Source organism: Paramormyrops kingsleyae, chromosome 5 (assembly GCF_048594095.1).
Source record: "Paramormyrops kingsleyae isolate MSU_618 chromosome 5, PKINGS_0.4, whole genome shotgun sequence".
Classification (NCBI taxonomy): Eukaryota; Metazoa; Chordata; class Actinopteri; order Osteoglossiformes; family Mormyridae; genus Paramormyrops; species Paramormyrops kingsleyae.
Genome location: NC_132801.1, coordinates 12,007,874 through 12,152,052, shown reverse-complemented (window position 1 = coordinate 12,152,052; position 144,179 = coordinate 12,007,874). Strand labels below are relative to the sequence as shown.

Genomic DNA, 144,179 nt, shown 5'->3' with positions numbered 1-144,179 from the left:
CAGAGTGGCACATATAAAGTCACAAGTGATGGGCGCACCTAATAATCAGTTTGTATTGCAATCCGCAAAAAATAGAGGTGCTTTTTTTGGGCAAACAATGCATGCAGGATGATAAATGATGTCCGTAAGAGTGACGATGAGCAGTGATAATATGTGCTTTAAATCTGGTGATTCTGCCTCCCATCCTCAGGAAGAGAGCTGCTTTTCATGGACAGGCAAGCGATGGCAAATTTGTTACAGAGGTGGACCGCATAAAAGGCAACTTAATATTTAGTTACATTCTTACTTTATTTTAAAACATTGACACTAATCCGTTTTGGCCAAGTTGATTTTTTGGACATCGCATACCCATATCTGCAACATAAATTCTCTCCCAAGACCAGAACAATTAATATGACTGCCGAAAAGGTGACATTGGGAGAAGATATTCAACACAGCCCCTCAGTAAAATGTAATAATTAAATCCTACTAAGTTAGCAAACAGTGTTATTTCATATAAGCGAGACTTGTCAGTTACTAAAAAGTTATATAGTCAAAGAAAGGACACAAGGCATTGCTTGTACATTGATCCTGTCTATGTGAACTTCCAGCATATAAATAATTACAGTGAGTGTTATTGTGCAGAATCTGTCAATTGCTTCACCTTAATGAAGCGTCAGCATGGTGAAGATACAAAGACATTGGTCTCTCGGGAAGAACGCAGTCTAGACAGGTTTTGGGAAAGTCTTATTCTCTTAAGAGATGAGAGGTGCATGAAGATTCTCTATAATAGTGCTTCCCAACTTGGGCCTCAGGCAGCCGCAGATAGTCCATGTTTTTGCTCCCTGTGTGGACTGTCTGGCAGGGAGCCAGGAGGGAGCAAAAATATGGATCGTCTGTGGGTCCCCGAGGACCGGATTGGTAAACGCTGCTCTGTAGGAGTTATTCAGTGGGCAGTGGCGCTTGTGATGCTCAATGGATTATCTTAAGCCCTTCATAACAAGTTGGGTTCAAACTTGATGGTAGCTGGGACTAAGAGCCATTGTGGATAATAAGGCAGCAGACGATTTGTTCTCATCTTGAGAACTTAAAAACCGGACGGCATTTCGGGCGTGTAATTCAGCGACCGATGTTTGCTTTGCAGAGTAAAACCCTAATGAAACAGCGTTACTGGGAGGAGTGATAAAGGGATCAACAAACAGTAGAGCAGATGGGGCGCAAGGAAAGGTGACAAGGAATACAGCGTGCGGAAAGTTAGCAGCTAAAGCAGGGGGAACCATCGCAGGGATGGGTGCAGGGAACAGGAGGCAGACGCCACGTCTGGACACGGCCATAACAATCCGGGAGAAGGAGGAACAGTCACGCGCCGGCTTAGCGTGTCGGGGGGGTTCAGGCGTTACAGGGGATTATTGTGCGGTTCAGCGCTGCTCAGTAAACATCTGAAAGCCCAGCCTTCATTACTGGGATCTTCATAAACAGTGAGATGGAAGCCGTTCCTCTGTGGCCTTTTAGGCACCATTCGAGTCCCTCACTCTCATTTGCTGTAAGGATTGGCAACACAAAACACGGAGACACAGCAGCAAGCAACGGAAATAACAGAACATACTGTACATATGTCGAGCAAAATTAGCTACCAGAGTTATAATACTACACACAGTACTTTGCATATTTGCTCAGAACGAAAAACACAATTTAAAATGAGATGGTAAAACAAAGAAAACGAACAGGGATGTTTCTCTGTTCTCCGAAAAGTTACAGATGCATTGTTAGATTCCATTTATTTGTTAAATTTCAGCACTAGTGCAAGTAATTAACTTAATTAATTAAATAAAGTATGCATTACCAATATGAGGTGTGCTAGAGGTAAAAAAATGCACAGGTGTATCGGACGGTCGCTGCACATACTGGGGTGACTTTAGCAGAAGCTCACACACTCACAGATATCATAGTTTTACACCAACAGGAAGATCATTTTAGCATCATTTTCTTTGACTGCCTAAGACTTTTGCACAGTACTGTGCATACAGTATAATCTCCAACCAGGGAATGAATAGATACTATTTTTTATAATATCCTATACATATGTAATATGTATTTGTTGCTAATGCACTAATGAAGAGCATAAACGTATTCATGGGAGCAAGCCTTGGATGTGGGGTGTGAACCTATAGCCTGTGTGGTCGCCCTTCACTGGTTTGCCAAAAGGCGAGTCTCGCAGGCAGCAATTTCACACACTGGAGAAGAGTATCGATAAAGATCACTATTGCTTTTTGGAGCTAATCACTGACTTCATGGTCCATAATGGTGCTCTTGTTACTGAATGAGCATCCAGACGTGTGTAGTCGGGTCATGTCTTACTGGATGAACACATGTGTAAGTAGTTGTGTGGTGTTTGAGGTGTATGTTCCTTTGGGAGAGAAGGACTACAGCGACGTCACTTTGTAGTACAGGTATGAGCTTTACAAAGCTCATTGGGATTGCTGTGCGTACGTGACTGGGAGAAACAGCCGGGAGTTAGTCGGAGCGGCTGTTGTGTGCTGAGTAGCTGCAGGTAACTTTTTGTAAGTACAGAAATGCAGACATGAAATACTCGGTGAAGGTTGTAGAACTCTGTATGAAGATGGATGCGTGGTTTTCTTTAACTATTTGTGAAGGAAAGTGTCCAGAGTAAGGGGGCTGTAGATGCATAGTAATACCTTCTTTCATGTAAGATTATCGTTGTTTTGTTGGTCGAACACTATGCATGGTAATGGCGGGTTGTCTAGGCGGACGATATTAGCGGATTTATAAATGTTATTTTATTCCATTTAATTATTTTATTTCATTTAGTTCTGAGTCATCCAGAGGATTGAGAACCTACAGAAGTTAGTTGTGGGGGTAACTAAGTTATAAGTATTCCAATATCTAATGTAAACGTAGGTAGTACATGACAAATGTATCGTGTCTGATGCTTATGTTTTGTGTTTTGTCCTCCTGGTGTCACCACTGCCGTTCATTTTGTACTACTTTAGGAGCATAGAGAGTATTTTTATTTTGCACCTCGAGTGTGTTATTTATTTAAGTATTTGGTTGATATTTCCGGAGTGTAAGGGGAGAAATACGTTTTTGCCAAATTAAAACAAATAACATTGTATATGTTATTTCTGTGCCTTTTCTGTATTCTTTTATGTATTGTTACACGTTGTGAAGGAAACCGACTAGACCCTCTTAGTGGTCTAGCAGATAATAAAGATCCCCATTAATTAAAATATATTTGTTGGTCTCCCTATCCCGCGCCGACAAAACGTGCGACGGCCGTTATCTACTTGTTCACAGAAGCTGGTTTTCTATGTTAAAGATGACAATCAAGGTTTCACCATGATTTATTTAGTGTATTATTCACAGCTTATGTCCGTATAGTAGTGACGGTAACTAGTTGCCTGCTATTCCTCTTCTGCACAAATGAAGCCTCTTACTAATACACAATCTGGACAAAAGTATAGGAACACCCATAATAATTACAGCAATTGGCCACATAAGTCACACCCATTGATGACATACCGGTGTATAATTAAGCACACAGCCATGCAGTCTCCAGCATCAATCAATGGCGACAGAATGGATGGTCATACAGAAGAGGTTGGCCAGTCTATTACCATCACTGGACACCATTAGGCAACAAGTCAGTTCCCTACATTTTTGTCCTGCTTGAGCTGCCCTGGTCAACCGAGTGTGAAATGAACGTGAAGTGGAAACATCTGGGAGCAAGTTCAGCTGTGAAGTAGTAGCCACAGAAAGGGACCTGATCACCCAACATCAACACCCAACCTTAATGGCAGCAGATCCCACCAGTGATGTTCCAACATCTAATGGAAAGCCTTCCCAGAAGAGTAAAAGCTATTATAGCAACTAAGGGTGGACCAGCTTCATATTAATACCCTTCAGAGACAGATGTTGGATAAGCTGGTGTCACAATACTTTTGTCATTGCGTGTCATAATACTCAAGCAGTGCCTCTTAGATGTTAGTATGAGCTGGCAATTGTGCTCTGTACTGGCTTTTTTGGCTTCAGAGTAAGTATACATATGAAAAAAGCACCAGTGTTATTCTTAGTATGTTATCTTTGTATTTGTAATTGGATATTAGACACAAGATGATACTTCCTTTGCAATAAAGCTAAAATAAGTGTGTCAAGTTAGGCTAAAGTTCTATTTTCAAGTTATAATAATACAGTAGTAATAGATACGTTATTGATCTCGGTGGGGAAGCTCTCTTTATTCCTCCTCCAACTTGCTCTCTGTAGGTGGGAGTAAGCTGGCCATGAAGGGCAGCCACCCATAGCAGTGCCCAGGGAGCTGGGGGTTAAGGGCCTCGCTCAAGGACCCGCAAATGTGGCAAGGTCAGTCTCAAACCAGCAGCCTTCGGATCACAAGCATAGAGGCTTAGCCCACTGAGCCATACACGCTCCCAATTATAGGTGATTTAGCAATAATAGTGATATAAGAAGGGTTATATTTAATTTTTGTGGGAAGTATCATTATTAATAATTGAATTGAGCCATTTATGTTTAGAGACAAGATTATCCAGTTGATGTGTCTCAGATTGTTGCTAGAACAGACTTTCCTACTGAAGTGTGAGTCGACAGTTTTAAATTAAATGCAGAAAGATGAGATCTAGGGGCTGGTTTACACATGCTGCTCACCAGACAGTCAGTGCTTTGTGAGTCATAATTACACTCAATTAGAGAAGGGTGGGCAGTGCGGAGCTGCTTAAAAGGGACGGATGGGTGGAATGAGCCACTCTCTGACATGTCTGCCCGCCAGGAAAGGTGCATCATCATCTCATTTTTGCACAGTTGGGGGGGCCCTGCCTCCCCCCCACCCCCTGACCTCATAAGCAGCCAGGAGAAACATCAGTTCATGTATCCTACCTCAAAGTCTTTGCCCTACATTGTTAAATATTTGATAAGGGTTCTTCAAGAGAAGCTCATTTTTTGACTTCTGAGGGGACATCCATGTTACAACCATGTGTAACCAGTCCATGTGTGACAACACAACTCACCCATGTGTCCCTGAGCAATTTATACAGATACATTTGAGGATGACACAGATCAAGACAGTGACCCCGCTACTAGACCCAAGTACGGTTCCTTACCCACTTACCTGGTACAGTACATCACTCACAACAGCTTTCAAAGCAATTGATTATTCATCCATCCATCTTCAATGACCACTTAATTAATGATGCGGGTTGTGGTGATTAGGAGTCTAATCCCAAGACTGATAAAGTGGAGTATACGCTGGAAGATGAAAGCGTCCAGTAGGCATGTTAAAACAGTGTTGCTTTTTCCTAAGATGCTACTCTTAGCCGCACAGTTAGGTAGGAAGGTAGTTTGTATAAAGACAGCAAACGAGTTGGAGCTTTTGGGATCTTTGTCAAACTAAATAAATGTTATAGCAAAACATAATGAAGGGAGCAGTATAGAGGTGCAGTGGTTAGCACTGTTGCCTCACACCGCTGGGACCTGGGTTCGCGTCTCCACCACGGTTCCATGTGTGTGGAGTTTGCATGTTCTCCCCGTGTCGTCATGGGGATTCCTCTGGGTTCTCTGGTTTTCTCCCACAGTCCAAAAACATGCTGAGGTTAATTGAAGTCATGAAATTGCCCGTGGGGTATGTGAATGGTGTGTGGGTGACTGGGGTGTGAGTCTGTCCCGCGATGGGTTTGGCGCCCCCTGCCTTGCATCCGTAGCCTCCGGGATAGGCTACAGAACCCTTGTGGCCCTGAATAGAATAAGGGATTGCAGAAGATTGATGGATTGATGGATGCAATAAAGTAGTAGCATTTCCGTGCATTCCATATGAAAAAAGTAGACATAACTTCATATTTTGTAAATGACTGCAGGGGCAGTCAGTCCTATAGGTGACACAGGCAGCTGCTAAGGGCAACAACTTCTGAGAAGGTGCCGACTTGCCAGCCAATTTCACTTTTTTTCCAGGGGGCCCCGGCTCTGATGCTCGCCCACCCTAGGACCGGTATTGCATGACTGATCTTTCCAACACAAACACGCAGCAGGCTTTGACAAAACAGAATGCTAAAGATGTTAGCTGGCAATGGGTGGCTACGTCTATCAGTGAAGCTTTCTGGATATCAAGGCATGGGATCAATCCCTTCTCTAGCACTGCTAATGGTGTTACCTCTTATTTAATGATAATGAACACAAGTGTTATGCAGGAACACGATGTGGACGTCAACAGTTTTTTTTAACAAGCGGCTAGCATGAAAAAGTCCTTTCTGCTGCAATGACCTAAGCTATTGTTTTTCAATGTGCCTGGCATCTAATTAATATAGTATCACCTACTTAGATTACATTTTAAATACATTTTAATATGCCACAGGGGTCACATTTCTTCAATATTCCTTTAATGTTATGAGATAAAGAGACAGTAGACTGGCTTCATTTTTCCCATATCTTTGGATAACATCTCCCTTGATCTCAGCCTAACCATCATTCATCCACAATGCATACCGGGTTTGTTAATCCAGGATAAACATTCAATAATGCTGAAATCTTGATAGCAGGTATCTCTTCCTTTTGAGATAACCAATCACAGACTGCATGATGGCTCTGGCAAAAATGCTTATAATGTTTATTTTTGTATTTCTGGAATGGAAACGGCAATGAGGGCTACATAGCTGTTCCCTTGCTCAAGGTGTCTTTTTTTATAACAGTGCTGATAAACTTGCTTTAACATCCCTGTCATCCAGTCCTCCCTGTTTTTGTGCCATCTCTAACGATGCACCATGTTTAAAGTCACAAAATGAGTCAACAGTCTCAAGCTCTCATATTGTCCTTCAGTTTCCCGAAGAGCTTTTGAAAACATCAGAACATCTTGGTTTCATCATCGCTACACCCACTCAGTTCTCACACCATGGTATTTTCTCCCCATTTACTCTGTTCATTATGCCTCTGTTTGTATATATTTGGGTGAGTGTGAGTGAATGTGTGGCAATATATATGAGGAAATGAAGTCCACAAGTGTAATGTTTACTTTGTCAGTAAATGTGCGTAGGTATAAAATTGGAGCTGGAAGTGAACTCTACTAAGGAGAAATGAATCGCTCTGCCTTTTTCTGACTCCAGCCTGCATTAGAGTTTGAGAGATGGCAGGGATAATGCTTTCCTGCTTATCTCTGTTGTCCCCTGCCCCAAACCACAATTGTTCTTAAGTGTATGTGGTTCACATGCACATTTGTTTGTGCATAAATTATGCACAGTTTGAGTATGTGCGTGCATTAATAGATTTACTGCTTATGAGATTTTCAGAAGTCGCAAGCCTTGCATGCCGCACACCTGGTCTGTCAGACATACAAAAAGCATTAACCGAGACCAGTGGTTCCCAAGCCGGTCCTCGGGGACCCAAAGACGATCCTCCCAGGTCCCTGCCAGACAGTCCACACAGGGAGCTGGGAGGGAGCAAAAACGTGAACTACCTGCGGGTCCCCGAGTACCAGATTGGGAGACACTGACCAAGACACTGCAGAAAGTGACAACGCAGGCAGGTGACAATGCCTGCTTTTTCATTACATAATGAGAAGCTGCAATTACAAAATGAGAAATGAATGAAATGAATGTTGAGAATAAGGGGCTTCCTGGTCCTGTGTGTGGTCCTTGGGTCCACAATTTGTGCCAGGAACAGGTGCGATTTTAATACCTCGATGACAGGTGATGCTTGGGTTGAGAGCAGAATGCTTATCAATGACGTTGTCAGGCCCTGACTATGCAGCCAGTCTGCATGATAGAGATATTAAAAATTCTCTTTCTGTTATTCACTGACGGCCTTGACAGAAAAGGCAGTATGATGGCTGAGCAGACATGATTAGGATTATTGTTTAATTGTAACTAGCCCTTAGTTACATGCAGAATTAAATAAATTTATATGGAACATATATTGGAATATGAAGAAAAAAAAATTTGGAATTTAAAGATAATAAGAAACACTATGCACATCAACATACATATATATAATATACAGATATTTAAATGTACACCGCTATTATTTATCCATCCATCCATCCATCCATCCATCATCTAAATTTAATTTGGTCAGGATTACAGGGATTTTAAGTTTAATTTGTAATATTCAGTTAATGTCTCTTTCGTTATCTCTCCTATAGAAAATTGGTGTATACGTAATAATTAATTATTAACATCCAATCAAAGTGCACTGTTTACATATATTTCTGTGTAGGTCTGCTTCTATATTGCATTGTTTGATTTGTGTCAAACACAACAGAATGAGAAAGCATCCAGTCTGTAGTCACTGGCTCCTACAAAGGAAGTAGAATAGTACAGGAGAGATCATTTAAAAAAACAGTCTTTGCAAGAAGTGATGCCCTCGATGGATGTGACAGGGCCTTTCTCATCTGGCCCGAAGATGGAGCGATGGACCACATTCTCAGCAGTAAATCCTTCATGAAGTGCAAGGGGTCAAATACTTTCCTCGCACGTTTAATATATGGTAGGTGTGAACTGGGCCGGCCCAAGGCCCAGGTGATGCACGTTTGCACACTACGTTAACCGCTCTACTACCCTGAGCGGCACAGCAGGGAAAGCTGAGGGTGTGAGCATTATTTCAGGTCATCTCGCCCCGGTAATGGGTGCCAGATGATGGAGGAGACATAAAGAATGGGTCTGAGAGCGTGGCGGTAACGGGCCGGCGATGCCGCGCGTGTTGCGTAATGAGACGATACCAGATGCGCGGCTGAGGTGGGCGAATCCTTTGAATTGGTCTCATATCCCTTTTCATGGTTGGGTGGGTGTCTCTCATCTGCTCATACAGTAATGGGGGGGCTGTATTAAAGCTGGTACCGCCGCCACTGCCCCGCCTATGAACAAAAAGGTGGTGAGGGCAGCAGTGCAGGAATAAAACGGTAAGATCGGTTTTCCGCTGCTCAGATTCAGAGGGAACAAGAAGCAGATGTTCTAGTATAGAAATTGAACAACCCGCCCCACCAGCCGGGCCATGCTGTACCCCACCCACCAGTATTACAGGGATCTGCAAGATTAATGGCCAAGTGATGTAATCTCCCTAGTGACCCCCCCTCCACTCAGTAATGTCTGCCAGATTAACCATCTGACACGTTCACCTGTCACTGCTTCACCCACTCTCTGACGAGTGTCCATGGCGATAAAAGTAAACAGTACTTTAAAACTTATGTAAGTTAATTATTTCATACAATATTTCTTACTCCCCCATCCTGGGTGAGCCCCACCCTTGTCCCCTGCACTGCCTGGGGTCGTCTCCAGGCCTCACCCCCCGCCTTTATGAAACTAGCCAGGATAAATGGCAGGAAGATAGATGGATATGAAATACTAGAGTGCACAAAAAGTCGGTCATAATTTACTGCATTTTCTGTGCAAAGGCAGGTAATAAGATGATGTCTCCAGTGCCAGCAAGGTGCAGCTTTCCAGCATAAACTGCAACACTTTTGGGATTAAGCTCCAAAATGGCTGTACGTAGCTGTCGCACCACTCTAAAATGGAAGTGTTTACTTAGCATGAAGGGAGCCATCAGCTGCTCACACTTCAGAGCCAGAAAACCACAAATATATCCTGGCTTTCCGGCTCAAAAAGGTAGGAGACGTACACAGAAAGTGCTCCCCGAGGACCGCCCCCCCCTCAAGTCTCTCGAGTAAAATGGGGAGTATCTGCACCGCTGTGCTCTCTTACCTTGCCAAGCAAATAATCTTCCCTGTATCAATCTACCATTGATATGTGGCTAACGCCCCCCTCCCCTGGAAAAAACAAAAACAAAAAAAAAAACTTTCCCAAACAGATCTCAGAGGCTGCGGTCAAAGAGGCTGATGTTTCTTTTAAATGAAAATGAAATGCGCGCGCACAAGGATATACTTAGGAATCTCAGGACCTGGAGGAGTTCAATACTTGGCAGGCGTTTTTTTTTAGAAGTTAAAACTCAACTTATGTGGTTTCGGAAAAAAAACTTTTTAAAAAAGCATATTTGAAGATGTTGTAAGCGAGACACCCACATGATTTTGCGCATGGTGGAATCTGCTTGACTTGTTCAATGACTAATATGGTAAGGACTGTTCTGCTTTCTGAGGTTTGATAAGCACAAAGGAAAGAAAGCACAGATTCCAGATTTAAAACGTGCATTTTGCCAGGTCGTTGTCTTAAAAAATAGTAGTAAATAAAATCAAGAAAAAAAAACACTTTACATCAGTTACCAGTTACGTTTGAATTGTACAGAGTTCAATAACTTGTAGCTAAAGCATTATTTATCAGCATCCAAACAAGCAAGGAGTGATCCAACGAGCGCCGTGCGTGGGACAGCGCTTGAGGACCCGTCAGGCTCTCCCGTTTTCACGCATGAGGCGAGCGGCGCGGACGCGCGCTTCTCACCCGGGCGAGCGGGGCGCGCCGCGCATATAGAAGCCGTGCACCAGGATCGGGAGACGCGCAAACTTACTGCGCGTCTGTATGCGTCTGACAGACGCAAACGCTTGTCAATGAAGATGAATAAAAAAGACGCGTGTGTAAATAATGAATCCGCAGCAGGTGTAAATTTTTAATTACGCTCTAGGTACAAAAAAAACATGTAAATCGCTCGGCTTCTGCTGCTTGCCCTTGGGGAGTCTGTCAGATTTGCTTTTATCTACTAATGGATTTAATGCCACTGAATTTGAACGAATTTTTTGGGAAAATGTGTAATAAATATTCAAGGAAGTGTTTGCTTTGTATAAATTTTCCGTTAGGGCTCTGACAAGTGCAATGCAACTTTCAGGAAATTCATGCTATTGTCGTGCTGTTCCCCAACCTGCCATGTAGAAAATGTGTCACATACCTAATTATTTTTTACAATTTAAATATTACACATACCTTTTTCTCATAATGTACAACTATATATGTCCTGCCTGACATATGAAGCATAATTTTCAGACCCAGGAACATGAATAGGCTATTCTGCAACAATCCCTTTAAGAAGCCAGTTTAGCCGTAAAAATGAAAAACAGTTTGATTACACTGGATTTAAGAGTATGTCACGGCCAAACAAATTGGGCCCGTTTAGCGGAGGTGATTTAGGGATTCTGTTTTATTATCTTTTGTCACTCCCAAATGCCTAGGCCAGTCTTTTGGCGATGGACAAGTAGTTAATAACACCCCCCCCGCCCCCACAACAGCAAACGCTAAATGCCCTTATCCTCGTGAGAAAAGTTAAATAATAGTGGAATGTTCTTCAAAGACCACTTTGTAATGAGGAATGGCTTTTTGCATCACTCAGTAGGATTGGATCGGATTGTTTAGGACATGAAAAAGCGCCATTCCTCTCTCTGTTTAATTGCTGCAGTAATTAAAATGGCAACACATAAAATCAGACAATCGAGGAAAGCTTTACCCTTGACTCCTCGGGAGAGATTTTGTGTGAAGGAAATAGGAAGGACCCACTGGCATATTGATTATTTCTCAGAAGTATATTTCTTCTGATTCAAAGTGCTGTTTTATAATTTTTTTTTAATAACAGCCATTTACTGAGGTGTTTGTTAGGTAAGACCAGAAAAAAAAATTCCTGTGGGGCGGGGGGGGGGGGGCCTGGTCACAATGGCAATAGGGGCTTTCCCTGTTACGCTTAGCTTGTTGCAGCTGTTGACATTTCCTGCCTCGCCATTGTCAGGGAAAGCCAGAGACTGGGGGACCCGTCTGTCCCCGCAGGTGCCACCCTTTGGCCCGGAGGTGATCAGATAAGGCGGGCGAGCCAGTGGCATTTAGCGTCACTTCAAAGCTCACAGGGAGGCCCGTGAACCCGCTCGCCTTGGGCGGCCCAAATCTGCATAGCAAGGCATTAGTGAGGAGGTGCCTCGGATAGGTACCTGGTGTTAGTCCCGGAGAATGGGAGCGCGGGGAGCTGCCAAAGGGGGAGAGAGATAAAGATATATGTGGGAAATGATGGGGAGGTGGCCAGTGTCAGGCCCAGAAGGAGAGCCAGACTGGCATAATCGTTTGTGCTGGTTCTCCTTCCCAGTTTCAACAGGTGTTTCATTTACCTCCCTGGCATCCCACCAGGTACTGAAAAGTGGCACCTGGCTCCGGTTCTGTTCCATTCCAGGCTGTTCTGTTCATGGGCCGCAGAGGAGGAGAGCGTGTCATTACTACTTGAGCAATTGCAAAACCTGCTGCTCAGGTTCAGCCCCCCCCCCCCCAAACCCACTGCCATGGCTTTTCCCATGAAGCTGCACTGCTATGTGTGGGATACAGCGAAACCAACCAGAACAACACCGGCACCTGCTCTTGGGAATCGAATTTACAGGAACTTTGTAAATTCAGTGAAGATTAACTATATAAGTCTTTGATGCTATATTGTTACAGTTCCTTTGTACCAAGACCACAGCTGCACACCTTCGCCAAATACTGGTTTTATTAACTTTCCTGTCAAATGGCTATAAATATGGGTAGATGTTCATGAGTGTTACTTGGTGATTCTCACTTTTTGGGGGCTGTTCAAATCCCAGGAGGGGATTGCTTCCGAAGCATCCATTCTTTTTATATTGAATGTTTCATTTAGCAATCAATTCTAACATTAAAGTATCGATTTTTCTTTAAAGTGTCTTTTTTCTGTATTTCAAAGGGATCTCTTTAGTGTGTGCTATGCTAAGCTCACTTACAGAGTGATGTATGAGGTAATTAAATCATCTTGGGCAAAGGTCCTAAAATTTCCCTGAGGACATTAAAAGATAGTAGGCAATAAAAGATCGGGTTTTCCTGGTACGAATCAAACCGGAGTAAATATTGCCGGCTACGTACGCACCTGGTGAAGGGTTAGGGCCAGACCGAGAGGGACAGTGCCCCCATTGATTCAGCATGCCATCCGTGTGCAGGATTTCCCAATCAGCTCCCCGGGTCGTTAATCATCAGCAAAGGAGAATCCGATTCCCGCTTCATTCCGCTTAATTAGCCGAATACAAGCACAAACCGTCTGGAGCCTCAGACATGGAAGTGACAGTGTATTCGTTAATCATCACATCAGTCCCCTGGGAAATGCTTTAATATAAACACGTTCCATTTTACCTGTCTAAGCATGGAAGCTTTGTGGCCTACAATAAGAAGACTGATTCGGCAATGGCCATTCACTGTTTTTAATTGTATTATTATTATTATTGTTTATTTTTTGACAGAGAAGTGGCGTTAATTGCACCAGGTATTCGCGTGACATTAATCTCATGTAGTCACACTGCATGTTCCTCTATTGATGCTAAGTGAAGATTAAGTTCATAAAAAAAAAACATGTCCCTCTCACAAATTAAATCATTCGCTTGATTCTGTTCCATGAATAAAACATGAGTGCAGCTCAAACAATCGTTATTTTTTTAAATTCTGTTTGTTTTTTAAGCTATCCATGACAAATACGGAGGACATCTAAAGATTAAATGTCCTCGGGAGCAAAATCATATGGCGGCAAGAACTTTGGAGCAACAAATTGTTACATTGTTTAAAACGACTTCACAGTGATGTGCAGCTGTCACTTTAACATTCAGTTTGGTCTGGAAGCCAATAATCGATAGCATTTCCACAAAAATCTGAAACCTTTTTAACACCCATCTTCTCTGCTTCCAAATGAATGAGCACAACATTCGCAATTACATTATTGCATTGGGAATTTATTTAAGCAAGAAAAGATCTTATTCAAGCAAGTATTTAATTTACAAACTTACTAACTTTACAGTGCAAACAGTCTCCCACTAAGTAAAACCTTAACTAATAAACTAGGTAAACTAGAAGTGTTCACCTGTGACTAGGGTTTGGAACAAGGGCGCAGTTATAAATTCCGGGGCCCTGGAATAAATGTCACCTTGCACCCCCTAAATCTGCCAAGGTTTCCTTGTCCCAGTGACACCCCTGGTAAGGATGCCCCCCCCCCCCTTTGAGTCTGGTCCCTCCCAAGGTTTCTTCCTTATGGGGAGTTTTTCCTTGCCACTGTCGCCTCTGGCTTACTCACTGGGGGCTTTGGGTGGGGATGCTGTAAAGCGCTTTGAGACGATGTAATGTTGTGATAATAAAAAATAAATAATAAATATACAAAAGCGATATACAAAAATAAATTTGTTGTTATTGTATAAAGAGCATTTTATAATTAACTGGACATATTTGCCCTAATCCAGAAACGCTATGCTATGGAAGTCTGTTCCAGAAAAGTCTGGAAGCATCTTCCTTTCTCTGAGGGTCCTGAGGCTAGCAAAACAGAGTGAGCATCTTTTGATTGTAGGATCGGTCATGACTTGGGGGTAGATCAGTGTCGTGCGTGATATCAGGCAGCAGGTATGAGGAACAGCTGTAGCCAGAAGGTGGCTTGTGTGAAAATGCGGAAGAACTGAATATGATCATTAGGACAGATTATAATAATTGCTCTGATGGACACGCGAATATGTATGAAAACAGAGAATGTCTGTGTTTTATAGTTTACAGCTGAACGACTCTGGTCAGTAGCAGTGGGTTGTGCAACGTTCTCAAGGACATGAAGCAGGTTGGTGTGGAGCTGTTTGCTGCAGAGACCCTGTAAAAGCCTAAAATGGGGCTTTAAAAAGCAGAAGCTGCTCCCTCCCCCCCCCGTGTGGCCTGGCATGCCGGCGCCCTCTCGCTAACCCGTGGCTTCAACTTTGCTGAGAGCGGGAGCAAAATGTGCTCCTTCCGGGGGTGGGTTGGGGGGGGGCTGAGATAATTGTGTCTCGCAAAACATTCTCTGAAGTGCGCCTGCCATTTCCCGACCATCTGTGGCCTCCGTGTCCCGTCCGGCCGGCCCGGAAGATGATGTGCGCCGCGGCCGAGTGGCTCTCTAATGGAGAAAAAAGAGGGAGGAAAATTTGATGCATACTGTGACTTTTTGAAGCCAAAAAAAAACAAATCAAGGTTTTACAAACAAAGTGCACTAGGGCCGGCCTTGGGCTTCCATTCCCCCATGTGTCTGCACATTTCCATTTATGGCACCTTGCTCAGTTGTGATCCCCATTATTGTTATCCATCCATCCATCCAACTGTGTATCGAGTACATGTATTCTTGTAATTCAACCAATTTATTTTCTTGATCTGCATTTGACATAAACAATGAATGTGTTAACATCCTATATACTGCATCACACATATCCCAGGACTAACTACATTTCATTTGCCATCACTTGGATTCCGTACTGTAGTGAAATTTGTCCCGTGTACATTATGCATTATGCATGTACCTCTCACTCCGTATTTTCTCTCTGCATTGAATTAGTTTCTCCGAATGCTAACCGAATGGAGGTCAGTGCAACAGCGTACATCTTCAGATGTGGTCTGCCTTGGACCTTACCATGTATTGACTCAGCCCTCATGTGTTCCGAGTCCAACGTTGCCACTGCAGGAACATCAAAGCGTCTCATGGAGGATGCTAATGTTTGCTCAGGTGCATCTTTCTGTCTCTGTTCTGGCTTCATGTATACATTTAGGGCAAAGATCCCTCTGAAGCCGGCATCCTGGTGAGCAAAGGGCAGGGGGCACAACTTTGCAACTCTGGGCGACCATCTTTTTCTATTTTTTTTCTGTCTCCACACAACGCTGTGATCTGTGTCAGCTTTCTGGTGGGACAGTTTCTCTGGGGGCGGGGCCACACGGCCCTGACAGCTGCTGGACGATGAACAATGCCTTTGAACCTGGGCCCTTGAAGGGACCTCCTTTGGGGAGGGAAATATCTTCCTCTCCCGACACAAAGTGAAGAATGGATCTGGAGAGCTGATTGAATTCAGTGTCTCTAAGTGAAACTCTGCTCCGCGCAGGTATACACGTCCCCGCAGGAAGTTGCCGAGAGTCACGCTTCCTGCTTTTACTTCCTGTCGAACGACCCCAAGCGGTTGAGAGCAGCCCGCAGCAAAGTTGTTTGTTTTGTGTTCTCTAAATAAGATCTAGGCCCGACCGCTTCCCACCAACGCAAACGTGGAAAGGGAGCGCAGATCTCCGAATTCCTGTTCCCCATCAAAGGGCCGCGTCACATCTGCCAAACGACAAAAGCGATTTCTCAACATGGGACAATGCGTGGATTGTGGAGAACCTGCCAGACTGGTACCCACCCCCCTCCCGTCATGCAGGCACTGCGCTTCCGGAAGAACATGGGTGCTCGAAAGGTCTCGGGGAGGTGAGAGTGAGAAGAGTCACCTTTGTGGACCTGCCTGTTTAAGAGGAGCATTATTGTCACTGTGTTTCTGCCGGGGACCTTCAAAGGACAGGAATGCTGACAGAACGACGAACAGCATCAGCTTTTTCTTGGGCTGTTGTAGTTTTACTGAACATTCTGTTTTTTTATTTTGTTTTGTTTTTTGGTTTGACTGGCACACTGAGAAACCCTGACATATTCAGTCAGACATAATACTGTCCCTCATATGATATCCACCGATTGCTGCACACACCTCTGTCCCACGTTGGGCTTTGCATAGAACCACAGAACTCACGAAAAGTGCAAAAATAAACCAACAATGCTAACTTCTAGAATGATAATGTAAATTAATGAGAAACTTTGCAGAAAGAGTAAGTCCTTAAACCCTTTTAAAATATGAGGCTTTTGAGAAAACAAGGGTATAATTAGGGGCTTTTTCCTTTTATCTTAGACATGCATCGGTCTAACCCACCCTACATCTTTAGTTCCAACCTGGTGCACTGAAAGGGCATAAAAGTGAAGGGAATTAGCCTAAGAGTCACCGTGGGCAGATTTTCACAGCCAGGCCTGATTCATGGCTCATATTTTACATGACGACATCGGGGTGTGAATATTTGCCTTGCTTTCCTCAACTTCAATGTTTGCAGGGTGAAATATTCATTTTGATAAACTACAAGTGTGTTACCTCCACATAAAAGTAGTGAGAGACAGATTTATATGTTATACTCTTTCATTGTGTGGCTCTTTGCTATTGACTTTAAACTGCCTTTTCATCGAAGCCATGTGTTTTGTTAGTTTAAAAAGTGTAAATGGTCATCAGCCAGAAAATATTATTGTATAATACTTTGTACACCTTTGGTCACTGGTAGTCACTCCCAATGTCTCAGGCTGTGACTCTATGGCAGTCACTCCCAGCGTCTCAGGCTGTAACTCTCCATACCAGTCACTCCCAGCGTCTCAGGCTGTAACTCTCCATACCGGTCACTCCCAGTGTCTCAGGCTCTCCATACCAGTCACTCCCAGTGTCTCAGGCTCTCCATACCGGTCACTCCCAGTGTCTCAGGCTCTCTATACCGGTCACTCCCTGTGTCTTAGACTGTGACTCTCCATATCGGTCACTCCCAGTGTCTCAGGCTCTCCATACCAGTCACTCCCAGAATCTCAGGCTCTCCATACTGGTCACTCCCAGTGTCTCAGGCTCTCTATACCGGTCACTCCCTGTGTCTTAGACTGTGACTCTCCATACCAGTCACTCCCAGTGTCTCAGACTGTGACTCTCCATACCAGTCACTTCCAGCATCTCAGGCTCTCCATACTGGTCACTCCCTGTATCTTAGACTGTGACTCTCCATATCGGTCACTCCCAGTGTCTCAGGCTCTCCATACCAGTCACTTCCAGCATCTCAGGCTCTCCATACTGGTCACTCCCTGTGTCTCAGGCTCTCTATACCGGTCACTCCCTGTGTCTTAGACTGTGACTCTCCATACCAGTCACTCCCAGTGTCTCAGACTGTGACTCTCCATACCAGTACCGGTCACTCCCTGTGTCTTAGACTGTGACTCTCCATACCAGTCACTCCCAGTATCTCAGACTGTGACTCTCCATACCGGTCACTCTCAGTGTCTCAATCTGTGACTCTATGGCAGTCACTCCCAGCGTCTGTCTGTGACTGACCATACTGGTCACTACCAGTGTCTCAATCTGTGACTCTATGGCAGTCACTACCAGTGTCTCAGACTATGACTCTCCACACCAGTCACTCCCAATGTCTTAGGCTGTGACTGTCCATACCAATCACTCCCAGTGTTTCAGACTGTGATGTGACTCTCCATACCGGTAACGGTTACCCCCTGTGTCTTAGACTGTGACTCTCCATACCAGTCACTCCCTGTGTCTCAGACTGTGACTCTCCATACCGGTCACTCCCAGTTTCTCAATCTGTGACTCTATGGCAGTCACTCCCAGAATCTCAGACTGTGACTCTCCACACTGGTCACTTCCTGTGTCTCAATCTGTGACTCTCCACAATGGTCACTCCCAGTATCTCAGACTGTGACTCTCCACACTGGTCACTTCCTGTGTCTCATTCTGTGACTCTCCACAATGGTCACTCCCAGTATCTCAGACTGTGACTCTCCACACCGATCACTGCCAGTGTCTCCACACCACTCACTCCCAATATCTCAGACTGTGACTCTCCATATTGGTCACTCTGAGTGTCTCAGACTGTGACTCTCCACAATGGTCACTCCCAGTATCTCAGACTGTGACTCTCTACACCGATCACTGCCAGTGTCTCCACACCACTCACTCCCAATATCTCAGACTGTCACTCTCCATATTGGTCACTCCGAGTGTCTTAGACTGTGACTCTCCACAGCAGTCATTACCACTGTCTATTTATGGTGCCTGGAATGTTCACATAAAGTAATAATGCAAATACACAAAAACACTGTATCATGTCAGATTAACTGACAAACCAACAACCCATCCTTTCAAAGGCTTATCTCTTCATTTTGTGTTTATTGGCAGTTGTTCAGTTAATTCTGTCAGATGTCAACAAATATTGACAAGGAGCAATTATCAAGGTAAAGTGCTGCTAATCCATTTGCACCGACTCATCTTTTTGTGTAAAATTTCATGCACTGTTAGTGAGAAACCTTCAGATCATTTATTATACTGAAGATTACTTCATTAACTCTGAGCAACATTTAGCATATGAGCCTTTAAAGATAAAGCTAAATTAAAAGAAGCTGACATTGCTGTAATTATTACTATTATTACAATAATTTCCCATATTAGTATTTCCACACATACTGTATTTCATAATTCCCAATGACATTTGATCGTATAATTAAAACAAATTCATAATCTTTCATCACCTATCATGGAAGTGTACTGAACAGAGGGAAAAGCCTGCTTAGCTAGTGAAACATGAAAAGTTTAGTGTTACTTGATGTAAACAGCTTTCATTTTGTTGTGTTTAGGTGTAAGTTCAGTAGGTGCCCTAGTTGATCACGTGTAAAATGGGTGTTGGGGTGTTGTTTAGACGTTATTCAGTCCTCTTGAACATCAAGATGTCTTCAGGGTGCCTTCAACAGTCTATCATTTAACCCAAGAAATCGGTAAGTGACACAAACATCACACTCACCTTTTGACATACGCAGGTATCAGATGTCGCTGTCCGTTTGTGGAGTGCTGGTCAGCCTCATGATTTATACATTCATTATTTTTAATTTTTTTTATTTTCAAGTTCTTGGGGAAATCAATAGGCATCTGTACACTGTCTGCAAGGAAGACAGCCCTATTGCCAAGAAAAGCCAATTCTATTAGGAAAGAAATGGTGGGTGTGTGTGTGTGTTGGGGGGGGGGGGTTACCAGTTACACATCTTTGGGGGGGGGTAAATAGATAATCTGAACAGCAGAGGCCCAAAGACTGAAGGTGTGGGGGGGTCCAAAATCACTTTTCACGGCGTCATTAATAAATATTGCATTTAGAGGATTAGCATTCGCCGGCTGTCGTAGGTAAGCACGCAAACAGAGGCGTGTGACCGCGGCCCGTCAGCGGGGCTGAATTTAAGCACCATCAAAGCACTGCCATCCTGCTGAGCAAACCCCCCCATTTAATAATTAAACAAAGTACAGTTCAAGGCATGGCTTCGAATGAAAGGGCCCCCTGCCACTGGAAATTAGCCTCTCCCTTTCACCCGCTCTCTTTTTTGCTGTTGTTGGTTTAGGCTAAACCCCCCTCCCCCCCCCCCCCCCATTCCTCTTTTTTTAATTTATAATTTTAGCCTGTCAATATATCCGTTAAAATGAGACGGAAAATGCTGGATGCTGTAAATCTGATGTCTTCATATCAATAGTTTTGAAATCTCTGTTTATCTTTCTTTCTTTTTCTATATGCTGGCAATATCTTTGCCGGGCAACAACAAAAAAAAGCACATCAAAGGAAATGCAGCAGTGATGTCATGTGATCCCTCAGAATCTGCCAAACAGCAGAAAGTCACGACGTGTGGATTCTCTAAACAGCAGAGGCCTGCTTCCCATAACTCTTTTTTCCTTTAATACTTATAATTTAAAAATGCGGTTTTGTTTCCCAGTGTTGCCTCTTTAAAGGGCACCAGAGAACGCTTATGAAGGTCAAACTTTGACGCTATATTACTGCAATTTGACCGTTTCCTCGTGGCATGGACTGCATTTGTGAATTCACCCAGAGCGTTTTCAGTAAATACTTCCTATGTCTATTCCAGTTCTAATGCTGACTCACCACAGCCAGCATTTAATTCCTGAGATATTGATAAGTGCCCATCTCTCCCTGCACCCTTAGAATGTTCTGGTAATTGCTGCTGATTGCTGGACTGTCTGGCGGTTCGTCCCGTTGCACCTAACCCAAATGCCTCATTTTGCATACTTGCATACTCTCTGTGCTGCTTGTTGGTTATTGCTTTATACTAATTACGTTATTTTTGTATTTTACTTTAATGTGACCAATTACACCAAAACAAATTCCTTGTATTTGGGCTGTACATGGTGAATGAAGTTAATCGCTGTTTCAGAGGGAGAGATACTGCATAGGCACCGGAGACAGAGAATGGGCTGGGATTCACCTCGTCATGCGTGTCAGAGCCATGCGGCGGACACACGCGTGACATGGAGCACGTCCGAGGCCGGCTGCCCCCATGTTCCCCGGCCCCATGCCGGCGAGGCACGTTTGATGATACTGGCTGGGCCAGATAACGGCAGGGAGGCCTTTCATCACGTCTCTTGGGGCTTTTGCGCCAATTGTGCAACATCCTGTCGCCGAGTTTAGGTGATGCGTTGCTTTTTCCACGTCCCGGCATCTCTCAGCGCAGTGGTGAACGCGTCGGTGCCTCACTGGCCGCCGATTATCAAACACTCGTCTGGCTTTTACAGTTTTACCACTAAGGAAAAAGGTTTCCATGGCATGACGCTGACCTTTAATAACATGCTGCCAGAATCCAGAACGATTTACATGTTTTCTTTTCCAGAATTTAACATATTAAATACCAAAGGATCGAATGCCATGGTGAGCAGATTTTATACCTAGTATAAAAGTTGAATATTATCACTGAGAATAATTTAAATGTAATCTTCAAATTCTTTGGTAGCGACTGTTGATAATGATGACTGACAAAAAAAATAGCATTTACTATTAAATAGAATGAATATAAATCAAAAAATGATTAAAGTGGTAGTTCTCTGACATCCAGGAACCAGACATAACGGCATTGAGATTAATGGTGCCAACCATTCACTGAAAATGAATGAAGCACTTTAATATTATGATAAAACAGCACAAGTAAACTAGAGGAATTATATACAAAATGTGATTAAATCTAGCATATATTTCTGTTCAACTGATGAGCGCTGACTGACAACCCAACTCTGCTGAATTTCATTTATTGATTTAGTGACGTCATTTGGGTATAAAGGCCCTGAAATATTAATTTTACAGTTGCTCCATCTGTAGTTTGGAATTTGACCTTTCAGTCAGCCCATTGTCTTTGCCGAAGCCCAATTATCCTGCAAAATTCTGGTCTATCTGTTCCTGAATTATTACCTCGCCTTTATTATTTAATGAACATGCCCCTGATTCTAAATGCACAGTCCTATTGTGGGTTTATTAAAGAAAAATGTTAGTGTAAAGATATTCCAAAACAGCCACTCTTCGTGCAATTTCGACTTGACGTCATAGTTATTACAGTCAAAGTTATTACCATGATTTTCCTCATCTAAAAATGATGTTATTTACCCTGGTTCCTTTATTTTATTAAGTTATCTGTCTTTATCCTCCGGCCTGACCTTCTCCCTCATCAGAGGCAGATGAGCGGGTGTGTTTTTTGGAGCCCCCCCCCCCCCCCCCCCCACTTCAGACTGCCTTTCTTGCTGCTGGTGTAGAGAAAGAGACCAGACATTTTGGTAAGCACAAATAATTCTCCAGTACATTTTTAATAAAACAAGCTGTCAGCACATGTATATACACTCACCTAAAGGATTATTAGGAACACCTGTTCAATTTCTCATTAATGCAGAGAAATCTAATCAACCAATCACATGGCAGTTGCTTCAATGCATTTAGGGGTGTGGTCCTGGTCAAGACAATCTCCTGAACTCCAAACTGAATGTCAGAATGGGAAAGAAAGGTGATTTAAGCAATTTTGAGCGTGGCATGGTTGTTGGTGCCAGACAGGCCGGTCTGAGTATTTCACAATCTGCTCAGTTACTGGGATTTTCATGCACAACCATTTCTAGGGTTTACAAAGAATGGTGTGCAAAGGGAAAAACATCCAGTATGCGGCAGTCCTGTGGGCGAAAATGCCTTGTTGATGCTAGAGGTCAGAGGAGAATGGGCCGACTGATTCAAGCTGATAGAAGAGCAACTTTGACTGAAATAACCACTCGTTACAACCGAGGTATGCAGCAAAGCATTTGTGAAGCCACAACACGCACAACCTTGAGGTGGATGGGCTACAACAACAGAAGACCCCACCGGGTACCATTCATCTCCACTACAAATAGGAAAAAGAGGCTACAATTTGCACGAGCTCACCAAAATTGGACAGTTGAAGACTGGAAAAATGTTGCCTGGTCTGATGAGTCTCGATTTCTGTTGAGACATTCAAAGTCAGAATTTGGCGTAAACAGAATGAGAACATGGATCCATCATGCCTTGTTACCACTGTGCAGGCTGGTGGTGGTGGTGTAATGGTGTGGGGGATGTTTTCTTGGCACACTTTAGGCCCCTTAGTGCCAATTGGGCATCGTTTAAATGCCACGGCCTACCTGAGCATTGTTTCTGACCATGTCCATCCCTTTATGACCACCATGTACCCATCTGATGGCTACTTCCAGCAGGATAATGCACCATGTCACAAAGCTCGAATAATTTCAAATTGGTTTCTTGAACATGACAATGAGTTCACTGTACTAAAATGGCCCCCACAGTCACCAGATCTCAACCCAATAGAGCATCTTTGGGATGTGGTGGAACGGGAGGTTCGTGCCCTGGATGTGCATCCCACAAATCTCCATCAACTGCAAGAGGCTATCCTATCAATATGGGCCAACATTTCTAAAGAATGCTTTCAGCACCTTGTTGAATCAATGCCACGTAGAATTAAGGCAGTTCTGAAGGCGAAAGGGGGTCAAACACCATATTACTATGGTGTTCCTAATAATCCTTTAGGTGAGTGTATAGCATTATCAGTCACATATAACACCAGAGATGGAAAGTTCAGGTCCAGAACGTACAAATCCAGACCACGATTTTGTTTCAACCAACCAGTTGAGCACTAAAGTGGTTGGTTGAAACAAAATCTTGGTCTGGATTTGTACATTCTGGAACTGAACCTTCCACCTCTGCATAACACATTGTCTTCCAGCTGTGTGAGTATGTATATAGTAAATTTATCTATCTCTGGATGATGGACAGCGAATAACAATCAGCTTTAAAAAATGCACAATATAAGAATACACCTTCCCATATCAGGAATTATCAATCTGTATCCTTTGTGACTCGGGTACTTTAAAAGCTTCGAGGTTTGGATTCTGAAGAATGTCTTTTTCTCTCTCCTCCATGACCTCTGAGTGTAGGCAGATTCCTCAATTGCATACGCCTCTGTTCTAAGTGTTGAGGCCTCTGAACCTTATTTTTATGATTCTGTTCTATGTTTCAAATTCAGAGCAAAATGGTACTCGAAAACAGCGAGAAAACAAAGTGCCTTCAGATGGTAAGGGTGTATTCTATTTCTAATTTAGCGCAGGGCCAAAGTAAAAAAAAAAAAATCCAACCAGAAAAGCAAAAAAAAAAACAAACATGTGGGAATTTTTGAGAAGAATACTGCAGAATACTGTGAGAGTGTTTTAATCAAAGCGATTGAAGTTCCTTCATGTTGTTCTGAATAAGAATTTCGTGTAACATTTGTACTTTACATCGAACAAAGGGTTCACAGTGACATCAAAGGCAACTTTTAAAAATGAAATCTGATAAAAATCCAAAAAGGTCTTTAAAAGGAGCCTCGGAACGCTGGGGTGAATGGCAATAGGGTCTCTGGTTGCGGAACGTGGGCCGTGAAACCGGAATAGTCACGGGGCGCCGGCCTGGATGCTTTGTAACGACGAGACGAGGACCAGGTTCCTCTTCCCAAATTTTATGTTGCTTTTTGGCCAAAAACAATGGATCTTTCTTAAAAAAAAACACTTGCATAAAACAGCTAAGTTTACATTTGGTTTAATTTGGAACGGCAAAGAAAGAGAGAGAAATGTCTCTCTTGGGCAATCTGGCGCTCTAAGAAGTGAAGTGTATTCATGTTATTTATGCTTGATACCCTGTCGAATGGAGTCTTTATTCTTGAGAAATCGGTACAACGGGGATCAGCTGTATAGACATTTTCATGGCAAAAGATGAAGTCCTTCCACCTGGAAGACTCCCTGTAATCCATAAAGACATCCAAGTGACACAGAGGTCTACATGCACATCATTTTTTTTTGTTGGTGTACCCACTGCGTACCCATGACTGCGTACATATGACGCTATATTGTTTTTCTGCTTATACGTAGAATTGACTAATGCATGTGGTACGAGCTGCATAATATACAGTATTATGATGTTAAAGACTTTATTATAAACAAAAGTAGTATGAGGGCTATTCCCCAAAGCTTCTGTAAAATGAAAATTTTATCCACGCATTAATTTTAACAAAAGACTTTTACTGTGAAACCCACTTGAGGTCGTCTTCCACAAAATCACAGAAAATATTTAGCCTGACCACCAATCTGATGAACAATGCTGAAGGCGCCGCGATATGAATTATGTCAAGTACTTTTCACACCTGGTGTCATCTGAAACTATCCCTCACTGGAAAATATCTCTCCCTCTAATGTAAGAACATAAACAAAATTGCGTTCAGCTGATATTTTGTGTACTTAATAATTAATTTGCCATTAACCCCAGCCTGTCAGTTCCTTGCACAGTGTGTCGTCATTCCTCGGACCTCCATCAGTGTAAATACTGTAAGGACATGCACGCCTGCATTACAAGCAGCCAGCCTCTAAATCAACAGTCTCAGCCAACCTTCACATGTGACATCATTCACTTTAAACGAGTGTTTGGGAAAAGCCCCCTTCAGCAGCCCAGGTCCCTACGCGGAGCAGGGAGCCCATATGGTTATCAGGCCTTCCAGGGTGCTTTAATGTTCTATGTTGACCATCGGTGAAGATTTTATCGATTCCAAGTGAAACAAACAAGCGGGTCGGGCGATAAGCTTGGACAGCCATGGGAGAACAGAACGAAGGGCTGCTGAGAAAACAGCATTACGGTCACACCAGTGCTCATTGATCTTAATTCACTTTCATCCCTGAACCATTTGGGCAAAGCAAACAAACCTGCTGTATAACTTCAGTTGCCCCCTTTACCATAGATTTGGCAGGCCTGCGTAATGCTGTCTTCGCGTCAGTTGTGTTCATGGTGTTTTTCTCTAGCTGATTCCGAATTAAATTCGACATGATCCTGAGCCTGATTCTGAGTTTAATTGAACTCAACCTCTTGTTGATTGTTGTTGTATTTTGCCTGCTAATTAAAGTAATCGTTTGGAAAATCATTAATTTAAATGAAAACTGCATACGAATAACCTGGCCGGTTGCTGATGAGCCTTACATTTTCTACCCTCTGGCAGTAAGTCTATATAGTATATAACTGGGCAGTCAGTAGCTGCAGTTTGCACATTTCTTTATTTGCATGTTAATCTGCTTAGTTATCCATCCATTTCTTGCACACACTTGTCCTATTCAGGGGCACGCGGGTCTGCTGCCCATTCTGGATGCTACAGGGGCAAGGCAGGGCATAACCCAGGATGGGTGCCAGCCTATCACAGGGCATACACACCATTACAAATCTGGTACCTCCAGCTCACCTTCACACAAATAGAGCCACAAACTCTGTGGTGCTAATGCTAACCACTGTGCCAAAACATCACCCCCGACTGCTTGCTGGCTATTTATATATGTATTTATTTTCTTTTTTATTTACTTAATTACTTATTATTATTATTGATCATTTCAATTAATATTAACTGACGTCATTGCCTACATCTACTACTGCATGCTGTACATTTGTCTATATGATAAATAAACTTAGATTTCACTTCATTTGCATACTAAAAGTTAAAATCATGATAGCGACAGATTTTATAAACAGCAGAAATGCTTCAAAGGCAACGTGGAGCTTCCAGAGTTTAATTTTTGAGTTAAAGTGTGCCGGAGTTAGCAGGAGCTGGGCGTGTTCTTCATGCCGACGTGAGTGTTATGAGGAACAACAATGGCTCGCCGACTGTGGAAAGATCTCCTTTCCATTCTGGTCTCATGCGTGAGTCAGTCCTCCTGGCAAAGCACAAGCCCCTCAGATGTGGCGTTATCGTAAGCAGGAGATCCCTGAGATCACTTCAGAAACTATGAGAATGCAGAGGGAGAGTGTGGAAATCGTTACTCCCAAAAAAGATTTTGGACACCCACAAGATTATTGAAGCAATAAAGACCGAAAAAGATGGACTTTGATACGCAGCATGGTTTGTGTCTGGCTGTGCAGAGCCCCCTCCTTTGTCTGATAGAAAGGAGCAATGATCAACTTCGGGTAATACTTTACTTAAGGGCAACTTTTTATTAAGTTACAAACACATTCATAATCCTTCCATCCATCCATCCATCTATTTTCTGTACCGACTTGCCCTATTCAGGGTCACTAGGGGCTGGAGCCCATGGGCATAAGGCAGGGAACAACCCAGGATGGGGCACCAACCCATCACAGGGCACAAGGCAGGGAACAACCCAGGATGGGGCACCAACCCATCACAGGGCACACTCACACCCATGGGCAATTTGGCGACACCGATTAGCCTCAGGATGTTTTAGAACTGTGGGGGGTGCCAAAGTACCCAGAGGAAACCCCACAGTGAGAACATGCAAACTCCACACACGTGGAACCCCAGTGGAGACTTGAACCCAGGTCCCAGAGGGATGAAGCAATAGTGCTAATCACTGCACCACCATGCCACCCCACATTATGAATGTAATTATGTAAATATTTGTAAAAAGGTATAACACATTAAAGCCATGTTTAATATGCATCATGTCTGCCTTATGAAACTCTCATTTATAATGCACTGTAGATACCTTTATAATGCAGTATAGAAGCATCAATGCATGGTTGATGAAGATGCTGCATACGTTCTGGTGCCCAAATCCCTGATGATGTAATTTCTATTTGGGGCCCACACATGATGTCATGTTTATTGTTCGTTTGCTTGGCTTTCGCCTGTGAGATGTCACACTCCGCTAGCACTAGCTCCCTAGGCTATTCTTCAGTCATCAGCTAGGGCCTATATTTGTTGTCCATGTTTGGCTTCACAAAACAAAGCTGACATCATCTGCAATTTATCTAGTTGCTGGAAGAAGGACCTGGGGGGGGGATTTTGGCGAAAAAGCTCATTAGGTCGTATGCGAATAATCAGGCAGCGCCTTGCGCTAAAATTTCCACATTCACCTTTGTACAGAGAGACCCCGCAGGGCTCCCAGATGCCTCCTTGTGCACTCGGCCCGCGCTCCTCTGTGAGCGATACACCCAGCGAACGCTCTCCAGTAAAACCCTCTGATAAGTGATAACAGACAGTGCCGGATCGTGTGCAGATTAAGCGGCGCTTAATGAAAACAGAATGTTTTCTGCGCAATTTCAAGTTATGCATGCAAATGCCAAATTGGTTGAGCTGCTGCCAGCAGTATTTAGGTCCTTACAGTCCCAAAGTTCCCACAATGCACATAGCAGCTACCTATGGGGTGGCTCGTATCCACTAAAATGCTATTTTCTTTTGACCTTTTCATTGCAGAAGGGACCGCAGAGGGCAACTCTGTGTCTGTAAGCATTTTCGTGTTCCTTTCTAAGTAGGCGCCCGAACTGAATGTGAACACCGACCTTGCGCTCGTCTTCACGGGCGAAAGCGTCTCTCTGGGGTAGCAGCTCCGAAACAGCTAAGCCCTAATTAAAAAGTCATTAGGCGTAAATGTTTGCAAAGCCTGCGATTATCCGAACAGGACAGCAGCCGAGTTTGTGCCGGAGATGACCAGCTGGTAATTGGATAGCATCAAATTTAGACGAGATTCCAAAACCGTAACGCAAATCACACCATAGAATACATCAGCTCTCTTCTGCTAATGTGGCTCTTCACCGGCCTGTGCTTAAACGTCTGTTTTCTTAACAGAAAGGAAATAACATTTAAAGATGTTGAAGGACATCATACAATAAACGTTCATTCGGCTTTTTCTCTCTATCCTTCATCCTTTGATACGCTGTTTGCTTTTAATGGGCCAGAGATTTTGAGACTTATGCATTCATAAGATTCGCAATCATCTGTAAAAAATGATCCAGTGAGAGGGTAATTAGCACATTATGTGGGCAGCGAGAGCGCAGTAGAACCAGGGATCATCACTGGCCGCGCCTCCCAAGCGACGGGGCTGAAATTACAAGTGGATCCAAATGAATTGCATGTTGCTAGTGATGATGCGAGCCAGCTGGGATTCTGCCGGTGTTCAAACAGCCAGTGGACCCGAGTGCTAAAGAGGAAAATCAGTCAGCTGAGGACCGGCTGATAGTGCCAGGCTTTCACAACCCCCAGTACCCAGAATCCTCTTTGCTCGGTTTGTCATTTCAAAGTATAGTGACATTTCAGTCATCAGTGAGATATGAGGAATGTGGTGAGGGAAAGGGTAGAACATAATGCTGTCCTGTTATCGTAAAACTAAAGTTTTTAGCATATGGTCATCAACGTTTGTTTACCATTTCAGGAATAAGCTACTCACACTGACACACACACACAACACAACAGAGAGAGGTTCCGTTGTGTTGTGTGTGTGTGTCTGTGTGTTTATGCATGTGCGCTTCATATTTTGCACTTCTTAATACAAATGAGACTGAGCGCACTGATTTGATTCCCAGCTCCAAGTTACTATAGCAACAACAGAAAAACCACAAAAAGAAAAAACAGTAAATTTTCTTTCTCTGGTGCTCTTTCATCCCGGCGCAACTCTGATCATCACAGGAAATTATCATGCTGGGAAAGAAGGAGCGTTCGGCGGAAGGCAATTGTTCATTTGGAAGGCACTCTGGCTGCCTGCGCGAGAATTACTTTGGATTTATGATTAAAAAAGGGAAAAAAGAAACAGAGAGAGAAAGTTTTGATGGGAATAAAACATACTTCACTCACTCAGTCACTCCGGGGCGGTTTCCCGGGCACCGCATTCTCACCCTGACAGTCCTTCATCTCTCTCCTCTCTCACTCTTTACCTAAACTCCGGCACTTCACAGAATCCCGGCTCTCACCCCCCACTGTCGCTATGCCTTCAGAGCCTCGTGGATCGGATAGACCCTGGGGTCCCCGGCCACACGGCCTTGGGGAATACAAGCAGAGCACACCCCAAGGCTAACAGCGAACAATGGGCCGATTCATTTGTGATGCACCAGACAGGTTGGGTTTCAGATGGGGAGGGGGGAGGGCAAGACAACATCAAAACAGCGCGGTTGGAACATCTCGACAACCCCCGGCATGAGGCTCGGGTCAAACACCACGCACAGAGCTGTGTTTGGCATTTATATTTTAGAACACCTTGACAAGGAACAAAATCCAGTTGTTGAATGAAAGTAGTGGATTTGGTCTGCATGAAACCGCTTAAGTGCCATTCTAAAATTACAGTTATTCCCCATTTCTGCATACTGGAAAAATAATACAAATTATGCATTATATGGGGAGTTGATAGAAGTTAACATTCATAACGGCAGAACTGATTAGCACAAGTTCACTTTTTTGTAGATTAACTCTATACCTCAATATCTTACCGAAGTCAGCCAGCAAACTAAGAACTTTTGGCAGACTGATTACCGGACTGGACAAGTATAACAGCGTATCGTCAGCGTGTTGTCAAAATTTATTTTGAATTCCACCTCTCTTAATTCCACTGATAGTGATCTCGCTTTGGAGGGCGATCACTAAAGGTTCAATTGCTATAGCGAACAAAAGAGGTGATAAAGGACATTCCTGTCTGGTGCCATGGCCAAGTGGGAAGTAGGAGGACAGGTCATTATTGGTACAAAACACCGCAAGAGAGGAGCAATAGAGGACCTTTACCTAAGACAGAAATTTCGGACCAAAACCAAGTCATGTAAGAGTGTGAAAAAGACAATCAGCGTCATGCGACACTAACACTTCCGGAATGTTACATGGAGAGCGGTCATAAATAATATTATATAATCAACATATTTTAAAACATAAATACCGATTTTTAATAAAGCCAGTTCAATCGTTTGTTTTAATACATGGCAAAATGCCTCCCAATCAGCTGGCAAGAATTTTGGATAATATTTTACCGGTAAGAAATACACTCTAAAGGGTCTTTACCATCTTTAGGAATGAATGAGCAATTTATGTATTAAAAAACACATTCCTGTCTGCGGGGAGTTTTTAAAGTTGTAAGGATCACCGCAATTAACTATCATATAAAGAGTAGTTTTTTTCTGTACAGACAAAGTGTGAGATTCAGTTGAAAGGCATGTGTTTTGGGCCTGAGGAGCTCCCACGAAACGCTCTGCCTGGCAACTACCCAGCATGCAATTCTGAAACAAAGGGCTCCTTTTTCGCTTCTCACACAGTGTGACCTTTTTTGATTGGGAGAGATCGGCCGGCGTGGAAATCAATAAGACGACGTGCGTCTGAAGCCTCCTTATCTCCCCTCCCACTCCACCCGGCTGTCTGCAGGTAGAGGAGGATGGATCGTTGAGGGGGTGTTTGGGGGGGGGGGGGGGCAGGATAATGAAGCTCTCCACTTAGACGAGTTGGAAAGCTGTTTTGATAGTGGCAGGAATGGCTCACTCGGCACCCCGGGAGGCCTTCATAAACAGCATTCACAGAATCCAACGCCGGCTGAAATTAGTTTGAACGAGAACAGACCTGGGAAAATGAGGAGCCGGAGACCGTTCTGATTGGACCAGTTTTCACCGTGGACTGTGATTGGACGATCAGAACTCATTCCTCTTTCAGCCTTACTAGGTCCAGAGTATGAATTAACGAAATATAATAAAACATATACAAATTGATTGTTCCAGTTGTGTAACTATACAGTCTGTCTCTATGCCCTTCTTACATGGCACAGAATATCTGCAGATACTCCCTTTTCATTGACGCTTTAAGCAAAAGCTGGTCTCTAAGTCTAACACGGCACAGGCCGATGGGTTCGATGTGGACAGCAGGGCCAGCAAAGCCGCGGCGTTCCAGTACAGCGCTGAACACCACAGGTGAGCCTGCGGAGCCGATTGCCCGCGGGGGTCTTCTCCGGAACAGGACCATCTCCCGGCGTCGTTTCGGTTGGCTCCGGGCCCCCCCTTTCCACTTCAGTGGTCTGCAACAGAAAGCCGCTGGGGGCCAGTGAAACTCACAGCGAGTGGAAGGGACCCAGAAGGAAATTGAACTTCATTCAAACACGAGGAGGTCCACTCCTTCCTCCCGGACTTAATGCAAAGCACACAACAAAGACTGTGTCCGGGTCGTGTCTGACACCCTCACGCGAACGACCTGGAGACTTCTGAGAAAGTCACGAGCTTTGTGGAAATGCAGCGATGAAGAAAGCCTCAGTGTTTGAGGTGGGTGTTTTCTCCCCCAAAAGCTCACAAGATCTTTCTTTAACTTTTCAACTCCCCGCAACACGGAGTAGAAAGCAAATTGCTTGCCTTTATTTCTGGAGGATAAACAAAAAAGTCCAGAATTTTGAAAGCATATCATTCCAGCATGGTGTGATGCCATTTGGATTCAATAAACATGTCAGCTGGTGTGTCGGAGATCTTGAATCCTTAGTCGCGGTTTGTGATGCTATGATTAAAAGCAAAGACAGGAAAACATGGTTGTTCTGTGGGGAAAAAAAATATTAACAAGGCCAGTCATGCCATCTTTAAAGCTGAAGAACCACACCATGGGTCAGCTAATAATGCTGGATAAGGGGAATGAAAGTCTAAAGAAATACATACTTTCTGTTCCATCTGCACGATAGAAGATGCAGACATAAATTGCACGACAAACTGTGATTTGATAGGCAGATGTGCGTCCAATCACACGATGACACTCCTGCTGGCCCCGTTCCTTTAAGAGGCCGTATGCTTCTGCCTGCATTAATGGAAAAGTAAACAGCTGTTTTCTGCTATGCGCCTCTGAAAGAGCATCTGAAACCATTTAAATGCGAAGCAGTCACAGTTTCCACGGCGCGTTATAAGCATTCCGCGGGGCCTTCCCGCACGCTGTGCCGGCTCTCACCATAGGGGGCCCCGTATAAAGCAGTCGCACAGAACACAGGCAGGAGCTCAGGCTGAAGGGGAGCAAGAATAGCCTTTGAGTTATCACCCGGGCTCGAGGTTGGAAGCCTCCTGAACCCAGATGAGACCCCGCCTTTCACTCCTTTGTCAGAATCCTCAATGGGAAAAAAATGACCCAGGGCCTTTGTGGGCCCGACTATTGAGCAGCGCACCCCTGCAGACATTGCTTACCCAAAGCAAAATGCACCTTTGCGGGTCGATGCCAGAAATATGACATGCTGGATATTAAAAAGCGGATCTGGATCCAATTGGGGCATTTGGAAATCTGATATCACGAAGTAGGAGCAGCCAGGTGAACAGACATGTCACACTGTAGGTCACCTTTGGTAAGGACATGTTTTAGGCCTGAAGACTGCAACAGCCACCATTAAGCTGCTGTTCGTGGCATTTATGGAAAAAAAGATAGACAATAAGGCCAATATTTTCTGATTAAATTCACCTTAGTTTCTTAAAAGTATGTGAGCAGCTAAAAAGATTTAAGATCAGGTAGCATAATGGTTATCTGTAAAGGCATTAATGGTATTTTAAAGACATACCCTTCATACCGGATATTGATACAGTAGATACCCAAAAGCCCATGTGGCTAAATGCTAGCAGATATGCTTCAGGAAACATCTGAGAAGCAGGTGAATCAGACCTTAACTTTAGCATTTCCTTAATGCTAATTTTTGACTGAATGATGTTCATAAACTCTGCTGTTTATTGTTAACGTCACTAATTCCTCACTATATTAACATTTTCCAGAGACTAAATTTACCAGGATAACCTTATTTGGCCATAAGCATATAGATGGCTGGCGTCATTCTCCTGACAATGTATCATAGATACAGAGTTAGATATCTATGACTGAAGTGTAATTGTGAATATGCATTTGGCAGGTGTCAGATTTTCTCCCAGGTGTCGAGGAACTGTCACTGAGGTGATGTTGGCCAGGAAAGGAGAGGCAAATATATTCTCAGCAAAGATCAACACCAGTCTTGATGGATGCATGATGCTCAGAATATGGTCTGATTGTGCTGGAAGAGAAAGGATAGCATAAACTGTATGATGAGTCATCAGCGTTTGTAGTCGACTTCCAAAACAGAGAGAAATCTCACTATTGGCAACTTCTGCAGCACCTACTGCATGGTTTCTTACATTTTAGAGAACGGATGCACTTATTCCATCACAACTGGGTGTTGATTGAAGACTAAGATCAAGCTGAAGGACACTATGTCAGTGTTTCCATTTTTATAGGCGACGGTATATGTTAGCCACTGAGTCTGGGTGAAGGAATAGCGAAATGGCACAACGCGATGCTAACGGAACATGTGACAATACATCAAAACGCAGGCCTGTTTTTCACAGACAAGACAGAAAAACAAGCTGGAGATGGCTCACCGGAGAGTACGGATGCATTGCCTTCCCTTCCCTTTCCACTGTTCAATATTTAAAGCTTTGGCTCAACAGTAACAGGCCGAAGAGGGCAGCACGGCATTGGGCAACACGGGAAAAGCTTCCCGGACAAGGAGAGACAGAGCATAGCTATTACTAAGCTGTAATCTTCAGTGCTGGAAACATTTCCTTGGCGCCTTCACAGAAAAAGAAACAGTCTTCATGACAGAAGCAGACTGCCTTCATGACAGAAGCAGACTGCCTTCATGACAGAAGCAGACTGCCTTCACCAGGTATACCTTAGGATGGATGAAAAAATAAAAAAACTCAGAAATCGGTGGGCAATTATATTCCAAACTCTATTCAAATATAGCTAGAGCTAACTGGTCTTCAGCGCTTTTATACTGAAATTCACAGGTATCTAAGGCAATGACAGTCATAACGCATAGGGCGACTACGCCCACATTAGCATCGGTGTTTTTGTTGCAAGACAGCTAATTACAGGAAATGTAGCGGGGGAAAAAAGAATAAAAACGTAAGAATGTCATAACGTTGTATCTTATTTATATAGATAAAATGTGACGTGCAGAATTTTGAAACGTAAACACTGAAACAACCTTGAGCTTACAGTGCAGTTACAGTGATTTTGATGATGCTCCTGATCGTGTCAGTGTCATGAATACTTGTTTTTGACAAAATGTACATTGAATAAAATCAAACCAAGACCTATAACAAGCAATGCGGCTAAGCAAGAAACCCTGCTTCGGGATGCAGGCCCCAGGTACTGTAGGTGGCGTTTGCCGCATTTGATCGTTATTATCAGTGCTAAGGCCAATCTAGTGCTATTAGTAGAACTTTAATGCTTAGAATGACTGTCATTCCTCATCATCTTATATGACCCAGTATGACAAGATGCAGATATTTTCACTGGGTGGGCTATTGAATTCCATTAGACATCATTACATATTTTTATTTAAATGCTTTATAATATTACATATGCCCCTGAATGGCTTGTACTAAACACTTAGTTGAGCAGCATATATGAGTCTTTCATTAGGGTTGGATTAGTTAGGTTTAGGGTTAGGGTTTAGTACATACATGCTATATGCAATGCATTCCAACATACTGTGCCAACTTATGGGTAAAACTGTGATTTACTCTGTTTAGAGCAGCAAAGACTTATAATCTTTGCTTCTCTGAGAAACCAAAGTATATATAGATTTTGCCATTTTTAACCAACAATTATGACACATGATGTAAGGGGGCAGAACTAAACAAAAGAGGAGTTCATCACTGCCCAAAAATGCCAATTTATACCCCTGCTAGGTAAGATGTTCTGGCCCATAAAAACACCCATGGATGGTGAGGAGGCACACAGAGCAAAGGATTAGTCAGGCAGAAACAAACGTAACAGAGCCAACCAATAACAAACAAAACTACAACATAAGAATACACACTGTCCTACTAAAAAATGAAAAGACACGACAAACTTGCTTATATCAGTCATACAATGATGAACGCCCGCCTAATTAGCGCTGGTGGCGATACTGCACAGTTGTGTTGGGTTTGCAGCTGCACCCCTTTCCATCTCCAACAAATAAATGCAGCTCGCAAAGTTAAATACTTTAAGACCCATATTTAAATATCAGAGGAGCTGGAAGCCTCGATTGGCCGACCATCGACCAATCCCGTCAATTCTACATCGTTTTTTTTTTTTTTTTTTTTTTTAAATAGGTAGTGAGTGTCCCAATCTCAATTACTGGAAGAACAATAAAACATCAAAATAAAAGTCCCCAATTAAACAAATAGAAAAATGCATGGCCATCCACCATATCCCTTTTACATTATTTGCAATCTGTTCAGGTACATAGGAATTCATAGGAATCCCCACATATATAGAGGGGAGAGCAAAAGGTCAGGCATTTATCGAGCACTCCTGGAGGAGTTCTCATGGTTAAGGGCCTTGCTCAAGGGTCCAACAGAGATACTGTATAACTGCTCTACTTGCCATGGGATTCAAATCAATGACCTTCCCAGTCCCAAAGTGCAGCGCCTATAGAACAATGCTTCTCTAACATAATAATACCTTATGAGAATTGGAGTTTGGGTTTAATGAACCAGTACGATAGGTAGTGCTGCAGCGTTGCAAGCTGCATCTCCATGCCAGTATAGCTGTGCATAGAGGGAATGGGTCCCACAACACTCAGCTTGACAACAATCGACCTGGCTCTCCCCGGAGCTCTACACGGCCTTGCTACACCAGTGTAAGAGTAGGGAAGGACTCTACTAACTGCCCACACGATGGATGCTGCCCTGCCAGCTCAGCCCACGTGACTCTGCATGACACACAGCCACGATGATTTGCACCAGTTTGTATCGGTATTCATACAGGCTGAGGTTCTATAGCATGTGCCTTAGAGGGCTGCTTTATTTATACGGTACTGGTGCATACCCTGGATGAAAATGTCAGCTCTGTGCGGATAAAACCTTAAATATGAGACCCAGGTCAGGATTTACATACACACAAGTCTCAAGTTATATAAATGCCTTGTCAGTAGTGTAGAACACATGCCTAGAGAGAGATATGAAAAGCAGCAATCAAACCCTCAGCGAGTCAGAGGAGAACGGCATGCAGAGAGATAGCAGGGCGCCTATTAATGAGTTTGTCTCTGTGGCTGCGAGGACAGCTGGAGGTGCTGCAGAATCGCACATGTTAATGAGCAGCTCATCTGAGCAGCTCATCTGAGCAGCTCCCTGCTTGTCTTCTGCTCCTGTTGCCACCTGAAAGGCCCGACCTTTGCTAAGATAATGAATGTACGCCACCCCCCCCCCCCCACCCCCCAACAACCCCCAGCAGGTGGCAATAGTCCAGCCTTCTGTTGTTAACCACACAGACACAGGTGAACGACCCATGACGGCTGCTGCATTACACTTTCTGCAAACGCATCTATCGCTCTCGTTCTTCCATTTGCTTTCAGAAAGTTAATTTAACAAAGAAAAGATAAAAAAAATACCGGGTCCAGAACAAAATCACCAAGGGTGCATCTGAAATTAGTGTGGGGGTACAATCTCCACAAATCATGTCTCTGATTGAGTCCCACCTGAGGGTGTGCATTATTAATTTGAGGGTGCATTGCACCCTTAGGCACCCTTGTAAAGCCGCTGATCGTGATGTCAGTTTGTTCAGATCAACATCTACTCATTCTTCCTTCTAGGCGTCATTCGTTCACAAGGAGAGTGACAGCTACTTTTACACTTTGCCCGGAGGTGCACTGGATGTGCCTGAGGTTGGGCATGTTCGTCTGGCCCTTCTGCTTCTGGGCCCATGTACTGCACGCGCTGATGGAATTTGGACCTCAGGGGGAAAAAAAAAGCATTGGATCTCCTGAAATAGAACATCTGCCGTTTGATCAGTGGGTTGGGAGAGAAAGAGGTCGCGGGACTTGGCCAGTGTTTTTTCTCTGGGGGGGGGCTCCAGACAGAAATTTCGGGAAGCACTGCTCTTAGGCACTTATCGGCCCATCTGAAATAAAGACACAATTACTCTGCGTGGCTTCTGATCACACGCATCAGCAAAACTCTTTATTTCGTTGCTATTTAATCGAAAATTGAATTTATTTAATGAAACTGACGGAGTCTGGAGCAACAATGCTGCACTCCTTCAGACGTCATGCTGCTTGATTGTATTTTCAATGTTTCTGTTTTATTTTTTATTCAATTTAGCTTGCCTTAGTTTACGAAAATAGCACGACAGATACCAACAGGTACAATCTCATACAGCAGTAAAGATCTGCGAGGAAGAAGGTAAAAAAAAATCCAGGGAAAGGAGAAGCTCCTGTGGTAGATGTAGCAGAAGGAACCACTGGCTGTTTGTAGCCCTGTGGCTGCCCAATCCCCTGGGCGTGCTAACCTCATACAATTCAGAAATAAGCTCAGTGAAGGTCTTGGGGGTCCTCAGCTCATGCCTCTGTAGGGGCAGACAGCTGTGTCATAACATCCGTGTCGTGAGTCAAGGTTGCTGGCCTTGTAGAACATGATCTTGGCCTCAAGCAGAGAGATCATGAAGACATGGAGGAGAGGAGCGAATGAGGAAAGAAACAGTAGGTATGCTGAGGGATGACAGACATTCATGAAGACGTTGGGCAACATAAGCAACGTGTAGCTAGGCTGAAATAATAAGGCCTTAATTTAGATATACTGAGAAGGTGGGGTTTCTCCTCCATTTGTTGGCAGACTGTTCTGTAGGCTTGCAGGTCTATAGTTTTAATGCCACTCACTGTTTTATTTTCAACAGCTCAGTTAAATGAGAACGATCCCAAATTTTTTTACATTTTATAGTACCAGTCAAAAGTTTGGACATCCGAGCTACAAAGGAGAGTGACAGCATCACATCACATCACCTGGCCACCTGACCTAAACACAGTAGCAATGGTTTTGGAAGAGTTTGATCAGACAATGAAGGAAAAGCAGCCAATGAGTGCTCAGCGTATATGAGGGACCGCATTCAGGACAGCTGGAGAAGCATCCCAGGAGGCCACCTCATGAAACTGGCATAGAGGAGACAGTAGGGGCAGCCAGTCTCTGGAACAATTGGGTTTAAGGGCCAAACTCAAGAAACCAAGGGGTTTGAACCAGCAACTTTCGGAGTTCCAACACACAGAGCTCCCCTCCAAACAAATACATTTTTTGTTGTTGAATACTTTTTTGGTCAGTGCAGAATTCCATATATGTTATTTTATATTTTTCATGTCTATATTCTAACATAGTACAAGTAAATGAATAATACAAATAAACCTTTCTATGGGTAGGTGTGTCCAAAATGTTTGACTGGTACTTTGTATGTGGGCATAAGAGTACTGAAGACCATCCTGACCACGACTGGAGGCCACAGACCATCTTGACCTCAATGGGAAGATAACTGAAGGGACATAGAAGGAGGTAGGGCAATATGGTCATATTTTGTACTTCAAGATGTACTGTAGTTCTTTCTGCAACATTATGAACAAGATGTGTTTCAGAGAGCTTATAAATCCGACTTTCTGAAAGTTAGAATTTGCATCTGGCCAATCTGCTATAAACAAATGTATGCATTGATATATCGCATTTTGAACAATAATAAAGCACTATAGGCACCCTGGACAAAGTCCTACGGTATTTCTGAGAAGTAGGAAGTATAGCTAGGATAAGGAGGTATTAAAGGACAGGTCTGCGCCTCAAAAGTTTTCAGCTGACTTGGCAAAAGAAAAGTTTAAGCCCTCAGACTTAGGTGCTGACAGCAAGGAATTCAATGTTGTTACTTCCCAGTAAATAAAACTTCAGGGTTTTTCTTTTCTGAGTTTAGAGGCAGATCGTTTTTGCTCAACCTTTTTATTTTTTAACTTCATTGAAATGTTTTTAGTATGGAGAATATAGAGAATGTGTCACTGGGCCCAACTGTAAGATTGATTTTGGTCTTCAGTGTATGAATGATTATTAATTTTCAAATGCTTATGTATAATCCTCATTGGCAGCATTTACAAAAGGAACAGAAAAGCTCTAATCCACATATTTCACCTATGCTGGATCACAGCTATATGTTTAATAAAAATAAAGATAATGATAAGGAAAAAGCCACATAAGGATAGCAACAGCTTCTCTTCATTATCAAAGTCAGCACTGTGAGTATTGGTGTGTTTCCTGCATCAAAGGATGACACTGCATCATCAGTCCCTGTGCTGTGAGTGGGACTGGTGCCAGACTGAATTCTTTCAGCGTATATGAGAATCTAACTATGTCTGCAGTTGGAAGGAAATTTTTTAATATAAAGGGAAATTTTAGACAGGTCTATACTTGTTAAATATGTGTGTGTCCAAGTTTTGCTTCTTAATCACAGGTTTGACTACAGGTACCCTAAAAGGACTCTGCTATTAGGCCACATGATAAGGATGTGTTCATTTTGGAAACCCATTAGTAGACCTACCATTAGAGAACGCTTGAAGAGATCAGCTTGACTGAGTTCTGGCAGACAGGTAGCATAATTCGTTTTCTACATTTGCTCCAGTGCATATGCATTGACATGATGAAAGTTGTCCATGGCGATACATGTTAAACGCAGCTGACTGAATCTAAAGGCTAATGCTAATCTGGCTATTACTGTCCATCGTAGGGGGGCACTGTAGTAGTTAAATCCTTATAGCTATGGATATTAAAAAGAAAGAAGACTTATTTCCCTTATGAGCCTGGTGTATTACACGCAGTGAGGAGTACCCAGAGGTTTTGTACACTGTGTGATAATAGCCTTCATAGACCAGGAGACTTGAAAATATAATTGTTCTCCATAAAGCTTAAGTTTGCTACACTCCAGTTTAAGGGAATGTGTCTGTTCCTTCAGTCACAGTGAATCATTTGGTGGTTTTAACTACATACATTTTTAAAAGAGCTATTTTACACAGGGCCTGTCTTACCACTGAGAGTGCTAATCAAATGTTACTTCATCAATACACATACCAACGCAAAAATTTACGGGGCTGCTAAGAGGTTCTTACTTGGGGGGCCGTTAAGGAAAAGACCAGATGATTAAAAACGGGAATCGAGAAGATGCCTGGATTCAGCAAGGAATGAGGCCCGGGATTCACGGATGCGGACAATCCAGGGGATAAAAAAGGCTTCTGGCCGAGTTACATTGTGTGTCGCCTTAAGCGACATATATTTCATGTGATGTGTATTCTAAATAATGCAAAGTCGTGTCAGGAGAGTGAGGAGGGGACACTTTAAGGCAGGCATGCTGTACCTGTGTTTAATTTAGGACCTGTCCACTGTTGTGTTTATCAAGGGGAAGGACAGGGACAGTGTCACCAGCGGTGCCCCCCAGACACCTGCGGGATGCCGCTCTCTCCGCCGCCACGGGGCCCCGCGGCTGTGTTTAGCCAGCCCCCCCGCGCAGACGTCCCTTGCCTGGTGGTCTGTTGTCATATCATCTTTCAGCGAGAGCACAGCCAGGTGAGAAGCACATGCTGAGGTGACTACAAAAGACTGCCCCCTGCGGGGCGGCGGGGGCCTCCGGCTACAAACCCGCTGTCCAAATTAACACCTCGCCAATCTACCCCCGGCTCTCCGGGTCTTTTTACGCCTGGACCCCTATATGCAGGAATGGATGGGCGAAGGAGACAGGGACGCGAACTGTACTCCAGCTGCAAACAGTAATGTCTTCGGAAGTAAATTACGGCGGGTCGTTGGTGGGTGCATTCCCGCCGGCGGGGAAAACACCGGACCGTGACAGGAAGAAGCCAAACGGGAAAGTCTGCCGCCCTGTCACACGGGAAAAATTTCCGGTGCCTCCAGGTTTAAAGGGGAAGGGGGCGCATCTGAGCCCTTCTAATTTCTTGTCTTGCCCCACTCCCCACTCCCCAAAAAAAAAATAACGCAGCCCCCACAGGAGGCTGTAATCTGCTTAAGTGCACTTGCTCTGAGAGAAGCCCTCGGTGCAGCGCGCCGGAGAGTCCGACAGATGGCATTAGCTGGATTGCCTGTAACTCGAGTCACGCGCGGTGTGTGCCGGCGGCTGACTCGGCTTCTCTGAAATCCACGCCGGCCGCTTTCATCCCCCCAATTTCCAACTGCAGGGTGTACACATCTATATGCCCCCCCACCCCACCCCACCCCACACACATACTGTCTTTAGCGTGATATTCTGGATGTGTACATTAACTTCCTGCCTGGGAAACCTCACAGTCGCCCCGCTTGTACTGGCGGGAGAATGTCTCCGTCTCCCGGGAAAGAAGACTTGAAGGCGATGAATATTTCAGTTCTTTTTTTTTCCTGATGTGCTTTGATCTGGCTTTGATTTCCTTACCATTCCATTTGGATGAGTTCAGTCTGGCTTTCTTTATCCCAAAAAATGTACACAGCCTCCATATGTTTTTTTTTTTTTTTTTGTGCTCCAGACCCACCCATCTACTCCCACACATGAGATATTAGGGTGATTCGGAACATCCTGTGCCTCCTGTCCTGGATAGCAGATGCCATTGATATCCCAGATGCTGAGACACCTCGGCCGAATCTGGCGGTTATGCTGCCGTTCTTGGCCGGCGCGATATCAGACAGCACGTTCGCTGCAAACAACGTTAACGGACGCAGAGGTAACGAGCCATTCGAGTGTTACAGCTATAAACAAAGATTGTTATTTTATTTATGATATCGTTTATGTCTTCTGACTCTACTGAGATCTGTTTAGTCTCACTGTCGAGGTTAACTAATTAAATAAGAACTCAGATCACCCGTGAAAAGACCCTGAAATTAATGACATGTGATGAATTTAGCTGTTTATTTTAATTGGTTGCCAACTGTAAACAGCAGGAATTATACCAACACATACAAGGACTTGGATGGCTTATCCCTGTTCTGGATCAACGAGGACACAGACATTAACAAGTGAAAAGGAAGACATTTGCTGCATTGAATTAATGTTCTTAATGGTGACCTTGGTAGGTCTGAAAGAAAGAACACTCGTGACATTTTGATTCTAAGCCTGATTAACATACACAAAATTGTTCTCGTGTCATTGTGAAATAAAAGGGGAAAAGGGGAAAAGGGGAAACATTTACTTATTTTCCTCCACAACGATTCAAGCTGAAAAAGAAGGGAGAGGATGATGACTGAATCATAGTAATAGGCTACATTTTCTTCCAGACTTCCAATCATCCCTCCGTTATTTGCTCCTGCATTGTTTCAGAACTGTTTACCGAGCTGTCGTCAAAACCTGTATGACTGAAAACCCATAAACAAAAAGCATTAGCGGAGAAGCTGGGATCTCTGGCCTTCGTAAACCTGCAGGAAAAGAGCACGCAGCCGCCTGAAATGCCTCAAAGCCGCCCAGGTAACACCACACAGCAGGAGGAGCAGTGTTTCATCTGCAGGCAAACAGGTCACCATAAAAAACACATGCATATGGAAAAAGAAAATCAACCGGGGAGTCACATGGCTGTGTCGGAGGTGTCATGTGACCGCGGAGGTCTGGAAAGTCCACTGTGGAGGCTCCCGGCTCCCGGCTCCCGGCTCCCGGCTCGCCGCTGTCGCCTGCCCCCCAGACGCTCCTGCTCGGCGTCTCTGGTCCCAAAACCGCAGCCTCACAGGATGAGAGGACTTCCTCCTCTCTGACAGGCTGTCTCTAATTTCGGTTTCATCTCCTGCCACTTCCCTGACCAGAAACTGTTTCGAGTTGCCCGGCCCAGAGCTGGCATTCCCCTCCCCACCCCGCCACGCCCCCCCCCCCCCGCCCTTCACACTCACCCAGCCCTGCTCACCCTTTACCCCCCCCCCTCACAGCCATCCCAACGCTCCCCGGTGACACACCTTATGACAGGATGACCATCTTCCCTGTCCCTCTTCCCACATCACACACCCATCCTTCTGCCACCCCCCAGCACAAAGACCACTATCGGAGATCGACTACTAATTCGGACACCTAAGAAACACATTACATTAGCTCTTTGCTGTAGCAATTTGTGCCTCTATCATTAAATGCATGCGCCAGCTTGCGTGGGGAGCTGGACAATTACAGCTAAACGTTTTTTATTAAAAGAATATATAAAATATTGCATTCCGCTGCGTTTCTGAATGTCAAATGGCCTGTGGGGCCAAGAGAAGAGACAGTAATATTTCTTCCTATTCAGCAGTCCAGTCTCCTGATAGCTAGGTGAGAAACTACTGGATCACTTCTCTTCTCAGCCGAATGTATGTTTGCTCCCCTCGTCAATCACAGCTTTGGGGGGGGGGGGGGCGTTCAAACAGAAAGTGACGTGGATAAAAAAAGGCTTAGAAAAACTTAGATGAGAGCGGCGACGGATCTTCTGCGGGCGATTTATCTTTGAGACGAGATGGCAATGAAGCCGGGGTCTTCTGCAGGCCACGACAGCGGCCGGGCAGCAGGGAGGCGTCTGCGTGCAGCGTTGGCGGTGGAGACATGAAGGGAGACTCATCTGGTCAAGGTGGCGAGCGGTTAACAGGGTGACAGGAGGGATGGCCGCCTCTGATGGAGCTAAAGCAGCTCAGAATGATCTGCAGACTTCTAGAACCCTCCCAAGCTACTGTTCTCCTTCTAGAAATATTCACATGCCAACTCTCCTTCTTTTTTTTCCTCACTCTCCCAGTTCAAAACTTTTGTCAAATAAAGTTTGCACATCTATTTTGGTAACAGCACTTCTTTTTTTCCCCTTTCGTTTTTAGCGTGTTGCTCCACATCAGAGATTCAGAGAAGGTCCTTTTGTGTCTGGCTTTGCCCCAAAGGCAGTCGTGTTGCGAGGCAGATTAATAATTACAGAGTACACAACATCGGGGAAAACAATTTCTGAATCTTTGATGTCAAACATGAGAGAAACCAAAATTACAAAGAAAAGTGTATAAAGAGGAGAGGTCCAGTAGTTTTTCATTCCATGCTTCTTTCTCCTTGCGTTGGCTGCATTTCCTGTTATTGTTACAGTATACTGTTTGGCAGTGCATTAAAAGTATTAAAAGACGTCTATAAAGGTTCTTTCCTGTGCTGGGGCTTCAGGGGGGTGTTCACATTCGTGACCAAACTATCAGAAGGACAACAACAAAGACACCATTTTGCTTTTTTTGTCGTTGTTTTCTTAAGCGGAATGTTAGCACGCTGTTTACGAGGTGTCGTCATTTTTTTTTTTTTTGGTTGGTTTTAATTGACCCAGCCAACTTTAGACGCACGGTCTAGAGAGAATCGGCCCAAAGATAGACCACAAGCTACAATTAAAAAAAAAAAGAGGACGTAGACGTCAAACATGAAGCCTTGCGATGTTCTGGTATGTTTTTTTTTTTCTTATTTTCGCCTCATCCCCAAGACCACAAGGGGGGTGGGTGGTCCTGCGGGCGCCAAAGACGCAGAACAGCAGCTAACCGTGGCCGCGGACGAAAGCCCCCCAGCCACTGGGCCCATTAAACATGCGATAAACGGCGATGCTGCGGGAGCTTTCCGGGAAGAGCGACACCCGTGTTCCGAGGCGGGGGCCGATGTGCCCGCAATGCATAATGCGGTGCCTGGCAGCTGGAGGATTTCCTGCACACAGGAGAGCAGACAGCAGCGACAGCAGCGACATGACAGCTGCTCTGTAGGTGCCAGTCCCCGGCAGAAGGTGCCTTGGAACACGACGCCGGATTTGACTGGTGCCAGTCAGCACGGGATGAGTGAGCACACTCAAAATATCACACCCACTCAAAGGGGTCTATTTACAGAGCGCTGATGGGGAAGGTAAGGGGCACACACACTGTCACCGGAAATCAGGTCAGCTTATTAGCATGATAGCGGCATTTAATATCCCCATTATGGGTTAGAATGAAAGGCAACAACTTCAATGGAGCTTCCTTCAATCGCAGACCCTGTATACGCATCTGTGCGCCTGTGATTGTTGCCCAGGGGACAGGAAGTATCTGGCCTTCAGCAGAATATGGCCATTGTTCTTAAACCCGAGGGTTTAGGCTCTCTGCAGCAGTGTGCCCTGTTAGAGGTGCTCACACTGTTTCTCAGTTACGATGCAGGAATGAGTCGGAGAGGCTGAGGGGCGACATCGTGCCACAGGAAAGAATTTGATCATCTCAGAAATGACCACACTGATAGAAGGCACTGTACTGTGCAAATGTGTCAGGTAGTAATAGAAGCTACTCATCTGGGTGGTAAGTGTGTATTTGCTAGTAACACAATAAAAACTAAAAACTGTTTGAACTGTTCTTCAAAAAGTTACTGATATTTTGTTGCATCGCTAACTGAACAACGCACTGCTTCGTCCCCGACCTTCTCCTTAGGGGCACGTCAGGCGTTCCATGTACTGTACCAGTTCACTTAATTAACCTTGAATTAGTTAAATAACTTGATGAGGTGTTGATTATCAAAGCATGGTATGGTAGTGGTTGAATCAGCAAATACATGAGTATACTGGATGATGATTCTTGCAAATACTAGACAGATTTTAGAAGAGATTTTGAAAATGCTAAGCTAAGACACTTTGGCCGACATAATATAGTTTTGCACCAACATCGAGACTTTTACACGATATAGTAAATTCACAGAACTTAATATTCCGATGGGTCTGAATATCATCAACATTTGGAAGTCTAGAAAACAGTATCTGTTATTTAAAGGCCAGATTAGCACCCATAAATAAGCAAAAACAGAAACATCAGATTTTTCCATCAGTGCTGATTATGTCAAATGAAACATAGAAATATGGGCCTGAATCTACTACTATGTGCCATACTGCTAAAACAGGCCCTTGTTCTGACCCCTCAGCCAGGAAATAAAAAAATAAACAACTGTTCTGAAAATGGTACACCCTATATATAACACAACAATTAATCATATCGAGGAGCAGCGGATGTTGTTGTGAAGGTTTTTTTAGGAAGGGCAGATCTTATTTCTGATTAAAGTCTCTATGGTCTTCAGTCTCGGAGCTGAAGGTTTGCGGTGTAACTCAGTGACAGCCACAGCAAACACAGGAACATCCAGAACTGACATGAGCTTCATCAACTAAGCATTTTGCGTCCTTGACGCAGAACTGAAATTTGCAACAGCGAAGCTCATCATCTCACATGCTAAGTACCCATGTTTCCTGTTTGCCAAAAAAATGTCTTTGAGATACGTGATTTTATCTTGCTTTATCTGCATAAAAAGTTTGCGTCGCCCTTGAAGATTTATGCTGTTTGGGCAGGGGGAGGGGGGTAACATGGAAGCTCTGATTTTTTTTTTTCCTTTCGTCCTTCTCAATTTCATCCACACAGACCATACCTCAGGACACTTTTGCCGGCTCTACTCATCCAGCTTAACCACAAGAATTCAAGTAACGAGTCACTTTTGATTGAAGATAGCGTGGATGACTGGGGGCCCTTCATACGGCTCTGAAGATCCGCATCCCCCACCACAGATGTATCCCTGAAAGACAGCCCAGATTCCTCTCTCCGTCTCCATACATCTGGCTCGGACATGTGACATGTGCTCCGGGGTAATTAATGCCTCATAGGATCCCATATCCGCACAAAGGCTGGACCTCTTCAGGGCGACAGTTCATCGCTTTGCTCAGAACAAGCCAACCTGCAGATCCCATTGTCCAGCCTCATTATGAAGCCTGTGAGTCAATATTATAATATCAATAAGTTGGTGGCGAACAAGAAAGCAGCTGTGTTTAATTTACAGCCGCCAGCCGCTCATCTGTCAAGCAGCTAGCCAAACAAAGCGAGAGAGCTGGGTCAGAGGTCGGAGGACACCTGCCACTCCTGAGTTGTCTCCAGGAGCCTTATGGAAGGACACGCTTTATCTGACGGCCGTCTCGGATGCTTGGCGGCGCTGGTGTCGAGTTGCACTGCGGCGCCCCACAATCGGCCTTTTCAGTGACAACTTTAAGGGGAAAATCTCAGAATAAGCCTCCGATTAATAAGACGAAGGGGGAAGAAATGAATTTTTGCACTTTATGCAGTTGCTTTCATCTAAAGCGACACACAGACATAAGGCAGAGTCTGACAGTCCCTGGAGAATTGGAGGTTAGGTGCTCAATGCCACAGACTCTTAGCTGATGCTGGGATTTGAAGTAACAACCTTCTGATCACAAGCACGGCATCCTAACCTGTCACACACCACCCACATCGTTAGTTTAGAATTAAATTTTTTCTCTAATTAGGCTGCCTGTTTGAACTTTTGAAACTTTTCTTCCTTATGAAGTACCAGCCATGCATTGAACTATCGATCAGGGAGGGGGTCATAGGGTCAGCTGCAGGCAGTGTAGGGCACAAGGCAGCAGTTTAGCATGCCAGTCGGTTGCAGGGCATTATGGGAAATTTAAAGACACCAGCTAAGTGGACTGGGAGGAGATCCATGCGATGGGGAGCACATGCAAGCTGCACATGCCCAGAGCAGAGTTGAAATTTGAACCCCCAATCCTGCAGGTGTGAGGCAACAGTGCGACCCAATGGGGCCACCTGACAATTATGCATATTTTATTTAAATTAACATTCAAACAATTTTAGTCATGATGGAAAAAAAATGTTCAGGGCTCGCTTTGAGCAGCGAAAAATTCATTCTAAATACTGAGAAAGTGATCCTTGGGGAATTTTCATCTGAGGACTTAAAGAGCACAAACGTGTGTGCACATTCGCTTTCTAATGATTAAGGCGCAAAAACTCAAGCTGAGTGACAGCAAATCCTGAATCTTTCCAAGGTAGCCTGTCTGGTTACTTAAAAGAGCGGCCATTGCTGTCATCTTCTGCAAGCCAGACACATCGGGGGAAAAAACTGATATGTGTATAAAAAATGTAAAAATAATACATCATATCCGACAAATCCATATGCATCCTTTTTATTACAGTATATACACACACACACCCTGTTTATACAGTTTTATTTATCCTAGTACATTATTCCTGCTATAAGGAAAAAAACCCAAATTGGTTGAATTGCATCAAATATTACTAAGCTTTCAGTAACATTATTTAGTCCAGAAAATGACAATTAATTACTCTGAACTGAAATGAGGCTTCATTTATCACCTGTACAATGTGTAAGGTACCTTGGAATGCCACAGAAATGGAAAGATTAGAGTGTCAATGAAACTGAGATCTGAAGTGACATGTAATGGAAAGTATAAATAAAATGTTAAGAGGAGAAATATTAGATTTTTTTTTGGGGGGGGGGGGGTTTCAAACTCATAATTTTACTACCTGGCTACATGCTTGATCAGTATAAAAATATTTCCGTTATGTGTCTTATTGTGAACAAATTGAACAAATATACTTAAATATACAAAAACATTGCACGCAAATGGAAAGACTGGAATTCAGCTAACATATTGGGGAGGGTGATGGGTAAAGTGATGGGATGATAACTTTAGTTTATACTGTCATTAGGGGGACGGATTGCTCTGCTCGGCATTAGCTGGGGCGAGCTCTGGACACAGTGCAGACACCCCCGTAATAAGGCCTTCACCGTCCGCATCAACGACACTGAGGACCACATCAAGGATTTTAATATTTTTTTTTAGTTTTGTCATTATACATGTGGGTTATACATGTGTAACGAAACTGAGTAGATTCCCCCAAACCCAATTTTGGGCAGGCTTGTGAGGGGTCTCTCCAGTGAAAGTCTGACAGCCTTTGTGGTCTGCACCGTGCTCCCGGCCCCGGTCTGCATCAAAACGGTAGCGTGTGACTGAGCCCTTTGCACACCCTGACATATCACTGCTCCTGGGGTCCCGGGGACAGGCGGGCCGTGAGGTGGGGGGGAAACGTGTGTTGGGTGCGCGGCCCAATCCACGGGGCTTCAGTGTTAAAGCTACATCCCAAGTTGGGGGGGTTTATTCCAGTGCGGGGCTGGGATTCACCCTGAATGGGATGCCAGACAGTTTAAGGGTACACTGTCAGAAAAAAAGTGTGCAGCCCTGCTACAGTTTTACTCCCTAGGGAGCAAACAATACGACTGTACCTCCAATGGTACAAAAAAATAACTCAAAGTCCATTTTTCAGAGCAGAGGTGACGGTACCGTCGCGCCAGCCAAGGAGGCGAGAGGTAACACCGCTATCCAGAGAGCCGACACCTTTGTGCCTCCCAGCACAGAGCTCTAATTTCATGATACATTTCATTATGAATTAAATCATGAAATACAAAGGGCCCTAAGCTTTTACCTATTCTACATTCGCTTCATAGTCATATCAATATTTAATTACTACATACTCATCTTCGCTTTTTGGATCTGAATAGCCTCCATTTGACTTCATTTTTGCCACTGAATTGTCTGAATATTTCTATAGCATAATATATCTAACTTGAAGTAACTGTTGCACACTCTCAACTGGAACTCAGTTACCCCAGCTAACCTATTAAAATACAATCTGTGCAATCTGCCAGCTTTGAAGCACGCGGCGCTTGGGAATGCGTACAGTTACGCTACAGGTCATTAACAACTTTGGATTTATACCACCTGTGGGTGACTCATAATAGTTCTTTTTTACCCGGAGAAAAAAAGTTTACCACGGTTTTTTTTTTTTTGTTTAACTCTGAATTGAATTATGCGTAGCTTTGCAGAAAAAAAAGAAAGAAAAACGAAAGCAAACAAACAAATGATACAAAATTTGCTCATTAAAAGCAAATGTAATTATTTCACCTAGAACAAGTACATGTCATCCATAATTACACCAAACTGGTGAAACGTGACATTAGTGTTGAAGCAGAGCTATGTGCTCTGCAATATGAAGCTTCACTCTGTGACTTGTCCTTTCACAGAACGTGCCTGGAATGTATTCCTTCCCCACAAGTGTGTCCCATATCAGCCGCGTTACGTTTGCTCTCAGATACAAACAAAGACTTTGTCTGTTAAGTGGGACCATGTCTCATTGACTTTGTGGGATCATGTTGTCACCAGACTGCACTAGACATGCAGTAAATCAGCACTGGCTTTTGACTTTACCTCACACAGGGGGGTAAATAAGGACGCAAAGCAGTGATCCACACATCTCTACAAGAAAACAAGGACACGTGTACTAAACTACAACCACCAAACTGTATACTCTGCAGGAATAACTTAGAAAACTCTACAAGTAATGACATTAAAATGCTAAAGATGCTAAGCCCTCATAAGTTGCAGAATTATGTTGGTAAATGTATTCCTTATTGTTTTGTCTGCTATACCTTTCAGAGATAATATATATGACTTGTTGTTCAGAGGTCAGGCTCCTCCATCTTACCTTCCATTAACTAAGGATTTTCAAGATTCAAGATGTTTTATTACCCATGGAATGGCCATTACATCAGCCACGCCCAGCACAAAGAATAACCAGCAGTTTATGTGCAACAGTACAGAGGAAACAAGTGACACTCAGAGCAGCAGAGGTGCATAGTTCAGGTCCAGAAAGTCAAAGTCCAGACCACCTTCCTCTGGATTTTTACTTTCTAGACCTGAACTAATCACCTCCAAAGTGCAGGTGCAGGTGACATTGCAGCAGTCCAGATGTAGCTATGATGCAGATGGCTTGGGGGAAGAAACTGGGTAACACTTCACTTAAGGCCATGTTTTTAGTAATTTCTAAACACATTCATAATGCATTATAATGCATTCATAAAGCATTATGATCATGGCTGTAAATATTTATAAAAAGGCATAACACATTATAGCCATGTATAATATGACTTCCTTACGAAGCTCTCACCTATAATGCAGTGCTTTATGAATGCATTATTATTTGTTATGAATGTATTTATAAATTATTAAAAATATGACCTTATGTAAAGTGTTCCCGGAAACTCTTCTTGGTGGTCAACGTTCTGATATTATATCTCCTAGCCGACTCCAGGGGTGAGAGCAGCTTGTGGTCAGGGGGGTCTGGAGGGGGGTCTGGCTCTCGCGATGAACTCCATACTTTATTGCAGCAGTCGAGGGGAGGTAGTTTGGTCCCTATGATCCTCTAGACTGACCCGTGCGGACCGGCATGCCATTGGTGCTGAGTACTGTGTGTTTACTCATGGTCAGGGTCTGGTGACTGTTATGGGACCCTCTCCAGCAGCCTCACCAACTTGCTCCTGTCCCCGTAGCAGGGCATGGTGGCTTGACACGCCTCAACATCTCTTTAGATCTCAGGGTGTACACCAGGGGTACCCAATCTTATCCGCAAAGGGCCGCTGTGTATGCGGGTTTTCACTGCAACTCCCTAATTAGATTACTAATTAGAGGACTGATTGGCTGAAGAGTCCTCACACCTGGGTTTGAACAGCTGGCCTAAAGGTTACCCCAAAAACCTGCATATACTGTACACCGGCCCTTTGCGGATAAGATTGGGTACCCCTGGTGTACAGTGTCCATCCCACCTCATCCTACTCTGCTTATTTTTTTAATTCAATTTTATTTGTTTAGCGCATTTTTACGTTACATTGTCCCAAAACACTTTACATTATCCCTGCCCAAAGCCCCCAGTGAGCAAGGCAGAAATGACAGTGGCAAAGAAAATCTCCATAGAAGGAAGAAATATTTTTATACTGATCAAGCATGTAGCCAGGTAGTAAAGCCCATCCTCCTTGGGTTGGGAGAGGAAGTCAGTCAAGTCCCATTTTACAGGCTCGAATTTGTTAAGTCCGGGTTTAAATGCAGCAGGGCAGGCCAGAAGGACATCACAGGCAGTAGGGGCATCACAGGTAGCAAAGCAGGCAGGATATCTTGCTCTTTTTGGATCTCCAGGCAGCACCCTCTAGGAGGGTTGGGGGTGGTGGAGTTAAAAAGTGCATTAGTCAAAGTAGAGGAGATGAGAGGCAGTGTAACCGGCTTTCCTCTGGCTGTTGTGAGGTAGTGGTCCTGGAATACTCTTTGTATGTGAATTGGTATGAACATTCCATGATGGACAGGCATCCTGTCCGAAGTCTACCACACATAGGGCCCAGTGCCTTCTGGGATGCCATATAGATCACTACAGTCGAATATTGTTGGAGTTATTTGGGCATATGTTGTTCTTCTGAAGGATTTTTTTTAAGAGCACAGAGTTCTGTTTTTCATTTCACAATTGATATGTTCGAAGAAAACTTCCTCAAAAAACGAAGAGACTTCGCTGCAGCGTCGACTGCTGTACACCACGAAAGTGATGCAATCTTTTGATTTAAAATATTTTCTTAACTTTGAGCAAGAAAAACCCAGCCATACCCCTCCCTGTAGAATTACTAAGCTATTTAACATAGTGCTTCTAAAGCAGCCCCCCGCTCTGGATGTGTAAGTGTGTGGGAGTGCTGACTACGTCACACCCCCCAGGGGGAAGGAGGGCATGAGTACCGTCCAGGTCAGAGTTCAAAGGGGTTTGTGACTGTAACCCTCAGAGCCTATGGGCGGCAGGAAGCCCCCGCACAACTGTAAAAGGAGCAGGTCATTTTCCTACCATAGGGTCACGGTTGCAAAAACGGCAAAATAAAATAGTAAAATTACAAATTCCCTTTTATCGCCTTTGTAGATGGAAAATGTGATGAAGGAGGATCTGGAGAGATCAAAATCTATCCGTGTGAAGCAAGCAAAAAAACCTAGTCTGTGTGCTACCACCGTCCAAGCGGGATTTTAAGCAGAAGACTGGATGTGCTTATTAAACCAAGTTAAAGCTAAATATCTCCACAGCTTCAAAAATCGCTAAATCACGGATACAGTGAACTCAGAACCTGGAAAGGCAGAGCTTGAGGTGGATCCCACGCTCGCCTGCTATGGGCAATATAGAGGCACCAGTTCCTCTGACCACATGCTTTTGCTCAGCAGCAAGAAACCCATCAGAACACAACATGCAAACTCCACACACACGCCGAGCCGGGCCAGGAGTCGAACCCACAACTCCATCCCCGTGAGGCTAAATATGAAAACGCTACCTGCCATACATTAAGATACTGTACCTCACACAATATTTTTGGACGTTTCAAAACTACTACAACTATACACATAGTCCTATATTTTTCTGATCACAGAATCAGAAGACTTTATTAATCCCGGAGGAAATTGCTCACATTGCAACGGCACAATCACACAAAGACACCAAGACAAGAACAATACAGTACAAGTATAAAATAAGAATGAAGTGTAAAACAAATTGGAGCACTGTTAAATATTCGAATAAAATAAAAGAAAAGAAAATAAAAAAGACAATCTCTGTGCAGGAGTGTAAAGTAACTTTGTCCAAAAGTTACAGGAAAAGTAAAAGTGTATAAGAGTATATTGCACAGAAAAGTAAAAGTATATTTCACCAATACCATCAGTGGTTATATTGCACTTGTTGGTAAAACCAAATCAGACTGATTTCAGTTTTTATCAAATCATACAAACCATTCTATTTTTTTATACTTCCACATAAGTCTAACACCTACATTTCAGGTGAGACTGCAGACATAGTCTGTTGAAAATATGAAATTGCTTCAGTGTGCTTTTGATGTTATCCTTATCCAAAAACTCTTAAAATTGTCTTGATTAAAAATCTGAAAAGGCCTATTGCATACCTAGAGCAGAAATTAGGGTGTGCGATGTATCAATTGTTCACAGAAGAGAACGAAATGCAACACATTCACACAGCATAAAGTTTCCTTTGATAGATGCGGACTTTCAATTAACCTTCCACTATGATAATTATCACTGTGATTGGATACTTTAGAAAGACGGGAAATTCTCACTGGTCTTGACTTTGCGCATTATAACAGTACTATCAGAATATTGCTTCCACTGCTTCTTTACTGGTGCCCATTCCGCCCTGAATGTCTTGCTGGGATACACCTGCAGCTGTTTCAGTTCCTCTGTGGGTAGCACCGTGACATCAAACCTCCATAGCTCTGGGGTCAGTTCCTGACTCTGGCTCTGCATGTGTGTGTGTGTCTGTGGATCATGCTTATATTAAATTGTGGGGATCAAATCTCCCCCACAATGTACTAAAAACATGATATTTTGACATCGTGGGGACCATTTTCAGGTCCCCACAAAAATCTGTGAATGCAATCAAAAAACTAAAAATGCAAAAAGTTTTGTATTTTGCTTGGTTACCTTGGTTAAGGTTAGGGCTGGGTAGGGGTTAAGGTCGTCATGTTGGGATTAGGGTTTTGCCCACAGAAATGAATGGAGAGTCCCCACAAAGATATAACTACAAACCTGTGTGTGTGTGTGTGTGTGTGTGTGGGTTGTGGAGATGCATAAATAGATGCATGTGGGTTTCCTGCCAGGGTACAAAACATGGGTTGATGTGAATCGCTGCCTCTAAATTGCCCACTGTGTGTGACCTGTGATGCACTGGCACAGTTACAGCATGTCTCACGCTTCTGGCCTCTAGCCCTCTACTGGCGAAAGAGTTAGAGAAGATGGAAACAGTCGCTTTTCCCAAACCTGCCACTGTGCTGAAATCAATATTTCTGTGATTTCTACTTATTGATTTTGTTAAAATAGTCCAGTAGAGTAACATTAAGTAGCACTGCTAACAACCTTGGTAATATGGTAATAAGTTCTGAAATTGCTGTAACATGGGCCCATAAACCATGGTAAACTGTTTCTCAGTTGTTTGGAGGAAGGTGGATTGTATGATTCATAACTTTTCATTGTTTTAGGAGCAGGGGAGCGTGATTTCCTAGCAGCCTGAGGATGAAAGGGGCCTGTGGAGAAATGGTGAATCACTCACGCTCCCGGATTCCTTTTAAAGGACGTGGGTAGCAGCGATGGGCTTCAGCTCCACTGTTCTGTCGCCAACCAATCGGACAGCCTTCTGGAGTCACACTGTCGGTCCTGTTTGCGTCGCCCATGCAACATAGGGGAAATGAGCTGCGTGCCACGACTATTTCTGATCTCTTTGAAGCCTTCCTTCTTCTTGCCGGACCTTGGGGGAGCGGGCGCGAGCGGGGGCACGTGCTGAAAGGCAGGGAGGTGCCGTGGACACTTTGATACCCTGCTCCGGGGGTAACGAGGCTGAGTTCGGTTTCGGGGGGACGGGGATCTCCAGCGTGAACTGCGGCTCTTCCCTTTCCTACACGTCCTCCCGCCGGAGGATGAGGTTCTGCAGGCCTCTGAAGGCCTAAAAGCCAGAGAATGATCGATCCCTCATGAACACCCAAACTCCGCTGTTCCCATTGCGGCCAGTGGCTGCTATTATTCTAAACACATGTAAATTACTCGGGACGCTAAGTAATGCTGTTTAGTCCATTCTACTGTCTTTTTTAGTACAAAGAGAGCCTCATTTTGTTATCCACACGATCAATGACAAATAAAGTTGACTTTGATTAGGGCCTGAGGAGCAGGATCATTTTCTTGTTATTGTGACTGAATCTACTCATTGTCAATATCTGGCTGAGAATCCTGGGGATGTTTCTAAACCCCTAAATTCAGCTTTAAATTCCACAGTGGAAATTAGGTCAGGCTGGCAGGGAGTTTCCTCTTTTTCCCCCCGAATTATTTACATCCATATTTAACACTGACGAGCTGTTTGAAGTGACTGAATTTTTTTTTTTTTCTAAAAAGATTAATGTATGGCAAAGCAGTTTCTTAACTTGTTAGTTAAATTATTCAACAAAGGATTATTTTCCTGCCTTTGTTGCACCACTGCAATAAAGTAAATAGTGAGAGGCAGCAGATGCAGATGATTAGTTACGGAGTGAATTTTGCTCCTCTCATGATCTTTGCATCTGAAAACAAAAACAACCGTGAGGGTGGCATGACGTTGCTCCAAGTCAAAATCATGGCTGACTCCATCTCAATGGGTAGCTTCAAAGACAACTTGGAGTTGTATAGAGACAATGACCAGCAGCAGTGATGATGTCATCACCGGCCAATGTGAAGGCTGCCCTTTGACCCTGGGCCAGTTTATGGTCCAATCCCTCCATTGGTCTAACTTCTCACCAACTCTTAATTAATGACATGCAGTAACAAGGGCGCACTTTCGCTAGTGTGCACAGCCCACACACATAGTCACGTATGTACACAGACACATGCAGATACATACACATACACAACTCCACACAAACAGACACACACACACACAAGCACAGACACACAGACATAGAGACAGAGACAAACACACAGACAGACAGACAGCCACACACACACACAGGCTCGTCTCCCCTCTGACACCCTTCTTTGAGGACTGAATGCCCCCCACCCGCTGAGACTGGAGCAGACAGAGCCCTGTTTCCAGTCTGGCTTGGGCAAGGCCAAGCCCGCTTTGCCCATTCGCCGACAGGCCCGCTGTTCCTGCCCTAGCAGGGGGCGATAATCACATCAAGCTCCCTGACAAGACGCATTGAATTCAGCCTCGGTCCCCTTAAGAGCCCCAGCACCCATCAGCCTTTTCAGCAGCACGGTGACGTAACAATGAGCCGCTTGTGTTTTCATTTTTCACCCTCCATCTCTCTTTTTTTTCCTCCTTGCTGAATTATTTCAAAACGGACGTCCGACTTCACGTCATGAAAACGAAATTCGACTTCTTAGACAAAAATGCAAGGAGCGACGTCTGTCCAAAAAGATGTCGAACAAAACAGAGCACCTTTTCATCTGCATAGGGCTTTTCTTACCCTTATATTTATATTTATATATGTACTGATGCCTGTTTTGTAAACAAAAATGCTTCTGCATATTGAGGTGCACTTTCATCGGGTTCCAGAATGCAATGTTGGAGCTGATTTTCTATGACTTTTAGGTTTTTTTTTCCCCGATTACTGCGGAATAAAGGTGCACCGGTCAACAGGCACGTTTTCTCAAATTGGTCAGTGTGTAACGGTAATCGATCACGGAAACAGTGACAGACCACGAGGTTCACACCGCACACCGTCGCAAGTCACCAAAGGGCAGTCGGTCTCCAGGAAAGGATGCTACCACTTTAAGACTAAGAGGTCCTGGTGCTACCTATTAGCACAAAGGCGATCAATTCAGTTGCGGCTCTTATGGGTAGCTGCCTCATAGCCCGTCCTGGCGATCGCACGTACACCTGCAGAGCTGCCTTCCATGCACGCGGTACGTGTCGCTCTACGAGCGTGTCCGGGTTGCGCGTACGCGCACGTGTGCGTCTCGTGCGTAACGGAGATATGCTTCTCAATCTCGATCCATTACACACCGATATAAACGCGTCCATGATTCAGGCAGAATCCGAAAAAATTTGAGGAGGGGGGGGGGTTGTTCTTTTCTTTTTTCTTTCTTTTTCAAATCCACCAAAACTGAAGAAAAATGCAAGTGACCACTGGGGAGCAGTTCTGTGGCCTGCACTTTGGTGAGAGAGTGATCCCAGCGTCCCGCTGGAGCCTCATTCATCACCTGCTATCAATGGCCGCCGCTCTGCCTTCGGCTGGCGGCCCAGGTAGGGTGCCGCGCCACACAATGTGGAGGGATTAGTATCAAAGCCGCAAGGGACTGGGCCCCGAGTCTCAGGCTGCCTTTCAGTGCTAGCGGGGACCGAACGCAGCACCGGCCAAGGTCACCGTCTCCTGCGTGGAGAGGACTGGGAACGGACCCTGGGAATCGGCCGCTTCTCCTCTCATCATTGCGGGGGCTTCCAGCACAGCAGGTGTCTCTCTGTTAAACGTACATCTGTTTGTCTGGGGATACCGTAGCTGACAACAAGATAAAGCCGCCATTTTCTTTTAACCCACCGCCCCCCCCCCGCATTACTCTCTCTTTTTTGTTTTGTTTTCTGGGCTTTCTTGCTTTATTTCTCGTTCCCCTTTTGTTTCCTTTTTTTTCGGACCACTTTTTTCTTTTCTTACGAGATGACTGTATGCGAGTTTCGCTGAAAGAATTCGCGCATTGTGTCCAGGAGCTTGGGTTAGCCTAGCAGAGTGCTAATGCTGAAATGGTGATCGCTGGGAGAAGACACGAGGGGAGCGGACGGTGGAAATGGGGCGGGGGGGGGTGGGCACTGCAGCTGAAGGGCAAGAAGATGGGGTGGAGGAAGTCATCTGAAGAGCCAAATGATCACAGAACCTGTAACGTAAGAGAAGATCAGAAATTAGCCTGTGTATTCTCTCGTCCCGTCTATGTCCTCAATGCATTCCGGTGGAAAAATGGAATTACAGGTAAAAGTTGCCTGGAGATGGGAAAATATGCTTTTTAATTGATTTGTTGTTTTTTATTCAGCAATTTAATGGCTTGTTTTGTGGATGGATTGTATAATAAATGTTAATAACTGTATAAATAATTGCATGTATGAGTCGATGGTCATGTGATGGCATGAATTGAATGGGGCTTGCGGAGCAGAGCAAATGACTAAAGTTGACAAAAATCTTGTTGTGGTGGCCTACCCACAGAAAGGTCAGAAACTGCGAAGATTATTAACGAGGATGGGAAAATAAAGGGAGTGAGGTAATGATGATGTAAAAGCTGGGCCATGATAGATTTTGAGGCAAAAAGCGAGTTTTTCTCCAATGGGTTGTGGGCAAGTTGTCATGACGACAGGGATGTTCTGCTGATGAAGTCTTGCTCCTCGTTGTCCAATCAGATCGTGGGGCTAAAGCCGCAGCACGAACAGGAGAGGACGCACCTATTCCGGCAGCACAATGCCAAGCAGGACAGCCTGGTCCGGGACCACCAACAGAATCTGACAATTCGGAAAAGGCACCAGGGCCACAACGGTTCAGCACAAAACGCGAACCTGGGAAAGAAGGGAGTGGGACAGCCAGGTAGGGGGCCATTGTCACATCTGCTGCTGCTAATGTCACAGTTTGCCACTGATGTAAATATTGCCAAAAATGTAACTTGCTGTATTGTTCCCATTCATCAGGCTAATCTTTGGTGGAAAAAAAAATTAGCGAGTTGTGCTGTGAGTGACGGAGAGATAAATCCGTTATTTTTAAAAAGCTAGCTGGTTTTTACGTTATTTTTATGTGTACTTTTGCATGGCGCTCTGGCAGGTGGTTTGACTAAAGTGGCTGGCGGGAAAAAAATTAATTTCCGGTAAAAGAAAAAAACACGAATATTGAAAATCGCAAACTTATCGCATTATATGTATTTGCCCATTTTGCAGTGGACTTTAATGCAACAGCAGAAAAGATTAATATGCATAAACCACAGGTTGTCATTCGGACAAAAGAAAGAAATTCCAAGAGAAGCATTATTTGGGCCTTTTATCCGAATCCCTGGGTTCAATTCTCCCTTTTTTCGCGTCCCGTGTCGACAGTGTAAATGCGAAAATGCCTGTAGCTCAGTTGGACGTACTGTGCTTAGCAGACACTCACTGCCCGCACTGCAGGTAGCCATTACGGTCATCCTTTTAAGTGGCGTTTAGTACACATCATATCGTGGTGGCCCACCGCGAATGTCTGACGTTTGCAAACGTTGATGAAAGATGCGGCGATAAGGCGATTAAAGTGCCCGCTTTTCCATTAGTAGGCTTGTTGTGCCCCATCCATCATCCATCCATCCATCCATCCATCCATGCAGCCCCCCCCCCACATCTGTCTCCCTCACTCCTCTCCAATATCGCTATCGCGGGGTCTCTGTGGGAAGCTTTTTGGCACGCTGGCCCCCAACTGTGGATGTATTTGACGCTTCAAACTTGAAGATGAAATGCATAATGTCAGCATGGAAGCCATCATTATTCCCACCTAGCTGGAAATCCGTAGAGCCGACACCGTGTGGAGGACGCCGGTCAGACGGGGGAATCGGCGCCAAGATGGTCGCTATAGATACGGGTAGGAGAATGCGGTATTCGGAAAACTGATAGGAAAATTGGAAAACACTTTGCTGTAAACATCATTAGAATTCAATTCATTTGATATGTATACAGCTCTGGGAAAAAATTAAGAGACCACAGCAACATTTTCAGTTAGTCGCCTGTGTAAAATATACATTGTTTTGCAAACTCCAGCATGCCTCTTCCCTGCATCTCACTGATGAACGGCTTCTTCCTCGCTTTATGGGACTTCAGTCCTGCTTCTAGGAGCCTGTTATGAATTGTCCTTGCAATGCACTTCACACCACTTAATGTTTCCCATTCTTTTTGAAGGTTACTTGAGGTCATCCTCCAATTTATGAGCCACTGCCAGATAACTTAACGGTCATCTCTGGCATTATAAAGTTGCTTCTGCCCTCTACCAGGCTGGTCTTTGGTTATGCCCAGTGTCTCCTGCTTCACCTTGTTCTTGCGTTCTGCTGTCTTACAAACGTTGAGCCTCCTAGAAGCAACCTGCCACTCAATGTAGCCTCTGCCGGCAGAACCAAGATTAAATCAGGATTTAAAAATGCAGATTTTTAAAGATATAGAGCAGTCTTTTAAGTTTTTGCCAGAGTTGTGTGTCTGTATGTGTGTGTGTATCCCTCAATGCCTTATGCAAAGTCCACATGACCACCCACCACCCAATGAATCAACATGTCATAAACAAGAAATTCATGACATACCTATAAAGCTATAGCCTATTCGAATGTAACATTGCTTGCAGCATTTGATATGTAGAAATCATGAGGGGACCTCAGACATGAGGAGAGTTATTTGGACATCTAAGGGTTTGCCTGGCTGGTATCTACATGTGATATTTATCACTGTTTATTTCATCTTTATCTCCATTTCTATCTACTTGTGCAAAATGTTATTGTTGGGACTTGCATATGCAAGCTAGTTTTGTTTACAAAGAACACAACTCTCACAAATCTCTAGGTTAAGAAGAACAGAAGAACACAAATTCAAAATTAATTCTTGAGAAGATGCTAACTCAATATGGCACGCGTAAAGCTTCAGTACTTTGGGAAAATGTTGGTTACTGAATAATTAAAATTATTAAGGATTCACCTACTCAGCAGAAATCATAGTAAAACATTAACTTGAGGATTTCAATAACTGTGAAATAATTAACACTGATACAGCTTTAAACCATTTGAGAATAACCTCTGTGTTTAGATGGACCCTTTTTTTTTTTTCTTTTGGGTAAAATGCACAGGTTTTCTTCCTTGGGTTGTGATTCAAGAATGACTCCATCTCTCTATAATCAGTTACTCAGAAAGCACACATTCTGATTACTCTCAAATTCTTCACTAATGAAATAATTTAGGAATCAAGATAATTGTGATCTGGTCATTCTGACTGGTACTCCAATTAATGTTCCATTACACCTAAGGAGTTGTAAACTTCAACAAAACATAAAATAGAAGGTTAAACAGAATGTAAAAAGCACATTCATTTAAACTCAATTAAAACAAATCTCATGCAATGCAGCTGAGTTCTTGATGCTCTGTGCTATTACAATTTGTTATTGTACAATGAATTTGTCATCATCAAAAGGGTAGTAGATGATTACTGAACTAGATTCATGCTTTGCGGAATTTCCTTTTGAATCTCTACAGATGTACAGTAGACAGCAGACTCCTATTCCTATGGCCTATTTAAAAAAAATCAGAAGAAACGTGTCAATAAAATATGCTGCAATAACACCAGTCCCCCAATTAACTGATATATCAACTGACTAAATTGACATAATTCACATTAGTTAATAAGAAAGTTCCAATACATTGCTTTGTGTATTTTGTTTTATATCATGTGATGCTACCTTGCCCAATGGCAACGCTAGAAAGATTTATTTAAATGAAATATAAGTATTTGCTATTGATCCATACATTGGGTGCTTGGCAAGTGTTTGGGATGAATCTTGCCAAGGCCTCTAAATACCCAAATGCAGTGTTAAAGCAAAGACCACATTTAGACACTGCGATGGTCTAAACACATCAAGTCGTGGCCTCAGATCATAATGCTGGGAAAGTCAGATCCAAAGTGTATGTGAGAGACACAGAGGTGAAGTACACATGCAAAAAATCGTTTGTGGCTGTAGCATAAGTCTTGGCAGTCTTAGGGCTTTGGTTTATTATTATTATTATTATTATTATTATTATTATTATTATTGTAAACACAATCTGATAATTTAATTGGTGTCAGTAGAATATTGAACCTCCATACCCCTGAAAATACATCCCCTCTGATAATAGAATGAAACTCTACGTATCATTTATTTCAGGATGCTGCCATTACATCGTGACAGTGGTTTGATTTTAAACTGGTGGTGAGACCATTATATCCCCGTAAGAGTTTTAAATCACAGGATAAACTGTGTCACCATCAATATGGGTCATTATTGCTTCATCAGCCCTATCAGCTTCATGAAAAATGTGTCCACTATGGCAGAACAATTAAAGGTCTTATATGTCAACAAACAAACAGTGCATGTTATTCACTATCAATTTGTAAACAAAACGTCAATGGCTTCAGAGGTTTAGGGTAGACCTCTTGTATTAGTAGCTCGATATTGTACACCAATTGATGGTTTATTGGGTGAAAATAGTCATATAACAGAGTGAACGACTCCAGCAGATACTGTAAATATCTATGGAAATTAGTGAGCAAGACTGATGAAATATTCTGTCACCTTTCGGTCCAAGTGGAAATATGGCGAAGACAAGAAAAGGCCAAGAAAGTGAAGAGAATGGCATAAAGATTCAAAAGAATAAAGAAAAATAAAACAATATCCAATGTCTGATACCTACCATTGAGGCTGAATAAAATACCCAATGGTATTTCTATTGTGCTGTCTGCATTTGGCCTAGTAATAAAATTCCAAACAAACAAACGAGCAATTAAATCCTGGAATAGTCTTTGAAAATTGAGTACTGTTGATTGTATGGCTGTTTGCCATCCAGCTCTTTAGCTGCATTATTGATAGCATACAACTGCAATAGATCATTTCACAATATGAAAATCGATCTATCCACCCCTTTTCTGAAACTGCTTATACTATTCAGGGTCATGGGGGGTCTGGACCCTACGGGTGCAAGGCAGGGAACAACCCAGGATGGGGCACCAACCCATCACAGGGCACAAGGCAGGGAACAACCCAGGATGGGGCACCAACCCATCACAGGGCACAAGGCAGGGAACAACCCAGGATGGGGCACCAACCCATCACAGGGCACAAGGCAGGGAACAACCCAGGATGGGGCACCAACCCATCACAGGGCTCAGTCACACACCATTCACTCACACCTATGGGCAACTGGGTAACTCCTATTAGCCTCAGCATGTTTTTAGACTGTGGGGCGGCGGGAAACCAGAGTACCCGGAGGAAACCCCACAATGACACGGGGAGAACATGCAAGCTCCACACACAGAACCCTGGTGGAGACTAGATCCCAGGTCCCAGAAATGTGAGGAGACAACACTAACCACTGCACTACCAAGGCGCCCCCTCAAAACATGAAAACAAAAAACTTTTTTTTTTTTATTTTAGTTTTGCATTTGTGAAAAGTTGAACCCAACCAAACTTGGCATTAGCTTGTACTAGTTAAATCCTGTGTTTCTAATGCTAGACACCCACAGACATCTATAGAGAAGTTTCTGGTATCTGTCACATTAATGTGGGCTGGTCATTTGGGGAAAGCTGCCGTACAATACCGCTATGAAAGATTGTACATACTTGTCAACAGGTTCTCTATAGTTCTGTTTGTAATACTGGTGTGATTATTACAACGATACACATTTTACTCACTGGCAAAGGTGTACTTACTGTACGAACTGTTAATGTTTATTTTAGTAAAATAAGTACTAAAATCACAGAGGATTGCTGATCCAATTCAGTACATATAATGAAAATATCAAGTCTAATAACGAGATGCTAACAAGAGCTTCTTAAAACAAATTCCAACTACTGCAGCAGTAACAAATAACTGCAGGTATTGATGAATGGCCTTCAACACTGTTATAGCAAACAAACATTTAATTTAAGAAGCGATGTACTTTGTGCTAACTCATCTGTTTCCTGCATGTGCTCTAGAAAGTCCTTCAGAACATACAGTAAGGGGTCACTATGGTTACACATATTCCAAACAGTTTTGCAGTACATCATATAGAGTATTAAATCACAGATGATTTGAAAGAAAGACTAACCGTTAAATATGCTTCTTAAAAATCCGTGTTTTACATCAAATGCTTGAGACACATTCATTCATTCATTCATTCAATTAATTCATCTTCCTAAACCACTTACTTTACTGCAGGGTCACTGTAAATGTCTAACTACAGTTGGCAAATTCCTTCAACGTTAATTAAAAAGATTATTAAAAAGTTACAGAAGGCATTTTGTAATCCATGTATATTTTTCCCATGTATAAACTGTATACTGTGAATTGTGTCTGAAGTTACAAATCAAAAACAATAACAATTATAATAATAACTCACAATTTCTTTCTGAACATTTTCCAGACATTGCCAAAAAATACAAACACCTAATCCCTATTCATAACCGGAGATGAATTCTCACACATCACATGTGATGCATACATACTGTATATCCAAGGCATGGTCAACCAGGACTGAAGCTTTGAGATCATGCTCATGAGAAAGTGGTGTGGCATTCTTGTGAATCTTAAGAACCAAGTCAAATCATCTGAAGAACAGATATTGGACATGCACATTAGAGGTCTACTTAGAAGCAGCGCTAATTTTTCTTTAGACACTAACCAGTATCAAAGAAATATCATTACGCTGGCATCAGTGTCCATTAAATCTGAGGAACAGAATATGTTGGCCAGATAGACAGATGTGTTATCCGATGAGTAAGAAGTTGCTTTAATGAAATTCCGGTTCATCCATTGATGTGGTTAGTTTTGTCTTGAGGGTAGAGGATCGTGTCTGGGGAAGTATACTGATGACGCATGATTTTAAGATGCCTTCCTAAGAAAAACGGCATTTTGCTTGTCATAGGAAATATTGACTTAGCCTTTTGTCATCCAGTGGTACAAATATCATTCTGTCTGTTCATCACTCTCATGCTGAAACCAAGCAGGATTGCAAAACAGTCTGGCTGGTTTTTGTTGAGCCTCATGTGTCATAAACGGCTACGCTACACTTGTTAGCCTGAAAGATCGTTTCTGTCGCCCCTCTGTTCCTGTTACTTATCAGGGTACGAAGGGGGTCAAGAAGATTGTGTATTGATGCTCAAGGTGGTTGCCAAGTTCATTAGCCAGGGAGCCATCCTAGTGGTGTCTTGCTGTGGTTTGCTGAAGTTGGGTCAGGCTGGATTTATTACGCTGGGAGTTTGATACCCTCAAGGCTTCAGCTTTCTTGATGTTTTTGTTTCCAGAATGAAAGGACCAGATACAAAAGCAGACATTACAGTAATCTCAGGAAATGGAGTTTTCTTAGCTCATAGTCATCACAGAGTGATCGTTTGTCCAAATGATGGTCTCCTGGAGCCAGTTCTCGGTGTACAAACTCTGGGTCATGGGGACAGGAAAGCCCCCCAACATTACCAACGTTCCCAGCAGGAACGTCAGATTGTGTTTGGTTGACCTAATTTCTGTATCACATGTTTGAGGAATGTTAGAAGGAATATATTTCACAACCTGATTATCATTTTGAAAAACTGCGAAAAATCAAAAGGAATACTTTCAGGCTTAATTTTGAAAAGACCATGAAGATGTGGCTTATGCGTAATTCAAGGAAGAATTTCATCTTCCACTGCCATCTATCACACATGGTTCTCTGAACTATCCAAGGTCTTTCTTTAAAAGTCACACTATAAATTCTGGACACTTAGTACTTATTTGACATGATCAAGGATAGTGTGCAAAACCTTGCAATGATAATATCGAGAAGAAGACGTACAGTAAGGTGCTGGAGAAAGAAAATGTGATGAAAATGTACCCTGTTGTGAGGAGTTGTGTTAGAAACTCCCAAGGAAGAGGCTATCATTAAGAGCTTGTTGCAGAATGGAGGAGATTGTTAACAACTATGAACTTCATTGAGATGCTATAGTTGTCATAGCAAAGCATGCAAACAGATGCTACAGTTGTCATAGTGAAGCATGCAGAGATGCTACAGGCTTAGCATGTATTCATTTTTGGCAAATAGTAAATGGGGTTTTACTTCCTTTTTGGCAACCTTATCGACTCTCGGCCCAGATATCTATAGAGAGTGGCTGAGATTTGCAACTCATCCCTTTGGAAAATATTCATGTAAGCCCTTGGGCAAAGGCTGCTCCATTCCTTTAACCAAATGGAAGGAGATTAATCAGTTTTGTCTCTTTAATCCAACTTTCATTTGGCCCCCCTTTAAAGTGCCCTCAGTCATATACGAGTCTTTTCTTTTGAGAATTTCAATATTAAAAAGTTAAAGCCAACAAGGAGAACAGGAAACTAAGCTGCATGGGTCATATATGGGGGGGGGGGGGCGGGCACACAGTGCATAACACTGCGGCATCACACCTCCAGTGTCACAGGACCCACCACCAATCTACGTGTCAGATCAATTTCATTCAGTACTGCCTCCTTAAGGCATATTGTACATGGGATGACATCATCCCATTATGACGTACGTTACCGTTGGCGACATGCAGAGTGAGATACACTCACGGACAGTAAACTAACTTAGGGATTGATAGTAACGCTGTGTTATGCAGACCTCTATCTCTGCTCTTTAAATTCTTGTAGGGAGAGCGGGCAAGCCCTCAGACCTGCCTCTGAACGGTCACTGCATGTAAACAGCAAATAAAAGTGCCGTGTGAAACGCAGCCAGAGACGTGTCCAAATTTAGGTGAACTGGCATTTCGAAATAGCCCATTATGTGTGCCTCTCAGTGGACTGGCATCCCATCCAGGGTGTCCCCCTGCCTTTGTGCACTGTGTTTCCTGAAGAGACTAAGGGCCCCCGCGACCTTGTGCTGGTGTTTTGATGTTGGATGGTTGTAAATAGCCGCAGAGGACAACAGGCCACACTAATGTGCATTATCTCCTGTCTTTCTATTGACCGGGCGATACTCAATACTCAATACTCAGTACTCAGCACCTCGGCAGCACTTTCAGTTACCATCTAACATGTTTCAGTCTGATGCTTTATTAATCAGCACAACTCTTAGAAAAAACGTGGAAACCCATCACAGTGGCCAATTCTGGAAGAAGAACAAAGAGAGAACTGACTGACAACGTTCAGACTCCTCTTTTAAATTTGCATTAGTAGTCTGGGCAGCCCTTATGAGGCTCAAACAGCATTCTTGTTCTTTCTGTCTGTCCTGCGCTGTACTAACACTAAATATTGATTGTCTTGCATGTGAGCATGTGGACTGGTTTTGTTCACTGAATTTCAGAGAAGAGATGAACCTCTGAGACTTTGTTAATTGCGAGGGGAAAAAATGCCCTTTCATTTGTCTTCATACAAGTTAATATTAATGTTCCCTTTGATATTGCTTGATTCAGGTTAGTCAAAAATGCAAGCAAGGATCCCACTAAAAGGAAAGACAAACAGAAAATATTTTTGGCTTGTTTTCCATTAGCAGAAATATTCAGCTGGGTCAGTCCGAATCAATATTTTATTCGTGCCCCTCTGAGTCATTTTAATTTATTTAACTGCTTCTGCCATTTATTCTAAGCAAATGATTTCCCTTCTCAGTACCATTAACCTCATATAGACCCCAGCCTTTCCTGGAGGAGAAAGATCATAGGACGATGAGGCGGCAGTTTGCTTTTTCCTAAACTGTGATTGGCAACATGATGACCATCTCAAAGAAGCTTTCTTCCCGACTAGCTAATTAAGACGAGTAAAATGAGAGAGCCCAGAACAGAGGAAATCCGGGCTCTGTTGAGTTGCGTAAATTGTTACAGTGCTACAAAAAAGGTAAACATTTCCTCTAATAGTGGGTATCTGTTTCTGCTTTGCATGCCGGTGTCCTTCGTTGAGGATATCCGCATGCCCCCCCAGCCCCCCCCCCCCTTTCAGTGTGTCTGTCATGTGTTTTTACTCCATGTTACTTTTATTCAGGCACCTCCCGTGATGAAATGCTACCTATATAGCCTGCTGATGAGCCTGTTCACTGCTCAGGATGGTCAGCCGGGTACTCAAAGCTCTTCTGTTCATTCTAAAATAAAACGGTATTGCTTGCAGTGTAGTGCCACAGGGGACTTGGCTGTGAACTCCCCACTCAAATGGCATGTTTGACCGTGTCATTGTGAGGGACTCTGTAGTTAGGGTAACCTCAGCCGTTCATAACAGTTCTTTATCTCCTGGCCAGAGCGGGGCTTAAGGGAATCTTTGTGGTATGATGTTCTTCAGAGCAGCTAAACAACAAATATTGTGTTATAAAGATCTCCAGGAAACTCTGCCCACTTTCCTATAAGTCCCATTTAGGAGAACCACCAGCACTGTTAGGAACATGCTAGCAAGTCTCAACATCTGTTAAACGTAACTGCTTAGTCAAGGGGTGGGGGCCACCAAAGATCATCATTCATTTATCATCATTTTATGCCCATTGTTTTTAATTATAGCTGTCCCTTTCAAGCAGAAAACATTCACATTTCGATTCGGCACTGCCCTTTCGTGTGTGGGTGTGTATGCGCGTGCTTCTGTGTGTGCGTGCCTGTGCCGTTTTGTGTGTGCGCGTGTGTTTCTGTGTGTGCGTGCCTGTGCCGTTTTGTGTGTGCGCGTGTGTTTCTGTGTGTGTGTGCCTGTGCCGTTTTGTGTGTGTGTGCATGTGCCGTTTTGTGTGTGTGTGCCTGTGCCGTTTTGTGTGTGTCTGCCTGTGCCGTTTTCTGTGTACGTGCCTGTGCCGTTTTGTGTGTGTGTGCCTGTGCCGTTTTGTGCGCCCGCGTGTGTTTCTGTGTCTGCGTGTCTGTGCCGTTTTGTGTGTGCATGCGTGTTTCTGTGTGTCGTGCCTGTGCCGTTTAGTGTGTTGGCGTGTGTTTCTGTGTGTGCGTGCCTGTGCAGTTTTGTGTGTGCCTGTGCCGTTTTGTGTGTACGTGCCTGTGCCGTTTCGTTTGTGCGTGTGTGTTTCTGTGTGTGCGTGATTGTGCCATTTTGTGTGCTGGTACCTGTGCCGTTTTGTGTGTGCATGCGTGTTTCTGTGTGTGTGTGCCTGTGCCGTTTTGTGTGTGTGTGCCTGTGCCGTTTTGTGTGTGTGTGCCTGTGCCGTTTTGTGCGCCCGCGTGTGTTTCTGTGTCTGCGTGTCTGTGCCGTTTTGTGTGTGCATGCGTGTTTCTGTGTGTACGTGCCTGTGCCGTTTCGTTTGTGCGTGTGTGTTTCTGTGTGTGCGTGATTGTGCCATTTTGTGTGCTGGTACCTGTGCCGTTTTGTGTGTGCATGCGTGTTTCTGTGTGTCGTGCCTGTGCCGTTTAGTGTGTTGGCGTGTGTTTCTGTGTGTGCGTGCCTGTGCTGTTTGGTGTGTGCCTGTGCCGTTTTGTGTGCGCGCGCCTGTGCCATTTTGTGTTTGCGCCTCAGTATTTTGCACAGCTGCAATAGGAATAAATTGATGCAGAGTCCAAGCTGGGACATTAAAGGCGAAAGCTTTGACAGACATGGTCTTGGTACCAGATGGGGTTTCATGATGAAAAGAGAGCAATCCCTTCCCAGACGTCACATCCATCGGTCCAGCAGTACAAAGTGATTCATACAGAGGTTTCACAAGAAATTATCTCTTTTTTCCCCAAACAGCACAAGTTTTTTTTCTCTCTCTCTCCCTCCATCCCTCTCTCTCTCTCTCTCACTCTCGAAGACTTGCAAATGTGGCATTAGCTAATATTCAGTGAACTGCTTTCCTTTTATCCACCAGGGACCTCTGATTGCGCTACAGTTCTCGAATTGGAAATGAGAACTGCACCACAGATATAAAGACCCAGCCTCTGATTTGTATTCAGTATACATGTCACTGCAGGACATTCTGCTTGGAGGCTATAGGTTATATTCCGCTCCCGAAAAGGAAAATGCTGGTGTTCACCATTAGCTGCAGAAGCAATTAAAGTCTTAGACAAGCATATATTTCAGAGTACACATTTCTCACATATTCAGTGTGTGTGTGTGTGTGTGTGGCTTTGTGATTCTGCCCCTTGATATGAGCAGCATATGAATAAAGTCAAACTGAATTGTATGTTCATAGACCCATTGCGGCTCTCTCCTGGGAATGAGCTATTAGACTCAATCTATGGAGTTTTTGTATGATTAATAATAATAAGAATACTAGAAATAAATCAGTATCGGTCATGTGATGGCAAATTTTTCACAGGAAGAGATGCATCTGTCGATGGGAATCAGGCAGCACTACAGCACTTCTCACCGATTGACTCAAGATAAGGAAATGACCTGATAGTTTTGTAATCAGTCTCTATGATAGTAGGGGGCTGTAGCTTAGTCTGCTATAGTAAAAAACATAAAAGGTTCTTCTCGCGGTGAAATAGAGCTCAAATAAAGAGAAATGGCAGGCGATGTCGTGCGGACTTCAGCGGAGTTCCCCTTCCCTTATATGAAGAAAAGAAAACTTTACACCGCAGAATCAAATCAGAATCCTCATGAAATCCACAATCTTTATCTGCAGCACTGGGGTTTACTTTGGCTCCTCTCCAGGTGGGGAACTGGAGTGTAAACAGTTTATGGGACTGGCAAGGAGGGTGTAGTTCACTGCTGGAATGTAACTTGAACCCAGCTTCACAGGGATGCTAAAAATGTTCATTCACAGATGGTGTTAGGTTTAGAGGAAATGGCGCCGTGTTCAAGGTGAGCCCGGCAAATCCCGAAGTTCGTGGCTGGGCTTCGTTTTAGTGGGAACGAGGCTTTGTGTGAGAATGGCATCTGCACACTGTGTCCAGGCAACTCCAGTTCATGTCTGTTTCAAATCACATGATTCATATGATCATTCCACAGTGTGCATTCCAGCAAGCTTTTTACATTTTCTTTTTTTGGACCATCCGGTAAATATAATGAATAGCACAGGAAAAATACTGATTGGAAACAAACATAAGGTCAACTTCTCCAGTAATCTTGAAAAGCAACAACAGATATACCAGTGGAAACTTTCTGGTTGCATATTATTGGTTGTAGGTGATGCCCCATAGATGTGAAACTCCTGGGAAATGTTGGGAAATGATACACCTGTCCCGACGAAGGATAATGCGGACAGATATGAGTCATGAATCCAAGCATTGTTTCTGCTTTGAAGATCTTGTGGTAATTGTAATTACAGTAATCTACTGCTCAAAGGCGAAATAGGATGAATGCTCCGACTGCCGATATCTCAGATGTCCTCCAGCAAAACTTGTTTTTGTTTTGTTGCAGGTTTAGTTTGCTGTTTTGCTATGCATAAATTCTTAATTATTTGGCATATACTATAGATGTTCCACCATGATCCAGTCTTGGTGGGATTGTTCTTAACAATGCAGTTTAATTAAAACCTTCACCTTTTGAATTGAATCACACTATATTATTAATGTTTCATTTTTCCTAGATCTCTTGTTGTGGTTGCCTTTGCCATTGTGTTTTGTTTTGAATGATTTTACAAACCCATTATGAGGTGTGTGTGTGTGTGTGTTTTTTTTTTTTTAGGGGGGGGGGCTCCCAGAAACTTCGAAGTTGAGATCTAGAGCCCTCATGCGGCTGGTGCTTGTGGTCCGACGCGACCGCAGGCCCGGTTTGACATGAAGACATGGTACCCTCCTAACACCAAGCATCTGAAGTTTCTGCATCCACAATCCCCTCTCCCTGCAAAACTAAGCCGTCGTTAAGCCCCCCCCCAAACCCGAGTAGCACCCGGCTAAATGTGAGTCACTGCGGGTCGGCCAGGGTTTGGTCCCAAAGCCACTTTTGCGTGGCAGGCCAGAGAGCGCAGCCCAAATCCGCGCCTGAAACCCCAGCAGGCAAGTGCCGGAGCGGATGCTCTGCATCTCTGAGCTCTGCCAGCGCTGGAGCCAGGCCCTGCTTCCAAGGATAGTAAAACTACACTTGATCAGTGACTGAAATCTTAAAGTTTTTTTTTTGCGTAAATCCCATGGTTCAGCGCTGTGTTCAGTGCTATTTCCAAAGTACTTCGAAAAGTATTTCTTTTGTTATCCACTTTGTACTATTTCCTATCTCTACACCAAATAACTGGTTTGACTTTGAAGAGGAAATCGCATACATTCCTGCATACTCACAAGAGGTATTTACATATGCTCTCTAAATAATTATGTGGTATGCAGAAGCATCCAATGTACTGTTCACAAAGGCCTTTTCTATTATTTACATTCCTAAAATGTAGTGTGGTTTACTTATGCAGTTGGATATAAAATCAAAGGCCTAATTCTGGCAAAGTAGGAGCAGGGAAGTTCAAAGCCTGCAGGGTCAAGCGCGAGGTCACGCCGTCAGAGTGACTGTAGCAGACATGAATGCGTAACAAGCAATTGACTTTCTAATGGGGGTCCTCGCAAAACGCGCAGCCTAATGAAGGGAATCACGGCCTGCCTTTCGTTTCCATTTTCAGGCGGCCTGCATTGTAACAGACAGTATTTTTCTAATGAACAACTACTGACAGGTACTTGGTTGTTTGCTCAGAAATGATACATTAAAACAGCATATTCCTGCTTATTACTTCCATTTAGTCAAGGTCTGACTCAGCGACCCTCTTAGATGCCCCGATGTGTTGTGCTTTCCTGTTCCGACAAGTTGGGCGACACTGGTTTCGCTGTTGTTGAGATTTTGCTTGGGATTCCCCAGACCAGGTCAGCTTAACAGCCTGTGGGTTACAGACCAGGATGGGTCACGGTGACTATGCACTCTGTACACAGACATACAATGGGATCTCTTTGTTTATCCTGCACCTGGTCTTTAACGTGTCACAGGTTTACCCACTTCTGACTTGGCTGCTTGTTTCATTCATGCATAGACGTCCTCTACTCTCCAGTGCTCTGACAAGGCTTAACGCACGACCACAACTAGCATGCGAAAGCTGATTCTGCTGTTCCACACCTGTCACCATGATCTACCCGTCTGGGTTTATCTTCACCCCAGCACAGGTTCGGGCGCATGATCCATGCAGGAAGTTGCTGGAGACAAGATCTACCCCCCCAGAGGAAACAAGACAGGACAGGAGCTGTGGCGGCAGACGGAGCTGGACCAAAGCAACCTGGGACAAAAGTGGAAACTGCCCCCAAAGTCACTAATTCTGCCTGGACCAGGACTGGATGTCTTCCTCTGAGAAACAGCTGGTCACAAAGAAGGTTAGAGGTGATAGCAATAGATAAGATAAAGCAGGTCTGCCTTCTGTCACACTCCTTATTCCCACGGTACTTCCAAAGCTGTCGTTGAGTCATGTAGTATTGTTTTTTTCCCCATTGTCAAGGCTTTTTAAACATTTATAACCAGACTGACTGTAAAAGTACTGGAAGACATTTTGACAGTTTATAATGATCTCAAGTGAAGTTTTCCCAAATGTGACAAAAATATTAAGACATACACCATACAAAAAGCCAAAGAAAACTAAGCATTAGGAAAATAGGAAAACGTTTTATTTTTTTATTTTTTTTGCTGTTTAAAAATGTATTGATTTAATATGGCATAATATTCCTAAAATAGTAAACTGTGGTTTTTAGGCTTGACTTCAGTTAGATGTTCATCAGGGAATTCGTTTGCGGGTAGAAATGGCTCCGTAAGAGCGGTGCGCTCTTCATAGCGTCTCTCGGTGGTAATTTGTGGCAGATTTGCTACAGAAGTCATTTGCTTAAGCCTAACTTGGAGCTTCTCCACATATCTTTGAAATGATGAAAGCATCAGGGGGCATCTAGAGAGAATGTGACAGAACGAGTGAGACCATTAAAAGAAACAGTGTCTTACGGGAGAAAGCAGAGAAATCCCCTTTAAAGGAAAAGGAACTTAACAAGGCAGCCATTTCTGTTTACATGCCTCCCCATCATTATCTCTTGTCAATGTTGAGTATTATGGCTAAATGGCGTCACATGAACATTACAAACATGGACGTCTGACAGCTTAAGCAGCCTTGGGTTTTGATCTCTGCTTTTATTCCCCTTTACCCCAAACAACCTTGCCTTGAGACTCACGCATCTGCATCCTACTTCGTCTTGTTTGGTAAGGCGGCATTTTGTGGTGGTTTCTCGTGAGAAAGGGTTTGTCTTCTTGCAGCCTGTCTCTGGTCGGCCTTCTCTGAGCAATTATTCTCAGATGTTGCGATGGTGCGAATGAGGCACATGGCCCGCCTTGGTAAGAGCAGCAATGGGGAAAACATGTTTACATTGATCTGTGTCACTCTTAAAAGCAATAATAAGAATAAATTCCTTTAGAAATAGATAATTGTTATATAGAACAGAAGTGGCTGAGGTACAAACCTTACACAGATCTCCTCAAACTACTAGGGTTACTGTTCAACTGATTGGTTGAAACAAAACCTTGGTCTGGATTTGTACTTTCTGGACCTGAATTTTCCACCTCTGGTCTGTACCAATGTAACTCCAATTCACAGTCCTGCATTTGATCTTTTTTTTTTTTTTGTTAAAACCAAATGACTGATTTGTGAATTTCTTTGTACTCGTCTGAATTCCTGAGGTTCCTTCGTCTGTTGTATTTTATTTACAAATCACTTCATCCCAGTAACAGAAACCAGAGCTAGAACTGGCCGGTAATTCTGAGCAGACCCGGCAGAAACTGGAAGAAGATGGTGCTGAAGGCATTCTTGATTAGGCCCATCAAAGTCATCCTCTCTTCTCTTAAACACATGTGTCACTGGTGGAAGGACCCCTGAAGACATCTGCTGCCCATTATTGTGGTATTCGGGCGCCTATAAATCCCGCCTGCTTTTCCGTAGCGAATGCAAGTACTGTACTTTACTCAAATGAATCCTCAAATAATGCTGAAATAATGCAGTTACTCCTCTTTTCATGTAGCTGTGTCTGGCCGTTACATTGAGTTTTTTTTTTTTGTTTGACTTTTTAATAGACAGCGCTTAGCAAAAACAATTTCCGGGGAAAAGAGGGACGCATCGGGCGTCGTGAAACAGAACTGAACAGGGGTTAAGCAGAGTTAAAGAGCAGCTGTTGCCATCTTGGCCGAAAGTAAATGATTCTCTCAGCAGGTGAAACGGACGGTGTCTAAATCTCAGTGGCTGAGTTGCAGTTCAGTTTGCCTTCTGGTTGAAATAATCATTTGGATATGAAGTTACCTCATCCTGCCCTTGGGAAATTAATGTTATGTTTCTCTGGTAAACACACAGAGATGTTGAAGGTTAAATAAAGTTTAGGTAAACTGCAGTAAAATGCAGAGGGGAGATATTGACAAGGTGAGTAATTATTAGAAGTCTGAAAGAGACTTGGCACACACGCAACAGATGTGTGACTTTAACAGCCTCAGTGGAAGATTTTATTCCAGAATTTCCTTCATGGGGTCAATAAAGTCCACCTTAATTTTAATGATAAGAAGGGCCTGATATATTTTTAGGGTGGTGCGATGACTCCGTAGGTAGCATTTTGGCCACACCTGTCCAGAGTTATGATTTCATTTTCTGTACAGGACATAGTTAGCATGTTTTTCCAGTGTTTGTTTAGATCTTGTCTAGGTTTTCTGTTCTCCCCTTACTTGTCCTGCTAATGCACCAACAAAGCATCTAATGGTGTCCATTGAAGAACAAGTGATGCCCAACAAAGATGCATTACTAGCGAGTAAACATTACTAATGTAATCCCTAAGTCAGCCAGTTTGCCGAAAATATCCTAACATAGTGATGTCCTATCATGATCTTGCTTTCACACCTGTATGCTTAAATGGAAATAAGCTAAATTTCACAATTCTGACAAACTGGTCGGTTTTGGAGACATTTGAGGGGATTTATACATTAATTTATTTTTCCATAAGTGACTTTCGCATGTTGTATAACCTGAAATGTTTTATTCCCTCAACACTGACAGAAATACTCCCTCCTCTCGAGTCAGCAGTTCCTAAAATGGGCTGTCAGGTTCTTCAGCACTTTCCACAAATCCTGAAGAAAGAGGGAAGAAAATCCATTAAACCCATGAAACCCAGGAATGTATTTTCATTAAACAGGCTCGTTTGAAGGGATTGTTCAGCATAATGCCAAGAAACGGACTATCAGAGAACATCAGATCATATCGCAGACTGACCCAGCGTTGAGCCAGTGGGGTGGGGGGGGGGTGATACAATTTTGAATAAAGGGACAGCAAAAAAGTATTTATTTTGCTGGGTGGCTCTTAACGAAGTTTATCAACTGAAGAGTTAATGGTTTCCAGTGGCCGAAGGCAAAGGCAGGGGATTTGAGAGCACTGTGCCACCAGATAAACCAGTCCTACCTCTAGAGCACCTATTGCACAGTTCCAGCACGTCGCGTTATTTATTTATTTTACCTCATTTTTTCTTTTTCCCCAAGAAGTAATTACACACCAAGGGGGAGCCGGGACTTCCTTGAAGGGGTCCGTCTTATCAGTGCGTACACCGGAGTGTGTTTATGAAAGGTGTGACTGGGAGGGAGACTCGCACACATGCAAACGCATACTCGTGCGGACACATATGCACACACGCACACACCCCAAACCCCCCCCCCGCCTCCTCTCTCTCTCTCTCTCTCTCTCTCGTTCTCTCCCATCTCAGCTGCAGCTGAATCAGTCAGTAAAGCTCACGTCTTCCGGAGAAAATCACCTTACTCAAGGACTACTCAGAACTCCCCCAGACTCATTAGCCTGCAGCCGGCCTAGAGAATTTTGCAGCATTTTGTGAATATTATTTGGCAACCAAAACAATTTAGCATCACAAAAATATGATAGATGGTACCATACAAGGCTGTCTGACAAAAAAAAAGTCTTAGTGTTTCAGAAGTCTGGTGGGATGCTTTCGAAAAACTATGATTGCTGTTAGCTTGTAGCAGTACTTGAAAGGGAAAACCCAAGACGGAACATGGCAGGACCTTCCATAGGGAGTGTATCCTGTTGCGTTATCACCAGGCAGGAAAGACTGCAAAGACTATTAGCCTCATCTTGTAGAGGCAGCCTTTGGAGATGGTGTTAGTGGGTGCAGAAACCTGGCCAGCTATAGGAAGAGCACTGCTCTGAGATGGGGCAGGTCACGCCTCCCTTTTCTCCACCCTGTACATCTACGGTGGGTTCTCCACCCTTATTGTGCTCTCTGCATCCCTTCCCGTAACCTACACCTGGACTTTTATGATCTTGGCCTGTTTGCTAATACTGTCATTCTGTGCATATGCATGCATGTGTGCATGTAATGTTGCGTGTGTGTGAAACATTGAGCAAGATCAAACTTCTCATTTGGAATCAAACGCAGTATGTGGCCAGAGTGTTTAACCTAGTTTTAGGATTGTTACTCTTTGATCTGATAACTGTGTGTGTGTTTGTGTGTGTGTATAGATTAGGTTTATATTACATTGTGATAAATGTGATAAAAACCTGTTATTCTGATGCTGTGTGGACCATTTTCAAGTCCCCACAAAGATCTGTGAATGCAATCAAAAAACTAAAAATGCCAAAAGTCTCATATTTAGTTTAGTTACTTATGGTTAAGGTTAGGGCTGGGTAGGGGTTAAGGTCATCATGTTTGGATTAGAGTTTTTCCCACAGAAATGAATGGAGAGTCCCCACAAAGATATAATTACAGATCTGCGTGTGTGTGTGTGTGTGTGTGTGTGTGTGTGTGCCTTCCCTCTTTATCGACCGCTCCATTCTGCATTCTCAATCCGCCTGAGAAATGATAGCCGCAATGTTCAAAGTGCATTTGAAGTCGTGCCCACAATAGACAGATAGACAGACCTCTGCTTGACCCAGTTGCATGACCTACATCGCAGGATGTAATGCGGTGGCGGCACCCAGGAAAAGGTGCAGTGAGGCAGGTGCAGAGACACCACAGGGAAATCAGCCAATATGGTTAAACAAATGAAAAAAAAAAAAAAAAAAAAAACGCAGAGTGCAGTAGAGGATTTAACCTGCATTCACTAAGTTCAAGTCAACTCTCTGGGAGCTTAGCTTTATCTGAAGCAGGCAAGTGGCCCGTTTCTGCATTCCATTCCAGTAAAGGCCCTACGATGGCATTCCACTGCAGAAGTCCTAAGTATTTCTGGGTGATCATTATGTCAAGACTGGTCACAGTTGTGTTTCTGTTTTTTGTTTTTTTCAAAATCCCGACATTTCAAGCAAGGCAAAAAAAAAAATGCTTTTGTGCATATGTGCCCAGCGCACAAACACAAACATATCGTCTTGGATCCATACAGCATTCCAGGCGTGCCTCTTTGTGTTTCTTTAAAGCTCACTCAAAGTATTCCTCGTGGGTCGCCTACAAAATCAGTCTGCAGCAAACCAATTAATATTTCCAGTGAGAATCCGCAGCCATAAATTGGTGACTTTGACTGTGATCATTTCCTCTGTCCTAAATGGTTTCACTAGAGTTTTAACTTGGATTTGTTTTCAGCAAACCAGTTCTGTAATAAGTCTTTTTACATTGAAAGGGACATCTACTGAAATGCTTTAAACCGAACTACTAGATGCCATACTTAGCATACTGGTCAACTCAAAATTAAGTTGTTTTGATCAACATTAATATTTAGGCAAATGTGCTTTAAATGCTGGATAATTAGCAAACATGCAGATGAACATTGTGTAGGTGGCAGACTCAGGGTATCTTTTATAAACAGCAGGTTATTAAGTTTGATTAGATGGGCCTGGTTACTGGGTCGTGCCTCATCTTATGTCTCGCTGAGCCCTAAGACAGCCCTGGTGCCGAGGCAGGAATGGGCTCTCCTTTGAGGCATTGACCAGAGGCAGGAATGGGCTCTCCTTTGAGGCATTGACCAGAGGTAGGAATGGGCTCTCCTTTGAGGCACTGACCAGAGGCAGGAATGGGCTCTCCTTTGAGGCATTGACCAGAGGTAGGAATGGGCTCTCCTTTGAGGCATTGACCAGAGGCAGGAATGGGCTCTCCCTTGAGGCATTGACCAGAGATAGGAATGGGCTCTCCTTTGAGGCATTGACCAGAGGTAGGAATGGGCTCTCCTTTGAGGCATTGACCAGAGGTAGGAATGGGCTCTCCTTTGAGGCATTGACCAGAGGCAGGAATGGGCTCTCCTTTGAGGCATTGACCAGAGGTAGGAATGGGCTCTCCTTTGAGGCATTGACCAGAGGTAGGAATGGGCTCTCCTTTGAGGCATTGACCAGAGGTAGGAATGGGCTCTCCTTTGAGGCATTGACCAGAGGTAGGAATGGGCTCTCCTTTGAGGCATTGACCAGAGGTAGGAATGGGCTCTCCTTTGAGGCATTGACCAGAGGTAGGAATGGGCTCTCCTTTGAGGCATTGAACAGAGGTAGGAATGGGCTCTCCTTTGAGGCACTGACCATTCTGGCCCTCCCTCGTGACTCCTCGGCTGTCTTTGAGCTGGAGTCTTGAGGGACCACCCCAGAATGAAAAGAACAACCCCCCCCCCCCCCAATGCAGACACACACCCTCCGAGGTCTAACTGGGGTATCCAGCAAAGTCCAGGTTTTATGATCAGAGGAGATGTAAACTGAGACCTTCTTTTTCTTAACGGCTTGAATCTGCAGACCATGTGACCTTCACCCTCACTCTCTCCCTGCAGTCCTCCCCACATACATTATTTCTGTGTGCATGGAAATTAAAAGAGGCGCAGGGCTGCAGCAGTGACTGCCTGGCAATGTTTGCTGTGCCCTTTGAGTATTTGGTCTCTGCACGTAGCTGATAGCGATGGCAGATTTGCTTCTGTCCAGACGTTGAAATTGCCATGGCAACGAGGTGCACAGTACACAATCGGTGAAGATATTTTAAGTTTCAAAGGAGTGGAAACAACAACAAGGGTGACAAAGGGGGGGGGGGGGGGGGGGCAGAGGCAGCTCGGCTAAGTGAGAGCAGATGTAAGTTGGCTGGACCCAGGGTGTTGTTGGGAACCATCTGCAGTGCCGCTTCATGGTGGGGGGGGGAGGCTGGGGGTGGAATTGGGGAGGGGGGGCTTGGAGCACTTGACAGGCATGACCCACAAGCACATCAGAAGATGGTGGAACAATGCTCTGCGGAAGCAACCTTGGACCGCTGAAAAACAGCTTGGGAAACAGCCATATCTAGCAGGCTCTTTCCAGTATTTATATTAAAGCAGGCAGCGGAGGAGCCGGCCGAACCAGCGCCCCCCCCCTCCAGCCCGCTGCCTGCTTCCTCTTCGCTGCCCGCTATCTCTTTTCCTGCCTTGTACACAGAGCCAAGACGGGTTGTTGGGGTCAGGACTATGGGGCTGGGGTGGGGGGGGCGCTAGGAAAGGAGGGAATCAGAGACGACTCTGGATCCAAGGTCCAGCTGTGAGAGCCGGGCCCAGCGCTGGGTATCAGGGGTCCTCATGCTTGGATCCATCACTGGACCACAAGCTAGCGTCCCTGCCAACAGAGCAACCTTTTACAAACAAAATCATCCTGTGCACCCTTGAGGATGTTTTCTTACAGGTCATCCCATCCATTAAGGCTTCAGTAATCCCCCATTTCCAGAAGAGACCAGTTCCTATGAGCCTCTACCTGGATGATCCCTCTTCTTACAAAACATTCTCAAATTTTTGTTTTTTGTTTTCAGCGTTGTACTCCCAGCGTGTGCTCTGTTTATCTGTGTGTATCTATATATAATTCTGCTACTCTGAAGCAAAGTGACAAAAAAAAATCAAATTAAAAGTAAAAGACTAACTGACAGGTTTGAGTGCAGTGAAAGGAGAGGTTTATACAGCAGTCAGGGAGATGTATGCATGGTCCCTGTCACTACAGACGAGCAAGCTCGTCAGACTCAAAGGAGATAAGGCAGAAGGGTAGGCTTGCAAGGCTTCAATTCAGTTTGGGCCACAGCTAATAGCGGGAGCGCAACATGCAGAAATAACTAGTATTTTTTATTTTGTTAAGAAAGAAGGTTGCCCAGTGAAAAGGCCACAGACTTCGGGGTGAGCTTCTAGGCCCCCTTTATGCAACTTCCCAGTGTGTCACTGGACACAGGACCCCAACAAGTCGTCTATCTCGTTGCCAGTTTTTTTTTCTTCCTCCTCTCTTTTCTTTTCTTTCTCGGTTTCCTCATGCTAGCTTATTAATTTCTGTCAGCTGGTTTTCTGCCATTTAGAGATACACTAAATCACATTATTTTTTTGTCATGGATTATATACGACAAAAAAAAAAAATAGTAAGAAGATCAAACACGTTTCACAATCACCTCCTGGTGGCTGGGGGGGGGGGGGGGGGGTGCTAGGATGGAGGGGGGCACACATTCGGAAAATCTGATCTAAACTGTCTCAGCTTTGTGGATGTATCCAGCAGTTGCATAAGTAGTTTTTTTCCTTTAAGATATTTATAAGAAGTATGTATGATTTATTAACCTGAAAAAGACAGGGAGACCCCATGTATCATGAGGGCCATGTTAGTTTTTCTTGGCCTTATCTGGGCGTCTCATAAAAAAAAAATAGAAAAAAAACAATTCCTTTGAAAAAGTAAGAGTGAGCTAAAAAATAATATGTTAAAATTAACTCCTTTGTCCCCAGAAATTGGTTTCGGTCCATCGGCAAATTTTTTGCATAATCAGAATTGCCTTAACATGGGCAAGGAACGTCTCCCTTGCATTGGCAAAGATGAGTAAATGATACACGTCATGACTGGATTAATGGCATCTGATTCGTCCTTTTCATCATGTGATGTGCATACTTTGCAGTAGTGCACCATGTTGCTCTTCTTATTCTTCATTGGCTAGTAAAATACCCACTGAACAAGCTCCACTCTCCTGTCTGCTACTCCAGAAATCCACCCCCTAATATATTACAGTATGGATAGAACCTGAGCCCTTGGTTTAAGTATGCGTGTGAACGCAGACAAGGTTTGGCTCCATCTATCACTGCACAGCCCCAAAAGCACTCTGGGTTTTGGGCAGAAGAGATGCCGCTTGATCCCTCCAAGCAGAACTCGAGACCTTGGGTGAATCTCAATGTGCATACTTGATACTTATGCTCTCGTCTACCCGTTTTATGTCATCCTTCATTGCCGAAGACCAGTTCCAATACTGAAGTACACAAGTACAGAGGACGGTAAAAATCCCCGCATGCTGGCCTCCTTGCTCCCTCACCAACTATCAAGGGAATATTGGTTGCGTCCTCATCGAACGAGACAATCCCATTGATTCACTGCACCCCAATTTCATTCTAGGAATCCAAGTTAGCGAGACCAGTCTTGCTATCTTGGTATTGAGATTCACCCCTTGTTGAGGAGCAAGATTCTGAAGCTTTGGCTGATGGGTACCAAACCATGGAGAAGGTGCAACAGGCCTTTGTGTTAGGTGTCGCCCACAGGACATAGCAGGGAAAAGAGCCTGGAGACGCTGAACGGCATCGAGACCAGCTCCACTTGGGGCAGTTCCAAGTTCCAAAACACCACATAATATGAAGACATGCTGGCCATAGTCAATAAAAACTCTACTCTGCCTTTTGTTCATCAGATATCTGTATATATACTCTCTGATTCCTGGATTGTAAAACGAGCTGTGTAATTGCCCAAGTCTGCTGGCATCCATATATTAGTGGCTTGTCCAGACCCCCCACTTAGGCATAGCACGTTAGCGATAGCGGTTAGGATTCCTGATGTCACACATGCGACCGAAAAGCACGCGTTCCTGGAGCGACATTGGATTTGAACCAGGGCCGCGGCGTGAGCACAGTCCTCTCTAATTACTGTTACGTGGGGACTCGACGAAGGTAAAGCGGCAGCTGGAAGGAGCGCCGGGGCTGAAGATCTGAGCCGACAAATCGTTCTCGCGCAGCGATGCGGGTCGTCAATCGGAAACGCCGCACCGCTTCAAGCCTGGCAAGTTTCGAGCACGTTTCCTTGAAAATCCGAGAATGTCACCTACTTTGATTCTTAAATAATGAGAAGAAACGCTTTTCATTTTCCGCACCTCTGTGCGATGAGATCCAAAACGTCTGTCACGGTGTTCCTTCTGAACGTTAAGGGCCAGAATCACTTCTTCCTGCATTTTGATAAACTGACATGCACTTTAAATACCTTAATTACCATGCTAGCTGTCTCTGTTTTCTTGTTGTCTCCACGTGTATAACTTGCAGACTTGGCACAGGCGTGCTCAGTGTAATTTTCTCATTGTCTTCCCTTTCCCAGCACGTGACGGCTTGGCGTCTGGCTTGATTCCAGTTAAAGATTCTTAATTAAGTTTTTCGCAAGCGCTGTGCGGTCTTGCCTCCAAATGCTATAACAGTGTTCTTCCCCGAACTTCAAAGTCTTTGTGCTCCATTCCAGAAGGATTAGCGATGGTAGGCTCTGATAGTTCCTCGGAGCGCCGTTAGCATTAAATGCCTTTGGTGGGACACAGGTACTCGGCTGCAAACCGCACGTTAATGGAATTCAGCTCGTAGCATGGTGCTAGATCACATTTCTGCGCCTCCACGTTCTCCTGTCTGAACACGGCGCCGAATATTTCTGCATGATCGAAAGAACGCCAGGAAGCAAACTCTGCTCTTGCCCTCGCATTTCTGCCACCCCGCCCCCCCTCCCCACACACACACCTTCTGCAGATATGGCAGCCAGATCCTTCCAGAGCAAAATTGGGTTTTTAAATGGGTTCTTTTTGATCATGCCACACAGTAATTGATTGACCGCCCCCCCAGTACAGAGCCTAATGAAACACGAATCTCTATAGCAACAATAGCAGTGATTGGAAAGAAGGAATGGCAAGTGTTTAAAAGACCGGAGGGGGCATTTTGTTTTGCTTTGCTTTCTCAATCCCCGGCTGAATGGGCCTCTCGAGACATACAACAACAACCAAAAGACATTCCGAGGGATATTCAAAGAGATAGAGCCTCATCCTAGGTGATCAATGTCTCCATTATTCCACCTTTGGTTTCTTTGGCCTCAGGACAGAAGAGTGCAGAACAGGAAGCGCTGATACCTTTCAAGGGCTCAGTCTGTTAGGACCCTGGGGGTCTGTCTAGTTGTGTGCCTGTCATACTTCATACATGTACCTATCTGTCAATCCCTGATGCTGTAACGGCCAATTATTTATTCCTTCTTTCCAGCCTCTTTGTTTATTTATTCATTGTCCTCCTGAAAAAAAGCCCAAAAACACAATGGTTCTTTGGAAAAGGAGATGTTTACACTTCTACCACAGGTATCCTTTAGTGCCTTGAAGTGAAGCTGCATTTAAACTTAGCCAGTAAGTCCCATGAAATCACACACCACTCATTTGAAGCTTTTCACACATGAACAACCAGACTCTAACGGGGGTCAAGCCAAGCTTTGCTATCAAAAGATCTTGTGAGGTTCTCCACTAAAGGCAACTAAAGTTTTTTTTTTATTATTCTTGCAGCTCATAAATATCTTACTATTTGCTTTACTTTTTTAAGCAAATAGTAAGATTTTAGGATGAATTATTAGTGTATTTTGGGATGAATTATGGATAAATGTAACCTGAAACTGACTAACAATAAAAGTTTGCAACATTGCTGTTTGAGAAAATCTCCACACACTGAATATACACCTGCAAGCAGATTTTTGTAAACATTATATACATTATATACACATACTTGTTGTCAAGTTTGTTACATAGTCATATTTTTTCCCTTGCCTAGTTTATGTACTTCTTAAGAAATATACTTTAAAATATTTAGGTCAGGCTGTTTTGATTTTCACTTTCCAATTACCTTTAAAAAGCCCTAAAAACTTTATTCATAAAGTGTTTCTGTCATTTTAAATTAACCACCTGAAAATCAACATCTGTTTTTTGTTAATAACTCTAAAATTAGCATCCTAGAGATGAAAAAGGAACATTTTTTTAATTAAAATACAGGTGGTTAATTTAAAATGACATTTATACTTTTTGAGTAGCTAGGACTGTATTTGTAAGATTTTTGTATGGTTCCAAGAAAAAAAAAATGCTTGCGTTTAGTGAAAACAGCATAATCCCTTTTACTGCTTGTTGTAAGCATATTACGCAGTTTAAAATACATTCAGAATCGGGCTGGACATTTTCTACTGGATTCTTAGGCCAGCTGAAGGCTTGGAAAAACATGTGAACAATCAGCGCTCTGGCTCTAATTTGGCTTTCTTTCTTTCTTTCTTTCTTTCTTCCTTTCACTTTGCTAATGAGCGTGTGTTTTCTCGCAGCGTGCAAATTGCCTTTATCTGATCTTTTGTTTTATTTTTATAGCTGAGGTCCTACACACCGCGCACTCCTAAAAGTGAGGCTCTGTCATTGGCCACAGTGACACTGATGCATTATGGTTGCTCTTAGTGCTGCATGCAAAGAGGGACAAACATGCTCTCAGATAACCAGCTCCCTCTGCCAGCCTCATATCTTTACAGCCTGATTAACTTCTCCTTTCCCTGTCCCTGTCGCTCCCTCCCTCTCTCTGTCTCTCCCTCCCTCTGTCTCTTTCTTTGTCTCTCTGTCTCTCTCCATCTCTCTCTCCCACTCCCCGTCTCTTCCTCCCTCCCTCTCTCTCTCCCTCCTTTCCCCTGTCTCTCCCACTCCATCTCTCCCTTCCTCTCTCTCCCTATTTTATGTCCCCAATCTCTCTCACTCCCTCTCCCTCCCTTCTTCTCTCTCTCCCACTGACTCTCCCTCCCTCCCCTTATCTCTCCCTTCCTCTCCCTGTCTCTCCCTCCCACTACCAGTCTCTCCCTCTTTCTCCCTCTCCACATCTCTCTCTCACTCCCTGTCTCACTGTTGCTCTTTCTGTCTCTCCCTTATTCCCTCCCTCTCCCTGTCTCTCCTTCCCACTCCCTGTCTCTCCCTCCCTCTCCCTCCCTCCCTCTATTTCTCTTTCTCTTTCCACACAGGCCTTGATGTTTTTGCAATAATTGGCAGCAGAGGTTGATCCCCCCCTTTTAAAGTGATGAATAGCTGGCCCCTGATCAAAGGCAGACCCCTGCGTGGCTCTGGCTGCCACAGAGGGCATCAGAGCTGGCATGCTGCCCAGGTCCTCGGCGACAAGCATGCAGATGAGCGCAGAGGCGCAGAGGTCAACGGCAAAGTGTCTGTGCATGCACTTCCTGCGAGCTGATCCCGTCTCATGTTTCTCCTTTTCTCTGCCCCCCCACTCCCCCATTCCTCCCTCTTTCTCTTTCTCTTTTCTTTTTCTTCTTCCAGACAGACAGCAGATTGAAGCAGATTGAGGAGGGATAGTAACGAGAGCACACAAAATATTCAGAGGTAAACTTTATTTTAGGGTTTTTTTTTGTTGTTCAGAGAGCTCTTCTCCCTTCCCTTCACCAGGATTATTTACACCCCAGTTAAAATGTATTGATTGTATTGTTGGAGCAAATAAACCTGGCTCAGATAAAAGAAATTTGTCAGTATGTTTAACATAAATACCATATATGCTCGTTTTCTTTTTTGGAGATCTCATCTTTGCTAACCCCTGAGAGATTTTACTGACACATCCACATTTCATCTAGGCACAATTCTAGGGAGAGTATATATATATTTTTTTGTCAAACCAGTGTCAACTCTGTCCCTGGCCACTCCTGTTCAGACTACACTACACCCATCTCACAGTAAACCCACTGGCAATGCTTCTATGCCCTGTGTGTATGTCACAGTGCAGGGATATAAGCAGCCGGTATTCATGGAGGATGGGAGCTCTTTTGCACCTGCCCGTGGGTCATCTGACATCTGGCCGGATGATCTGTTCAGGCCCCTTAACAGATATAACAGAGAGAGGGTGCGGGTCAGCCACCTAGGCCTGCCTCAGCCTTGACACCTGGTGTCTCTGGTCATTTCGCCGGTGACACTTGTCACGCCGGTCACTTCCCCGGTTCTCCTAGGTAGCGTGTCAGGAGGGGAGTTCTCCTCAGCTAAACTTCCGACAACGAGCATGTCTGCAAGGTTCTTTTCCTGTAGCAACTGACCCACCACACAATGTAGCAATCTGACATTGCGGGAAAGGATATATCCCTGCATGTAGGCACACGGGGGCCTCAGTCACTGGTCCCAAGAACGTCAGCAAACAATTATCCATTGATAATATTATGTCGTTACACTTACATTAATTTAGCAAACACTTTTATCCAAGGCGACATACATTTTTGAGAAAGTGGGGTCACACAGTCCCTGGAGGAATTGGGGGTTCGGTACCTTGGATTTGAGCCAGTGACCTTCCAATCACAGGCACAGCATCCAAGCCTACTGGAATTTGTAATTCAAAATTTAAAATTTTATCCATCCAACATCTATAATCACTTATCCAGTACAGGGCCATGTGCCGTGTGAAGGCCCTGCCCTGGGTTGTTCTCTACCTTGCACCCATAGCTTCTGGGATGGGCTCTGCACCCCCACAACCCTGAACATAGCAAACAGATATAGAAAATGGACGGGCTGAGAGATGGATGGTACAGGGTCACAATGAGCCTGGAAGCTGTGCTAGGAAGCCAGGAAGCTCCCTTCGCCGGATACCAGTCCATTGCAGGATGTGCCAATCAATTACACACGACAGACATATCAGAGACACTGATTCATCTGAACCACATGTTTCGGGACTACCTGACCACGACACATGCGAAGACGGGGAGACATGCAAAGTGCAGACACAGAGGGTTTGAACAGTGCACCCTGGAGGCGTGATTCTAGTGCGTCACCCACCAAGTTCAAACTCTGTGCTGCCCACATATTTAGCATTTATTTCTTCCATCTTATTTTATCATCGTTTATTTGTAGCATTGTGCAATAGCACGGCACAAATTCACCCATGTAACCGGTGATTCGGAGCCCATTCTTCTGTTTCTCTGAGTTTATACCACTAAATAAAGTTCACAGAGTCCCGCATCGTGACTGATCTGGGCTTTAACATGCTCCCCACTTTGTCCGTCTGACAGGCTTTTATTTGGCAGTCAGAATGTGCACTTTCGCTAACTCTCATGCGAGTGCACCTCAGATGGAAAAAAAACCCAAACCATCTGATGTTTGTTGACTAAATTGCACGCTCTCGCTCCCTTGTGCAGGAGAAAATCTGGCTGCGAATGAAAACACATATCTCCAGAGATGCCAGGTGTGAGGCTATGTCCGTCGGTAATCTCGCTGAGATTTTACAGATTGACCAGAATCATAAGTGGCCGCCACAAAGCATTTTAATATACAAATACAATGGAATGATTTTACATTGAAGTGAGGTTTTCTTGCTTTCTGAATGTTTTTGTTGATTTCAAGCAGGCCCAGGTTGCATTGTCAGTAGTACCGTTATTCTGGGTAATATAACAATCCCTCCAGAAAAACACATATAGGCTGAATAAATGGAGACGAACAGACAGAGCACTGATTTGTTGGAAGGGTGGCTAGGAAATGTGAAAGACCTACTGATTTTATGCCCATAATTAATATCCTACTTTTAATTATTAATTAATATGGTTCATATTTGACTTTTTTAATGTGTTATATGAAATTTGCTCTCCCCCCAAACCTGTATAGGATAAATTGGTATGGATGGATGGATGGATGGATGGAATTCACCCCCATATTATTGAATTAGGCATATTGCAGTTTGCGGGTGTTCTTTGGTGGAGTGGCACCCCAGCCTCGTGTACTTCCTGTACTGGATAATCCTTTTTATGGAAAATGTATGGATATATTTTGTATTACATATAATCTCAGTTCCCACTTTACATTGTAGGTCGCATACGGGATACGCAATAGCTTGTTCATGGGGCCAGTACAAAGCCAGAATCTCAGCCTGTGGTATCAGGTGACTTTGACGTGGTCAGACTCGGACCAGGGGTGTCAACATCTGTAATAATGAGTCACAATCTCATTTTCCTTTGCACTCTGGCCTTCTTTGACCGCTTTATTCAGACATAAAATCTTGCTTCCCTAACGATTTGTATGGAAATGCCTGTTTTTTTTTTATGTCCACATTGAAGGTTTGCTGCTCACTTCAGTTCAACATTTGGACCAAACTGTGGAGGTGGGGGCAGCCTTGTATTTTTCCACACACAGCATGCCATCATGATCAAATTTTGCTTTTGAAGAAACCCCTCCGCTTCAGCCATATGTTTAACATTAGATTTAATCTGCTTGAACTGAACGGATTTAACTAAGTAAAGATCTGAATGTCTATAAATCAGTTAGTTTCTGTTCCTTGGGCTTGCCCTCTGTATGTGTGTGTGGTTGTAAATTTTCCTGAACCCCTATAGGAACGTTTAACCTCTTCCTCCTAAATCCCATCAAGGAAAATACCCACCTAGACCAACGCTATGGCTCACAGTGAGCTTTGTCTCTAGCATGCAAAGTTACCTCGATATACGGATATCGATGATAATGATTTGTGCGTAGAACCAAAAAAAAAAAAAACGTTTATTGATATCTTGTCTGTGCTTAGGAAACACAGACAAAGAGTAAAACCATTACCTCCTTTATAATGAGTCAATACATATTTGTTTATAGGGCACCGGCAGCCATTTTGGAGCTACTTGTGCATCAGACACTATTCCATCCGGTGATCAGAAACGCAAGGTCAGTGACCGACAAGCATCAAGTCAGCTAACGGCAGAACTGGCAGGAGGGAAAGGGGGGTTCCAAAAGAAAATGTTACATAATTGCGTATGCCCATGTAAAATCTTAACAAGGTCATAAAGAAGCTCAGGAATATGGTAACCAAATTTGGTTTATTTTAACTGAACTGTGGCCTAAGATACCACTCATTGGAATAAAAAGTAGTATGAAGACCGTTATGTAATAACTAAAAATATTTATGGGTTTTACTGCCTGTGAACTTATACGCAAAGTCCTCTGAGATTAAAACCACTTGATGAATAGTCAAAACGGATCATGCATCCAATTTGGATGAACAAAATCGTATCAACAGCAAATATGCTTTAATATCTTCTTTTAGGGGATTTTAATTTGTAAAAGTGTCATAAAAATATTCACAGATACTTCGTGGCAGCTTCGTTATGGTATGTAGTATTCATGCTGTCGTGGCTAAAGATTTCATGAGACATCAGGAGGCAATTAGCAAAAATATTTCCAGAGGTAGTAAATTTTAAAATAATCAAAATAATAATGAATACAGAGTTAAATGAAAAATTTGGGGTAGTATTTGCTTTCAACAATTTCCCCTTGCATAGTAATTATTATTTTGCTACAATGATTATAATTGCATGTTCGATGTAGAAACACTGAGGCCACATTGGACCAGTACAGACCTTCAGAGATAATGGGCCAATTTAAAAAAAGAAAATGAAAAGCATTTCCAAGCCATATGTTATTATGGAGGGGGCAAGAGAATGCAATGTGAGTGTGCTTCCCCCCCCCCCCCCCCCATCTTCGTGCCTTTTAATGAGTATTCCCCAATTAAGGCAGATTAGATGTGCTGTTTCAAAAACGTTCACGACCTGTCCTTGTGCCTCTTCTTTGTACATCCTTCATGTTAATCAAGATTTCAGGTAACAGGGAGCCATTCCCATTTTCCATCTGTCGATTCCTGTTTTATCTATCCATGCTGGGAACATGATCACACAAGCATTGTTTCCCACAGTATTGTCCAGTTCGAGCCTTTCATAAAAATATAGTTGACATTTTTATTATTTCCCTGCACTATAAGTCATACACAGTTGTCTTCTAATTGTCACAAAGTGCTTAGACGTTTACAAATTAGAGGGTTGCTGTTGAGTTACAACATACATCATTGCGTAATCTCTTAAAAAAAAAAAACAACAAATAAAATACTGCTCCCAGCATGCTTAGATGGATTTCAAGGGCTACGCTAAGCTAACTGAAACCGTAGAGCATTACATTAATGTCAGCAGACCAATTATCTTGGAAAAAAAATCAGATTTTGAGGAGAGAAATACTTTAATAATAATAACAAAAACAAAACAAAAAAATCATATGCTCCTTCAGGCTGAAAACTAGACAGGAGAATTCGTATTGCTAAATAATAATTACAAAGAATACTGATGTTAACATAATAATGGGCATATATTTACCTTTTATGTGGGTCTTCTGAGAAAATCAAGCTAATCTGGCCCTCACAGTGGCTCCAGCTGCTCCCACACAATAAACATGTTCTGTTACCCTCACGTTCACACACAATAAACGATTATATGTCTTGACCAAGGCAGAGAGCCGTACCCTGTCCTAGTTTTTGTTTTGCTTTTTTTTTTTTGGCTGCAGCTTAAATAAAATGTTAATTTTGACTCACGGAGGATTTCAAAGTGGCTGCCCACCCCTGCCATCCCGGCGTGTAGAACCGCGCTAACGCGGAGGCGCACTGCGATGTGAGCGACAGAGGCCTGCCGTTTCGGGCTGTTCCTAAGCTTTCACTCCTCCCTGATGCTTGATAGAGAAGCAACACCAGACTGAGAATTAGAATGATGTCAGGGATGTTTCCCTCCCTCCACCCCCCCCTACAAAAAAAACAGACTTCAGATTAATTGATATGCTTTTCCCTAAAAAAGCCTTTTAATGTGTCCCTGTTGCTCAACCTCTCAGAGTAACACTCTAAGACATAATCCAGTGACGTACTACAAAAAGACATTGTCCAGCCAAGATACGCACTTTCCCTGTGATGCCGAAACTGATCCTTCCTGCTTGGAGTTCGGGCCCCAGTCTGTGTCCTCACACATAAACATGCCTACAAGGACACATCGTGTTAACTACCTTACATTACCAAGCTTAAACACAGTGTTCATGGCCAAAGTATATAAAACATATTTCCATGTAATCTGCTTTCTGTTTGACAGGCATTAACAGACATTACCTGTCAATAATGAGTGCTGTATTGTTTACGCCCGCAGCTGAAGAGTCTGATATGATTTATAGCAACATAAACAGCATCAGATGATGACATAAGCACTCATGCTGTCTCTTCTTTCTGTGGCCTGCAGTGGCATAGCAGTCCTGTCACTTAAATCAGATCCTAGGCCCGGATTTGGAGCGCAGGACAGCGATCTTAACTTGTCATTAACATCCTTAGCACCCCCACCCCCCCCCCCCCACACACACACACACACACCCCTTTCGGATGAAAAATGCGCGGAGTTTCCGAGCAAAGGCCTGGAGCCGTGTGGGAGTGGAGGGGAGTGAAATATGCTTCATCCCACACATCAGGCGTCCAAAGGCACGGAACGCGTGCGGCAGGCTGCCCCCTACAGGCGCTCGGATGCATGGCACGGCACTTCCTGCTTGCGATGGAGCTCCTGCTGGATCCATGCAGTATGGGCAGCCAGGTGAGTAGCTGAGGGGGCCACCCTCATTTCAATTAAAAGTGAAACTCTTAGGGAAGAAGGAAAAAAAACACCAGACTGTACATGAACTGAAGGATTTAATTAGCTTAGCGTCTCGAGTAGCTGTTTAAACACTCTTCTACCATATGCCTGTTGAGTCGATCTATCTCCACTCGAGTATTCATGGATGTCGTTTTAAGTTCTCCCTGTATCCTTGTGAATCAAAGCCAAAAGCTGCGGTTCGAGTTGCGATCCAGTGGTATCGAAAAGTATGACTGTAACAAAACCTCAGGAGAAGCGTGGACCTGAACCTGATGATGTAATTCTCCACTTGAATTTCCGCTTCCCCTCCTGACCTGCATACCTCCTTCCAGGGACATTGTAAAGAACAGAGACGCGATAGGGATTCCGTACGCATTGTTGCACAGCCATTGATGTGATAATAAGCCTCACATCCCTGATCTGTGCCCTTGATACTATAGAGGTGTGTCTTCTATGTGCAGATGATGTACAACGTGGAAGCAAAGGAGGGGCTGTCAGAGACCGGGGTCCGTCGGGAAGACGGAGGATACGCACAGCTATCGGATGTGGGGATGATCAACCGGCACAACGTGTGTGAGATACCTGCATTAACAAGGCATCATACAACCCTTCCCACAAAGGCACACAAACACACATGCACACTCACTCTAACGGCAAGCAATGCAGTCAAGGGTGTGTGTGTGTATGTGTGAGAGAGTATGAGTTTGCATAGATCACATTTGGGGACTGTGCCTGTTTATGCGAATGTGCAAGATGCAACTTCAAGGCGGGACTCTTTGACGGAATGTCACGCAAGCGGCTGCGTTAGAGCTTTATTTTCTGAAAAATTCCTGTCCTGGAGGTGCACCATCACTCATTATTGAGCTTATTCTGCTAGAGTACAGTTGCAGAGCAGCTTAATTACACAATCCTCTGCGGACACTTCGACCAGAATTTCAAGCGTTGCACCACTTGCATTCCATGGAAATACATGTTGACATATTCATGGATTTATAATACCGCTGTACCACGCCTCGCCAGAATATCATAACAGGCCCAAGTCAGTGTATCATATTCCAACCACAATCACCTTTACACATGAGTTGCTACATGTTGAAGGCTTTGCGCTCTTTCTCACACACCTGCTCTGTGTTTCAGTATGTGTGCATATGCATATTTGTGCTCGCATGTGTGGAGATTTGTCAGAGGAGAAGGCTCCGAGGGCCATTCACCTGGTGCCTTCATTGTAATGAGCCCTAGAAGCTGAATGCCAACTCCGACAGACCAAACTAATCACTGACTGAAAGTCCACAAGCATCAGGGTGTATAATGTATAAAGAGGAAACTTTGGGGTCTGTTTTGGACAGAGACATTTCCTTTCTTCTCTGTTGTTTACACCTAAATTTCCTTTCTTCTCTGTTGTTTACACCTAAAGAAGGATGAAGGAAAAAAAATTAATCACTGGTGAAATACAAAATACAACCTCCCTTATGCTATAAGGAAGTTCTCAAATAGGAAACTACCTGTGGTTTGGATGGGGATTCAAGTTCGCCTTGGCTTCCTCTTGCAAAACTGAAATCTGAAATGTCATCTGTCCAAGGCTCCTAATGGTCCGTGTATCAAGAGTAGTTTAAAAACCCAAATGCCGCCCTCCTTCCTCTGATGTGATGCCGAGCTCATAGCTTGTTTTCCTGTCGCCTGTTTTTTGATCTTCGTAACTGCAAAGAACACCACAACTGGGCTCTATAATACTCCACTGACATTGGCTGAGATCACAGCTGAATTATGATGCTCCTCTTTTTCTTTGTCTATCATATTTCTTTCTCTCTTTTTTTTTTGCAATAATCTCAATCGCTCGCTAAAGGTAGCTTTGGCCGGGGGTGTAACCTTCACGCTTTTTTGCATATCACGTCATGCTTTGTTTAAAATTCCGGAGATCAAAGGGCCCAATGCAAATTCCTATAGACGTTAGCGCATTTGATGTTTTGTAACACAAATCGCCGTGGCGATTACAGTAACCGGGCAGGCAGGCAGGCAGGCACACGGGGGCCAAACATTCTCCTTGTTGTGGCTGTCAATTAGCAGGATGATTCTCCAAAAACAAACATGTGTCTGAAGCTGGTCCACAGTGTGGGAGCTGTTTGCGTGTTGATAAAGTGATTTGTTTTTTTTTTCATGCTTTCATCTGGGCCAACGTTGATTGCATTTCAGGCTCTTTAAACTGCCACCGTGTGCCTGGCGCCCCATAGATCCACGTGGCAGTATTTTCTCAGGCAGCCATGCCCCGTGTTCGGTCTGCCTTCTCATCCTCGAACCCGTTGCAGAGCTTTCTATTTTAGGAGCAGAAAAACAACATGCTAATGTATCCATATGTTCTCAGATTTATGATACTCTCAAGTGTCCCATGCAGCACCGTGAAACCTTACCCTTCCTCAAAAGGTATCCACTCCGCACGGGTCCATTGCTGAAGGTGGCAGAACCGGGCCGTTGCTACCTAGGCAGGCACTCCCAAGTCAAAGCCTACGGGGGATTGTGATCTCCGCCGTCTTCATCGCACTTTCCATGATTTAAGCCAGCTAATCTCTGCAACATTTAAGACATTTCTGTGATGTTTTTGCAGCTATCACACAAACCCTAAGAATAATGGGAACTGGCTTAAAATAATAGTTATCAGAACTTGTATTATCCAGGCAGAAATCGCTTATCATGTATCGCATTTATTATTCTGTATTTCTGTCGAATGCTTCAATTATTTTTGTAATTCGATTTCTTGTGAGGCTTCACGACACTGTTTCTTTTAGTTGCTGGTCAGGTAATACAGAATCCTGCTGAACCTAAACAGTCATGTATAAAATAGATAAGAAATTAAAAGAAATAAATGAGAGAGGGAGGTGGAGAAGCAGGGGATTCTGGGAGTACAATGCAATAAATACAGGACCAAACTATACCGTAGGTGTGTCTCCTTTGTGGATATTTGGGTCTCACTCCCTATCAGAGGAATTGTGTTGATGTACTGATCATATAGATGGCAATTCCTTAATATTATTCAAATAGATGAATCATTCTGGCTTGATTCCCTTTTACTCTAATTCACATTCCCGCACATTGCTGCAAAGCCTTTGTTGTTGTACACTTAACACTCAGCATGACGGAGATGGTAACAGGCCGAGTTTCTTTGTAAGCCAGCCTTAAGAGCTGCCAGTTTCTTTTTCGACCACAAGCAAGATGCCTCACAGGATGAAACGGCCGTTTCACAGACTCGTCAAGCTGCTGGTGAGAGCCGGCTGTTTTTCCGGGCCCTTGGCAACTGTGCAGCGGAGTTCAGTCCTCGTCGTCTCCGGTCATTAACGTCTTCGTGTTGACTCTGTCTTGAGCACACAGTCCGTCCGATATAAATCACTCAGAACGGGTTGCCTTCCTGGCCGACGGGTCCTCGTTTGTCCACACTGGCTGATTTTACGGACCGTAGTACTTGTGCATTATGAGTTTCTCATTTTCCAATTTAGCCTTGAGTAAGGGTGTGCTGGCCACACGTGTGTGGAGTCACCAGTGAGCCTTTAACAGACATTTTTATTTGCAGTTATTGAAGGCAACAGACAGCGATGGCAGAAAGCTTTGCCTGTAGGAAGGACTATTTGCAAAGACTCAGATTCACCTTTTTTTCCCCCCCTGTAATATTTTGCATTTCAGAAGAACAGCCCTGATTGCGTTGCTCTTGCTGTGATTATTTCTTTTGCATCCCTCCCACAACCCGTCCCTGTGTGGTATACTGTATATGGACCTGGAGTGTTATTAGTGGTGGAGATTCCAGTGCGTTAAGATGATTGCAAAGTTCTGGTTGGCCAATTTGTGGAGAGGGGCAGGACATACTGTTTCTGAATGAGAGGCCCAACCCTGAGCCCCGTCAGGGCTTCCATCACCTACAGGAGTCCATTTCTGGGGGTGTCAGCTGACCTCATAGGGTGGAAAGCTGATCACATGATCAAAAGTCTCAGTACCGCACTCTGTAGCTAACCATGTGGTGGGTCGACATGCACGAGAAAGACTGTTACTGTATGAAAAGCCAGCGTCAGTGGAAAGACAACAGAAGCTGGAGCGATGTGTATTCTTCCGAATTACTTCTGACATGTTCTCCCTTGCAGATTAGTCGAGCATTAGGCCTGGATAAGATTAAGTGCTTCCCCTATGGGGCAGCTCGACTTAGAATATGGCAAGGAGGCCAGGGAAGTGTGCATCGTAATTTTGTGTAATTAGCGCTGTTGCGAATCGAGGGAGATGTAGCGTGACAGCATGAGAAGGTGCCTGTAGGCGACACCGTAGCGGGATAAATTATTCCGTCAGAAAACTTCTCCCGCGCAGGCCGGCGCTCTGCGAGTCGCACGTCATCCCGCATCACGGCAGCGAGCTGGCGGGATGGTGCCGCAGCGGCTAACGGAAGCACTGCTACGCCGGCGAAAGATTACGCCCACCTCATATGGCCATAAAAGCAGCACTTTGCTGTCCCTGCACAGCTGTTTCTATGTGAAGAATAGCGTTGCCTGGGAAACATTCTGTTTTTTGGGATGGACATCATAATGCAGAGACCCTCACACAGGCCAGGGTGGCATCAGTCATCAGAGGCATTAGTGATATGAATTAAAAAAAAAAAAAAAATCATAGGACTGCTGAAAAAGTGCAATGGGTATTAAGCTATGATTCTGCAATATGCTTGAATATACCAGGAAATTTTTCAAGGAATCTTTAGACATTAAAGTCTAGTCTCCTAGGAGCGCTGCAAATTTTTGGCTTCTAAGGGATTGTTTTCCTAGTCCCCAACTAGGAAACGTGTTCACAAGCCGCCATCGTGGTTACTGTCCTAATTTTTGTGGCGGCATTGTTTTGACGTTAAATGGCAGCCCACGCCAACCAAAGGCTGTTCAAATTAGAAAGCGGAGAGGAGAATTCTACTACCTTCATTTCAAGCAATGCGAAACGGCGTTAGATCCACTTTAATTACTGCGTTCTGCCGGATAGCCCCCTGCCCCTTTTCCCCTAGTAAATGCTTTGTGTTTGTAGTTGGTTCAAGGATTTATAAAGGATGTGCTGCCGTGTGCAGGCCTTGGCGGAGGAGGCTGGGGGATGTATTGAACTGTTATTGTTTGAAAAGCATGTAAGCGCCCTTCACAACAGCACGGCCACCGCCGAGAATGAAAACCGTGCGCGGTTTGACGGATGCTTTAACAGGCGAAACAGAATTTCGTCTTTGCATCGAGACGTCAGATGCCTTGCCAGGGAGCGAAAGAAGCAAACCACAAAATCTCTCTCCCCCGTCTCTATCTCCCCGTCTTTTCTCCTCCGCTTTAAGTCTGTTACCGAATGTGAACATCAAAGGGCAAATTCCCGGAATATACATTGTTGTTGCAGCAACCACAAAAAAAAAAAAAACGTGGGGAACAGGGATTTTTACACAAACGGAAGGCAATGGAGCAATGGATTCAGAATTTTTTTTTTCTCTTTTTATCTCTTTATTTTGAATTTCTTTTTCATCATCAGCACCTCTGTCATATTTGATCCTGACCAGTTCCCTTACAATGTGAGGGGCACCTCTATAATCCAGCGCAAGAGATGTAATCCTACCCAAACAGACTCACGTGTTCAGATAGACCTTTGGGCCTCCATGTTCCCAGTTTCTGTAGTTTTGAGCAGTCATGCTTCTGAATCGTTGTCATCGGGGAAGGGAGGGGGGCTCTTTAATCTGACACTCGGTATTTAGACATTCCACTGCCCAGAGAGGAGCGGCACGAAGAAAAACAAGGGCGGCCATTTTAAATAGAGACTAACCTTGCCCTTACTTACACAGAGGCTTGCATTTCTGAGTCTTTTCTTCACACAGAGACCACCCAGGAAACAATAAACCTAAGGTCTCACCTATTCACGTGTGCCTGACGCTGTTTGCCCTCAAAGTTTGTCCACTGGCTAGAGATTTTCTTTAAAAAAAATCAGACGCATACAGAAGGAAGCACCTGGACGAGTATGTAGGTCAGGCCAGAGACTCAGGGTGTGCAGCTGATAGATGGCTCTCTCTGGTGATCGTGTCTGGACACAGCTGTGTCTTTCTCCCAGGTCCTGCACAGAATTCATCCTGCCATCAAATAACATCATGTATAGACACTCCTGTAAGTTCGGGCTGCTCAGTGTCACTGGGTGGAAACCGTGTTGTTAAGAACAAAATCCCTGACACTGCAGCCTGAAGGGTGAAGAGATGGACCAATGCGAGAAGGAATTGGAGATAAAATGGCTGAGATATTGAATAAAGTTGGATAAATTCAATGTCTTCAGGTTTATTGTATCTGTGCAAGTAGCAGCGTTTTTTATGATATTTTTGGAAAAAAACCTGTTTTGTGTCACTGTCCTGCACTTTTTATTTAAAAGTCTTGATAATATTTTAAATTACTCTTTTTAGTCAAGGAGTTGTGAAAAAGACGTAGTTGATTAGAGAAAAATATTGTGTTACTTTGGTCTGCAGGTAGCCCACGTGACCAAAGGCACATACTTGTAAACTTGGCCAAGACACTCGTCTTCCTCACTTGAGTCTTCCTCACAGCATTCGAGGCTGTAAACGACACTTCTGAAATCGACCACGATTTCCAGCATTAACGACGAGACGGATCTCCAGTTCCCATTTGCCATTTCATATCACATCGCATAACGGGACGGTCGGCTCTCGAGGGTGATTAGGTAAACAAATTGGGGATGATTGGTATCATGCAAGCTAAATGCTGCCGTCTGCACTAATCATGGCTGCTTGCAGTAGGAGTCGACCGCGGAGGAATGGGACCCGGGGATGTGGGTGACGGGGGGCAAGGCCATTTACGGTCAGGCCGGGGGTGTAGCTCTGGGGGCTTCCTGGCGGCAGACCATGTGACCCTGTGTCGGCCAGGAAGGGGAGGGCTTCTGAGAGGGGGTGGGGGCATGGCGGCAGGAATGCAGCGATCTCCACTGGGATCCTGAATAGCTCACATGGCCGCTTATCAGACACAGCACAGCAGTTCAAAGATAAGAGTGGGGCCAACGTCTGATCTCCAAGCCAGGGTGGGGGGGGGGGTGGTGGTTTCATTCTTCATTTTGAACACTGGCTTCCACCCTCATGTCCCACCTCCGCAACGCATCAATGCCACCGCTGTCATCCGCAGACCTGAGGGGATTGGTAATGAGAGCGGCCACAGTAACACACTCTGAGGATCGTAATGTATTCGCCCCCCCCCCCCCCACCCATCCCCCACCCCGCCCCCCGCTCGCATTATGGAATGAGAGGAATTGTGTCGAACGCGACCACCTTCTCGAATGCCGGGGTCGTAATTATGAAAATGAGAATTAGATCAGAGGCTGAATTGTTAAACAGCAAATGGCTACTGTGACGCACAGCTTTGGAGCTCCTTGTCCCCAGTACAGTAGGCTCAGTATGTACGGTTTTGCTCGTTTTTGCGGTTGGCCAGTAGGGTCCAGGTCTGTTTAACGGCCTGGTGCAGGGGCACAGTGGTCCCTGTATGCCGGGGCAGTCTCGGCGAACCCATAACGGGTGCCGACCCTCAGTCGTCACATGTGGCAGGAATGGGGGTGAGGGGGGGTGTGTGGTTCAGTGGGTTAAGCCTCTGTGTGTGTGACCAGAAGGTTGCCAGTTCAAACCCCAGCCTCAGTAGAACAGTCACATGTCCATGGGCCCTCAAGCAAGGTCCTTTTCCTCCAGCTCCAAGGATGCTGCATGCTGGCCAACCGTGTGCTGTGACCCCCAACACAAGCTTGCTCTTACCTGTACATGTATCTATGTTTCTCATGGAAGGCAAGATGGGGTAGGCAAAAAGAGAATTTCCCCACAGAGATTAATAAAGAATCACTATTCTGCCCTAACAGCATAGTCTTCCTCTCCCAGTCCAGGCCCAAGGTGGCTGAAAATGAAGGCCCCATTCCTTAGGAAGTCTTTTTCCAAAGTTCATGCAGCAAAAGAGAATGATATAAGTATATGCAGTACCCAGAGCTGACTCTGACAAATGACACTGCAAAATTAAAATGCTTTTCTTATCCAATATGAGCTATTCCTTTAAAGAGAATTCACAGTGTCCGACACAGTCATAATCAAACATGCTGGACAGGGTTTTCAGATTCACATCTCATTCGAGTGGATTTTCATTTCTATGGCAAAAATCTTGTCAGCAAAAGAGTCCTTACTGCTACTGTTATCCACCTCTGACAAGCACTCTTCATTTCACCACTTTCAAAACTGTACATGAAAAGTAGTGGTTCAGCACAAGGTTTGGTTTCAACGTTAGTAGGGACCAAATCAGCCCCGAACCTCCCGCCGCCCTAAACACAAGAATATCGTTGGGACGTGTCCCTACCATCCGTAACCAGATCTATAGCCTTGGTTCAGCGTATCACATGGGCCTGTTACTTAGGGCATGTTTTCTGCCCCTCCCTGGGGCAGTGGGCCTAGGTCCACATGTTGCACATTGCCAGATGACGACCTGGCGGGAAGCAGTGCCACGTCGGCGTTTGGGTGTGTGACCGACCGGGCTCGCGATTTGCTCGCGCCTTTTGCTCCTCACCATGGCTGAGGAATAATCAAAGCTGTAGTTTACAGGTGTTTTCTAAGCACCGATTTAACGTTGCTGCTCCCTCGTGTCGTCTGTCAGACTCCATCTTCGTGCAGCCTTACCGCATTCCTCCTCCAGATGAAAAACAACAACAAGCCCTATGTGACATCCATGTTTCAACCATTGCCGCTTCCTGCATAGATATATCCACGAAAATGGTAACTTTGTAGTATCCGAAGATCTTGCCCTCATGCTTTAGTGTACATCCATCCATCCACCTTCCATAACTGCTTGGGTCAATCTTAATATGCATACTTCCCCATACTTGTTTTTTTGTATATCAGTTTTACATCATCTTCCATCGCCAAAGACCAGTTCCCACACTAACAACACAAGTACAGAGGATGGTTCAAATCCCCAGATATTGGTCTTGCTCTGCCCCAAATATCAAGGATACATCAGTTACATCCTCGCTGCACAAGACCAGTCCGATGGTTCATTGCGTCCAAAAGTTAGCAAGACCATTAATGCCAAGACCACAAGTACAGTACGGTCTTTGCATTCTTGGTATTGTAAGTCACAGTGAGACTAAAACATATCCCAGAATGCACAGAAAATGAGGGCTGGGACATCCTGGATAGAATGGGATTAGCATCTAACCAGCAGTTCTTTTGGGATGTGGGAGGAAATACAGTGAGGGCAGGATTCGAACCCACAACCCAGGAGGTGTGGGGTCCCCATGCAACCCTCCAATTAAGGAATACAATAAGCCCGTTTTTAATGGCATGTTTAAAAGGAGCAAAGCAGTAGGTTTTGATGCTGAAGAAAGACACCCCTATACAGTATGTCATTGTTGTTAGACTTATCCTGTTGACCTCTCCTTCCTCCCCCTATAACCTCAGGCTCAACCTCGCCGCCCCCCCCGAACTTGTGAAGAAGACACCAGTGAAGAATGAGCTACAGACACTGGAGCAGGTACAGGAAGCTCTTTATAGCAGCCCGTACCCCTCCAGGGAGAAAAAAAATACAATATTCCCGACTATACCTGATACACAGCTTCCCCTTGCTCTCCCCAGATTGTAACACAGAGATATGCCTTTCTCAGATTTTTTGAATTCCTCAAAATCCAGCTTCAGGAGTCAGCGCCAGGGGCAAAGCACACTGCTGGGCTACTGAGTGAGTATCCTTCTCTGTTTTGACAAACGTGAACAAAAACGGGACCACCTTGAATGACATTTGCTTTCCTGAGCCGCCTTGAAACACTTGTCAACAATGCCGGCAAACTATCCTAAAGCCTCCTTGCTCTTCATTGAACCTCATTCATAGCAAATGTTAGTTCTCCCATGCTTCTTTCTGTTCTCCTCCTTGCAAAAACAAAGGCTGGTACCATCAATGTCCCCTCTAAAGATCGTCTTAGACACTGTGCGTGCCTGGCAACTTGAGCAGGACAGGGCTGTAAATTGGGCTACCAGGACCTGGGCAGGTTCTGACTGCAGCTGCCAGGATATATATGAATTTGTGATCCTCAAATGATGAACATGCTGCTAGGAGCAGCTGTTTGTGTTGAAATTGTCTCTGGCCATTTAGCTTATTTTTTTGGCATGGAAAATGCACATAGTCAAATGCACATAGTCATACCCTTTGTCTGCGTGGTATGATAGATGAGATGCTGATAACCTTTTACTAGACACTCTGTCTCTAAAGTGGAGTGGTGGGGTTTGGAAAAGGTGAGTCTTTTCAAACAACGTTTAGTCTTTATTTAGAAGGTAGCTACTGTATATGCATGGCCTACTTTAGGGAACACCAGCCTCACAAGTAAAAAAAAACCAACAAGTTAGCACCTTTAACTTTGTCTCAACCATACTGCTGTTTCCTCCCGAGGCAGGAACTCGACAAAGCAGGTCACGACTGATGTTGGCGCAAAGTCTAGGGAGGCCGCCTTTTCAATAAGTGATGCTATTCTCATATCAGTGAAGCAGGAAGCCCACCCAGTGTCACCTTGCAAACCCAGAAGACATGCTGGCACCCTCCAAATACCGGGCCCAGCAGTGCAGCCTCGCCCTCATGGACGTCAGCCAGTGTCGTTGTTGAAAACAAAGACGACCTTCCCTTCCTGGAGAAGCTGTTGCCCCAGTTTATCATGCAGGACGCAGGTCTAGATAGGTCTGAGACATGCATTTTTATGGATATTTACACAGGTATATAATTTTTGTGTTTTCTCTCTGTGTGTGTGTGTGGGTCATGCATATCGGTATATTACTTTGTGGAGACCAAATGCACCTACGATGGGATAAAAACTTTTTTTTTTCGGCTCCCACAAAAGGAAACTCAACCTTATAAAAATCTATGACTGTAATATCGAAAAATGAAAATGCGTCTTGTTTGTATTTTGTTTGGTTACTTATGGTTATGGTTAGGGATGGGTAGCGGTTAGGGTTGTCAGTGTTGGAATTAGGGTTTTTCCCATAGATATGAATGGACGGTCCCCATGAATATGTGAATAGAAACGTGTGTGTGGATTATGTTTATATTACATTGTGGGGATGTCCCCCACAATATAATACAAACCTGTTATTTTGATGTTGTGGGGACTATTTTTCAGGTCCCCACAAAGATCCGTGAATGTAATCAAAAAAGTAAAAATGGCAAAAGTCTCGTATTTTGTTTGATTACTTATGGTTAAGGTTAGGGCTGCATAGGGGTTAAGGTCGTCGTGTTGGGATTAGACTTTTCCCCATAGAAATGAATGGAGAGTCCCCACAAGGATATAATTACAAAACTGTGTGTATGTGTGTGTGTACCTGTGCAAGTGATGAAAAGGATATTACATTTACATATTTAGCAGATGCTTTGTGCAAAGCAATATATAAGTAAGGCAATTAATACATTGCAAGACATTCATGCTGTCAAAGAGTTGGCTGGACATATACATGGCAAGGCCGAGCTTCCAACCAAGTGTAAGTACTATTGGAGCAGGAGCTACACAACAGTTATACTACTACACATATAACTATTAAGGTTAGAACCTAATAAGGCTGTCCAAGGGCCAATAAGTGCAGCATAAGAACATTTAAAGAACAGAAATAGGCATCGGGTTAGGAGAGGAATTCATGAAATTCATATTAGTAATGAATGATTAGTAATCGTCTTATCAAGGCTACTGCTGTAGGCAGTAAGGACAGGCACCGAAAGAGGCACAGCTGTTGACCCATATTGTATTCGTTTAGCAGAAATGTTAGGAGCAAGCACAGTTATGCATGCTGGGGCATTCCCTAAAAATCGCATTTGTTTTTTATTTCTCTGTGTAAAATGTCAAAAGAATTTCTGAACCAACTGCCCACGATCTCTCCTCCACGTGGTGCCATGTGTTTGAATTCTCTGTCATCAGCCTTACGAGACCAGAGACCCGTTTTCTCATAAACGTCTTTGCACGGGCTGAAACGACAGCGCACATTAAGATCGGCCCCGATCGCGTGTGCTTTGCGTGTGGATGGCATGTGTTTCACATTGGAACATGCGTCTCCATTGCTTGTTTCAGGTGGAGGCGTATGGAGATTTGGGCCGGGGGAACAGACATGATTTTGATTTGGAGTTCTAAGAACCTGGAGCTTTTCGCTGAAGTCCATGATTGTAAAAACGGGATAATTAACCCTGAAAAAAAACTGTGTGAGTGCAAGGTCGGGGAAATCAGGCATGTTTACGCAAAAGGCCATTTACTGTTGACACCTTCCCTGAGAAGCCTCCCTCACAGATGTGTGGACCTCTGAGAAGCCTCCCTCACAGATGTGTGGACGGTCCGGTGATTCCACGAGTCCACATTCAGACCTTGACCCTTCAGTAAACTACGACACAGAATTTTTTCTTCGACCCAGAGCCCCCCTCTGACTAGAAGAGAACGTCAGTGGACCTTACTGTTGCCAGTACCGAGACATTTCATGTACAAATGAAGCATAGCTTCAAATCCAAGCAAGAGCACCAAGGCTCAGTGACCAGCACAAGCTGTCCTCGATATGAATCAAGAAGCGTCAGAATCGACTGAGGAAATACCCATTGGTTCTGTTAGTGTGGGATGCAGACTTACTTTAATAACGCTTGGAGAGGCAGGCCGTCCCCCCCCCGCCCCCCCCCCACGCATGTGATGCTTCAGAATTCAAACCACTTCTCTGCGAATTTACCTCCTGTGACGAGACGCGGCCGTGCAAACTTTGCGAGCGCGGCAGGTTTTATTTTTGATGCATTGGGAGCTGCATCTGACAGGGTTCTGTCACTTTCAAATTTTCAAGGGTGCATATGTTCTCCTGGCCTCTTTATTAGCATACATCAAGCCCTCGATGGTGTGACAAAGTTAATTTCGATCCTTAGAGCGCAGAGGCCCTGTTCCTTTCAACTGGCAGATGTCAAAAGCATCAACGTGTGACACGCTGTGCGAGGGAAAGTTAAATCGGAGAGCAATTTAAAGGCTATATATAGATGACGTGTTGTCATTTTAAGAGAAAAAAAAAGCTTTCTCTAAGTTGCCGATACTGAGTGCGGTTTATCAGGAACTGAAACTTTTAGAAGGGCAGGAGAAGATGAAATGGACTGTTTGTAGCTGTAAAGTGACATCCTTCATAAATAAACGCAGTTATAAGAGACAACTTTAAGTCTGCGGACCTTTAAAGAAAAGGGGCGGGGCTATAAATCAGGCGATCTCCCCGTTCTCAGAACCCTGTGCCCACTGCCACCATTCAGGTGGTATATCACTGGCAGTGCACTATAGGCAAGGCGAGCCGTTCTCTGGGTGATTATGCAAAGGCGAGGACAAGGCGGGTCGTTATGGAGGGCCGTCCTTAATCGTGAATGTCAGCATGTTAGGCTTGAATTTCCTGTGTAGTGTCCTCACCGCGGGGACAGTTGAGCAAAATAGCATAGCTCTTTGTAAATAATCTGCCTTTGGATAACACCAAAGCATGACTAGCCTATTACAGCAGAGGGAAGGACACAGAAATTGCATAAAGCAGAGGATTGTGGTCCATGTGACAGGCAGGTGGCTTTCCTTCCTATCAGCCTGGTAGCATAGAGACACCCTCTGCTCGCCAGATAGCTGAGCAGGTGCACGACGCGGAGTTACAGGTTGCCTGTATGAGTAATTACTGGAAGTGTTGAGAGATCTCCCATAACTCCCTGGGCCTGCACATCACCAGCACTCCTCTTCTCCTGCAAGCGGCAGCACTGGGGGGAGACTACAAAGAGAGTCACATGCTTCTTATAATAATAAAGAAGAAAAACCCCCGAGTTGCCAGCCCACCTGCAGGTATTTTCGTCGCAGCTGCAGAGCACTTGTTGAATTTTTTTTTGTCTAATCTGTTGCCTTATCTAAGGAGTTGATGGAGTTGCCATAATTAATGTCCCAGCCCAGGTACAGAGACCTGCTCCACCGCTTATCTCTGTAATGTCCTGTGATGTGAACGCGGTCACCTCTCTGGGGTCACATTTATCAGGCAGACGTTTGCAGAATGCCTAATGCGCTGGCCTGACAGAGGTAATGTAAGTATATGGATGTGACGCGAGGCGGGACCAAAACATTTCGGCCCTGTCGTTCCAGTCAGGCACGTGCCTGGACGCCCGCTCTGCCTCCTCAGCCGAAAGACCGCAAGGTGACTCCACTCAAACTAGCGTTTGGCACACACTCAGCGATGTCCCCAATTCCCAGTAGCTGACTTTGCTAGCTGCTAAAAAAAAATAAAAAATACAGTGAATAAATGGGACCTGAGACATTAAACCAATTCCTTCCACAAAGAGGAAAGTGGCTTTACAAGTCTGACATTTTGGGTAGCGAGAGGATCAATAACAGACAAAGTGGCAGGGCCCTAATCTGCTACACACTCAGACTGGACAAAAAAAGTGCACGTCCTTCAGATCATTTACACCGTTCTTTGAAGTACTTACTCATCCTTTCATTCTACCCGAGAAGATTAATTACACAAAGCAAGAACAATCATTTAAATCCACGACAGCAGAAATTATTTTAAGAAGATCAATCTCTCTCTCTCTCTCTCTGTTTTTTCTCAGAAAATTAACTTCTCACCAAATTTATTAGAAGTTGGTAGGTTCTTACGCTTGTGAACAATAGGAAACAGCAGAAGTAACTTGAATGTAGTATGATGTGCCTGTTTTTGGAACTTATTTAACTTATTTGGCTGTACCTACTAAACAGGGATAGCATTAGATATACAGTACGTATGCTGCGCTAGAATGTACACAAGTTCATGGTTGTGCACCAATGAGATGACAGATCACCTAGGCTGTTACCACCATCCACCAATCAGTGATGAGCACATTACCATTCTGGAGTATACTGATCTCACATAAACCATGACCCATTGTCATAGAAACCAAAAAAGAAAAACTGTATATTGTGTAAATAGATTTAACATAAGGTTTAAGCTTTTGGCCCAGTCAATACAATTCAGATGTTGGGGTCCTAGAACCTCTGAACATTTGGCTGCACGGGCTAAATGGAGACACATTCATCCATTATTTTTATTATACGTCTGTCAGAATTATTTTGAAAACTGACCAAGGAGAACTTGGCTTGCCCATGCATACAATCCATCATCGTCATGAGTTAAAACGCTGGCTGATGACGTGACATAGAGTTCAGCTGGTGTCAGTGTTGAGGGCCACCTTTAGAGCACTTTGCACACGAAAAAAAAAAAGAAAAGGAAAAGAGATACATGGTATCGTTTTGTTTGTGGCTTGCGTCAGAACACTTGGAGAATTGCAACAAGCCTGCATAGTAACACCTGCCAAGCCCAAGTAAGAATCTCCCCGTTCAATCTTCCCATTTTTCCACAGTACTCAGTTCTGCATTGGCTACTGCAATTCATCTGTTATGTGACAGTCTAAACGGGGTATAGAGGCATGAATAAACCTTCCCATTAAGGTTTCATCCAACATACGTAGCATCCTTTCTGTGAAGGTGTTTGAGGTGCTCGCTACGACAACATGGCACATTTTTATGAGCAGGAAAGGTATATGGCAGCAAAATCACAACAAACCAAATGAATCTCAAGGCTGTCCAGACTTGAATGCCAAACAATGAGGTTCATGATGACTAATGCATAACCATTTCTTTTCTACCTCTAACACAGGGCAAGATTCACTCAGAATCGGTTATATGAGAAATTTCTACTGACCAGAAAAGAGGTCAACTAGAATGACAGACTTTTTGTTTTTTGTTTTTTTCTTTAGTTCCAAAGATGAATTTGATTTAGCTGTGGTGCTTTGAAGTTACTGGAGTTACATCTAAGCAGGCTTCGGAGGGTGATCAGACCTACAGTGGTGCTCATTGTTCATTCAACTGTGACAAAGAACTCATGCTAAATGTTTGCATTTTGAAACAATGGCTTTTACAATTGATTTCCGACTGGCATCCCATGCAGGGGGCACCGCTGTCTCATGCCCTGTGCTGCCTAGAAAAGCCCCCAGGGTCCACCATGGCCATGTTTTGGATACACAATTGGAAGACAGATGCGTGGACGTAGATGTAATTTTACATGTAGTCCATATTACGCAAAAGCTTTAGAAATGAGCCAGATAAATATGCTTAACCCTTGACAGTGAGTGAATTCTCAGCCCGGAGAGCCACAGCGCCCCTGGTGCTCAGATTCCCTCGTATCGTGTGGTCCTCGCTTTGATGTGACACGTTAGCGAAAACATCCGAGGCCCTTTTTGCTGCAAAAGTCACGCGGAGCACCTGCTGAAGTCATCGCAGCACCTGAGTGCCGGCCAGGGTGACGTCACCGGCACCTTCCCCTGCCGCTCTCCCCAGCACCCTGGGGAGGGGTACCGGGAGACAGAGGGGGAGTGCGCTCTCCGCCATGCAGATAGCATTTCACGTGTGCTGCCCAGAAAACAATGGAGGACAGGAAGGCCGGGAATAACCAAAGGGAACAAAGGATGCCATTAAAAGAACCACCTGAAAAGGTTACCGTTTCAGCTCTCGGGTGGGAGATGGAGTGGGAGTTGTTCTGGGGGGGGGGGGGTTAGGAGTATCCGCTTAGCAGTGACAGTCACCATTGGTGCTTGTGGGGTCTCATGAAGGAGATCCGACCAATGAGAATGCGAACTCAAGTCATGTGACTGTCAAAAACTACCATAATTTACAAACCATCCCACATTTCTGAGGAGCGCCAATGCAGTAGATGCCTAATCATATGGTATTGACATATTTTACAACTGTAAACAGTACAAAACTAGCTTATAATCTCTCAGGGAAAATATAATGAGCGAGACAATATACCAGAGCTGCTTAGCAAACACTATACACTCGGGTCCAACATGAGCTTCTTCTGTCAAGTAAGAAGAAACATCTCAATAAACCGCAGTTTTTGTATTTCATGGTTGGCGCCTGTTTTTCTTTTGTTTATGGAGCACTTGGTACTAAAAAAAGAGAAAAGAAGAAGTAAATGTTGTAGAGACACCAGCACGGCGTGTCAGTGATGTCTCCTCCGTCCTCAGCAGGAGGCACAGAAAGCCCTGAGGGCACAGCACCTGAGACGGGTTTGAGGAGGCGCGTCGGCATGGATTTCGCTTTTGGGGAGGGGATGCTGACTCCAGGCTGGCCGCTTGCGGGGACATTCACCACCCTACGAGCACGGGATGGCAGCTTCCAGTGCAGGCGGCCTCATGGTGCAGTGATCAGGGTTTATGTGAACAAATTGACATGGTGCTTCTGTTCAACTGTCACTGGAGCTGTACACAGCATCATTGCGATTTGAGAGTCGTGGCTTACATGGACGGCAAGGTGCCATCTGAGCCTCTGCGCCCCGGCACCCCCTCCTCTGTTTTGTCTTGACCCCCAAACGCCACCAGGAACTGGAAGCTGCTGTTTGTTTGCAGTCACATGTAACGCAGTGTGTTTGCTGACTGCAGGTTGAGCTTGGCCTGAAGGGAGGATCTGCTGAGCAGGAAGAATGGAGAGTTCACCTGGAGTGGGAGGTGAGGACGCGTTCACCTGTCGGGTACTGAGGGGGAGGTGGGAGGCTGGGACACTTCAGTTGCTAGTTGTGTATGGAGCAAAGACACTGTGCACGTCCAAAATTGTGTACTTACACAGTACATACTGAATTTCATTAGACACCTAATACTCAACTATTACTGTAGTATGTACTGTATGTATGCATGACAATAGTATGCATGCACTCCAGTACAGTGTAGTCACCTTATGGGATAGCGTAGCGTCTGTCGGTCGCACACTTCAGAATTTTGTAAGATATAGTATGTCATCCGGGTACCATTGGCCTGTTATCTCATCCATACTGAGGATTTGGACATACTACTCACATCGCATACTACGTTTTGCCAAACAAGTATGCAATTTTGGATGAACCCACTGTATTCGTGGAGGGAAAGGGATGACGGTAAGTCTACCAGGAACTAGCACCTTGTGGAGGATAGCAAATGTCGCAAGTGCATGGGGTTATTTTCCCACCTTTCAACCTTAAAAGCGGGACACGTCTCTGTCTGATCAACCACCCTCGGTCAGCCGCCCTGTTTCATCCTGACACAAACAGCACTTTTCTGCGGCAGAAGAAAACGCGGCACATTTTTTTGCACATGCCTGAAAGTCTCCGTTTTAAAAATATTGTTATGGCACTTGCGTAACCGACATGCAGTCAGGGCAGATTGCATTTTGACGTCGCGCTCGCCCGTGGTGCGGTCCGCTTTGAGTTTTTCATGCATCCATCAAGAAGCCTCACTGACCACCAGAGTGATATTCAAATGCCGAACTGTGATATTTACATTTACATTCATTTGCATTTATTTATTTCATTTTAAGTGCTTCAGGGGCGAGTGGATATGAATACAGTAAGGTTATATGGAGAGGTCAAAATGAACAGAGGATCAGTAACTACAGTATACTGCAATGCAAATTCATTTACAAGATACTGAGCAAAGTTCTTATGCCTGAGCAGTATAAAGTAAGGATGGTGCCCTCAGTCTATCTTTGCTTAACTTTAGTTCCAATGCATGGATTTGCTGTCTTCTCCTAATGCGGGGACGGCTTCTCTGGTCCCAGGTTCCGGGAGAAGCTCTGCTGCTGAGGAAATGCTGATGGTGGCGGGATTGTGATTTATGATCCTCTAGGAAGGAGCCAGGTTTCCCGATGGTACTGCACATTCACTGCGCGATTAGGGAGGGGCGGGGCTGCTTCAGCGTTTATCTTTAGGGCACGCCAGGTACTAGCCCTGATAAACAAACCTGGGCGAGTAACATATCTGCAGCCAGCCGTCATTCACACTCTGGAGCATCGACCAGGCCTAGACCTTCAAACCGTTGTGCAAACAGCCATTTTACACAGATGACTGATGGCTCACCTGGTGCGAAACTGCCCTTTGGTGGCTTTCATTCAGGGGCATATACAGAGGTGAGGTCACAGGGGCACTGGCCCCAGCTGAAAGCTGATTGGCCCCTCCAGTACCCTCCTCCCTTGTCACTCACCAATTCAAAGCACATCATTGCCTAATGCTAAAGTTGGCTCCTCAGTGTGAATTATGGCCCTTCTAATGCCCCCCACTTTAAAAAATTCTAGAATTAAAAAGACAAAACATTAGACAGAAGGAACACTCACATTCCCCTTTCCGGAGCTGATACTTAGTACTTTGACTTACACATTTAAATTACAGCCCGATTGCTTAGTGAATGAGCTTCTGGGAGTTGTACTTATACAAAAAAGTTCTGAGGACAGAAAGAAAAATGATTGGTTCAGAGAAATGTAGATCAGATTGTAGAGGAGGTGGGTCCAAACAACTAAAGGAGGCGGGATAAAGACATCTGATCCCACAACCTCTAGAATCTGATTGGTTATTTCACTCAAAACATTTTTGTGCAAGTAAAACTCCCATGAGCAGTGAGCGAGACTGCGATGGCAGCAGTGATCAAGAAGGAGGATGAGCTAATTCAGGCATGGAATCGCGTAGGCCTGCCATACAACCACACACCACACTGTAATTACCCTACTGTCATTATCGATTCTGTCCTTCGCTATAGCATTTATGAAAAGTGGCATGTAATTTTACCCATTTATCCAGCTGAATATTTTACTGGAGAGGTTCAATTCAAGCCCCATCATTCATCTGAGGAGAAATGGTCAGAGGCAGGAAGGAACTCAATTTTACTGCTTGACTCATGGGTCCAACAGCAGGTCCTACTCAACCTTCAGATCAAAACCCTGCTGCCAGGGCCTTCTTTCCTCCATCCTTCAGCTGGGGTTGCGGGTATCTAGTTAGTTTCTATTTTTGCTATAATCTCCTGTTTTACCTTGAGGCTTCGGTGGATGGTTGAGACCTTTGCAAAAATGGGCTCTGAGACGTCAGCTCAGAAGGGCTCAGGTTCCGATACCCACTCTTTTCCAATAGTGACTAAGTCCCACCAGTCTAACCATCCTGCCTGTGCCTCTGCTGTGCTCTTACCCCTCAGGTGACCAGAGTGGACGTCATCGGCGTCCGCACATGGGAGGGAGGGGAGACCCATCAGGGCACATGTGAGGACAGAAGGGGTGTAACACCTCTAACGCTTGTGTCTTTGGATACTCATCCCCAGCACCTTCCACGCCATCTCAGCATGCCGGCCCGTCTTCCATTCCTCTCTGTGTCTTCTTTTGTGTTTACATATTAAGCTGTTCAGTGTACACCCCCCTGTCCACCGTCATTTGTACCCGAGCATACATACATGCAAATCTGCAATAAAGTACTTTAATATTGCATGCCTCAGTTCATACTTATGTCATCTCTTATAGAATACATTGAGTTTTTGTCCTTCAGCTCTCACAATCTAAAGTTGGTAAAGACATTTAAGAACACAAAACGTGCATGCAAAAGAATCGTTTAGGTTTAATGACCAAGTCCAGTCCTGTGGGACTGTTAGTGTTATTGACGCTGGTGTACAGTGGTGCCTACAGAAAAGTTTGATTGTGGTGGCCATCGGGGGCCAGTTATTTTTCAAGGGGGGGGGGGCACATATTTACTTGCAGTGGCCATGGCCACACCCCTTCAATCCGCCCCTGCTCATATATGGCATAGTGAATATTTTTATGCTTCTGAAATAGAATTTGTTATACATGTGTATCCATGGCATAGTTTTAAAAATGTACCTTTCCATCAAAGCAAGCATTTATCAGCCCGTCGGGCCGTTTTCTGGGTCTTGCTTATGCGAGCCGGGTGGGGCTGGAACGGGCCCTTCTGTGTGGAATTTGGATCGTGGCCCTGAGCCAGCGAACTTGGACGCTGTTCATCGGCGCTAATGAGGCAGCCCTGCTCTGAGAGTGGACAGGTCGGCCTCGCATTTTAGAGCTAGAATATTTTAAGCGCTGCGATGGGACTCCCTGTTCAGCAATGCCATTTACAGTTTTGATATCCAACGAGATGAATTGAGATGATCAATAATCATTATAGTCCCCTTACACTCAGAGTCCAAACAGGGCACAGGCCTGTGCACTTACAAACATTAGCTCAACCCAAAAACCAGAGCCCTGCAACAGCCAATGAAACTGTTGGGCAAGGAACAGGGAGTTCACAGTTCTGAAGGCCTAGACGGGCTCACGCGTGCTAATTTCTCCGGAGCTGTGTGAGAGGGATGCCCACAGGCACGGTCAGTACCAGGAATGCTACATATTCCTTCTGCAGCAGAGGGTCATGGGTGGTCGTGGATTTCAAACTGCAGCTGGAACAAGGAGGGAGAGTTTACTCTAAACACAATGCTTTACAATGCTAGAACTAGCTTCTCACTCTCTGGATTGAACCTTCCTTGTAGGTTCCCCAAGGCTGGATGAAGTCACTTGACTGTAAAATATCCATCAACTGGCTTTATCTCCAACATCTGTAATTCAGAAACTGTGGAAATGCAATAATATTGGCTATATTTAGAGAGTATTTGTTTAATAAACTAAGGTAAGCATGTGGCTGATTGTTGAATCTATCAACAATTATGAAGGCTTATGAAGTTACATCATTTGTGTGCTCATGTCCACACTGGAAAGACGTGTAATTCTATACATGTTACTAAGGCTGCAGCAACCAGCAGATTCAACCCGCAAGTATAGGGTGACCTACAATTTTGTTTACAAAAGTGACAATCAAGTAATGTCTGCCTTTGTCTTTGAAATGGGTATAATAATTATGTGGCTTTAAAGTCCACTGTCAATATTTCAGGAAATCTATACTGAACCCAGGTGACAAATTTTTTAACCAAATTCAGAATTAAGTCTCCATTTATCCATGTTCCAATTGCTTAAACCATGGGTGGCCAATCTTATCCGCAAAGGGCCGGTGTGTATTCAGGATTTTGGGATAACCTTTAGGTCAGCTGTTCAACCCCAGGTGTGAGGAATCTTCAGCTAATTAGTCCACTAATTAGTAATCAAATTAGGGAGTTGCAGTGAAAACCTGCATACCCAACAGCCCTTTGCGGAAAAGATTGGCCACCCCAGGCTTATGCAATGGTCATACATGGTGAGTCAAGAGTCTATTCCAGGAAGCATAGGGCACAACATAGGGGACACCATAGGGGACAACATAGTAGGGCACAACATAGGGGACAACATAGGGGACACCACTGATGGGATACCAGTCCATCACGAGGTACACGATCACACCCTGCTGGCACGGCTGCCCATTGTGCCAGCAGGGTTCAGTGTTAAAGATATAAAGGTCCCTGGTCCAATCATGGGTTCTGGCTTTTGCCAGCTGTAGCGTAACATGCCTCATTTTTCAAGAATTTCCCCTTGGGATTAATAAAGTTTATCTTTATCTTTAAGACATGTATTAACTGAGAACTTCAAAAGACGTGTATTGATTTAAAAAATCCCCTTGATTACCGACTTGTTTTACTGCCTGCAGTTTGGCATGACATTTTATGTTCATTGCATATATAAAGTGTCACAACCCGGTCATGATAATTGCAGGCTAGAGTCTTCTTTTTTTTTCCTTTACAAGACAATGATAGATGCCCAGTGCCGTGGTTAAGAAACTGGACCACAGTTTTTGGGGAGAGGGGACCTTAAGAACATAAGAACTATACAAACGAGAGGAGGCCATTCGACCCATCAAGATCGTTTGGGGAGAACTTAACTAATAGCTCAGAGTTGTTAAAATCTTATCTAACTCTGATTTAAAGAAACCCAGGGTTTTAGCTTCCACTACACTAGCAGGAAGACTATTCCATACTCTAACTACACGCTGTGTAAAGAAGTGTTTTCTCAAATTCAGTGTAAAATGCTCTCCCACTAATTTCCATCTATGGCCACAAGCTCTAGTATTTAAACTAATATTAAAGTAGCCATTTGGCTAAACAGCATCCAGACCTGTTAGAATCTTATATACCTGGATTATGTCCCCCTTAGTCTCCTTTGCTCAAGGCTAAACAGATTCAGCTCAGCTAACCTCTCCTCATAAGACATTCCTCTAAGACCAGGAATCATTCTCGTAGCCCTACGTTGAACCTTTTCCAAGGCAGCGATGTCCTTTTTAAGGTATGGTGACCAAGCATGCATGCAATATTCTAGGTGGAGTCTTACCAAGGAATTGTATAATAGTAGCATCACCTCCCTTGACTTAAATGTTATAAAACATAAAGTGTTATAAAAACATCATTTGTTTTGTCCCATTTTAGGCCTCAGTATTGTTGTTTGATGAGGGATGAGTGGATCCCAGTTACCGTAGATCTACTGGAAGCTGCAAGCTGCTGTGCCCAGACATCAAAGTTTGTGTGAAATACAAGCAGGAGTTAAAAGGTCAGAGGAGGAAATTAGCCAACTGTCCTCCCCCTCCTTTCATGTGGGCCACAGGGATAATCAGCGATCGGGTGACTCATTTGCATTTTAAAACAAGCCCCTGAGAGGTAGGGGGTGGAGTTTCGTCTTGCGTTCGCTCCCCCCAACATGTCACGTTTCCTTATGTTACAGTATGTTTCTGCTTTTTACATCCCTTTTCCCTGCCAGTCGGAGAAACCTTTCACAAGAATGACTGAACAACCACCCATTTTCTGTACCCACTTGTCCTATTCCTGGTCCAGGGCCTCTCCTGGAAGCTAAGTGTGCAAGGCAGGGAATAGGCTGATATTTTACACGTTTGGTATTCAGACTCAATCTTATGTCCACGGTCTTAGGAAAGTGTCCCAGTAGTGCCCTGGGCTTGATTACTTTCATTATTAAAATTATTGGTAACACTTTACTCGAAGCTGTCATCTATAATGCATTGTAAATACCTTCATAATGCATTATAATGGTTGGTATAAGAATTAATAAAACATTGAAGCATTTTCTATTGAGTCATAAGACATTATAGTGTTAAATGTAATACTTCATAAACTCCAATGACACCCTTATCTATAATGCACTATAGATACCTTCATAATGCATTGTAATGGTCGGTATAAGTATTAAGGATGCTTTATACTGTATTATGAAGGTATCTATAGATGAGAGCTTCATGGATATAATGTGTTATGCCTTTCATAGAGTATTTATAGCTATGTTTATGATGCTTTATGAATGCATTATAATGTGCTATGAATGTGTTAATAGATTCTTGCAAATATGGCATTCATGGATGGTGTTACCAAATTATTACTTAAAAATAATAAAAGATGGAAGATCATGAGGGTGAGGTGGTTATTCACTTGCTAAACACAATTTTGCGTCTCTGGGAGGTAATTCACATGGGGAATTCAATTCTTCGTCTTCAATTCTTCGTCCATATGTTCCCACATTTCAACACCACTGGCATCTGGCTGTCGATTCCACGCCATCCTGTTCCATTCTGCATCGATGTATGTGCCTGTTATTAATGAGGATGTTCCCTAAATGCCTGACATGGCAGAACACAAAATGGGCCTTTGCTCTCCTACTGTCTCACAGTCTGGGGGCCTGTGAACTGCAATTAATAAGACACAAAATCGATTTGCAAACTCATCATATGTTTAATTGGTTTTTTTTTTATGTCAAAGGCGAGTTTTGTCAGAAGCAACTGCAAACTGCAAACTTGGCCACAAAGCCTCAAAAATGCATTTTCATTCGGCAGGTCAAAACCTCAGTTTGCAACCTTATTTTGGGTCGGATCACTTTCTCATTGCCTTTGAATGAGCAGGGTGAATATTTCCCCCCCTGCCTTTCTCTGTGTGTGTGTGTTTTTCCCTTTTTCACACTTTTTCCCTTACTTCGCTGCGAGCTCAGAGATGAGTGTGTGGCAGCACAGGCTGGCTTTGTTGTCGCCCGCTCCTCACTCTCTCCGCGCTGGAGCGTTTTTTGAAGTTCAGCCCCGGCACCGATTCCACCGCGGAGGAGTGGCGAGATAAACCCGACACCAGCCACCCGTCCCACACCGTGGCTGTCTCATCTCCAACGGGCTACGCTTAGTGAAGAAACCTGCTGCAGAAATAAATAACCAGCTGACTGGATGAGGGGGGAGGAGTTGGGGGGGGGGGGAGAGAGGTTTGGGGTCACAGTCCATCGAGTAAACCTGGTAATCCCAGCTCACATGTACAGTACCCCTATCTCAATATTATCAGGGCGCAAAAAAAGGGGAAGATAGTCGCCGACGTGAATGCGCCAGTTACAGTGTCGCCAGGAAGTGGAACAAGAAAGAGTGCATTGTGGGGGATGAGGAACACAGGACTGGGAACATTAAGAGGCACCTGTCTCAGGTTTGCGAAATCTCCCGTGAATAAAGTGGAACTGCATTCCTCAAAAAAAGGGAGGGGGGGGGGGGTGTCAAAGGCGCATCAGCAGCTTCTGTAGTGATATTTCAGGAGCAACGCCGGTGAGAATAAACAGGTGACTGCAGACAGAAGAATTTTTAATAGGCAGCCGCAGCATCTCCATGCACACATGAGGTCACAATGGGCCCGGTGAAGAAAATGTAGACCAATGTCTCCTACATCATCATTATTAGTAACAGCAGTAATGGTATTGGTGGCAGTACTACTATTTGCAGCAGTATTCAAGAAGTATTCAAACAAATTCAATGGATACTTACTTTTTTAGAAGCTCTACAAAAAAAAAAAAAGACTGTTGTCAAGACACTGCTATTTTCATACCGCATCGTATGTATCTGCTGATAATTTTTTCGGTCAGCTGTGACTTCCTGAAGTTTAATGCGCTTAGGAATCTGGAAAACTCAGCAGATAAAGGAGCCCGAGCCTCTGCTGGCAGCACGTGTGACCACCGTAACGTTGCGCCGCAAAGAGCTTCCCGTGGATCTTGACAGATAGTAGACCTGAGAGTTTATAGCACATTATAATTTTTCCGGCCCCATGATAGCTCAAATAAGTCGATTTTATCGGTTTAATTTATTCCATCTCGTTGCAGCACGGATAACGCACCAGGGCCGCGCTCAGAGACGAGGTGACTACGTTCCTCGGTGTCCATCCCCGGTCTCCCGCTCGGTAAGGCCGCGCCATCGCACCCGTCCCTCACCCCAGCCACTCCCCCTCCCTTTGGGGGGGCACCGCTGCTGCCTCAGTCCTGAGGGCTGGAGAGACGCCTCTAGTATCCACTGCATCGAATCAGCACCAGACGCGAGGCTGCTGAGCGGAGCAATATTTTCACGATCAGAGATTACAGAGTATCATCCCTCGGCTAGTTTTCACTTCAGATAGAATGTTCCGGGGGTATAAAAAAATGTTATGGCTAACATTTGAGTCTGACAGTGACACATTGACCTGCCTTTACTGTGTAATTAACATTTCAACCGAGTACAACCATGGACATGACAAATTCTGGAGTCCTGATAGCGACTATTTAGTGATCTATTTGCTAACAGCCTAGGGAAATTATGCTCTGTAATGCTGCCGGCGCTTTAAGAAAAATCCCGATTGTCCTGCATTCATCAAGCAAATCGATTGAATTATTTTCCCCTTAAACTGTTTCATTATGTACATTTCAGTGAAAATTCCATATCTGGCAAGTAAGTTCACCTCGAGGTCAAAGCAGAATAGGCACCGAGGGGAGAATAAACCTTTAAGTGTTATTTTGAAGTTGGCTTGTTGGATACAAAGTGTTTATTTTCTGTTCAAAAAAATCCAGAATTCTTGGTTGGACTGTGGGAACACAGAGCATACATGGTCACTATTGCCACTGCAGTTGGCTTTAATTACTGTACTCCGAGGTTCGGGGTTCTGTTTATTGAATGCAGAGGAGTAATCTGGGAGTCCTTCTTAGGGCATTAATAAATATTGAAAAGAGACCCCTTCACATGTGTTTTTATACTGCACTAACAAAAAGAAAGGAATAGAATGGATGCAGAAATGGAGAAGAAATGAAAGGCACATTATAAGGCTTCATTAGCACAGATGTGAAGGGTTTGTGGCCAAGCGGATTAGCATCCACATTAGACATTGTTTCTGTATATTGTTAAACTTTAAAGTCACCGCAAAACGGGATTAAAACAAAAAAAAAAACACACAAGAGAGTTAGAGAGAGAGAGAAAGAGACAGAGAGACGGAGAGAGAGAGAGCAATAAATAATCTTCTGTGCTGGCACCCTTTCTGCCCTCGTACCCAACCCCCAAAGCGAAAATAACTTTAATCAGAATATGTTGCAGTTCTGATGCTTTTCTCATTGCCCACTTCCATCCTTATTTAGAGACTATTTCAAGTTGAAATTAAAGTTTATTTTCTCAAATTGGCCCTTTTAACTAGATCCTCTTAACGGCCCATAACAAGCCGATGAATGGTAGCCTTTTCTCACTTTAAGGGTGTTATGCACCATGTCCAACTTCAAAGGGCGTCTTAACTCCACACTTTAATTGTATCTTCGCCTGCTGCCTGCATGCCATCTGATTCTGCTGACAATTGCACTCCTTCTCTTCTCACCCTGAGACTCAGAACCCCCCGCCCACCCCCCGCCACCATCACCAGCCCCACCCTCCCTGTCATCTTGTCTCTCCCTTTCCCCTTTCGCTGCCCCCCCCACTTACTTTTACAGAATTGACTCATAGTCGCCCCATTTCTTTCAGCAACATAAGCGTTTATTTTCTTAAAACAGGCTATAACACATAAGTTAAAACAAAAAAAACTAAAGATGTTACTGATGGTGGTTGAACCCGAGCTCCGGTGCCCCACCCCCCACCACCAGTTTACTTTGGGTCGGTAAGAAATGGACATTCACTCTCCTCTCCACAAGGACCCCCCCAACCCCCCCCCGATAATTGTCATAAGCCTCCCCCCATTGGTTTCATTTTCTATTGTCCTTCAAAAATTCTTCAGTCTGGCTTGAGATGAAGGGATAATCACTTCAAAGCAGACGGCTAAGAGTTTAGCGCTGCGCTGAAAGGAGAAGTGGACAATGCAATAATTGAGAGCAGTAACTGATCGTAGGGCCGGTTCAAAGAGTGCAGACACACTTTTCAGATTCATTTTATTGCTGTTTGTGGTGACGCTGACGCAGAAGCTTTCACCGCGGCCGCCCCGCGCTCCCGAAACACAATATTACATTTGTCCGAGTGGAGATTCGCTAGATTAAATCTTTACCCCTCTCTCGTCAATGATTGTGGATTTACATGCAGTTGTGAATTACACCGACTGGGCAATGAAAGAGTTCTCCATTCCCAGCTTGGAATTACCATATTGCCACCTCACTGGAGATCAGGGGGTCCTAACCCTTCTACAGTCAAATTCACGGCACTCGTTTTTTTTGCATTTTTTATGGTGTGTAGAAATGGCACCATTTAGCAGGAATGGGACACATGCTTTTTTGTCCCCTAGCTTCCCCACCACTGGACACTCATGCACACACACACACCGGCCTCATTAACCTGATCTTATCCCCTTTTTATTGTAGCCCAACAAATAGCCAGACCCTGGTTTTCCTGCGAAACAGCAAAGGAAGCACAAAGGGTTGTAAAAAACAGAGAAAGAAGGTCAACATCAATCAGTCCATTCAGATATTTTACAGCAGGATTCCCTGTCCATCTGTAACTTGCATGTCAATACAGGGGTATAATTTTGGTTTTGTGTTTTTTCCTTCCAAATATTATATATCGGCAGAATAGTACTCTGAAAAAGCCAGTCACAAGCCTGCTGCTGCAATAACTTATCGATAGCACAGTTACGAAAGTGCTATGTGACAGGCATCATCGAGGGATTTACGCATACTTATGTGAGGCTTGCCTAACAATGCAAGTACTTTCCAAGTCCTTTTTATATAGCAAGGCATCTAGTCCAAATTCAGCATGCATTCCAAAAATCTGCAAAAAAATATATATATATTTATCTGACATAATTTATTGCATGATATATATTGTGTCATATAATTTAAGATGTACAGTTAAGCTTCAAATTAAACAGGTCAAATATGTCAACTGTCCCCCTAAGAATCCTTTTAAGTCACTGATATTAGGTAATTTCTTTGTTTCCTCATCTTATTTGTCCATTGCTGTCAGTTAAAGTTATAGTATTTGAATAATATTGATTTGTTCTTTCAGTCATATAACTTAAAAGGTCTATCGACAGAAGAGTTAACCTCATACAGAGTAATAAAGTAGCGAATAATGGTGTCTTTGTATTTGAACACTGTTTCTGACCCTGTGAAAATGTTGTCACTCATTGACAAACATAATTCATGTTATAACAGATACCAAAATTTTATTTAAAATAGTGAAACAGAGAAGTTACATAAGTATAAATTTATGAAGGACCATTGCATTTGTCTCAATGATTCGAATAACATTCACAAAAAGATACATTGACTGTATAACACTTTAAAATTTACTAAAAAAAAAAAAAAAGATAAAGTTATAATGCCTTGATTCTATTGAAACTGATTAGTCTATTGCAATATAGCATTTTACCAAGAAATCCTAATCTAGTTTACGGGTCTTCTAAATGTCTTAAGCAGGGATCACCAACCTTTTTGAAACTGAGAGCTGCTTCACGGGTACTGAGCCATACGAAGGGCTACCAGTTTGATACACTCTTCTTAAATAACAAATTTGCTCAGTTTAAAACATGTTTTAAATGCTTTTTTTTTTTACATATTGCCATTTTCAAATCTGTATAGATGCAAATGTGATTAAAGAAGAATAGCAACAGGATAAAATTAAATTTTAGATGCTGCTCACTGGTGAGTTGTGCTAATTTTAGAACAGGTCCGCGGGCGACTCATGTGGTCCTTGGGGCATCCTGGTGCCCGCGGGCACCATGTTGGTGACCCCTGGTCTTGAGTTTTTCCCAAATTAATTAAGGGATTTCGATGTAGTTTCTCCAGGTTATTCTCATCTGAGACTGAACCAGGCCGTGATCAGCACTCTAATTCTAAAGAACTTTTCCATTTTGGGGTATCTTATTTCCAAGCTCATATGAATGTTCTGCTGACATCTAAGCAGTTCTCACTCACAAATCTACATACTTGATACCATGCTTTTCAGATAAGAACGTAACATTCATTTTAGAAAAGGGTTTGGGAAAGCATCTTCTCAGTCCAAGCAAGAGACATCAGTCCATCAAAAAGGAGCAGCTTAATGGAGTGTGGTTTAGCCTGGGCCATGGGATTTGCATTGAAAACCTTAATAAGGACATACTTCGTATCAGCAGAAATGAATGTCATGCCTAAAAAAACTGTGACATGAATAGTATTCAAAGGCAGAGGTCATAGTTAAACAATTATCTTACCAACTTACTTCCATTGCCTTGCCTAAGAAGTAGCACATCATGGAAATAATTTGCATCTAAGGGCATCATTGCTAGGTAAGTTACCTTGCATTTAACCAGATCATTATCCCAGTTAGGGACTTTTGATGCGGTCACAGGTAGGTAGTCACAGATGGGTAGTAAACACCTGGAAAAGGACTCCAAAATACCACAATCATCTGTTTGCAAATAATTGCATCACAGTACATTTTGTGCTGCATGACAGTTGCTAGCGGTGCTATGCATTATGGAGTAACTTTAACATCTTTTTAGTTTAAGGACTTTCACCGTGATGGGACTGAGCTTTCGGGCAACAGTTTCTCTTTTTTCTTTCTCTTTTGCCTGGAACATGAAATATTTCTCTCTACCAAGCTTAGGCTATGAAGGCTTTGTTAGGGGATAAGTAACAAAGATGTGTAAGTTGCATATATCTGTTCTGCAAAGAAGATTATTATTTGTTTCTTCTGTAAGTTCCATACTGTTCACCGTGTGATGCTAGGTCCAGCCTGAGGGGTATGACATCTCCCATTCTGTCATGTCCATGTTTTGCAGGTATTATACACCATTAGGTAACTTCCTTCCAATCCTATACCCTACAAGTGATATCTTTAGGCTAGAATGGTGGCCCAGCCATGGATTTTGAACAAAAAAAAATTACATGTATAAGTAAGTGATGTTACCTGACAGGAACCTGCCAGTCTCTTCTTCCCCATCTCAGAGACTGTCACTGACTGAATACCCTGAAAAGAGATGCTGGCTATATGCAGATCATTATGCGACCTCTCGTTCTACTCACGCACCATCTTGTTACATGCCTTTGTTTACAGCAATTTTGCACTATTACATGACTGCAACTATATGCAATTTATCCATAGAAACTAGCTTATCATTACCATATATACAATATACTTTTATATAACCAGATATTTTAATTATACAGACTGTACCGATGGAAATTGCTCAGAACTGCACAACCATGTTTAGGAATCGAACCCATAGTCACTTGTCTTTACCCAGATCGCCTTATCTTGAGAAATAGCATTTTAGCTAGGCAATGCTCTTAGATGCATAGAAAAAAAAAACTCTCTGACATCATACAAAGTGCAAATAAAGGACTCAACTATAAGTATTTTCGCAGAATTAAAATGATTTGGGCTCTGGAGTACAAGGGCGATACACTACAAGAGCAATCTGCCTTTATAACAATGTCAATAATGTTTGACTTGCAGTCTTTGAGTGTGGTTTTCCTTGGCTGATGTACAAGGAACTTTAAATTTCATTATTGTCATTATTCATGTCAGACATGTTGTCTAACAACAGACTGCATTTGCATCGTGAACGTGGCCTCAAAACTTTCAAGTCCAAATAAAAATATTTGTGCACATTAATATTTTCTTTTCTAAGCCAGTTTACATACTTCAGTCCAACTCTGACTGCATAAAAACAAGTTTATTACAATATAAGTTAGCATGAATGATGACAAATGTATCAATGGCAAACAAAGACTGAGTAAGAGTGTGTGTGTGTGTGTGTGTGTGTGTGTGTGTGTGTGTGTGTGTGTGTGTGTGTGTGTGTGTGTGTGTGTGTGTGTGTGTGTGTGTACCATGCAGAAATAAGGTAGCTTGAGCAACTGGGAGTATTCTCCAGTGTCTCATGGTCCTGGCGATTGTTTGGGACCCATTCAGTTATAGTGTCTGACAGAATAATTAACCTGTATTTCCTAAATCACATTTTTTCAGTTAATGTAACAGCCTTCCCTTTCGTTATTGCTGACATTACCCTTTGTGGTGATACGTGAGAAGAGAGTTGCATTTTGTCTTTAAAAGACAGATAACGACTTGAGGCAGTCTTGAGTTGTCCTTCTGCATTAGCCATTCAAGAAAAACTCAAATATGGTCTTTGTATTGTTTTGTTTCATTCAGGTGAATAAAAGGTAGTATGTTGGGGAATGTTACAGTGCAAATATCTTGCCTACATCCATGATTGTGAAATACCACAATCAATGTTACCCAAGGAAAAAGCAAGGAATCAACCACCAAATGATGACAGTAGCTTGTGTAGGAGATGATAGTTTTGTGCGTGTGTGTTTGTGTGTGTATATATATATATATATATAACGCCCCATTCTTACCACTGATTTCTTTTTTCAGTGTTGCAGTGACTATATGACAAATGAATGAGTATTCTTTATTTCTACCATACTTTATTTAACATGTCCAGTACGTGTTACCAAATGTGACTCACGTTATTATCCCGTTTTAATTAATTTATTTAATTATATCTTAGTCTTTAAAGTTGATGTTTGACATCAAAGGAACAATATATTCTTTGAAGTATTATGAAGTAAGATGAGTGTCTCATCTTCCCTTAAAGATCCCAACAGTGACGCTTGGAAAATTATCCTGAGTTTAAAAAATGCAGAAACCGGGTTTCTGTCCTGTCCTGAGGTTCCCACCTAAGTGATCCAGTTTTAATTAATCCAGTTTGTGGTATTTGGTTTTCTTTCTGATCCACGTTAAAATTGTTTTGCTCATACGTCATTGCGCGTTAAAGGTATTTGCACTTCTGCAAAAAAAAAAAAAAAAGTCTCATTGTTGAACATAGCCCGAAATTATTATTATTTTTTTTACTGTTGTGACTGTATTAATAGCTATCATCCTTGCGTTTATGATCACATTTTTGCAATTGCCATATCTATGAAACGTATGTTCGACACGATAAGCAATTGGGCAAATTCAGAATAGTCACATTTCACAACTGGTTCTCTTTGTACGCTCCAGGATTTAGGGAGTTAAACTGCGAAATATGCAAGAAGGCAGGCTTGCGTCGTTAAAGTTTATGTAGCAACAGAAGGATTGCAGGGATAATGCTATTGGGGCGGCGGATCACTTACTTCTGACGTTCCAAAGCCTCAGGGAGTTGGCTCAAGATTGCTAGTCTTTGATAAGGTCCTTGCAACTTAGTAACAACTTTGTTGTTCCAAAAATTACAGATAAAAATCCTCCGGCTAGTTTTCTTAATACTTTCGCTCACTATCAATATCTCACGATTAATGTATATAATCTCTGCGTTCACTGTCTGGTTAACGCAAACCATTAGGTTTATCGTTGCTTTTAAAGCGCGAAAGGGAATTATTCTTTTCTATGTAGCTTTCGGGACCGGGCTGTCGGTTTCTTACTTTGATGTCCGCAGTTAAACCCTGAGCCCAGTTCGTATTGGAATAGCCTGGAGGAGATCTGCTGCTTGCTTATGACTGCTTGAAACACTACCTGGAGAGAGAAGGGGGAACGGGTTCCTCTTTTTTGGTGCGGGGAGAAAAAAGTTACGTTTGAATTCCCCCTTCTCTTAAAAAAAATACGAATCTAAGACACGCATGAGGACTGCCGACTGGTGGAAACTGTGGATTACTTTTTTTTTGCATTTTCAAAGGCGCAAAACTCATGGATCGATGGTAAGTTGTAACAAGGTTGACTGTGTGATCCCGGCGATGGCCCCTCTCTGAGGCTGCTTTGATCTGTTCTTGGGCGACTTTGAAGTGTAAAAGTCTGCTTGCGAAGTATCTTTTTCTGTACCTGAAGATTAGAAACGCGGGATAAATTGTTAGTAAACTGGAAGCGATGTTTTTGGGGATGTGTTTCCGTCATTCCCCGGAGCACTATTGGTAGGTTTGATCATTTGAGTATCATTACAAGTCTCTAAGGGGGAGGGGGGAAAGTGGGATGTATGTGATGAGCTATACCTCCCCCTCCTCAAGATTTTGACACCCCCTGTGATCTAAAAAGAACTGCCTCCGTAATTCGGGGTCAGTTGTTGAATGGGACGGGGGTACATCAGTACATCCTTTTTGCACTAAGGACTCACATGGGCTAAATGAATACGTCCAGTCGCCTCTCACATTCCCGTCTTTTGTTGGATTATTGCTGCTTTCACCGGGAATTGTTTTTCTGGTTGGATTTCTGATATTTTGCTGGGGAGAAACGGAACATAAAACCTGAGTTCTTTTCTTTCTTCTTCTTTTTTTTTTTTTTTTTTTGCTTTTACCGTCTATAGACTTTTCAGTTTACCGCGGTCTGGGTGCACAATGGTATGTAATGTGTAGTTTCTTTTACCCACGATAGCAATAAAAGCCTATCGCTCTCGCCGGCAAGCGAGGATCGCTACAGAGATGGAAAAAGCGTAGATAATCCTCTGTATTTACTTTATTTTCTAATCGCTTCTCGATGTGTGTTTATAAAACAGAAGAGGTAATTACAATGAAATCTGATGTTTGGAGTCTAAGGGAGATATTCACGTCTGCAGTGTTATCTAATGGCTTGCATTTTGTTTTATTAGCTTTTTATCCCGGGAGTTTGCCTTGCATTTCATCGTAAAACAGAGATCTGTTAAACTAGTTTCTGTTATTAATGCAGGAGCCGTAACACGGTACAGTGTCTTTTGGATTGCCGTCCGTGGTGATTTAACTGCTTTCATATTAGCTTAGCAGTTGTACATAGGTTTGATTAACGCTGCTGTAGCCGTGTGTTTTTTGGTAACGTTTTGTGTTGATTATGTACACAGTACCCAGCGTTTCCGAACGGCTTTTGTGCGTTAAAAGTGTTCGGTAATATGAGCTGGAAATACGGGTTGACGATCAAAGCGCGGCGCGGATCCGCGATGGCTGGACGCATGGGCGCGCTTCTCTTACCTGCATATTAAAATAAAGGTTGTTCCAGACGTGGCTATTCGTGCATATTATGCAGTTCATACCTACCTGACCCTTATTCAGGTGACTGAATAATAAAACACCAGCTCAGTAGTTTTGGGAAGTGCGTTAATTTATAATGATCCGGAGCTGTTGCTGCGATTTAATTAAATACCTGTTTTCGGTGTCTAGTCTGAATCAGATTTTCGAAGATAACGATTAGAAACATTTCACGGTGACGACTTTTTCTGTTGCTTTCGGGTGCTATTTTTTCTATTTTAGCAGTGCCTTGATGATACTGCTATGAGTGTTGTTAAGGAGTTGGTGAAATTCTGATTACTGGATAAACGTAGTTGAGGTTCTTGTCTCTAGTCGGCTTTCTTCATTTTCTTGCTTTTTTGAGAGTCTGTAAGGGTCCAAAAGACTGTTTACTTCACGTCTCCCTTTGAAGTTAGGCGGATCTGTTTTTGATTAGATCAATACTTTCTGTTTCAGAGTGAACAAGGGCCGAGGAGCTCCCCTGCTGATTTAAGAGAGTGAGGAGATTACAGTCGAGCTCAGAGGCGGCGAGCAACACACAAGGAGACAGGAGCTGGAGCCATGAGCAGGGCGCTTACGGATCACATCAGCACTAGCTTCAGAGAAGATGCCCCTCGCCCTCCCGTCCCGGGGGAAGAGGGAGAGACGCCATGCCACAATATCAACAAATTTGCCATGATGAGACCCCAGACTAAGGCTAAATCGGTTGTTGTCGCTTCTCCCGGCCCCACGCCGAGGAGAAACGAGGATGGACTTGGAGAGCCTGAAGGAAGCGCTTCTCCGGATTCTCCGCTCGCTCGGTGGACCAAGTCGTTGCATTCGCTTCTAGGGGACCAGGACGGTGCTCATCTCTTCAGGACCTTTTTGGAACGGGAGAAATGTGTAGATACCTTGGACTTCTGGTTCGCCTGCAATGGCTTCAGGCAGATGGACCTGAAGGATACCAAAACGCACAGAGTTGCCAAAGCTATTTACAAACGGTACATCGAGAACAACAGCATTGTCGCCAAACAGCTGAAGCCAGCTACTAAAACCTACATCAAGGATAGTATTAAGAAGCAACAGATAGACTCTGCGATGTTCGACCAAGCACAGACCGAGATCCAGTCAACGATGGAGGAAAATGCCTACCAGATGTTTCTAACGTCTGAAATATACCTCGAATTTGTGCGTACTGGGTGCGAGAACCCAGCTTACGTTAATCATAATGGCTTAGGGAGCCTCAAGTTGATGTGTGGCTATCTGCCCACGTTGAATGAGGAAGAGGAGTGGAGTTGCAATGACTTAAAAGCGAAAGCTTTGGCTTCTGTAGTTGGGCTATCAGCAAAAGCGTTACGGGCAACTATGTCCATGAGGACAACAGAGGTGCTGGAGAATGGATATAGGTAAGACCAATTATTTTATCTATACCAAACTCATGTTGCTTGTATTGGGTTGAACTTTTAACTGTTAAAAGAGGTTCATAAGTCAGGTAGTTGCCACAGAATTCCACGCATGGATTTGTAGTTTGTAGGTGTTGAAATTGGCTTGATCATTTGCATTGAAATTATCTTATATAGATGTTAAAGTTTGGATTGAATCTTTCACCATAGTAGTTTACACGGGTATGTCTCCGGTAATCGGTGGGGGGGGATAGAATCCTGGTCTGTTTGCTGAGTTGTGTTCTCACCTTCCTGCATTAGTTGGCAGGGGTGCGAACATCAATGGAAATGGTCTTCCTTTTAAGTAAATGGTGTCTAGCACGCGGCCCTCTGCTGGCTCGTGCGAGTTTCCTGTGCTTTGAAATCGTTCCACAGATCATCTTGCATGCGGGCTCATCTTGCATCGCGAGTTCAGAGACAGAGTCTGGCTTGAGCTGTATCAAAGCGTGTGATCCCATTCCAAACTCGTATGTCAGCTCCTCTTCCTTCTCCCAGAATTGTAAATAAGGAGGAGACGTGTGTCTTGCACGTAGGTTCGGTGTGTCGCAGAAAAACCAGGCTCGGGAAGAAAATAACTTTGTTTGCCCCCCCCCCCCAAACACCATTACTGAAAAAGTGCCAAGTGTAATTCAGCTCTTGTAGCAAGATGAGGGACCAGAGATTTCTGGAAAGCATTTCGTCCCCATTTCTTAAGATATGTTCTCAGATGTTGTCTTACTGACCACCACAGTGGCGCACATAATGTACGGTTGTTGATTTCATGCATGGCTGTTCGTCAGATTGGTTACGGAGTCAGAGCTGCTAGGTATGGCCATTCATTAAAAACACATCTGGGTACAATTACAGAGAAGTGAAGTTTTTTTTTTTCCCCTTCCTCCCAAGAATAATAGGGATATGCTAACCAGTGGCTAAATATTAGCTTCAGTGCAATATCAAATCATTGATTCAGCCCACTTTTGGGTGCTTGAATGAAATGTCTTGGTAATGAGGGGAACTTTAGCTGAAGGAAACAAAACGTAAGTATCCTGCTACTCTGTGCGCACCCCCAGACGCCAGCCCAGCCAAGCAAATGGGCTTCTAGATTAAGCTACTTGCAGGAAACGAGATGCTGGGTGCGACTGAAGATCTCTAGGTTGTTGGGTCTTGTGATATAGCTGTTCCAAATTGTGGGGGGGGGATGTTGTTGACATGATGGCATTTCTTCAGTCACTTTGTGATCAGTGTTTTTTGGAGGAAAAAACAGGCCCACCCCCCCTTTTCCTCTGTGCTCTACACCAACTCTTTATGTCACTAAATTTCCATCTGAAACATGTGGAACTAATTTCAGCACTGCTCAGATTCCCCCCACCCAAGCCCTCCCCCCCCCCCCCACCCGCCGCCGTTCCAAAAGAACCACCACCAGCATGGCTTCTCAGCCACCACCCTTGCTTACAATTTTTAAACCTTTTTCTCTCCCCCCCCCCCTCTCCATTCCCCTACTTGCTTTTATCTCTCCTTGCTGGAAAAAAAATCCCACTGACAGAGACTAAGCATGCTTTGGAGGGAAGGGAAGGGAAAGGAGAGACAGGAAGGGGGGGGACTGGGGTGATCATGAAAGAAAGAGAGGGGAAGAATGCGAGCCCAGCTGTGCTAAATACCTGACTCTTTGCAAGAACCTCCAAAGGTCAGGTTTGAGCTGGGGCCTAAGGCTTTAGTCATGCTGTGTCTGTCCTCACGGCTCTCCGGGCAGTAGGCAGTCTCATAAAGAGGAGGCCCTCCTTCCCCCTCTCTCTCTCTCTCTCTCTCCCTCTCTCTCTCCTCCCCCCTCCCCTGCTCGCTCTCTGGTTCACTCCTTGCCCAAGCTTTAAGCTCAAGTTTTCATCCCCCCCCCCTTCACTAGTGAAATAGCAATGCATCACAGCAGGGGAGCAAAAAGAGAGAGTTTGAAGGGAGGAGGGGAGGTTTTCTGGAGAGTATGATGGGGGGGGGGGGGGGTGCACAGACATGAAGAGTGAAAAGGTAAAGGGAAGGGGTGGGGGGGGGGAGCAAGAAGAAAAGCCCACGAAGGCTTCAGAAGCTGGAAAAGTGCTGCAGCTGGGGCCTTGGACAAACAGTGAGAGATATCGGGGGGGGGGGGGCAGTGCTGTCGTCCATTCACACAGCTGTGCTGCTCACTTAACTGTGCTTCACTTCTCCCTGTGCCAAGGGGCTAGGGGGGGGGGACATGAAAGGGAGGGAGGCGGGGGGAGAGAACCCCACAGAGCTTGTTGTCACATTCCTGAGGCTCTGAAGCCTGGTGGAAGTGGCTCTGATTATTAAAATCTGTAGATGCTCTGGCAGAACACAAAGCCCCTTGTTTGGGGAGTTTAAAGGCCTCTACATGTATACTTAATCTCACCTGCTATGCAACAAATGTTTTGAGGAGTGGAGGTAATATAGATGTATACTGCAGAGCATCAAACTGATATGCACCCTCCCCCCCCCCCCCCCCCACCCTGTGTTTTTGAAGATCACACAAACATGGAGACCCGGCGAATCCCTATCACGTCAATTCGGGCTACATCTTCGCCCCTGCCACCAGCGCCAACGACAGCGAGATCTCCAGCGACGCCTTGACGGACGACTCCATGTCCATGACGGACAGCAGCGTGTAAGTGTCAGGCGAGCGGGCTGTGTCGAGCCACGCGATGACATTGTCGTTAGATCATACAACACGTCAGGCTCACCAGGCTCCGGGGGGGGCGGGGAGCAGCAGGTATTTTTTCCCCCCCTTAATTGCCTCCTGGTGTTTCAGCATTAATTAAGGCAAAAACTATTTCTGACCGTAACTTTGTAACGCTTTTGTCTCGTGCCACTTTTGTTTTGCCAAAAAAAGGTGGTTGGAATGTGCTAGAAGAGTCTCGGTTGGCATGTGCTTTGGATGGAGGTCAAAGGTCAATGTATATCTGTGGTTTCTTAGAAGCAGATGTTGAAAGCTTTTTCCGCCTCTTCTGTTTTTTTTTTCTTTTAATACTCCATTGGCGCCCTCTCTGGGTAGCGTTTCACGCATCATTGTTTGAAGAGGGTAATGAGACTGAGATGCGACCTCCCCCCCGGCCAGCCATTGGCCAGCAGCCTCCCAGCGTTATATTTAGGAGTGTGAGAAGGCTCCAGGGCAGGCCGCTGTTTCGGCGGGAAGCCCTGTTTACCGTTAGAGAGCTCTGCTGGTGGAGCACCAGTCGATACTTCCCCAGGCTAACGATGACAAGGCGTGTGATGCCGCTTGCGTTTTTAAGCCCAGTTTGGAAGCACTCCCCGTTTGTCTTGGGGTACTGGGGGGCTTTAACTCCTCCTCATTAGTCTGCCCAAAGCCGCGCGCTCATTTCCGACGAGCTTTTCAGCGCCTGCATACCCGTGCCGGCCTGCTCCGATGTCTTTTCGTCGTACCGCTTTTGATGTAACCGAAACTTTTGAGAATGATAGTCTCTAAACGTAATCCTCTTGATTTATACTTTTAAGGTTTTATTTTTCTAGGAGGCCTGTTTTTAGGTTTTTGCACAAACCTGGTGGGGTTTAGTTATTTCTTGGTAAGCCGTTGACTTTTTGATAATGTTAGCGATGTTTACTTTGGGCAGGAACTTGTGTTCAGTGGCCTTTGGGGGGGGTGGGGGCAGCGTTTCTGAGCGCACGTGCTACTGCCTTACTAGCTACGTGGCCATTAGTGTTTTTTCATTTATGATGGATTTTGTTGTTTAGTGCTTCTGTCCCTTTTGGAGGGAACTCTGGGAAATCCATTAGATGGAGCCTTTTGAAGTTCTGTGTGAAATATTACTGAAGAATTTTATATGGGGGTGTTGCTTCTCTCTCTAAAGAGTATGAAAATTACCCCCCCCCCCCCCATACCTGTTTTTATGACTGAATTGTTTTCCATTGAAGAATACTGGAAAATTGTCACTTGGGCCTTAAGACAGTCTCATTGAGAAACGCTGGCAGCGAATGAAAGGGCTCTTAGTCACATGCCGGTTTGATCTCCGCCTACCTGGCCCGGCGCGGTGAGCTCATGTGTCATTGGGCCACTCGCTTCCCGACCTCAGGACGGGTCACCTGGGATTGGAACACCCCCGGGTCCCTGCCCAATGCCGGCTCCACCCTGACACCCCCAAAGCCCCGCCCCCACCCTTTTTTTTTTTTTTTTTGTAAAAACAGCAGTGCCAATTGCAGCAGTGCATACCCGAGTATGGGGAGTGAGGAATAAAGTGCACGGAGGATGAAAGGCTTAACTGAATCGCTTTCAGCCTATTGTTAGGCTTGGGGAGCTTAGGGGGATGAGAGGCTGCCAGGGTGCTTTGAAAATGACTTGCACAAGTGAATAGGAAACCCCGTAAAGCAGGCTCTGTGGGGGGGTGGGCTGGGGGGGGGGGGGGGTGCTGTTTTTTCTGCCACCATAAAGGGCTGGCCATCTCAGGCCGAGCAGGGGAGGCTAGCATGATTAAACTGCCCGGGGGTGGGTGGTAGGATTAATATTCTGCCATGGGGTGCAAACCTGAGATCAGGGTGGGTTACTCACTTAAAAGTAAATAGTTGGCAGTTGAGGGTGTTTGAGATGAGTTGTTAATTATTGTGTGGTTGCCGCCTTGCTGTCATGGTTATGCGTGTGGAGTCCTTGCCGTTCCCAGTTTTACCACTTAGTATCTGCAAAAAAACGTACTTAACTTTTTTTTTTTTTGAGAAGCTCCGTGTGCAGCCGGCCATATCTCATCGGCTTCTTGCCCGACGTAAACATCGTTGATCTTGGTTTCGAACGTGCGTGTTCTGTCGAAACTGCACCCCGATGAGGTGGAGGTGGAGGTGGTGGTGGTGGTGGTGGTGGGGGGGTGGAGGGGGGGTTTGACTCCACAGAGGTCGCCTCTGCCAACCCCATTTTCACATTGCTGAAAAAAGGAGAAGTTTCCTCTTTTGTTGGGGGAACAGTTTGATTAGTATGTCTCTTTAGTGCAGTTAAAAGGCTCGGCACAAATTTGAATCTCGTTTCTAGATAAAGGCGGGGGGGGGGGGGTGGCAAGGGTGTGAGGAGAGGGGGGAGGGGAGAAGGGTTTTTTTTTTTTTTGGCTTATATCTTATTTATGGATTTACTTGGGCGCAGGGGAGCAGCGCTGCGCCAACTTCAAACACTACCTTATCTTACAAACCAGCCGTTTGATGTTGCAGAGATCAGAGAGGCGCTGCACAGCCGTTGCCAAATGAAGATGGCAGGGAGCGCGCGCGGGTGCGAGATTTCAAAGCGGCAGAGAAACCGCATTTGGGCTAGGTCACACGCTTCCCCTCAAAAAAAAAAAAAACAGAGGGGGGTGGGGGGCTGTGATAATTGGCCCAACTTAAATGGCAGTGCGCTGGAGTGTAGCCGCTGCACTAATGATAACCGTTACAATGATAAATAAGCAATTATTGTTTACTGTCATTGTCACTATTGAGGGGAGTGACTCGGGTTTGGCGAACTTTTAGCAACAGGCCCGCATAGGCCAGCTGCGTAAGTGTTTAAAAATAGTCAGTGGAGTCTTGCCTCAACCCCCCCACCCCCACCCCGCCCCCATGTTAAATACGATCATTATAATGGCGTTAGCCGCTGTGATGTTTAGCTATGTGTGACTTTTAAGGATCTAATTGAGGGACACTTGAGTCCTTCTCTGAGGTGAAGTGTCCCTATATTTGGGGGGGGGGGATGTTTGTTTTGGTGTCAGGTTGTCCCGCTTAGCCATTACCGGCACCCCCCTTAGGGGCGGGCAGGGGGGGGGGGGGCAAACCGCGGAAGTGGAGCACGTTGTCCCGCTGACGCGCTCGTGGTAGCGGGGGCCGCAGCCTTTCATCCTGACAGGAAAAGGGGGCAGTAGGGGGGCTCACACACGCAGCGGCAGCGGAAACGACTCTAACTGTCCTGAGACGCTCAGCCGGGGGATTCTGGGAGCTGCGGGGAAGGAGGTCGCCTTTAAACGCTTATCAAAGTGCGGTCGCCCCGACGGCTCGGCCGAGGAGGTGCCGCTTCCTGTCGCGCGTGGTCTGTTGTCCGCCTCGGTCCGGAAGCAGGTCGGGACGCCTGTCAAGGGGGAGACGAGGGCCAACCAGAGGCCCCCTTTAGGGCTCCGAGTTCATCGCTCTGCTCCCTCTGCCCTCCCATCCCTCCCTTCTATTGGCAGTGTTTTTAACCAGATGAGTTTGTTTGATTCGATTTTTTATTTTTTTTCCTTCTCCCCTTGCCCCGAAACAGAGATGGCATCCCTCCATACAAGATGGGCACCAAGAAGCAGCTGCAGCGAGACATGCAGCGGAGCGTCCGGATGAACGGCCAGGTCCCGCTGCCCCACTTCCCCGTAAGCGTCGCCTCCGTTCCTCCTGCACACCAAACTTGTGTTTTGTTTTCCCTTCTTTTTTTCCGTCCCGAGGTTCTGCTTTGACAGGACGCCGTTTGGTAGTCTTCCTCATTCGCTGACATCCTCTTCATTTTCATATAAAAGACAGTTGTAATTAGCATCCCGCCCCCCCTTCTGGAACACACCCCTCCACCCCCAAGACTGCGAAAAATATGAACCAAAGTTTGTTTTTGTGTCATTAATGTTGGCGTCTCTAAAATAAAGAGTAATAACAGCGGGCTAAACATAGAAATTGGAGGGGGGGGGCTCAGGTTGTAAAAATGGGGAGGGGTGTGGGGGCCCCCAAATCAGCCAGGCTCTTCTGGATGGTGCTTTGATCAGAGGATGAATGGAGCCAGCTTGTGTAGAAGTGACAACTTCCAACAGCGCGAAATCCCCCCCCCACCTCCAACACGCCCTCCCCCCGGATCCATGTGAGTCCGGGTCAGGGAGAATCGGCTGCCCCTGTTACCCAGGCAGGGCGACGGGCATTAAACGCCATGGGGGCTGGGTATCGACATAGTAACCGAAACGGAAGGCGTCAAGCCGCATGGCCCCCTCCACCGGAAGTGTGACAGTTTTTTTTTTTTTTTTTTTTTTTTTGGGGGGGGGGCGCTGCTGGTTGTGGGCTTCCTTTCTCTCCCACCGGTGCGCTTTCTTCCCCATGTTTTTAATGTTTCCCCCATGATTCGGAGATGGCTTCGTATCCCATGATGCACCGGGCTCCCGGCGGCTTTCTTCTCCGTCTTCATCGCCTCTACAAAGAGATGAGAGGAACTGGGTTTGGTGGGGGTGGGGGGCGGGGGGCAAATCAAAAAAGCAAGAGTGCAAAATGTGGAAGAAATGCACATATAGTCTAAAGGTGGAGGGAAAAGAGATAATGTCCTTCTGAACCTCAGAGGTACCCACTGTGCTTTTGGGAAATAATTTACCTCTTCTTCTGATCTCTTACCATTTGACTCCTCTATCTCTCTGCCCCCCCCCCCCCCCCCCCACACACACACACACACACACACACATCTCTCCATCTTATTTTCTCTTTTAATTCCCCCCCTCTCTTTTTTTTTTTTTTTTCCCCTGTCGATATCTGGCTTTTATTCCCAGATTTAAGGCTTCTGTTCCTCCCACCCTGGTGTGTGTTTGATGTTTGACAAGGGCCCTTTGAAGCCTCCTGACTTCAGAGCCGCCGCTGATGGCTTGGTTGTACTACAGAAGGAGCAAGCAGGGGCTCCTCGGAGTGAGACCAACTGCTCATGCCGTTGGCGAGCGGTGCCAGCGGCGGCTGGGCACAGGAGGAGGGGAGGGGGGGTGGTTGGCGCGAGGCTCGGAGTCGCGGGCGCAGGGCGGCAGACCGCTTCCTCTTGACCCTCTCGCCCGGTCCCGCCGTCGCTCTCCATACCGCCCCCGACGCCCTTCCCCGCCGGCCCGTACTCAAGCCTGCTCTCCTCTGTCGCCCCGCAGAGGACACGCCGCCTGCCCAAAGAGATGACCCCCGTGGAGCCCGCCGCATTCGCCGCCGAGCTCATCGCCCGCCTTGAGAGGCTCAAGCGCGAGCAGGAGACCAGGAGCTCGCTGGAGGAGCGGCTGCAGCAGATCCAGGAGGTGAGAATCCCCGAGACCTCGCTCCCTGCAGGGCGGCTCCTCTGTGACATCATCTGTGCCCCTTCGATGGGGAGCGTATGGCCCGATTCTGCCTGTTGTGCTGAATTTGCTGCAGTGCAACATGGGATGCAGAGCAGTCGGTGCTACTGAGTACTTCCAGAACTGCCTCCAGTTCTTGATTTCTGATATGCATAGGTTTTTGAGCACTTGCATGCAGTACTGTGATGTGCGTGAGTATGGATGAAAGTCGCCTTTTTAAGTTCCGATCACTAGATGGTGTTCAGTCGTTCTCCATCGTGAATGTGAGCTGGTCACATTTCTGGAGGCTTCCGTTACCGGCTTAAACAGCGTTAACGGCACTGACCGCGTGCTCCTCTGTGTCCTCGACGTAGGAGGAGGAGAGGGATGAGGGTGACGTGCCAAACGGTGCCCCCCACCACCCCAGCCACCCCCTGGGCCTGCTGCCGTCCGGCTCCTGCGAGGAAGACCCCCAGGCCATCCTGGACGAGCACCTCTCCCGGGTCCTAAAGACCCCCGGGTGCCAGTCTCCCGGCATGGCGCGCCACTCCCCGCGCTCCCGCTCTCCCGAACTGCGCAACGGCACCGTCGCCCCCAAGCCGCTGCCACCGGGCCCTGCGGTGGGCTCCGGCGGTCCAGGCTGCGGGCTGGCCAAGGCCTTCCTGGGCCGACAGCCCACCAAGCATGTGCACCATCACTACATCCATCACCACGCCGGCCCCAAGACCAAGGAGCAGATCGAGGCGGAGGCCGCCCAGCGCGTGCAGGGTCTGTGCCCCGCAATCACAGACTACTCCGCTTACCACAAGTGCCGCGGCCACGGCAAGGAGCAGGGCAGCAGTCCAGCCGAATCCAGCCTGGGGTGAGCCTCCGCACCCCCACACTGACCCCCAACACGGGCATCACCAGACCTGCCAGGGACCTGAAATTCTCTAGGACATTTTCCCAGTTTTAGTCTTTTAATTATTGATTCTGTATTTTCCTTTGTCTATCCCCTTTAACTGCACAGATTTTTATATTTGGAATCTTTCAGTCCTGCAATGCTCTTGCGCAGCCACAGGTGGCACCGCTAACCAACACATGTCTGTGCCCATCAGGCGCCCCTGTGCTTTCTCCAAGCGGCTGGGCAAGTCTGGCGAGGGGGCAGCCCTGGCCAACGGCGACGGCGGGGGCTGTGGCGGCGCCCCGCCGCAGCTGCCGTCCGACGGTACGGACCGCACGCAGAACGTGTGGCAGTGGATCCTGGAGAGCGAGCGGCAAGTCAAGCACAAGACCCACGGGTGAGCGGGCGAGGGCACGGCGGCCTGGTCCAGATACAGCCCTTTATTTTTAATGTGACGGTTATAACCGATTTTCAACATATGCCTTCTGTCCACCTGAATAATTTAGCTACAAATGGACAGAATGTGAAAAAGACGAGATTCTTATAGCTTGTGTTTTTCAATTGGAATATTTACGTTATTAAGCAGTTCTATAAATCGGAGAGATGATAGCTATTTCAGTGCTGATGACGCGCGACTCTGCCTTCACAGCAACCAGGGCCTCAAGAAGGTGTACGGTACGGATTCCTCGAAGACCCCCCCAGGCCGGCCGCACGCCTGGGGTGGGGGCGGGGGCAATGGTCACCTCCGTGCGCACCACCCAGCTCACCCCTTCGTCCAGGACCCTGCTATGCCCCCGCTGCCCCCTCCGAACACGCTGGCTCAACTCGAGGAGGCCTGTCGTCGTCTGGAGGAGGTCTCTAAGCCGCCCAAGCAGAGGTAACCCCGCCCCCCAAAAGGCCCCCCTTTAACTAGCTGTACCTGTTTAGCGTTGTTATTGCCGTACATCTTCATGAGCACTTAGTTACTAACCGCACTGTCACCATACGGTTAGCCAGTGGGTCAATTGTTACACCAGTTAACTTCATGCTGGGGGAGGGTTGGCTCATTTTTGTTCAGCTTGAGTTTGGAGAGGTCTGGTGGACCACCGGAACTGACGGTGGATCTCATCCCCGGTACAATCTGTGGTTTGGTTCCTGTCAGGCATTCAGCGTCGAGCCTTCAGAGAGACCGGAGCCATCCGCCGCCGTTGCCGAGCGCGAGCACCCCCGCCTCCTGTCCCGGACCTCAGACAGACGAGTACGTCTCTTACCTTTGTTCTCCGTCCGTATCTCTCCTCAGAAAAAGCCATAAAGAGAGATTACGGTTGGCCGTGTTCTTTTCTCTGTGGGGGGGGAGGGGAAAAAAAAACTTTGTGTTGAATAATTTAAGATTTGACATGAGAGAAAGGAAGAGGCAGCTGCTCACGGACACACCCGCAAAGTCCTTCCAACATCAGTTAACAACCTGGACAACCTTAGCTCTGGCTCTTTTTGCCTTTGCTTTTTTCCTTCTCCCGCCTTCGGTCCCTCCGTCCTTCCTCTTGGTCTCTTCCGCGGGGCCGCGTTTGAAGCTGGGCCGCGGCCACCTGACTGCCAGGCCCTTTTATTTTTAATTGGCTGACCTTCAGTCTGCCAGCTGTCTCGGGCTCGCAGGCGCTTTCTGAAGTTGCGTTACAAAGCCTTGGAAGTGAATGAAGAAGACTAAATTACTTTGGGCCTGCCCTTCGGCGACCTCCACCCCCCTCCCCCACCCCCCCGTGACACATGGCGCCCCAATCCCACCTTTTGCAGAGACCTGGATTGAGACTACAGGACGCTGGCTGCCCCATAAGCCCCCAGCTCAGCGTTACCCCTCTCTCATGTGGCTATTGGGACCAGTTCTTGTGCAGGGTCTAGGCAGGCACCCATCAACAGGGGGCGCTGCTTCCCAGCACGAGGTCACACGCCGAAGCCCTGGCTGCCTCCACCAGACCTGGGGATGTTTATTAATAATCTTCTTATGGAGTGCGTCACGTTCAGGACGCGCTCGTCGGCAAGTTACTTGAGAGAGAAGCGTCCTGTGAATAATAAATGTAAATGTTGCCATCTCTCGTTCCCGCAGAGTGAAAGAGCCAAAGAAGCCAGCCGCTTCCCACAATGCACTGGGCACCGAGCTGGTGGTGACGTACTTCTTCTGCGGAGAGGAGATTCCTTACCGAAGGATGATGAAGACTCACAGTCTGACACTTGGGCATTTCAAGGAGCAGCTCCGCAAAAAAGGGAATTACAGGTAAATACCCCCTCACCCCCCCACGCCCCTCCCATACTTGACTTTGATGGCTTCTCTCGCCTTGCTCAGTCATTCCTGGAAAGTGCATTTTTAAAAATGTACTATTTATGTCTTGTCAATGATTCTTGGTACTTTTCGCAAGCAGAAATGGCGATTTTGATTTTTAATTCAGAAGAAATACAAATTCCAACCACAACCTTTAGTAACTTTGTTTGTGTGTTTGGAGCCGGAGCAGCAGTGGGCGGGCTGGTATTTTCACTGTACAGAAAGGAAAGGGCCTTTAACAAGAACGATTCAGTGACATCTGGTATTGATTTCCATCGTAACTCACACTTAATAAGCACGGCTTTGAAGCACGGCGCTTTCATTTCCCCGCGATTGGTGGACGCTCGCATTCTTCCACGATTGTATCAGGGATTATCCTGCTGCACGTCTGCACTCATCTGAAGATGCGCGGCTGTAGTTTTCCACGCGCCGACGGCACCTCGTGTGGGTAGTTCCACTGGCTTGACACTAGAGGGCTCACTTCAAATCTGTCACACGTTCTTTTTTTGTGAGAACAGGAAATAAGGTGTCTTCATTTCCTTTACATAATGAGTGCAGGCAAGAGTCCCTCCTCCACCCCATTCTACTCACTTCAGTGATATTAGCTCACTACATGTGGTGCTGTTTGCATTTCCGAAATACCTCGCGTCTCTTCTCCCATGAGGTCCCAGATTGTGGCCGGTAGTTTGAGTGCAGCTACAGAAAGCATGTAGATGGTCACGCCTCAATCACGTATGTTGCTTTTTTTATAAAAAAAAAAAGAGAGAGAGAGAGAGAAATAGATTTAGAGCTGATGGCTTTAATAGCAGAAAATGTGTGGAGTTGGTTAATTTCAACATGGCAGGAATTCAACAAAGAACAGTACCGGCATGGCTGCCAGATGTTATTGGTGCCAGATGTTGCAAAGAGAAAGCCTTGCCACATAAAACATGTTCGAATGGAAAAGACACCCCCCCCCCCTCATTTTTTTTTTTGTCTTTCAATCATATAAGAGTTGTGTTTCTTGTTTGAAGCTTTTGTGGGGGAGGATGTGACATTTTTTTCCCTGAGAATAAGGTTATAATTATACAGAATATAACTTTTATTTTATTTGGTTTTATTTGCGAAGTCCCACTTGGCTAGCAGTAGAACTTGGTATTGTTTCTGAGCAGCATTTCATTATGGGGGGGGGACTGGCTTTGTGATGTAAAGTCTCAGAGCTTTATTGGTTTGTCCTGCGCTGCTGATCCATGTGGCGAAATGCATAACCATGGGGCTGCAGGCTGATTCGGATATTTTTTCCCTCCCCCCGCTCCCCAGAGCTCAGTCTGATGTGCAGGACCCCCCCCTCCCCAGCCCTGGCCTGGCTACGCCAGGTATCTCACTTGTGTTTAATTAAGACGAAGAGAAACGGTGGTCTGCATACGTTATGACTCAGTCAACTTTTAGCCATAAAAACGTGGGCCATAGGAATTCCAACGCACACCACACATCGGAAAAATGAGGCATTTTCCATTACAAAGCTAATCATTAAAACTCCCCTGCTGATCTCCTCCTTTAAAACCAAGGGAAGAAAAATCATTAGTAACTCAGTAGAGTCAAAGACAAAAATGAACCCCGCCGATGTCTCCTTTTTTTTTTTCTCCCTGGCCCCAGTTATGTGACCTCACGACCTCTAAAAGACCCTCTCTGCCTAAATTACTGCCTTCCTTGAGCCTGCTTGCCTGCCCCCCCGGGCCTGTTTCCAAACTGTCAGACGTGAGGGGGCTCTGTGGAAAACGCCTCCTCTCCTCCTTCCCGCTCTGTTCTCTGCTGGTGATCGAAGAGTTATGGAGAGAAAACAACCGGTGTGTGTTTGGTGACAGGCAGGCGTGCAGGCTCCTGAAATTCCAGCCTTTGTGAGCGGATACCCTTCAACTGACAGCAGGCACCATTAGAAGCCAGATGTGAGTGGAGAGGCAGAGGGATGGAGATGCTGTTTAATTGAACGACTCCTTTTTGGACCGAAAGGAATCTTCAGCATGTTGGAAGTGGCAGGGTTGCAGATGGATGATGAAACACGAATTGATAGAAGTCCGTTTTTTTTTTTTCTTTTTCTCATCTTTACGTGAATGAGGGTTTTTTTTTTCTTTTTTCTGAAGGGTGGAATCAGGGTAACCGCTGACCATAGTCTGCACGGATGGCTACTACTGTTTGTTGTGTGATTTTTCCCGTGAAGAGAAGCCCTTTGTGGAAGCTTCCCCTTTGTTCAGTAAGGTTATCATCAGCTTCACCCTGTCATCAACCTGGTCTTCATTTTGAATGGTGTTTAATTGCACCTTCGAAGTCGGAAAGGGAAGCTGCAGTTGGACAGCTGGCACCAGGGCCTGTGTAGCAGGCGACGGGGAGCGGAGAAGATTTTCCGCTCCTCAGTTAAATCTGGCTTCAAGAGGGAAGAACTGAAGTGTTTTGGGTAATGTTGACGGTGTTTATTTTTAACGTGGCTCTTCTCCTCCATGCGCCTTTTCAGGTACTACTTCAAGAAGGCCAGCGACGAGTTTGAGTGCGGGGCAGTGTTTGAGGAGGTGTGGGACGACGGGGCTGTCCTACCCATGTACGAAGGCAAGATCCTGGGCAAGGTGGAGCGAATGGAATGAGGACCAGCGGATGTAGAATGAGGGACTCTGTCGGAAACCTTGCCAGGGGAGAACTGGCCTTCAAACCCCCTGAAGGTGCCACATTTTAATTTTTTATTTTTTTTAATTTTAAGATAAACAGAGTTAATATATCCAATGGGCAGCAGGCATGTAACGCTGTTGAAGGAACTTGAGCCAATGAAGTACCATAGATGCAGGAGCAAGGAGAACCCAGCAGATGACTTTTAAAACCGACCAGCCTTAGTAAAACAAGGGAATCTGATCATGTTGGGAGGGGGGACCTTGAGGACCACTTCACAAGGAGAGCACAGGAAGGAAGCACTACAAGCGTAACCACTGTCTGAAGATGTGCAAGACTGTTCTGACCAATAGACTGCAGTGCACCGAGATATGGCTAACTGGAGGACTGGCACGGAACCCGCGACGGACTGGCACGGAACCCAGCGCTGTGCCACTGCTCTCCTTGTGCTTTTTATTATGTTCCTGGTGTTCATACGTCTGCACATACGTACGTGCATTTATGTATATATACATGTATTATATAATGATGCTTTTGTCATGATTAAAGTTTTATAAATATTTATTGAACTGTCATTACCCTCCTGCCCCATGTCCAGTAGATGGACAAGCTGCTTTTGATGACTGGGAGAAAACAAGGGTGATTTTTAAACTGTTGGAAATGTAACCCCCCCCCCCCCAAACCAGGAAGGCCAATCATAAATCGGCTTCCTCAGCTCCAGACATGTATTGCCCTTGGAGGCCGCTGCTGATTGGTGTGCTTTTTTTGTCAGGTGATTGGAGTATCCAGTATCCAGTGGATATGGCCAGTGCCTTTTCAGGGGGGGCAGGTGTGGCTGTAGGGAAGACGGGGGAGTAAAAATGAAAAGAAGATTAAAAAAAAAAAAAAAACGATTAGGACATTATGAGGAGAGACTTGGAGCGCGTCAGATCATGTATTAGAGACGAAGTACATCTATAGCAAATCTGAAACTCTTGCTAATGTCGGTTTTATTTGTCAGTCATCTTTACATCCTAAATGTTTGAGTCACTCTGCAGTTTAATGAATGAATTTGTATGTTGTAGTGTAGTATCTGGACACAGAGCACCTGTATATATTGTACTTATGCATTATAAACAATAGAGAATACACTATTGCTAGTGTTTTATTAGTACAGCAACTGTGCCTACATGGAGTCTGTACCGTGTGTTGCCCTGATTCAGGGTCTAATATTCCCTCAGTTTTCCGAAGGGTTTTATGTTGAAAAGATATTTTTATGCTTTTAATATCTTGTAATCTTTTTTTTTTTTTCCCTCAACCATGACTTTTTTTTTCTTCTATCTAAACTGTAAATTATGCATTATATAAAGAGTTTCATTTAAAGATTCCTTGGTACTATAATTATTGTAATTATTAAGAGATGTAGCCTTTATTAAAATTTTATATTTTTCAAATGAAAGTCCTGCGTGTGGTGTGGTGTTGAATGGAACGTCCAGGCGTCCGCTGCCGTGACTTTCGGCGACAGGAAGCGGGCTGAGGGTGTCTCTGGCGCGCGGGAACGCTGTGATCGCCCCCCACCCGGGGACCCCCCCCCCCTTTGCAGCACAACGGCTAACCTGCATGAGATTAGGCCGAGGCCTGACCGTGGGGCTCGGCCGGCCCCAGCAT

The 144,179-nt window shown here is 44.7% G+C and overlaps 1 protein-coding gene across 10 annotated transcripts; it reads left to right on the top strand.

Moving 5' to 3' along the window:
* Positions 1-57,084: 57,084 nt before the first annotated feature.
* LOC111848373 (axin-2) lies at positions 57,085-143,970 on the top strand. Of its 10 annotated transcripts, none has more exons than XM_072712164.1 (23): positions 57,085-57,397; positions 58,875-59,055; positions 73,151-73,359; positions 86,275-86,337; positions 89,037-89,080; positions 89,560-89,628; positions 92,227-92,345; positions 92,846-92,953; positions 101,836-101,908; positions 102,039-102,109; positions 109,850-109,915; positions 112,397-112,460; positions 118,281-118,357; positions 127,776-128,704; positions 131,229-131,369; positions 134,961-135,063; positions 136,564-136,704; positions 137,097-137,584; positions 137,820-138,002; positions 138,255-138,482; positions 138,747-138,842; positions 139,686-139,853; positions 142,387-143,970. In XM_072712164.1, the coding sequence occupies exons 14-23, from the start codon at positions 127,881-127,883 to the stop codon at positions 142,511-142,513; spliced, it is 2,499 nt and encodes an 832-aa protein (XP_072568265.1). In that variant the 5' UTR covers positions 57,085-57,397; positions 58,875-59,055; positions 73,151-73,359; positions 86,275-86,337; positions 89,037-89,080; positions 89,560-89,628; positions 92,227-92,345; positions 92,846-92,953; positions 101,836-101,908; positions 102,039-102,109; positions 109,850-109,915; positions 112,397-112,460; positions 118,281-118,357; positions 127,776-127,880; the 3' UTR covers positions 142,514-143,970. The 10 variants fall into 10 exon arrangements, with proteins under 10 accessions (XP_072568265.1, XP_072568264.1, XP_072568269.1 ...); XM_072712163.1 differs by having other exon boundaries at positions 57,085-57,944; XM_072712168.1 differs by lacking the exon at positions 57,085-57,397 and adding an exon at positions 58,306-58,452 and having other exon boundaries at positions 73,156-73,359.
* The last annotated feature ends 209 nt before the right edge of the window (positions 143,971-144,179 follow it).

What these genes read in the sequence shown, in the direction of transcription:
- LOC111848373 (XM_072712164.1), top strand. Translation starts at nt 127,881, where the DNA reads ATGAGCAGGGCGCTTACGGATCACATCAGCACTAGCTTCAGAGAAGAT. An exon ending in CCAGCCGAATCCAGCCTGGG is followed by an intron (nt 137,585 to 137,819) that starts GTGAGCCTCCGC and finishes TGTGCCCATCAG; the next exon opens with GCGCCCCTGTGCTTTCTCCA. An exon ending in TCTAAGCCGCCCAAGCAGAG is followed by an intron (nt 138,483 to 138,746) that starts GTAACCCCGCCC and finishes GGTTCCTGTCAG; the next exon opens with GCATTCAGCGTCGAGCCTTC.